General features: G+C 40.3%; 9 protein-coding genes across 12 annotated transcripts in view; 6 read left to right on the top strand and 3 right to left on the bottom strand.

Annotated features, from left to right (window-relative positions):
• Window positions 1-6,582, top strand: part of LOC137296870 (uncharacterized) — a 14,483-nt gene extending 7,901 nt beyond the window's left edge. For all 3 annotated transcript variants that reach the window (XM_067828747.1, XM_067828748.1, XM_067828749.1), the window contains exons 5-11: window positions 400-539; window positions 1,018-1,159; window positions 1,436-1,518; window positions 1,640-1,834; window positions 2,592-2,739; window positions 2,999-3,089; window positions 3,419-6,582. In XM_067828747.1, coding sequence (XP_067684848.1) covers window positions 400-539; window positions 1,018-1,159; window positions 1,436-1,518; window positions 1,640-1,834; window positions 2,592-2,739; window positions 2,999-3,089; window positions 3,419-3,985 — 1,366 coding nt within the window. In that variant the 3' untranslated portion in view covers window positions 3,986-6,582. The remainder of the gene's footprint in view (window positions 1-399; window positions 540-1,017; window positions 1,160-1,435; window positions 1,519-1,639; window positions 1,835-2,591; window positions 2,740-2,998; window positions 3,090-3,418) is intronic.
• Window positions 6,583-10,745: 4,163 nt separating this feature from the next.
• LOC137296127 (uncharacterized) lies at window positions 10,746-18,133 on the bottom strand. Its single transcript, XM_067827826.1, has 11 exons — window positions 17,789-18,133; window positions 15,514-15,561; window positions 15,043-15,117; window positions 14,431-14,553; window positions 14,260-14,307; window positions 13,828-13,887; window positions 13,619-13,690; window positions 13,046-13,105; window positions 12,771-12,824; window positions 12,099-12,240; window positions 10,746-11,271 (listed from the first exon to the last, which is right to left on the bottom strand). The coding sequence occupies exons 1-11, from the start codon at window positions 17,883-17,885 to the stop codon at window positions 11,241-11,243; spliced, it is 810 nt and encodes a 269-aa protein (XP_067683927.1). The 5' UTR covers window positions 17,886-18,133; the 3' UTR covers window positions 10,746-11,240.
• Window positions 18,134-27,341: 9,208 nt separating this feature from the next.
• LOC137295781 (uncharacterized) lies at window positions 27,342-32,759 on the bottom strand. Its single transcript, XM_067827322.1, has 5 exons — window positions 32,601-32,759; window positions 31,840-31,926; window positions 30,366-30,477; window positions 29,532-29,616; window positions 27,342-28,050 (listed from the first exon to the last, which is right to left on the bottom strand). The coding sequence occupies exons 1-4, from the start codon at window positions 32,644-32,646 to the stop codon at window positions 29,553-29,555; spliced, it is 309 nt and encodes a 102-aa protein (XP_067683423.1). The 5' UTR covers window positions 32,647-32,759; the 3' UTR covers window positions 27,342-28,050; window positions 29,532-29,552.
• Window positions 32,760-33,621: 862 nt separating this feature from the next.
• LOC137295914 (uncharacterized) lies at window positions 33,622-45,458 on the top strand. The gene is made up of 10 exons (XM_067827491.1): window positions 33,622-33,937; window positions 37,181-37,250; window positions 37,397-37,561; window positions 39,851-39,955; window positions 40,383-40,537; window positions 40,940-41,018; window positions 41,369-41,418; window positions 41,608-41,797; window positions 42,560-42,665; window positions 42,988-45,458. Exons 1-10 carry the CDS (start codon window positions 33,913-33,915, stop codon window positions 43,774-43,776), a joined length of 1,734 nt encoding a protein of 577 aa, XP_067683592.1. The 5' UTR covers window positions 33,622-33,912; the 3' UTR covers window positions 43,777-45,458.
• A 3,938-nt stretch (window positions 45,459-49,396) lies between these two features.
• LOC137297052 (uncharacterized) lies at window positions 49,397-64,831 on the top strand. Of its 2 annotated transcripts, none has more exons than XM_067829006.1 (10): window positions 49,397-49,441; window positions 58,587-58,651; window positions 59,472-59,561; window positions 60,592-60,690; window positions 60,856-61,004; window positions 61,248-61,329; window positions 61,807-61,856; window positions 62,121-62,292; window positions 62,622-62,724; window positions 63,036-64,258. In XM_067829006.1, the coding sequence occupies exons 2-10, from the start codon at window positions 58,602-58,604 to the stop codon at window positions 63,729-63,731; spliced, it is 1,491 nt and encodes a 496-aa protein (XP_067685107.1). In that variant the 5' UTR covers window positions 49,397-49,441; window positions 58,587-58,601; the 3' UTR covers window positions 63,732-64,258. The 2 variants fall into 2 exon arrangements, with proteins under 2 accessions (XP_067685107.1, XP_067685106.1); XM_067829005.1 differs by having other exon boundaries at window positions 49,399-49,802; window positions 63,036-64,831.
• A 10,648-nt stretch (window positions 64,832-75,479) lies between these two features.
• On the bottom strand, window positions 75,480-79,370 carry LOC137296934 (thrombospondin-2-like). The gene is made up of 6 exons (XM_067828845.1): window positions 79,306-79,370; window positions 78,344-78,436; window positions 78,137-78,174; window positions 77,567-77,758; window positions 76,647-76,835; window positions 75,480-75,771 (listed from the first exon to the last, which is right to left on the bottom strand). The coding sequence occupies exons 1-6, from the start codon at window positions 79,368-79,370 to the stop codon at window positions 75,488-75,490; spliced, it is 861 nt and encodes a 286-aa protein (XP_067684946.1). The 3' UTR covers window positions 75,480-75,487.
• A 2,649-nt stretch (window positions 79,371-82,019) lies between these two features.
• On the top strand, window positions 82,020-91,587 carry LOC137296606 (uncharacterized). Its single transcript, XM_067828416.1, has 10 exons — window positions 82,020-82,101; window positions 82,831-82,933; window positions 85,459-85,584; window positions 86,154-86,314; window positions 86,808-86,898; window positions 88,032-88,123; window positions 88,298-88,501; window positions 89,261-89,360; window positions 89,610-89,694; window positions 90,281-91,587. Exons 1-10 carry the CDS (start codon window positions 82,077-82,079, stop codon window positions 90,767-90,769), a joined length of 1,476 nt encoding a protein of 491 aa, XP_067684517.1. The 5' UTR covers window positions 82,020-82,076; the 3' UTR covers window positions 90,770-91,587.
• A 5,677-nt stretch (window positions 91,588-97,264) lies between these two features.
• Window positions 97,265-98,815, top strand: LOC137297176 (uncharacterized). Its single transcript, XM_067829190.1, has 3 exons — window positions 97,265-97,342; window positions 98,057-98,146; window positions 98,177-98,815. Exons 1-3 carry the CDS (start codon window positions 97,265-97,267, stop codon window positions 98,813-98,815), a joined length of 807 nt encoding a protein of 268 aa, XP_067685291.1.
• Window positions 98,816-113,225: 14,410 nt separating this feature from the next.
• Window positions 113,226-121,306, top strand: LOC137296554 (serine-rich adhesin for platelets-like). Its single transcript, XM_067828360.1, has 9 exons — window positions 113,226-113,361; window positions 114,003-114,061; window positions 114,912-114,943; window positions 115,751-115,778; window positions 116,504-116,532; window positions 117,092-117,271; window positions 117,527-117,644; window positions 118,400-118,457; window positions 119,175-121,306. The coding sequence occupies exons 2-9, from the start codon at window positions 114,054-114,056 to the stop codon at window positions 120,123-120,125; spliced, it is 1,404 nt and encodes a 467-aa protein (XP_067684461.1). The 5' UTR covers window positions 113,226-113,361; window positions 114,003-114,053; the 3' UTR covers window positions 120,126-121,306.
• The last annotated feature ends 22,873 nt before the right edge of the window (window positions 121,307-144,179 follow it).

The raw sequence follows: 144,179 nt of genomic DNA, 5'->3' as shown, positions 1-144,179 counted from the left end.
AATGTTAAGGCAACGTCTTTCATTAAGCCACAGCAAGACGTTTCGTGGCAGTATTTTTGAACTGTCCAGCGTTGCAATGAAGAAGACATCACGAAGTAGATGAGAGCTACAAAATGATGTTTCGCTGAACGTTCGTAGCTATCAGTAATGTATAAATCTTGGAAGGTTTCATCTCTCGGTCACGTGTCACCAAGTCATCCAAGCCAACACAGTTATGGAGTCAGAATCTTGTGATTGTTCCCACGATTTTGGAACAATAAGGTTTGTTGGGTTAGACCAACATTGTCCACATCCGTATCACCTTCGGCTTTCGACCCGCGCAATCGTCGTATAACTGAGATGCAAGCACGAGACGTTATGTCATACATAATGTGTTCATACCTTCGCTCTCGTTATCAGTTTCAGCAGCTGTGTATGTGCAGCGTCCAGGCTGAACGACGCGTGTAACCTCAACATTTCCCTCTACCCCGACAACGTTGACCACTTCGCTGTACACAGCAGCTTTTCTGTTGTATTTCACTGGCTTGACGTTGTTAAAGGTAATGTTTGTTTTGGTCTGGTTTAGGTAATATAGAATTTCTTTGACAAATAGATTAGTCAGCAGGAGTTGGTTACAGTTACAGTATTTACAGTGAAAACACATCGGCAGTCTTTGCTTTTGCTACAACAGATCGCGTTAACACAAGGGTTACTGTTTCAGTGGGATTAAAACATGCACCACTCCGAAAAAGATGAAAACGTTATAGAAAATCCTATTTGATCTACTGCAGCGTGTGAGAAGACCATTGTCTGACCGAAGCATAAATATAATGACAACATGTATACAGAAAATGACAATTTGTATACTTGTACAACGATAATGACAATTTGTATACAGATAATAACAACTTGTATACAGATAATGACAACCTGTACACGTATAACGATAATTTGTATGAAGATGACATGTATGAAGATGACAACTTGTATATAAGCAATGACAGCTTGTATGAAGATAATGATTATGTCTTGATACAGATTTCTACTGCCACATCAACCCTAGCTCCACCATCACCTGTGACTACAGCCAACACATTGACATCCCTCTGCCGTCTCGGGTGGAGATACAAAACTTTGCGAAACAGCTACAAGGGGGAATAATCCAGAAATCGGAGTGTGGGTGAGAAAATTTATACATGCAATTAGGGTCTTCTTCAGTAAATAGTTCTCACACTTAAACACATATAAATTGGAACAGAAACAAAAAGCGGTATTACTGTGTAAGTATAAGTGTTTGGTGCCCCAATAATACCTATGATTGTTCCGTTATTGACCCTCCCGTAAATTGTAGGTGATTATATGGTTTGTAGTGTTATTAGCTGAAACATGTTTCACTGATTTACATATGAAATAGATATCCTAGTTGTTTAGAATTTAGTAAGGTGCTTAATTTTAGCGAATTCTGTGGTCGGTTCCGGTGTATATATGAGGCATGGAGCGACGATGGAAGGGGAACTTTTGACAACATATACGAAAAATGTAAGTATAAAACAAATGGGTAAAGAGTGGACCTAATAAATACTACAGGATGTTTAAAAACTGAAACAAGGAGCATAACGATATAAGTAAATTTAATCAAAAGAATGTGTATATCGGACAGGTATTCAACATTTGTGTTCGGTGACAACAACCACCGCCCCGCCATTGACACCTAAATTTAACCACGACCGGCCTGTCCACTCACGGATACCTCACACACCTGAAGTGTCTACAACGCTACCCACCTACACGAATCATACTGTCTTCATTGCAAATGAAGCGGTCAAACCTTCGGCGCGAGATACAGTCATACCAGGTAGTGTTTGTGGCAAGATACTGTCGTACCAAGTGCCTTATGTCAGTGTACCGAGATATAGTCATATCAACTAGTGTGGTGAGATATAGCCTTATGTCAGTGTCCCGAGATGCAGTCATACCAAGCAGTGTTTGTGGCGAGATATAGCCTTATGTCAGTGTCCCGAGATGCAGTCATACCAAGCAGTGTTTGTGGCGAGATATAGCCTTATGTCAGTGCCCCGAGATGCAGTCATACCAAGCAGTGTTTGTGGTGAGATATAGCCTTATGTCAGTGTCCCGAGATGCAGTCATACCAAGCAGTGTTTGTGGAGAGATATAGCCTTATGTCAGTGTCCCGGGATACGGTCATATAGCAAATAGTTCAAACAAGTGGTGATCAATAGTTTATGAGGAGTCGGATCTCACACGCGCATACACACACAGAAACCCAGATGCAGACGCACACATTTACACACACACAATTTCACCTCATCTTTCAGGTGATCACAATCTCTAATTCCGACTTCGTATTATTCAAGTGCATTGTGCGTGTGCATATGCTGTGTGTGAATGAGCATACATGGTGCGTTAATCTGCTTTCTGGTGATATTCCAAGAGGACTTTGTCCCTACTGTTGTGAACCCAGAGTTATCACCCATCCCCCAACGTTTATGAAACTGACTGTATGTTCATGAAACAGCTAAAATATGAAATTCAGACTAAACCCTATATCCACCTTGAAGCCTGAATTAATGAATCATGTCAACTGTTCTCAGATGCAGCCCCACAAGATGGCGCTGATCTGGAACCAAGGAGTTCTCCGTCATCTCTTGTCGGTGGCTTAGTGGGTGGTCTCCTGGCAATGGTTCTGCTGGCTATCATCGGACTCACTGTGTTGATGTGGAGGAGGAAACAGAGCCGAAAGTAGACTACACAGTGACCTTTTAACAATAGTGTTTAATATTATATATACTGGTAACACAAACACATACTGCCATGATGTCCTTACATATTGCATCATATATATCTTTGAAAAGCGCTCGAATACCTTTAACATTAAAATTGCAGTGGTATGCATTCAGCTGAAAATCGTCACAAAGGAGTGTCTTTCTAAATCAAAATTTTATTTCAATCAGAGTTTTGTTCATGGGAGAAAGTTTTTATGTTGCTGTGCTTTCTACAGACACGACGTTCCCTCGGTCAGCTGTGTGTTTGCCGGTCAGACAGACACTGGACAGTCCAACACACGTGACTATACCAGTCTAGATGAACACGTGAGTAACGATATCCGTATCAGCCATGAGGTAACAAATGACAGGTACTATAAAAATATGAAACCTAAACCCCTCGCCTCAGCTGGCTCTTGTGCCCTAAGACCGCTCAGTCCGTATGTGACGTTTTTCGTATCAAACATCAAGCATCCGAAGATCACGAGTTCGAATCTCCCATAACGAGTCTGTTTTGAGGTTTTCACATATTGCTTAAAGCAGCGATAAACCCATCTCAATCATCACTCACTTACTCACTCGCTGGGTCTATGGATTATTTTCATGGGAACCATGATACAATATTTCTCTTTATGAACGAGTTCTCTTCCTTGCAGACCAACATCACAGCAACTAATCCCCTAGCTTGCAGTGATGTCACTGCACGGAACGCAGACATACCGGACGTGGTTCCCGGCACAGCGGACCTGAAATTAGCCACCGACGACACGTATGCAACATTAAACGAGTGCGAGATGAGTGGGTCACATGATAACACCGCTTATGACATGAAACCCTCGACGGTCAAAGGAGAAGAACTCGTGCTAGGGGAGGCAACTCCGTATGGGGACAGTTATTATCTCGAAGGCATATACGCCAAACCTGCCGACAACTCCGAAGTCCCCGGTTGCCATGGTTCCACCAGCAGCAGTCAGTATCTGGAACCAGTGTCCGAAGATGGACGCTATGTCCGTTACCCTCCACACTATCTGCAACCCCTCCCTGTACTCCCGACCTCCAGCCAATACGTAGAGGCCTGCAGTGCCAGGAATGGCGGTCACACGGATGATTCATACATCAGAATGGACAATACCACATCAGTGAGCAGTACTGACCCTCTCGACCACGAACTCGATCAGTATGTTCGTATTGACGTATCGGCCCCAACCTATTACAACATGTAGATGACTTAGGACACGCTCGCGTATTGTTCAGGCCACCCTAAGTAATGGACTGTCCAGTTCCAAGAGACAATAATAACAACAGGCCCCCCTAAGTAACTGAAGGAATTACGGCCAATTTGAAGGAATTTCATCTCAAATGTAAACAAACGCCGCCCACTCGCGAAACAGTTGCAACGACATTGGTAGTTAAGCGGTAATAACATAAACACAACGCCCCTGTCGGAAACAATGTGAATGTCGGTAATACTTGAAACAAGATCGGCCATCTTCGGAGATTTCTTGGCTCAGTTCAATGATTTGTCGGTCGCGTCCTGAAACTCACACATCAAAACATGGCGTCACTGGAAGGAACACCCGTCTCGGCGAGTTTGTTTTAGTTTCTACAGTTTTCAATTTCATAGTTATCCATCTTTGACCACCCGTGTATTAGTTGCTGTCGGGGCTATAAATTGTTTTTTTAAATGCCTTCAGTTACTTAGGGGGGCCTGTTGTTATTATTGTCTCTTGGAACTGGACAGTGCATCTTATTGTTTCATGAAAATGTCAGCTGTCTCGGGCCTGAATGACTGAAATATCCAGGCCAAACTTCGAGCTTTCTTAATGCCTCTTTGCACTGAACCAAGACGATGAATGTAATGATTTTTGGAGTTATCGCCCTTTACCCTTACACCGTGTATGTAGGTATATGCCTGTATGTATCTGACAGACGGACAGACGGGATTATTCGGTAATTTAGGCCTGAGACCCATAATACATGCAACTGGCAAAGTAAATACATACTAGGTATAGTTTAATAATGATTTATGTTGCACTTAATTTATTCCTAACTGGGCAAACATGTGACAGATATTTACTCAATGATTTTAAAATATGTATATTAACCGATGACAAAAATCGGATGAAGGTTACTGTTGTCCGATCTTTGTTGAGGATATTTTGGACATATTTAAGTAACATGGAATTCATCTTCGATATAGTCAAAGCCAGCAGCATGACAAAAGAGGCAGAGACGTTCGTTATACACTATGACGGCCACATTCCACTGCAAGTCTGAAGTTACAGCACCGAAACTGAGTTAAGATTCTACGTTGATTTGGTAGCAAGTCACTGCTTAAATATGGTTCAACCCTCAGAGATGATTTAAATTGTGAATAATAATTACATTTGGATGAGGAAGATAGTGATGCATGCCACTATTGAGTGAATCAGTCATATAATCTCTGTTTAAACGTATCCATGGAAGTGGCGATACAGTCTATGTCTTGAGATACCCACAAGAAGCCAAATCCATACTGAAATAATACCAGTCTAATATGAGAAACCCATGTTATTTTACCATTATCAACCAGAGTTTTCATCATGTGATATGCGTGATAAGGAAGTCTGTTTCGGGGAGGCTGCATCAGTCTGCACCAGTAATCGACTGTTCTTAAGATATATTGCTACTGGAGGGGAGCTCTCCCACACTTTCCCAGAACCATGTTGTTGTTGATAGTTTTACTGACTTTAAGAGATGACTTGCAGAACCTGGTGTGGACAGTTCAATAATTTTACTGCAGCTTATTCCCCATATTTCAGATCCATAACAGAGTATTGGTGCAATCATAGTCAAACATCTTAAACAATTCATAATCATTAATATACTAGTATCAAAAATGATTTTGATAATTGTTGATAGAAAATATGGATTTCCTCAACTGAGATGATAAACATGTTTTCTCTTTTGTCCATGATAATCCTGGAGTAAACACATTACCTAGGTATCTATACATGTTAACAACCTCAATTTGTATTCCATTTAAAAAACATTTCTCATAAATGACCTCTGTTGCGAAAAAAAAACATTATTTCAGTTTTATTCAAATTCATTCCAGTCTCTGCACAGAACTTTTCAACAACATTGATTTTCATTTGGAGCTGCATAGCACTGTCTTATACAGATGAGACATCATCAGCAAATAGGAGAGAGAAATCATCCTTGGCTTGAGAAGATATAAAGATGCCTCTTCCGCCATCATTCTCCAGCATTTGTGATTGTTTGTTTATAAAACTAATGAAAATTTGAGGACTTAAAATACAGTCTTGCCTTGTGCCAATATTACAGTTGAAATAAGGTGATAAGCCAGTATGAGTTCTTACACATGCAGATAATGTCAACTACATCTTGATGTTAAATTTCATAAATTTCCCCTTCACACCAATGCTGTGGAGACTCTTAATACTTGGTTATTAATGCAGTCAAAAGCTTGGGTAAAGACTATGAACAAACAATAGAATCTCCCCTTCTTCTCTGATAAATACTTGGTTGCCATAGCTTGTAAGGTGAATATACGATAAATGGTTGAATAACCATGTCGAAAGCCTGCTTGACACTGAGATGATGTTGTTGTCATCACAATCTGTTAGTGATTATTGAAGCAAGATTTTCACACATTGAGTTGATCGAAGAAATACCTCTGAAATTGTTTGGATCCAGTTTGCTTCCAGATTTATGCAAGAGGCAGATGATGCTCATACCCCAGGAATAAGGGAAAATACCATCATCAAAAAACTTATTGAATAGTTTAGTTAATAATGGTGTAATATAACTTATAGAAGTCTTGAAAAAGTCACCGGCTATGCCATCTGGTCCTGCTGATTTGCCACTCATACTGTTTTGAATACTAGAAAAAACCTCATGCTCTGAAAAGTCATCATTCAACTGAGATACCACCTTGTCATGTATATCCTCACACAATGTCCCATCAATAACACCATTGACACATTCATGGTATAAAAAGTTCCAAAAGTGATCATGCCAACCGTTTACAGGAATATTAGGGATCTCTGAACCGGAAACTGAATTCGAATTTAATACACTCCAGAATTGTTTGGGGTTATTTCTTGAGTCAGTAAGTTTTCTCCTTTTATCTTGAAGATATAGATCTTTCTTATGTTGAAATGTAGATTTGAAAGGTTTCTCTAAATATATATAAAAGTCATATTTTCACCCCTTGATCTATGCGCTCTAAGCACAAAGTATTTCTTTTGCTTGATATGCTCTGATCCCACCAGGGTGTCTGTTTGGAATAAATGGGAGTAGAATTATAATAAACTCTCTTGAACTTATCTGTTGCAGCCTTATAAAGATCAGTTAGATCAGTTAGATCTACATTTTAATCAATCTGTTTATGTATTGTGTCATGCTGCCTCATGAACAATTCATGAAAATCTATTAAAAGTATATTGTGCATATCAGGGGACCAGTTGTATTTTATCCATGCCTCTTGATCCATAACACATGACTCACTGGACTTGATTCTATCTTTTCAACTTTGAGTTGAAGCCGCATCAGTAAGATCAATAGAACAATATAGAGGAAAATGGTTTGACTCATTTCTATCATGAATACCAAAAGAGCTGAAATATGGAACTAGATCAGTACTTTCTAGGAGGTAATACATTACAGTAACACCATTGTGTCACACAAGTGAAATTGCCTTCCATATCATCAACCATCCTTCCATTAAAAGCATGTAGACCATGTGTACAACACAATTCTGCAAGAGATACTCCATAGTTGTTATGTCTAATGTCTTTCGTACTGCGCGGAGTTTGAACGTTATAGCTTAGGTTTTGTGGTTTTGGACATAATAGAGATCATCACAGGGAATATGATCTAAAAATGTTTTCATTCTTGCATTAAAATCACCTACAAGTAAACTATGATGCTGCTAAACCGTATGTTTTATGGTTTCGACGTATTGTTCCAAACGCTGGATGCCATAAAATTCCTTACCAATGTATTTGGGGGAATTTCCAGGCGATAAGTAGACAAACATTTATACAAACTCTTTGTCGAGCCCAAGTCTCGAGGATTGAAACAAAAGAACAACACAATCTTCAGAATCTTCCAGCACTCTGTACATATACTCGTCAACACCAGGTTTCTCAAAAACAGACACTCATCCGCTGTACCTACCCAAAGGTTTCTGTTTAGGTCTGCAGTAATGGTACGATCGAAATCCGGACAAAAACATTTCTTAATCGGTGGGGTATTTAGCAAATGTCTGACAGAAACCATTTACATCATACTGACAACAAAAACTCTCAAAATCACTAAAGGTGGAACTCGGGTGTTTTCTTAAACCCTCTATATTCCAGCCGATAATACTGCTTGAACCATGGCCGAATCCTCACTAGCTGTAATGTTCGATCGCGCATTCACATTTAGAGTGCTCTCCCTTTCACATAAGTTACTGTAGGTAAACAAAGGGGCGTGGACGCGTGATGCCGTTGTGATTTGTGACTGACGTTTTCCATCCGAAATACACCTATTTACGTCGTTTTCCCTGTCATGAAACTATACTTTTCCATCGATAATTAATTTATTTTGCCGTACCTTCGGTTTTAGACCTGCTTTGAGGGCATCCGAGAACAACGGAGCGAATGATCTTCGCACATCCCGCACACGTTTTGTGAGATCCCCGGTGACACGGTGTGTTGTATCTTCCCTGTCTTTTAGTGTCCTATTCACAGTGAATGGGAAATCGTTTCTGTCAGTGGTGAGAACAAAATTCGCAATTATGAGGGGATTATGTTTTCCGTCCCGAAGTCGATGGACCCTCGTAATTAGAATATCGTCTGCTCCAGGGATGTCAAGCTAGGGTGTCTCGAATAAACTCGCGAACTTTCCTCTCCGTTTCCCAGGTTTCGTTGTTTTCACTTTCTATACCATGAAAAAGCAGATTATTGCGTCTAGATCTGGATTCATAATCATCAAGTCTGTCTTCCATAACGCGTAGCTGTTCAGTCATCCGTGTATTTTCTTCACTCAGCTTATTTATCTCGTCGCGTTGATGTTCTCTCACCTGGGCCGCCATTTTGTCCACTTTCGTGTCCATTTGAGTGAGACGGTCGTTTGCAGTTTTCACATCAAACTTTAACCCGACAATAGCGTCCATTATATCATCTGCTGAGTATATGCCGGAGAGTCCCACAGCCCCTGTATCCTCTGCGAGAGAGCTGACTGCCTCGGGGACTTGGGGCCCGGGCTACACTCCACGTCTCCACGACTATAAGCAACAGCGATATCGCTAGAGTGAGCCTCAAAGTCAACGATACATACTTTTTTGACACACACAATCCACGAGTTGATTCTTCAGTCCTTCTGGGTTGTGAAAACGAGCCTATTGTAGCTCTATATACATGAGCACGTCTACACATCACATTACTCAGCATGCATATCTGTATATAAAGACATATGCAACCAAACTTACGAACACCACTACGCAAATATCCATCATTTGGGGAAATTCAATTATAAGCCATATTTTATTAACCCTTAGTTTGGTTATCACGTTAATGAATACTTGTTTCAGTCGCGAAAAGTAAAGCATTTGAAGTTCTTCTGTTGTTTTACCGTAACGGAATTAAGAAGATATGGTTAATTCGAAACTTTGTACCAATATTGATAATGTTCCGGACTAAGTCAGCCTGGTCCCTGATAAGGGTCTGGGCCTAGATATTCGAAGCTCTCTTAGCGCTAAGATAGCCGTAAATTAATGTTAAAGTATGGCACTTGCGATTAACGTAGCGCTAAGAGAGCTTCGAAACTTGGGCATTTTAAGTAGGCTCCAAACAACAGCAGAGTCAGCTACAGCTAGAGTGTTCTGTTCCTCACATTTTCTTACCACATAAAAACTGTTTACGTTTTCGTTTTAAACACCGGACCTTGTTGCCCGAGACTTCACTGATCCCGTATGTCCGCTATCCTGTCCAGCATCAATGTTCCGTTTAACCGGATGGTAAACAATCGACCTGACACGTCTTTTCTTTGTACACAAGGATTTGGCTCTGAGATTATGAACTGAAGTGGCCGGGGTCTAGACTGAGTAAATATGGTGCATTTTTTCAGTCCACATGTGGCAATGCAGTTATTTGTTGAATAATTTTCCACGTTGTTTTCACTTTCTTTCTTAATATATTTTGTCTTTAGTCAGTTGTATACACCCCCCCCCCCCCACCCCACCCCAGGGAGTTGAGATTGAAATATGATGTGCTGTTGAGATTGACATCCAATGATCGAGGGAAAAACACCAGCGCCTTCAGCATGCACTAGTGCGTGGATATGTGCGCTATATAAATGTCCTGTCTATCTATCTATCTCTCTAGTATGGAAACCTCGCCACTACTGTTCAAGACTCGTCAAGACGACCACATGTCACAGACAGCAGTTAATAATCGAAAATCCTTTCGATTTGGGAGTGGTTTGTATGTAATGTCTGGATGTAAGTCTTCGGTGTAATGAAGAAGATCCGTGTTAGAAATGGTCTTCAGCAACGAACTGGATCGGGTGTCCAGGCTCGCTAGCTTGGTTCACACATGCCATCGTGTCACAATTGCGTAGATGGATGCTCACTGTGTTGATCATTGGATTGTCTGGTACAGATTTGATTATCTACAGATCGCCTTCAAAGAGCTGGAATGCTGCTGACAGCGGCGTTATATAACAAAAAAAACCAAAAGGACCTGCCATTGTTACATGTCAACTGCATAAACAATCCGACCGGCTATGACGTAAATATCAAGCTAAATGTTTATTTAATCGTACTTTTGAGAATACTGTTTAAAAAAACACTGTACTGTTTTAAAACCAATGTAACCAGGCCAAAACGGATTACCACAATGCGACGTCTTTTCCCCTTAAAATAAACCGGAGTACATGTATAATGCTGAGCGACAATAACGGGCAAGTTGTCGAAAATATAACAAGCCAAAGTTTCTATTTACAATTTGTTTATTTCAAACACATGTACAGAAATATAAACTACGACATCAAATACTCTAGCTGCCTGAAAATGTACATCTCTATTGGTGTGAACGCAGGAGTGTTTTTCTTTCAATAACCTGTCTGAACAGTGTGTTTGTAAAATTCTAACAACAATTAGGAACATGTTGTCTGAAGCACTATCCATATCGTCTCAAAAAATTGTGGCGCTTTGTTCCATGATGTTCAAAAAATCTTATAATGCACCTGTCTACAATTACATCATTAAATAAAACGACCGTTTCGATTAATATTGCATGAGGCACCATAATCAGAATTTGTAACGTTTAAATCCTGTGTAAAAACAAACGTGGGCATTTTCTGATGGTCAACAAAGTGTGAGATCTGGAATCTTCAATATTGTAACAGTTGTCTTAAGGTTGGAAAGGGACTTCCGTTTTGTAGATATGCCTTGCTTGGTGTGTTGGTCCGACGTTCTATATCGTGTTAATGGTAATCGTCGAGTAGTGGTTCCTTTCTGTGAAGGGAAGAACGTAGTTTAAGAAAGGGACGAACTAAATGCAAGCCAGGTATATAATAGAACAATGAGTGGGTTTACCAGTACTCTATACAAAAGTGTTGTTGTTTGTTGCGGTCTTCCGGTAGTCCCTTAGCTTCTTTCTACCATTGACCCGTGAAGGTCCCGTGGTAGAATAAGCCTTCAGCAACCCATGCTTGCCCTAAAAGGGGGCTATGCTTGTCGTAAGTGGCGACTAATGGGATCGGGTGGTCAGCCACGCTGACTTGGTTGCCACGTCATCGGTTCCCAATTGGGCAGATCGATGCTCATGTTGTTGATCACTGGGTTGTCTGGCCCAGACCCGAGTATTTACAGACCGCCGCCATATGACTGGAATATTCACTACCGCTACCACCAATTACTACTACGATTACCAGTCTGCTACTACATCCATCATGTTATTAACAACAATAATGAGAATACGAGATATCCTGTAAAATGCACAATCTGATCATTATTACCCCGGGTAACATAAGCTTGGGCGTGGATACCGGTATAGAAAAATCCCGGACTTACACATGATTGTTGATAAAAAGGCTGGCTAAGCCATCTAAATGTAAAAAATTGCAACCTATCGGGCTTTCACGAAAAAATAGCTTCCTACACTCGCTAGAATGTTAATATTAACACAGCTTGTACAATTACTACTATTACTACTACCTCCAGTACCAACCTATGGATCACCTCCCGTACAGCTTCTACCGCAGTTAGAACGAAGCACGAGATGCCCGAACGAAAACAAGGTGAAAAAAATTATAAACTTCTCTGTAGGCAATGCTCCTCACCTGCGTGACTCTCTGCGTTTGACGACGACACCAAGAACGGCGGCAACCAGTAGGATCACCAAGCCAGAACCTATGAGGCCACCTATGAGATAATATCTCATTCCACTGGTTTCCGTAACTGACAGCTCCACGGTCTCGGTGCCTGAAATGAGCAAATATACCTATTCACCGAGTCTGTCTCAAGACCCTAAAATGTCCCTTCCACCTAGCCCTTGCACCAATAGAAGTGTGTCTGAAGTGGCCAAAGTGAGGCAAGTCTGCCATTTCCTAAGATTCTGGTCACCCATTTTACAGGGTTTAGTTTCGAAGAGCCATGGGTGCAATCTGTGAGGCCAATTTGTGGTCTCTCCGCCGTGATATTACTGAAATATTGCGAAAAGCTGCGTAAAACCAAACTCACTCACTCAGTCCTTTCAAAGAGAAACATTGTGTCCATCATTCATATTTATTTCAGATACCACTTGTTAGTCTACTGCTGACCTTAAAGTTCTCATTGAAGACCAAAGTGAACGAACGTTCATGGTCCTTAATGCTGTGCAAGTGTTCTCACTTATGTTTCAGCGCAGTTCAGCAACTTAATAGATATTCTCGTTTTTTCCCAGGTTCAATCACTGAATGGACCACTATTAATTTCAGTTGTCGCGTTTTAAGAAAACAACCGAAGCAGCTTACCTGTCGACGTTGATGTGACTACTCTACGTTGGTCAGTCTCTATCGTGATTAAACCTGTGGTAACAAATTAATGTTGTATACATCGATAGTGACATTATCTGTGATAGAAGCAGGTTAAGAATCAGAACTAGCATTAGATTTCTGATCTTTTCATCTCCTAAACTTCTACAATGCCAATCAAAGAAAGTAGATTTCTGGTATTTATTCTGTTGAATTATTCAGGATCACTGTCAACGAAACGCGGCACACATCCAGTGATGAAGCTTGAGACCTACCTGTTGATTTATGTTTTTCTTGCTCAGTGCTCGTCTGTTGAACTTCAGTTGTGCTTGAACCTGTGGTAAAATATATTCAGTTACTGGACCTACGGTTCTCACTTGTATTTAAATTCGTCTATCCGTTACATAAGTGTACATCCCAACCGGCTGATAATAGGATACCCACACCCAGGCTGTCTGCATGTATTTGTGACCTGCCTGATGTTGTCGACATTTCCTTCATAGGTGAAGTGGCTGTATGTTGGGTCTTACTTGTGGTTGAGCCAGTGGTCACAAAGTTACCTTTGGTTAGGTTATATTTCGTTCATGTTATACTTCAATCAATCTATTTGTCAAAAACATTTCCAACTGAAGTAATTCTAGAGACAAGGTGATGAAATCCAGCGATTTACATGTGGCTCACCTGTTGACTTTATCTTTGCTTGTGCTGTGCTCGTCTGTGGCAGGAATAGATTCAGTTACTGCACCGTCGCACCTATTCTATACATATACTTTGTTCGGTCTGTGCGATGACAAAACAACCCGACCGGCTGAAAATAGGCAAATTCAAGTAATCTATTTGTGACCTACCTGGTGCATTCCTTGTCGACACTTCTTTTAAACGTAGGATGGTTGTCTGTTGGGACTTGGTTGTGGTTGAACCTGTCGTAGAGAAACATTTTCGTTAGTGTAGATTCCAGACATGTTATACTTCATGAATCTATCATTTCTATCATGAATCTATCATTTCAGTCAAAAGAAGATATCTAGTTTTAATCTAGGGATATCATGTGACCTACCTGTCGACATTGTTTTTGGTTGTGTCGTTGTTGTCTGTTGAAGTTCAGTTGTGCTTGAACCTGTGATTAAAAAACTACATGTAGTCACAGAACCAATAATTATTTGGTCAGTTTTTAACTTCATTATTCGTTTTGTTTAGGTAGGATGAAATCTTATGGTTACTCATCAGGCTTACTACAAGTGAAGGTCTGGGTTAGAGGTGGCCTTCAGTAACCCATGCTTGTCCTAAGAGGCGACTGACGGGACTGGGTGGTCAGACTCGCTGACTTGGTTGACTTATGTTGTCATATCCCAGATGCGTACATCTATGCTCATGATGTTGATCACAGGATTGTCTAGTTCACACTCGATTATTTACAGACCACCGCAGTACATCTGTAGTGGTAATTGAGTGTGGCGCTAGACAACAAACAAGCAATCACTGGACTTACCTATTGTCTGTGTAGTGTATGTCTGTGGTGGTTCCGAGGTACTGGAATCTGCAGTGACAAAATTACAATCATCATAACAAGAAACAAAAAGCTATCAGTTTTCTCTTCTACTGTTCTTGGTTCATAGACATAGCGTGTTACTGAAATACATCATTTTACAAAACCACTCACCCTGTGGCTTTGGTGATGTGGGGGTTGTTGTTGTTGTAGTTGTAGTTGTAGTTGTTGTTGTTGCTGCTGCTGTTGATGTTGATGTTGATGTTGTTGTTGCTTCATAGTCCCCAGAACCCGATCCTGTGAATAATAACAGTGAACATACACTCATACAACAATATTATGTTGGGAACAGTGAAATTAATGCAATTCTGTTTAATTTGGTTTTCGGTAACTTGAAGTCAGGTTTAATTCGATTCTTATATTCGATTATATTCTTTATCGACAGAATATACAGGATCTAACACAAGTTCTGAAACCGGATAATACGCTAAGGGCTCGGTCACGTGATGTATACTGTAGTTATAATGTATATTGCGGTAAAATAACTGACATTAATCGTCTCTTTGTGAAATGAAGTTATGTGAACACATGTTAGACAAGTAGACTAAGGTTGTTACAACATCCCCATTGTTGTTAACACGGGAGTGATCGTGTGTGGGAGTAGCCCATTGCAGCGGACAGATGTCTCTAGCTTTTTTTCATAAATGTACGGATTTCTTATCGGTGTCAAGTGAAACACAGCTCCGACACTCACTCACTCACTCATTCCATAAATGGATCACTCACCTGAATAATCAGTAGAGCCCGACCCAGACATAAGATCAGCATCATCCAGCTGCCAGTCTCCGTCATCCGTGTACACTACAAGTCCATACAGAAATTTATTGTGACGAGTTATTGTATTTACATTTTTTTAAATAATTAGCTTAAAGTTGGTTTTCAATTGATGCCACCAAAAGTGATGGTTATGCAATATGCGACTGAAGTACATGTATAATTTATAGACAAAATACGCAAGACTGCGATCCCCAAGAGGGGAATGAGACCGAAAAGGGGTAGCTTTTAAATCACGGTGTCCTGGACCGTTGTTGTCGAAACGTTAGTATCCCTCTAAATTAATCTTTGATCGTAACCGGTGTATTAAGGATGGGTTTACGAACGTTTCGGGAATAGGTTGCCTGCTTCTAGAAGATGTACTGGTGTTGGCATGGTACCTCATAGGCAGGGGGACATCGGTCTAAATGTAGCATAACTCACCTGGATTTATGGGGAGGTCTATATCCAACCGCCAGCTGGTCGTAAGATCTGAAAATATTGTCGTTTGATAACTTCACATAAGACCTTGATGCCCTACTTCCCACAGCCTTCAATATCCAGACGAAAGCATTCAAACTATTGGCTTGAAATTGTAATGAGATAAAACCGAACAAGCATTACACATTAAGCATCGCATGTTCCATTTGATTAACATCAACTTTAGTTAGTTAACATTAGTTCAGACAAAATGCCATCAAGGATATATACACGATAGCCAAGACACATATTCGGGTTACTCGATCGTTATACAGCCATACCCGTGTTTAGAGACTTCAGAGGCTCGGGGAAATATTACACTTTGCATCACGTCATACCCGCGTTTACAGGCTTCAGAGGCTCGGGGAAATATTACACTTTGCATCACGTTATACACGTGTTTACAGGCTTCAGAGGCTCGGGGAAATATTACACTTTGCATCACAAGAGGTTTATGTGCTATTGACCACATTGTCAAATCGATTATGCTTATACGCAATAACTATCCAAGAAACGGGCATTTCATGAAGACTTGTGGCTCTTCGAGGCTTTTGGAAGTAGCATCATAGGTGTTTCAGCGCTCATAAAGTGATTTTACATTCATTCTGTGTGGAGTATGTTTCTTTGCTGTTTCAAATCCGTGAAAACATTGACATGTTTTCTCGAAACCACCTCGAACAACAACAGAGGCGACGCCTAAGTACTTATAATACCACGCCCTTTTAACCAATGTACTTGTATATCTTAACGATTGGCTTCATAAGATGGGAAGAAATGTCACTAACTGTTAAACATCCTTGTCGTTAATATCAGCACAGTTCACTTCGTGTTGTTTCAATATAACGCAGCAAGCAACCACAATTGTGTCCTTTGTTTGAGGCAGTTAATGAGAACTACGACATGGTCATTCGATGATGATGTATTTCACATGGGTTTTATTGTAGTGTTCCGAAATAGTTTGGGAGACCGTCTCCAGCCTGGAATCGTCTTGACAACGTCAAATCTAGTTTCGAACGGGATATAACATTTAACAATGGCTTCAGGCAGACAAGGGCTTACGGGCCTCAATTATTCGTGCGTCCTGGCGTCTACGCCAGTGCATATTTACGATATGTTTTGAAGTTGATGTTAAGACAGTGATTAAAAAACAAAAGTATTTTCCCTTTTTTCCTTGTCAAGCAGAGTATGTCAATAAAACACTGTTGATTCAAAGGGTATTCATTCTGTAGGGAACAGGTCCCGGAACTCGAAATAAAGCCAGTGGGCCGTTTCTGACCTCAGGAAGAGGAAAAGAAATCTTCATACACTTGTCCTAGATGGCACAGCCTATCACATGTCTTACACAGAAACACGTTATATTCTGGAGGTTTGATTGGCTGGTCAGTATGTTTCTCGGAATTACTTACGCCCATTGTCTAAGATACGGTTGTGAATACAAAGGTTTCAAACCTACTGAAAAGAATTGTTGCATGTGATTTCTTTACGATATTCAAGCATTGGTGTTTTGCAATTCATGTTTTTGCTCAAGGGAATCAATAATTCAACTTGTGACCTTTGCCTTAATAATGATAAGTATTATTATTATTATTAACAATGCTAAGGGGGTGGGTGATATCTAATGCTACCTATTTTCTGGAATGGCAGTTCAGTCAGTCGGGGACTTGGCCACACAGCATCGCATTACAGACTAAATTTACATTTTACAGTACATACTTGTAATAATCCAGGGGTAACGGGATAACTGTGTTGATCATTCTCAGTTTATATTAGGTCCAAGCATATGAATCTGAAACATGTTTCAGTGAGCAAAATCCTACAGTCTATGCAAAGGATTGTTTACCGCAAGTAACTGCACCTTATAAAGTTTGTTTTCTTTTAAATATGGAAGTGTTTTGTACATCTACAACACTCTACATAGGTAGAACAGAATCACCGCAGTATCTCAAGTCTCGCAGGAAGTTTGTTTGTTTGTTTGCTCGTTTGTCTCACCTAGCAACTTTCCTGCTATGTGACGGGACATTCCGGACAAACCCGTGATTGACATCATGGGCATAGATCTGCGTATTTTTGATATGTTGCCACGTATCAACCAAGCCAGGGAGTCTGATGACCCGATCCTGTTTGTTGCCTCCTACAACAAGGCATCTAAAATATAAGTCTACGGATCGTTACGTGATCGTATTACGTTTCGGGAAAGACGACTGTAAGAACAGCATGTAATATTCAGTCAAGAACTTACCAATTGAAACGGTGCAAACCAGCAGTAGCACGGAGGTCTTCATGTTGTCGACAGAAACAAGAACGAATGATACCGTTATCTTAAATCTTATATACATGTGTAAATTGATGACGTAGTAGGTTTCCGTGTCATTAGATGTCAGGCATCATCCGGAACGGATGCTGAAGTGACGCAAGCCAGCCGGATCATCTACTGCAGTCAAGACTTCATATATTTCACTGTACTTCAAAGTACTGGCGCCCACGAAATATTCAGTCATTTCAAATGTGGGTGAAAGGAATCAGTGAATCATTACCCGTAGGACGCATGGCTCCACGGCGAGATGAGTCGCCTTAGAGTTGCGTCCCTTAGATCAACCGGAAATCTGTTCTTGTTTCAAGTATGGCTTCCCTCTTCATATTGCAACATGTATTGCCACATACAGTGCAACACATTTATAGTACTTCAGGACTAGATAATGATGTACCAGACTCAAATGTTAACTTCACTGCATTATCAGTCAGTGATTGGGTGTCTTGGAACTTTTCGCCACAATATTAGTGCCATATCACGTTGTGTAAATCTAAACAAATGGAGTCAATAACATGAGCAACAACCCAGATATAATGACAAACTGACAATCCAGTCCGTTTTCATCACCATGAGACAACCATATAGTGCTGGGGTGGTGTGTCAATATCGAATATCTACCGGCTCGCCCGGAAATAACACGAGACGTTTAAAGTAACTGAGAGAATAGCGTTTACCTCGTTTTCCACACACACCAGACACGCTACGACAGACTGAGAATTATTTCATACGAATGTTGAGAGTGATACCCACTTGCATTCTGTTTATTTAAATTGTGACGAGGTCTACTGGGGAATCGTCGGTCATTATTTCTGGTGTCTCTCGGGGTGATATTGTTTGATAATTGCTACATGCAGTGGTTCTCCAATGCAGGGATCAACACCACGAACATCGATCTACGTAACTGGGAACAAATGACGTGCGTCAACCAAGTCAGCGAGCCTGACCATCCGATCCCGTTAATAGTCTTTTACGACAATCATGAGTTACTGAAGATCATTTCAAACTCGGATCTTCATGGGTATTGTTCAAACGATCGTCTGCAAGCAACTCATCTTCATGCTCTATGTCCACATGATGTGCCTCCCCATACAAGTCGACATATTGCCAGCAAAACCTGTTAGTGTAAAGTGAAGCAGGGTTCGTTGTTGCAAATCATGTTTCGTGGTTTCAAATAGGAGTCGATGCAGTTCGCACATATTTGGCGTGGTCGTCCCTGGAGAAGTCAAAATGACCTTCAAACCAATATCCACCTGAACCCTCATGACAGATGGTTCGAGACGGAGCGGGTCAGTGGTCACTATATCATTGGGACAACATACTTGCCATTTTGATGGTGTGCGAATCGATGTCTTGTCTTTCAGGTCTATAATATCTCTCAAGTGCAAAAATCGTCACTCACGTCAGGGACGTGATAGGTGGAACCGTCATCGGCCACCGACTACCGTATTTCCTACGACTTCTAATAAGCGCCGGGGGTACAGCAGTTCACTAAGGCTGTATAAATAAACAAATAAATGTTTCTCGGGCACATTTTTTTCAAGCAGCAGGACTAAGATTCAGTTTTCATCGAAAAAGAATTGACGAGGGAGGAACACATTTCTATTATTACTTTCAGAAATACAATTTGGAAAGTTTAGCATGTGTTAATGAGCTATAGATTCAATAATACTCTTTTTACAGACGGTCATTCTTCAAGTGGACAAATGGCTGATCGAGACGCGACCAAGTCAGAATTTTTTTTTTTCAAAATGGCACTAAAATTGTCACGCGCACAAATAAAAATGAAGCGCCGATGCCCGAGAAACATTTCAGTTTTTTTATTTCGCCTAATAATTATGGTGATTAGATCCCGTAAGAGCAAAAACCTCCTCTCACGAAGCAACCTTAAGCTTATCTCTAAGGTTAACCTTAGCTCTAAGATTTCAACCTTAGGCCTCACAAAGGTTGGTATGACCCAGCCTTAGTACAGTTAAGGTTAATATTTAGTAATAATAACGATGGCGACTGCTTTCATTGTATGTATCGAATTAGACCGTAGTTTGAGGAGGCAGAGTGTTTTTCGCGACCGCGCGTTGCAGCTCGATTGCCTCGCCAATGCCGAGCTCTTTGCTCGTTACCTGATGCCAAGACATACCGTCCTTTCTCTAACCGACCTTGTAAACCCCATGCTAGAGAGACCCACCCAGCGTTCCAACTCCCTTTTCCCCCGAAACGTAGGTACTCCTTACTCTCAGGTATTTGGGGGAAAGCGGTTTCCTGTCTGAGATCGGCGATCTGAGGCAAGGTGTATCTGAGGCAAGGTTTCCATGACACGGTGCGGGCTATCAATAGTCGTTTGAACAATATTTCTTTTCCATGGACAAAAGAGGATCAAGCGCGAACTTAACTTGGGTTCTGCAGTATTGGTGGCTTCTCAAGAGTGGTGGGTGCAGTAGATGGTACTTTGATACCAATTAAAAGGCCGCCGGCAAATGAGGAAATGGCTTTCGTTTGCTGTAAGAGCTACCACGCCATAAATCTGCAAGGAGTTTGCGATTCTGACCTCAGGTGAGCCAATATATCTGTCACTTAACAATATCTACATAGAAACAAATATAATGTAAATATGATTGTCACGTAAGACAATGTTTATAGTGGTTCTATGCAAAATTCATCGCAACATTGCTGAATTGTTTACATTGGCAATGTCCTTGACCTTTCAGTTTATGCTGTATTGCTTTCCATTCTATATGTCATTTGATGAAATTAAAATTATGTAATTTACATGTTTTTTTCACGTCTACATGTAGAGCTCCTGCTGGTGTATATACTAGATTCATTATATAATAATATAAAAATGATTGTTTTCATTGTAACCTAGGTGAATGAGTGAGTGAGTTTAGATTTACGCCGCACTCAGCAATATTCCAGCTATATGGCGACGGTCTGTAAATAATCGAGTCTGGGCCAGACAATCCAGTGATCTACAACATCTGCCCAATTGGGAACCGATGACATGTGTCAACCAAGTCAGCGAGCCTGACCACCTGATCCCATTAGTCGCCTCTTACGACAAGCATAGTCGCCTTTTATGGCAAGCATGTGTTGCTGAAGGCCTATTCTACCCCGAGACCTTCATGGGGTCGAAAATCATTTGAGAAACGTACATAGTTATGATTACAATTGAACAGGATATATTAATTCAAATGTTTGCACAATTATTAATCTTTCAATGGGAGAATACAAAGGATTCAGCAATGCTGGATATCGTCAACAGTTATCGACAATTATGAACATAAGACGAAAAGATTCTTCACTAAACATTCCTTTAAACCTGCATTCTGTGAATTCTTTCTCTTGCTTTAAGATTCCTTTTCAGTATACATATACAGTAGGTATAAATTGAATGAAATGTATGCATACAATCATCTAATCATTTAGTTAACTATGTTTCACCACAATCTATCAATGTGCAGTGTTTCAACTTACAAGTTTAGACTGAACTGAGGATGCATGAACTGTAACACTTAAACTCATGGATGTTTACATTGTAAAATATATAATCAAAATCCATACCACATATATCAAGCAGAAAACAGTATTTTTTAAATTTCTAAGACTTCACAGAGCAAAATTGGCTTATATATGATATAGTGATACCACGTGATTTCACTTGGAGCAGCTGTCTCTGGATATCCAAGATCTAGTTCAATGTGTCACGTTTTACCTCTTCAATAGCCAGGATCGGGGAAGTAACTGATGGAGGTTTAGCACTTTTAAAAGACACTGAAAAGGTGACAATTTACACAGATAATAGATATTATACTGCTAATGTTATCAAATACTCACAACTTGTACATTTAATGTTTCAGTGAGTTCTTATGCATATGTCATAGACTAAATCATTTCTACAAGTTTCCTTAAAACTTCATTTATTCAAACGATCTATTTATTTCAACATAAGTCCAGGGTGCACCGAAATTCTATCCCCTTTGTCTATGTAATGTATTCAGCAAACATTCGGTGTATCCCCTCTTATCATACCCCCCTCTCCGGGCAGGACCCTTAATTCTCAAACGCTATCAATACATGTCAATTAACACCTCTCTAAGTCGCCTAATCTTACGCATGTACTTGTGCATGGGCCAGTGACCTTGCACAATGTGGCGTAATGGCCTTGTGTATAAAAACCTGACTGATATGATCAGTCGGCAGACCATCCAGCGAGACCATCCAGCGAGACCATCCAGCGAGACCAACCAGCAAGACCAACCATGGAGACTAGATCATCGACAGAAGTGGACGGATTGTGCGGCTAGTCGGGGTGTCGGCCAAGGCCGTCGCCCCACCTACGACTACGTCGGCGATGTAGAATCGCCGTCGGACTTCTAATATGTGTGTAAGTGACAGAGCGGGTCTCCACATCGGGATCATTGGCCATTCAGTCCTGATGTGCGTTCTGTCACATGTTTACCACTGTATTTTACCATTTTGACCATCCTTCGACCAAACAGTAATAAAACATGGCTGCTGCTGTCTTCATCTCTAACACCGACTCATGTCCTCCCTGTCTCTTGTCCACCATCCTAAACTACCACCCGAGAGCGACCACCACGGACGCTCTTGGACACATACAATATTAAATGAATGAAATTATTTCATTTCATCATATTGTATATATTCATTGCACAAATTTTGTTTTCATATACTGTCACATTAGGCAAATAATGCTGTAAGTATTGCTTAAAATACTTACAACACTGTCCACGTGAATTAAAATATGTATGAATTTCTATTTGAACATATTATGTATTTATACATCCAATGTCTGTTTTTGAAAATGTTTCATTTGTTCTAGATGTGTAACAATACATGTTTGAGACACATGTCTAAATCTAAATACCCTGTGGTTTCTTTGATCTCGGTAAGGGCCAGTCAGTACTTGCCACAGCGGTAATGCTGTCATCAGTGGCTTTGAGGAAGTGTTGTCTACTAGTAGTGCATGGGCGAATGAAGTTGTGGAAACTGGCAGACCTGCTGTTATTCTTGTATTTCCACAGGGGACTCTTCGCAACTGAGTTTGTTCGAAATGAAATTACATCATATATGTACTCAATAAAAACCTGTTTGGCCAAAACTTTTATAACATGTAATGCACTATGGGATAAAGGAGGATATATTAATATCTCATATAAATGTTATCATTAGGGATAAGGTTAGCCTTAGTAAAGCATGCTTCTTGAAAGGTGGTCTGGAACTCGACGCTTATTAGAGGAAATACGGTATGTTGTCGAACAAACCCTCTCAAATCACTATTTCGCACATTTTAAGAACAGCAGGGAGACTTCTATGGATTTGCAATTTCTTTAATATAACACGTGTGACGTTTCGGTGTATCCTCTAACACCGTTATCAAGCAAGTGACGACAGTTTTAGAAGCTACACCGAAACGTCACACGTGTTATATTAAAGAAGTTGTAAATCCATAGAACTCTCCTTGCTGTTCATCACACCAACTTCTAAATGCCACCCAAAGAAAACATTTTAAGAAATTATACATTCTGGATAAAGATGGCACAGCTTGTCACAAGTCATCAATTTTTTGTAAAATATTTAGCACCTGCGAATGAAATATGAACTCTATCATGTACTGTGATATCCATGGCATACGTGCATGAAATGGCGTAATCCCGAATTTCCTTTCTTTTGAAGCCTTTATGAGCAATATGTCCTGCATATTATGATGACTGTATGTTCTATCATAATCGTGGGCGGGCGTACACCAATCAACTGCTGGTTCAATGTTTGATCCGGTTCCTGCTGCCTAAAACCTCTCTATTTGGGGCTTGATTTTAGAAATCATTGTTGTGACAGTTATTTCTTTGACAAATGAGTCCCTTCCTAACCCAGTAATACGACTAAATCATACCTGGAGACATTATACATGGTCAGTTGTGCAAAGTTTGCAGACAGTACTTTATTGATTTTTGCTCAGTCGGGTCCTCCTGTAACAGTGACCTGCAAAAGCATCGCCAGCAACTGCATACAACATCAGAAACATACCGACTCTTGAAAGAAGCATCCGTCAGCCCAAGCGTCCTCGAGCTTTCCTATAAAATACTAATTTATGGCAAACCTCTCCTTTATTACATGATGTATGGGGGTGAGCGAACTGGGTTTTTTTATCAAATAACAATGTCATGTTTAGTTTACTCGACATTTCTAGCACTTTATGAACATGTGTTATTATTTCAACACTACCCATACAAAATCGTTACAAAATCCATATAAAATCGTTAAGGAGTAAAATGTCGTTGATGAATTTGGGGTAACAAAACAGGACAAAGCATGCGTCCTTGCACTGAGGTCATCAATGATAATAAATATTATGTACTGATACCGTGCTGGAGATTCGACTGAGCAGTTATGGGAATAACAAGACACTTAGATGCCTGCTGATGTATGGATATCTGAGTGCATAGTCGATTCCAGTTTTACCCTTTAAGTATGGACAATAGTACCCATAAGAGTTGAATGACATTATGTAATAACGTCACGATATTTTTACATGTTCATTGGACAATAATTCATAAGCCCTAAAGCGGCCTTCACGCGCAAGATTGACAACACACGTTGTTAATATTACAAAAGTTGCCAAACTTTGACATTCGAGCGATTCCGTTTTGGTAGAACGAGTTGACCAGATGAGTTTGGTAAGAGCGAAAGTTTGATGGAAAGGTTGGTGAAAATAGAGACTGATCCTATTTCTCGACAACAAATTGACAACTCTGAAATCGGTGCTTTTGGCGAGTTGTTGGAACATTTCACACTCTCAAACACGAGTTAGACAACAGGAGATGTCAAACTTTAGTTTGCCGTGTGAAGGCTGCTTAAGACCTCACATTACTTCATTGTTGAAAAATGTTTGTACGATATGTCTGTACGTTCTAAACGTCATAAATATATCGTATGACGTCAACTTAACAATATGTGCTTCAGTTTTCCTACGGCAATTTATATTTTATACGATTTATCCTTTGCTTCTTCCCTGAAATTGCCTCAGATAATCTAGTCTAATTCCGAATTATGAATTGTCTTTCTGTAGTGAATAGTAATTACACATAACATCTTCTTGTGGGTGTTGTTCCCTCGTAATGATGTGCATTACACACATAACCGGTATTATATTTTTCGATTACGTAGACAGATGCCCATACTGTCGTTCATCGCAATGTCCTTCAGACTCGATTACTTACATATCGTCGACATATAGCTGGCATACTGCGGCTTTAATCAACATGTAATATATGTTTCTGATATTACAGCCACCTTTCATCATAATTCCTCTGTCTCGTCCTTGTTCCATTTGACCCACGTGACTTGCGGTAACAAGTTTAGGCGAGTTCAGAAACTCATGAAATACATAAGCAATGCTCCGCCTCGTTTAATTCTGATGTGATGAATATCCGTAGGTGTTATTAATAGATAATATATCAGGTTAAGCACTGTTTCCTTTGTCGTAGTGACGCAAGACATTAATGACCGTGTTGAGATCAGCACGTATGAGTATGCTGATCAAAGTTCAAGGATCAAAAGAGACCGATTATTTTAGGGACAGGAGTTTATGACATCCTAAAAACACAGTTTTCAAGTTATATTGCTATGCTCAATACGAAGTCAAAGTTCATTGCTTGAATGTGCTGTGTTGTCATATTATATATTGTTCTTAACATCCCATTGCTGATTAAGAAACACCGTGTTCCCGTCACCATATCATTTATCAGTTAGTAACATTGCAGGATCCAAGTACAGTATTCAGGGGGTTCGACTCACTGACCCCACCTCCCCCTGGTCCGCCTATGTCCCATCTATGTTAACTTACACTGTGCTCATTTGCTCAACACAGGTTTCTTGTTTTTAGAAATCCCCATTAATAACATAGTGTTATTGATGACTTTGTTATGAAGTTTTATTCACCCCTTCATAAAAGTACAGGGCTGACAATAATGGCTGTTTGGACAGGAGCCCTGAGGACGAACATGACTAATTCATATTGAATGAGCATAGCATAACGCCGCTTTAACAATATTTCAGCAGGAATGGACTCCACACCTTGTAGCCTTGTGAGGAAATGAACCTGGGGTTGCGACTTGATGAACGAATGTATTAACCATTAGGTTACGCCATTGTCCAGACTAAAATTATACACTGATACTATTAGGTGTAGGTAATACTTGTACATTCTACACATGATACTGCAAAACAACAGTTTTTGTTGCTTTCAATAGGGAATTGCGTTTTTATGGTGGTGGACTGTGAGAGAAATCGTAGATTATGATGGTGAACTGTGAGACAAATCGTAGATTATGATGGTGAAGTATGAGAGAAACTGTAGATTATGATGGTGTACTGGGAGATAAATTGTAGAATATGGTGGTGGACTGTGATAGAAATCGTAGATTATGATGGTGTACTGTGAGATAAATTGTAGAATATGGTGGTAGACTGTGAGAGAAATCGTAGATTATGATGGTGTACTGTGAGATAAATTGTAGAATATGGTGGTGGACTGTGAGAGAAATCGTAGATTATGATGGTGTACTGTGAGACAAATTGTAGAATATGGTGGTGGACTGTGAGAGAAATCGTAGATTATGATGGTGTACTGTGAGACAAATTGTAGAATATGGTGGTGGACTGTGATAGAAATCGTAGATTATGATGGTGTACTGTGAGATAAATCGTAGAATATGGTGGTAGACTGTGAGAGAAATCGTAGATTATGATGGTGTACTGTGAGACAAATTGTAGAATATGGTGGTGGACTGTGAGAGAAATCGTAGATTATGATGGTGAACTGCGAGAGAAACCGTAGAATATATTGCTGAACGGTCAGACAGATTGTAGCATATGGTGGTGGACTGTGAAACAAATTGTAGATTAAGTTGAACTGTCGGGCAGATTGTAGATTATGCTGAAAACTATGAAGTAAGCGGTAAATTGTGATTTGAACTGGAAGGGAAAATCATAGATTATGTTGATAAACAGTGAACGGTGAACTATTAGACTGACTTTACACCTTGGTCGAGAACGTTGATGGTTATAATCTGTTGGAGAACTTTGACATCGAGTGCTGGGTATATTCCGTTGGTGAACTTGGACAGAGTGCTGTGTATACTCCTTTGGTGTACGTTGACATGAACTGCCCTTTTTGTCACGTTGGTGAACTTGAGATAGTGACTTTGGATTCAAATGAAGGTAGCAAAATATTGTGGGATCAGACGCGAACAATATATATCGTTGAGCAACAATATGTTACATACACCCAGCTGCAACATCACACGTAACGGATCACCGCGTTGGAAACGTGACATCATCATACCAGCTCAAATAAAGCTTGTAAACTAAAAACAATGGACGAACATTGCACTTGGAACCGCCTATTCCCACTGTACACCGCTAATGGTTACATGATTTCTTATTGACAATTCAACAACATGCATATCGTGGTTCTTTTATTGTCAGAATTTCTCATGACAGTATTGAACAAAAGGTTCTTCTTGTATGATTTATACACCATGAACGGTGACTTGTCTTATAGTGTACAGTCGTGTGCGCCAAAGATAGTATTGCTTTTGTAAGAATACAGTTGTCTAAGGACAGCGTTGCTTTGTAAGAATAAAGTTGTCTACGGAAAGTGTTGCTTTGTAAGAATACAGTTATCCAATGACATTTATGCTTTTGTTAGAATAAAGGTGTTCAAGGACATTCATGCTCTTGTAAGAAAAAAGGTGTCCAAGGACAGTGATGCTTTTGTAAGGCGCGGGGAGGACAGCGTTATGTTTGAGGGGTAGAGAGCAGTTCTAAAGAATAGTATGGAGCCTTGGAAAATCTCAAGACAACAACGAAAACAAGCATGGTTTCATTCAAGAGGAGATTGTTGTGCGTCAGAAATAGTGAAGATCAAGACCAGTAATTTGCAACAGCTGCTGTGAGGAGCCTACTGCCCAATACATATTTAGATGTTCAGTTCACTCTACTGTCCTGTCAGAATACTCAAAAGATTCTGTCTGACGTAACGATTTATGTTGTATCATAAGGTTAGTGTAACATTGAAAAAAGTTATATTTTGTCAAAATGCCCTCATCCCATTTCCGGTACGTAATTAAGAATTTTTCGCTGCCTCCATGCGTCGAATTCAGGACCATTATCTGAAACAAATACAGCGCCAAACTGAGCATTTCCGAAATACACAGTCTGAAAATACAAAGTATAAATTTTAATGTGCCTGTGACGGCATTATACAAACGAGTAACCGCGTAAGTGAAGTGGTTTAGTTAAATGTAGCTTTTGACACTGTAACAAGAACATTTAATTGTTTTCTGCCTTAAATGATGATGTTGTGAGCTGTATCATATTGGTTATACCGATGAGAGCACATTGGCTTCTTCACAGATCAAAAACATATTTCGCATCATAATAGTACAGAGGATATAACTTAGAACTAAAATATGACAAAGTAAAAATCATTACAACATGTCATTTTATGTAAAAACCTTTACGTTGTAACTAATTTACAGTGATTCTCCTCTTCGGTCCCAATGACAAGTTTACCTCATGCCTTATCCTATTTTTAATCAGTACAAGTTTGTACCGTTGTGGGTTGATTCCAAATTCACTTTACAATTATATCATACGAAATATATGTCTCATTTTTGTGTGGGCTCCGTGATTTTTTTATTTCGTTTCAGGAAGTTTCGTTTGCCTTTTATTTGTTTTTATTTGAATGGCTCTGTGTACACAAAAACATCGTTTGGTGTCGCTTACAAACATATGAAGGTTTTTCTAGTAAACTTGAGGTGGTCGGTGTCAACAAATACACCAAATAACAGACACAGTTTTATGCTCTTCTTTGTGAAGTGTGTAGAAGACACAGTTATATGCTCTTCTTTATGAATTGTGTAGAAGACACATCTGTATGGTGAACCGATTTGCATCAACTTTTTTATGGTATTTCTTACTGTTAATGATTCTTTCACCACAGAACAAGTAGGGGTGTATTGGTGAAACATCAAAGCCTAGGATTATGATAAGGGGTGGCGCATCATTATCATTTGAACATCTGTCTAAAAAATGATACTTTTCGGGTTACTTGGTCAATATGCGTGTAGACACCTGCAGTGTACATCAGTGAAGAAATGTGTTGAGGAGTGGTACTGCTCTTACACTTGACAGAAACGTGTATTTATGGATACCAAATACCAAATTTCATCCGATTTTTCGTATCACCACACCCTGAATGGTGGGTCTCACCATAGGAGAAGTGCATTTAGGATTCCACATGTGGTCTGCGACAAGATGACATCATTGTCAGGTGAGGTGAGGTGAGGTACACCACTGAGGCTATTTCCACTGATATGTACTGTGACACGAACGTTTGCATTTGAGACGCCTATCCCTATGTTGCACGCGTGTGCTTCATTATCCTCAAGAATGAGATACAGTTGATAACAGGGATTAGCGACTATAGATAGTCAGCAACTCGAAGTCAATACTACCTGTATTTCGTTATGAATGCACACATGGTTAGACACATGTCATTTCACAGACAGAAACAAAACCACTGTTCTTCTAATCGAGTTTACGTGCATATCATGCATAATGTGGGCAGATGAAATGAAATTTGACTCACACATTGACCGGCTGTTTATAATTACACGTGTTCTTTGCTACTTTTCTGATTTTCAGCCTCAGGTTTCTGTGTTCGTGATTCATGTCTGCAAAATAGAAATGAAAAGACGATGTATAATCTGTGCGACACACTTGGTAAAACATGTGTCGTTGAGATATAATGTGTGCAACACACGTGGCAAACATGTGTCGATGAGATATAATGTGTGTGATACATGTGACAAAACGTGTCTGTGACATGTGTGTGGCAAAGCATGTGTCAGTGATATATGATTTGTGTGACACACGTGACAAAACATGTGTCTGTGAGATATGATGTGTGTGACACGCTTGACAAATTTTGTGCCGGTGAGATATAATGTGTGCAATATACGTGACAAACATGCATCGATGAGATATAATGTGTCTGACACATTTGACAAAACATATGTCTGGGATATATGACTTCCATGTCACGTGTGACAAAATTTATGCTGCTGACATTTAATGTGTGTGCCATACGTGACAAAGTTGTGTCAGTGAGGTGTAACTGGTGCAACAGATTATGTCCTATCAGATTTAGCAAACAATCTGAAGGGCATGAAAGGTTGGTGCTATGGTAGAATTACTATTGAAATTGGCAAACCAAACTGGTAACCGAACTGGCTTAGCAGGAATAAAATTATAAACTTTAACTTTAAATTGAATACGGGTGTTTCATGCTCCGAGGTACAACAAGACATTTTGAATAGATCGGTTTTGTGATTCACAAACAGTTCGGTATCAGTGTTCAACTGATGTTGTTTTACTTGGCATCAAGGTAATAAAACAAATAAAAATATTTATTAAGACTCACGTTCTTTTTAACCTGTGGATAAGGACAACGATAGCAATCACGATGACTATGCCAGCTGCAATCCCAGAGCATATCATGAAGTAGAACAGCCAGCTAATATCGCCGCTTTCTTCTGCGTGGATAATGTTGAAACAGTTTTTAGGTTTATCAAAATAAAGTGATTTTCCAAAAAACACTCATAGTTACAGATCTGCAATGTCAGTTGGGTACTGAAACTGCGAATGAGTTAATTGTATGAAAATACCCAGCAGGGCCAGAACTGATCAGCCCTTTGAAGCTGCGGTACCTGATTGGGTTAGATGATTGACTTTGTGTTTTGGTAGTTAGGAGCCTGACTCTGGGAGTGTGGGTTCGAATCCCAGCTCAGGCACATAAAAAGTACTAGAATCAGTACTTTATTGAGAAAGAGCTTAAACGTAAAAGTAACATGCTCAACATTTGACCACATACTAAACGGCATTGCGTCTTCACCACAATTGCTAACTGCTGCATTTGAGCTTTACTCGTAATTCTAAGGACAAATGTATTCAAATGGGATGACGTAGTATGTAAATTAGTCTACTTGACGCCCAGTATAGATAGAACTATGGGAGACCGGTCTGAGCAAGACGATGGCAGCCACTTGTGTGTTGTAGAGATTTAGTGACGTGAGTAGTGACCTGCTCCTTCATATGAACATCCTGGGCTTGTTTCTCCGGAAACCATATTGTCATTCTTGCTCTATACATTTAGGCCAGGCTACTCTAGGGTACTTTACATCTCATTGTTTCACAATTGGGTCATCACGTTGTGACTGCAGTTTTAACGATATGAAGTCTGAGGCTACAGTCACTAAAACTGAACAGGGAGCTTCAGACTGATTTAGCTTGTATCACATAGTGTCCATTTGACGTTGGAGAAAGTCCAAAAGGTTGCTTACACCGGAACGAATAAGAGTGAATGGCATGACATGCGATTGGAATGAGTATCTCCAACAGAAAACTCGAAAAATGCTGAATAGTGTCACAAGCCTTGGGCCATTTCATTTCCCTACTGCCCAACCCTACCCGAAATGTAAAAGGTCATGAATACAGCAAATCTGGGTTTTCTTTACGTTCTGAATCTGTCATATCCAAGGGGTTAGTTTCCAATTCATTGTGTTGGTTTTTCTTCAACTCCGATATATACCCAACACAAATTTAGAATAAAGTGATTTTACAACCCATCCCTCCAACGAAGTGGTGTTGAGTTTGTGTACATTACCTGACAGTGAATGAATGGTAGTGATCTAAAGGCTTAAGAGTTTTCAATCTTACATTACCTGACAGTGAATGAATGGTAGTGATCTAAAGGCTTAAGAGTTTTCAATCTTACATTACCTGACAGTGAATGAATGGTAGTGATCTAAAGGCTTAAGAGTTTTCAGTCTTACATTACCTGACAGTGAATGAATGGTAGTGATCTAAAGGCTTAAGAGTTTTCAATCTTACATTACCTGGAACTTCACCTTGACCTGACCCGGAACTCTGAAGGTCATCCTGCCAGTCTTCATCGTCTAGTGGTAGAGACTCGCCCCTCACCCCTGCAACATACCTCTGAACACAACAAACCTTGCTTCATCCATGGATATATGTTGAAACATCCTCAAAAATGATTTATGCGAAATTTGATTTAGAGAAGGGATTGCAAACAGATAAATAAGAGAAGACAAAACTATAATTTCTCCGTTTAAACGAGACAATTTTATAACAAGGCACCTATTTTATATTCCAGCGTTTCCGGTTTTGTCGTTCCCTTTCCTCCTCTGATTAATTTGACAAGTAAAGTCCATCGCTTCAGACTGGACTTCAGACTCCTATCCATGTGAGAAATAAACCCAGGCAAGTGACGTAGAGGGATTTACATGTTTTAGCAATATTCCAGCAATGTCGTGGAATGTTGGGAATCGAACCCCTGAAATCAGAGACCTCATTAACCACCAACGATCCGGGTACATCAAAGTCCTTGTTACGTAGGTGAGAAGGGAAGTTCGTTTTCATTCAAACTGAAACAAGATCAGCTGTAGCCTGGAAGTTTCGTTATAATCAACCCGAGCCTACAGATGTGTTAGTGACAGTTTTTACCTGACGTCAAAACACAGTCAACATGTCACATGTGAAACCGTGTGTTTAGGGCAAACAATTGTCAATACAACGAAGGATCGTAATAACTAGTTGTAAATGTATCTTTCAAAACACAGATACTGCATGTACTTACCCGCGACAAAGGCTGTGACGATGAGAATGATGTAGGACCACTTCATTGTATGAAGACCAACACCACATATGACAGCATCTGTACTTCCAGACACGAGAAATTAAACCCCGGAAATACACCACTATAGCATTTGACTCTTCCGGGCCTATTACACGCTTCAAGCGCATGTATAAGAGAAGTGAATATATACTTTCATATCAACAAGGGCTCATAACCAAATTATTAGTATTAACATTAGTAGTAGTAGTAGTAGTAGTAGTAGTAGTAGTAGTAGTAGTAGTAGTAGTAGTAGTAGTAGTAGTAGTAGTAGTAGTAGTAGTATTTTATTTGATTTCTAATCTAGCGGATCCTGGCATTGTCAATGAAAACAATAGACCAATTTTATCAAAAATGTTAAACACGCTTGTACTGAACAACAGTTTTCATACGATAAGATGGAATTCAAAATGTGACTGGCGGTTAGATAGTCTTGTGGTAAAAGCGTCACGCCAAAGACCCGGGTTCGATTCCCTACATACACAGACTGTATTAATCCCATGCCTGGTGTCCCTCGTCACGATATTGCAGGAGTATTGCTAAAAGCGGCGTAAAACCCAACTCACTCACTCAGAATGTGGCCATGTACATTTGGAGCGTGTGAATGAGTTTGCGGAGTAAAACCAAGCTCAATCAATTGACTGTATTTCTGTTTGTCAAGGATCCCGGCATCTAAGAAACTCACGAGTACATACGGTGCTGAAACAAACATTATCAAGACGAATTTCAGGTCATGATACTGTTGTTGAGTCAAAGGGACATAACTCTATCTGGGAACAGAAACCATTGGACCTCGATATTAAAGGGCATGTCTGAAAGATGAATCATCTCCAACAGACCCTAATCCTTATTAGAAACTACCAACAGTTAAAATGACAGCAAACCACACACGGAAGCAAAAAATGTTTTAACTGTGTTGGGCAACGAAACCGATACGTTTATTAGCAGGGGAAATGATGAGAGTATATGTTTATGATACTTGGCTGACTTACACACGGATCTTAGATACAAATGCAACTATGTAGTAGGGAGGGACGGTGTGAATCCTACATCTATCTGTGGCAAGCACGGGTACTGACGTCTTCCTGTTCAGGACCAAGTGGTAGTTGTCCCCACAAGCCCGCTTATTGACAGCTCCATGTATGTGACCAGCTGATAGATGTGCCCACAAGCCCACGTGTTCCGATTTGTCATCAGTCGAGGTTGTACTTCCTTCCCTTCACGCCATCAACATCAACAGCAATTACCACCATAACGTCTCACAACTTCATCTAACATGGAATCACTTGGGATTATGCAGGGTAAGCTCTTTAACTAGTTGTTAAATATTCCACTATTCGGCAACGTGTGTGCTACATCAATACATATTGACGGCAATAACTAACCTATATTGTTTTGACCATGTGTTTTTACAGCAAACAATTGTTTGTTACATTCATTAGTGCAAACGGTTGGTTGGAACGATAACCATGTAGCGTAACATATATCCCAAATCCGCATCACCTCGGACCTCCCATAAACTACATTCATACGTAATATACACTGAGATACTGAACAAACCCATTTTACTGACTCTTATGGCAAAGAGGTGAATTGATCAATTGTATTCGTTATCCTTTTATCTGATGAAGAACATTGACAGTTTGTATTTGCGAGTGACTACTTCATGGTGATTGAACATGAAAACATTACTTAACATGTACAAGACAGACCTAGAATATCTAAAACCCAAAGAATAACAAACTTAAACCAGCACAAAAGACATTTATCAAACCAATACGACAGACAACAATGTCAAACCAACACAGCAGAAAACAATGTCAACCCATCACAACAGACAAAAATGTCAAACCATCACAACACACAACAATGTCAAACCATCACAACACACAACAATGTCAAACCATCACAACACACGAAAATGAAATGTGAAACCAGCACAACACACAGCAATGTTAAACCATCACAACACACAACAATGAAATGTCAAACCATCACAACAGACTGCAATGTTAAACCATCACAACACACAATAATGTCAAACCAATACAACAGAAAACAACACAACGGGCAACAATGTCAAATCATCACAACACACAACCTTATCCAACCAACAATGTTAAACCGTCACAATAGACAAGAATGTCAAAGCATCACAACACTCAACAATGCCTAACCAACACAACAGAAAACAATGTCAAGCCACTACGGCAGACAACAATGTTAAACCAATACAACCGACAACAATGTTTAACCAGTACAACAGACAACAATGTTAAACCAATACAACAGACAACAATATCAAAGCAACAAATCACACAATGTCAAATCAACACAAGAGGCAACATTGTAAAACCATTCAAATGTCAAACGAACACAACAGAAAACAATGTCAAACCAATACGACAGACAACAATGTCAAACCAACACAATTGACAACAATGTCAAACCAATATCAGGCAACGATATCTAGACTTACTCATTAGATCAAAAGACAATCCAGCGTGTTTAATCTTAGCCGTCAAACATCGAAATAATATTTTTACTCAACGCACATTGCTTATTTCCGTGACTGTTTCCTACATCAAATATTCATTAGTTAAACTCTTTGTGAAAGAGATCTGTCAGAGTTGGGTTAGAGGACCCGTGAAGCTCCGGGGAAAAAATGATCTTTCAGCAACCCATGCTTGCCATGAAAGGCGAATAAGCTTGTCGTAAGAGGCGGTTAACGATATCGGGTGGCTGTGTTCGCTGACTTGGTTGGCATGTGTCATCGGCTCCCAGTAGACAGACAGACAGACAGACAGACAGACAGACTGGCAGACAGACAGACAGACAGACAGACAGACAGATGCTCATGCTCAAGGCATGGTAAGTAATTTTTTTCATTAATGCCGATGGGCTTTCATACTCCCGAACAATCAGTCGCCTACCCCGAATGATCAGCTGTCAGTATGATTATAAGATATGATTCCCTCAGAAACAAACAATTATTCCCGAAATGTGCCACTGGTTCGGTTTTCCCCAGGACCATAGAAAAAGATATAAAAGGAGTCTAACTCATGTTTACAATGACTGAACTATTAGCTGGACTCATCAGGATACATTTGTAGTAGATCTATAGGTTTAGGAAGATAACTTTATTTCTGTGGCAACAAACTGTTTGGTACACACTGGGCAGTCAAGTCCGGATACACGATATTAGAACGTGAAAGTGTTGGGGCATCCTGTCAAAATATGGTGGTATGTGAGAAGCATCAGTTTTCCTCAATGTCTGTTGATTGTATTGTCACAACATGGCCGAAACATTGGGAGCACAGTCATGTTTCATGGAAGACGTTCATTTTACACGAAATACATACATGAAAACGACAACCTCCATAGCCTTAGCAAATGTTTGCTTACGTCGAAGTCAGTGGTACCATTCAAATTATAAGCAGTTTCGGAAACATTATACAAAATAGCCATACCCGGCACATGATTAACTTGGTATCCGGAATCAGAAACAGTCTTACTGTGCCTTAGTGATTCAGAGAAAATGATACACGGAAGATAGCCTGCATTTACATGTTCCTCGATATAAATCAAGACATCTTCATATCATAAACGAGGTGTTGATATGTACACAGTTAGGCAACATGTCCAAAACAAGGCAACATGTCCAAGGGGGCAATCATTGAGATACGTGATACACAAATTACATCATGAGATGAATGATTCACTGTGTGTGATGTATGATCCACTGACTACAGTGTGTGATGTATGGTCCACTGAATACACTGAGACAGAGGCCTATCTGACTACACTGTAAGATATGATCCACTGACTACAGTGTGTGATGTATGGTATACTGAATACACTGAGATAGAGGCCTATCTGACTACACTGTAACATATGATCCACTGATTACAGTGTGTGATGTATGGTCCACTGAATACACTGAGACAGAGGCCTATCTGACTACACTGTAACATATGATCCACTTATCACAGTGTGTGATGTATGGTCTACTGAATACACTGAGATAGAGGCCTATCTGACTACACTGTAACATATGATCCACTGATTACAGTGTGTGATGTATGGTCCACTGAATACACTGAGACAGAGGCCTATCTGACTACACTGTAACATATGATCCACTGATTACAGTGTGTGATGTATGGTCCACTGAATACACTGATACAGAGGCCTATCTGACTACACTGTAACATATGATCCACTGATTACAGTGTGTGATGTATGGTCCACTGAATACACTGAGACAGAGGCCTATCTGACTACACTGTAACATATGATCCACTTATCACAGTGTGTGATGTATGGTCTACTGAATACACTGAGACAGAGGCCTATCTGACTACACTGTAAGATATGGTCCACTGATTATATTGTACGATATATGGTCCACTGAATACACTGATATATAGGTTCATATGACAACACTGTACGATATATAGTCCAATGACGTGACGTATTAAGATATCAGTCAATTGGCTTCAGTTGCAATGATAAAATATATTGTTTACCACGTTTTTCTTTAGGTATCTACCTCGCCATGATTCTGTCTGAAGCATCCGGTGCAATGTCAGTTGGTGCAGACATAACGAAAACGTAAGACTTTTTCACAACTTGCTACCTGACAAACTAGCCAGTCCGACAAATGAGAATACGTTTAATGCTATCCCACGATGATGATGATGATGATGATGATGATGATGATGATGATGATGATGATGATGTAAGCATTTCCTCCCAAGGGCGGAGAAGATGTATGACGAGAGGCCGTACAGAGGTCCAACTGGTGATCTGACCATGAGGCCAGTCAAAGACCTGACAATATGTCTGCGGGGCGTGTTCACCTCAGCGGGGCTCCAGCGGAAGGTGACAGCAGCCAGGCCACTGACCACTGACCTCCCAACCATGTAAATACACATAAATTCTCTTTCGACATTTCTCAAATGCACATGCATGAACACTGCTAGTTAACATCACAAGAGATATAGCTAACACACATGAAGAAGAACTCCGTGCTGCCGAGAGAGATTACTTTCAATCGAAACACTCACACTTTCTCTCTGCAGATATATCATTGATAGACACCAATACATCGCAACACCTCTCCCTTTCTCGCCAGATTTGATCTCTCTCTCCCTGTTTCTTTCTCAACTCTACCTCACTCCTCTTCCCCTCACTCACTCTTTGTCTTTGTCTTCCTCTCAGTCTGTCTCTCTTTCTCTATTTCTCTGTCTCACTCTGTCTCACTCTCTGTCACTCTGCTTATGCAGATGGGATCATCAGGTTCGATTTCATTATTAGTTTGTGTTGTACATTGCAATAGCCCTGCTCTATGACCGACATTTGTTTGCAATTACTCTCTCTCTCTCTCTCTCTCTCTCTCTCTCTCTCTCTCTCTCTCTCTCTCTCTCTCTCTCTCTCTCTCTCAAATTTATTTTCTCACGACTGTCAGAATGCAATTTGTGCTGCATCACTGTAATCAAGAAGGGTTTCATTGTTGTTCTGTCGTTCCATTAGGCTGTGCTTCCTTCCGTACTTCCGACCTTGTGTAGTTACTCTGATCATACACACCAACTGTCACAGAACTGTATCACGTTCACATCATTCCATAGCGTACAGCATGTATTGTTTATAAACATATCTATCTGTGAAGGTCCGGGTTACAAATGATTTTCAGCACGGCTAAGAGGCGATTAACGGGATCGGTTGGTCAGGCTCGCATGTACAGCATGTGTAAACAGTGAGGTAAAAACATACATATGGGCCACACTGTAAATATGGATCCTAGTATAATTACTATCATTATATATTCACAGCTATTTTTTGTACAAACACTTTTTTTAAAAATATACATAGTCTTAAAAGTCTATTGTTATCGCTTGTTTTCATCAATTCAAGAAACATTTGGACACGAGGGTGTGTACGACAATATTCAGATAAATATCTGGCACGCTATTCATTGTAGAGAGGACACACCAGTGTGATATGGAATTCATCTTCTAGTTCAGTCACACAAGAAGGATAAAACGTAGTTTCATATGTTTTGGAGTGTCTATAGGAATTAACATTGAAATTATGTACATTACAACGAATCTTTGTCAAACATCTCCGTAAAGCTTTCGAGCCAATAGCTTTTAGATAATTTTCAAGAGAATAATCAGTCTTCATTCTTGCATAGAGTGTCACAGATTCGGAAAGGACCACGTGTTGATGCCACTCTTGGTAACAGATATCTTTTGAGTGCTGTTTACAATTATCAAGAAAACATTTCACATTACAAACATTTTGTGCTATCCACACATAGCCGAAACCATGTCTAAATAACAACATTCTCACCTTTGATACCCAGTTCTCGTCTCCATTATCATCTAGTCTTTTTTAACATTTCATAACATTTCCTTGTGTATCTGTATGGGGGTTGGCGTAAGATCCTGATCCAACACAATACAAGGCTAATATAGGCATAAATTTCAACTGGATAACACATTTATTACTAAAACTGTAAAAATAAAGAATACCAGATCCCATCTTTAGTCGACTCTCAGTAACGTAACGGCTGCTAAAGGCCAGTTGTGACGGGTACTCAGAAACACTACAGAGGTGGGGATAAATGATATCTTTTGAGGATCATCGTTTGGAAAAACATAATTTATAAAATCTCGAAATTATGAGAAATTGAAACATATGTCAGACAACATGCGTGGCATTATTTTGCTGGGGCGGTGAGGTAACTTTTTGGTTAAAGCGTTAGTTTGTCACGAGTTCGATTCCCCACGTGAATGAAATGAGCGAATCCAATTTCTGGTGTCCCCCCTTTCATGAGCTTGCTGGAATTTTGCTTAAGCGGCGTAAAACTAAACTCACTCACTCATCATTTGCTTTTCTCATGTCGGTACCATAATCCACAGCAGGGAAGTGAGGGCACGACTCATCTGAATGTATCTTTAACTGAGGTGTACGTTCACAATACCGTCATGCTGCATGTGAAGACAACAGTATTACAATCATTTCACGTCAAGATGACCAGCAGGTGATGCCCACGCACACGCTGACCAAAGTGTATGCGCCTCCAGGAGAACTCACAAACGCTCCTGGGGAATTGGTAGCCATGTGGTTGAAGCGTTCGCTCGTCACACAGAAAAGACGGGTTGATCCCTCACAATGTGTAATTCATCCAGCATGTATTCAATTCGCAGAACACCTTCACGGTGTGTTTACGGCGACGGGAGCGGAAACGTTATCGTTCCAACAAAGGCACAACGACAACGACGGTCGCAACAGCTCAAAAACGAAATTACAAAGTAGGTTTCAACCTCACATAATCCCTTAAAATACCATATCATTAGCGTAGAGTCTTTGTGAACTGCATGGGATAAGAAACATATTTAGTATGTGTATATCTGGAACGGTAACTCATAGACAACCCTATGCATCCAGTCAGGCATTTTCAGTAAAATATGATGCTTTGAAATCCAATATATTTTCTAAAGATATAATTTCTGTTGTCATAATCAACTTGAAGAATACTCACAACACTCTGAAATATATCTTTTTATTTCACATCATGGGTGAAATAATGAAGAAGCATGTATTCTAAGAAAAGCATTTATTCGTTGTAAAATGTACATAAGCGAGAGCTTGGTGTCGTCTATGCAACGGAAAACCTCAACTCAACTCTTTATTTCACGTACAATTTGTGATATTGTTGAAAGAAACATGCTATTTCAGGTTTCATAACTGCATCTGTGACACGCCTCCTCGTGATCGCCACGAGCACTGCGACTTCAACATGCTGGAAACAGACTACAATGCGACTGTCCTAGAAGGCTGTCTGGTAAACAACAACATGTCGGAGAAGGCCACGCTCACATACAGATCGGAAGGTGCGCCACGCTAGTGTCACGCTAAATATATTCAAACAATCAGGGACGGGTGGACGAATTCGAATTGCACCACGAATACAACGCGTGAAGTCCCCTGTCTGAATATGCCTGAGCAATTTCATACAAGAGCATAAAGCAATGCTAACATAGGGGAATCTGGGAGTCGGATCCATGCTGTCTAGATAAACCCAAAGTCAGTATTTTCCGTTACATTGTTACATGTAAGTTTACTAAAATTGCGGATCCACGTACAGTTGAAACGCACGTACATTGCTAGTTCTTAGACGATGGTACCCGCACATTGATTGCTTTATCATGTTTATGGCATTTACTACAATAACCATCGCTAAACCTATCCAGCCGCGGAATGGTCAATGTTTCAATGTCTTTGTTTAATTGCAGAGTTTCACTGTCACTTAAGAAATGATTTCGCCATCCGATGTCATCCCAAACAGGGCTCGTTGGAGGCTAAAGACACCACGTATGTATGGCGAATTACTTTATTTAAACCCACACCATAAAATTACCCACTTAATTATCAAAACGGGTTCGAACTGACCTTTAATGCAATAGGATAACCGGATTAATAATAATCATATTATATCTCGTCCTTCCTCTCTAGCTCGTTTCTCTCGTCCCATCTATCTCTTTCCCCCTCCCTCCTCTCCCCCCTCTCTCTCACTCTCACTCTCTCTCTCTCTCTCACACAGTAATAATATGACGTGCATGGAATATGATGTCGGTATAGACAATGAAGGTGGCGTCATGCAGCCACCTACACAAAAACTTCAAACAAACAACACCATTCACTGACTACACTTATAATTTCAGATTCCTCTCAATATTGGTGTGTTTATCAAGCGCTTTAGAGAGTCTTGAATGTGAGTACTTTAGAAGAAAGGTTATAAAAGAGCGTCCTTTTCATGCATCAAGTTAGTACATGATATCTCGGAGGTGTTGTCCTTTTCTATGCAAATAATCCTATCCATGGGTCACCATATGTTAGGTATGGTCGTGAAAACGAACATTTCGAGGATTTAACATGTCAGCATTGTCTCTCTTTACTTCAGGCGACAGGTCTGGACGGACAGTCTATCGACACGGCATGACCACCACCGTCAGCCCAAACGTATCTACCCCGAACGTGTCGTTAAAAGTCAAACTGGTGATTCTGTCCATGACTGTGGTGTTGGGTCTGTTGCTGGGCATTCTCGGCACTGTCTGTTGCGTGTTCTGTTGGAGACAGAGGAAAAAAAGAAGGTACAGATGAATGCATCCCTATAATAAATAGGGCATCTACCTAATCCAACTACAGATTTATCCTTCACCTGGATAGCTTCAGGACTACAGTGTTCACTGTAGGTCGAAGGTCCAGGTTCGAATCCCCGCATGGATACACTGTGTGAAACCCACTTTGGGTGTCTTCCGTGATAGTGCTGAAATAATGCTTTATGTGGTGAAAAACTAAATTCATTCAGTCCAGATGGTGTTATGCAGTTCCATAATACGGGCACGGTGGTATAGCTCAGTAGTTAAAGCGTTCACTCGTCACGCCGACGTAAGAGGCGACTAACGGGATCGGGTGGTTGGGCTAGCTGACTTGGTTGACACATGGCATCGGTGTCCAATTGCATAGATGCTCATGATGTTGATCACTGGGTTGTGTGGTCCAGACTCGATCATTTACAGACCGTCGCCATACAGCTGTAATATTGCTGAGTGTGGCGTAAAACTAAACTCAGTCACTCACTTGTCACGCCGAAAGATAGGAGTTCGATTACCAGCATCACCTGGGTTCATTGTGTAAAGTATTCTCTGTGACGCTGGTCTGGAGGGGGGGGGAGGTTCGGGATTCGCTGGCGAACCACGTGAATCCTTTGTTATAACTGATCGTATGACCATGAAAACCATTGTTATTGATCTATTGAGTAATTACTGTTGCATACATATGTAAGTATCTATCACTGCATGACTGTTTCACGATGTACACTCGGATATGATGCTGGGTTTTTTTCCTTCTAGTGTTCCTACTACGTCGATAGTGAAAAGGACAGGTCCACGTGTTCCTGAGAACACCTATGAACACAGACCCCAGGACAATGCCATATATGAAGAACTGCCCGATACAGTGAGCATTCAATTAATGCATACCTCCTTTCAGAATGAACATCAGCCTAAAATGTTAAATTTGTTTCCTTGTTTAACACCACACTCAGACATATTCCAGCTATATAACAGCTGTCTGTAAATTAGAATCTAGGCTTGACAGTCTAGTGGTGGGATAGCCTCGTTGTTATAAAACGTTCGCCTGTAACTCGGAGGACATGCATCGAATCCAAACATGGCTACGGTGTTTGAGGCCCATTTCTGTGGTATTGCTGGAATATTCCTATAAGCGGCGTAACACACAAAAAGTCACACACTCACATTGGCCACCGGTACTGTTTCAGGAGGTGCCTGATCTGCTGCAGCAGGGACCCAGGTCTGTCCTCCGCTCCACAGAGGACGTGTCCGAGTCGGTGCTTGTCCACTCTAATCTACAGAGCGTCACCTACAAGCCCGGTCAAGGTTATTACGAGGCCCTCGCTCGACACACCGGTGAGAAAGAACCTGGTTCACCTGGAGCATCCAAGCCAGTGCCCGCTCCAAGATCAACTATCCATCCTCCGAGACGGCTTTCGTCAGGGCACAACGACTACCTTGAGTTGGAGGAGGGTTCCAAACAGAATGATGGAACACAACCCAGTCTTACCAATCCCTATTTTGTTCTGGAATCCAGTGCATCGACAAGCCCTCCGTTACCAGTACCATCGGGTGGACGTACAGATAGGGGACAGATAACATTGGAAGATGAGAGCGCCCAGAATAGTTCAACGACCGGACTAAGAGATGGAGAAGATCATGAATGTTGCGGCAAAACGTCTTCACTGGGAGGCAGTGACTTTCGTGATTACCAGCAGCTCCAGAGGCCGAGTCTGACCTCAGAGAGCCAGCAAGAAGGTGGCTATGAGTGTCCCGTACCACCAGACTTTGGTTTCGACCTGGCTACCACCTACGATCAAAGCGAGGAGGACAGAGAGACCACCTGTTCACCAGACTATCAGAGATTAACAAGACATGCCGTTCAGCAGCTACACCATAACTCAATGAAACCACAAACTAAACATGATTACTTCGTCTTAGAGACCCTGGGCAAGACAGAACAGCCAATCAGCGCGCTTACACTGGACACATCGTGAATGTCATATTCAGGGACTTCTAGGAACATCTGTTACGGTTGTACTGCATCTGATCTATCACATGCAGTTAAGCCCCCTTAGTCTGGACCCTCCTTAATCTGAAAGCCCCACTTGCCAGAGGATTACGGCTGCAAAGACGTTAACATGTATTAGGATATATTTATCCGCACCCAAACTCCCCAAAATTAATCCGCATCCAAACTCCCCAATGTATTAACCTGGCCATGACTGCACTTTACCTAGAGCCATACAGTTGAAACTCTTTATTACGGACCACATAAAAAATGTACAGACGGTGTCAAGACTTTAATGTAAATAGGATATATGTATATAATCCGCAATTATATTAATCCCGTCGACAGTGAGTGAATAAGAGAGTATGGTTTTACACAGCTTTTAGCAATAGGCTTCACACGTTGTACCCATGTGGGGAATCGAACCCGGTGGGCGCTTGAACCACTACGCTACAGAACCGCCTCTTCCAACTACTGTGTAAATGCGAAGTACAGATGACTAGCGTTTCACCGTACATTTGTGGGCTTCTGATCAGTTTTTGTCTCTGATTGTCTGATGAGTCGTGACAGATTACTATTGTTTCGTATGTAGAAACCACCGAGTTGCTTCATATCAATAACATATGTATTCCTTTTTTACATGTTACTACGGCAGTATTTTGTGAAGATCTACTTGATCGCAGAATCTAGTTCAGTATTTTGTGTATGTATATAAGGTGTACCATGGGCCATGAGCCATACATGTAGAAATTTAACATCACATCATCACCCTTACTCCACGTGTATCATATAATAGATACAGTTTGTAACATTATCTGTCATAATTATAGTTTATATATTCGTGATTAGCGTGAACCGTGTGTAATGTGTGTGTGTCAGCGCGTGTGTGCGCGCGCGTTCCTGCTTACGTGCGTGTACGTATATGTTGATGATCTTGTTTTTGACAAATGGATGGGCGCATAGGTATGAGACGGATGGTGGGATGGACAGACAGATCGTCATACACTCCAGAAAGATTTTACATAATAATTTTATTTGTTATTATCTTAGTAAATATTGTCAACAATTGCCCGTCATTATTGAGTACATGTTTCTCATAATACCGTTAGGTCCATCGGACATATTCCGCCATCAGTCAACTACGCTACATCGTGTTGATGTCGCGGTGTTACTGTGATCCGGATATTGTTTTGAAGGACAAAAATAACCACTCTGAATTTGGAAATGTCCATGTGATGTCGTGGAAATGCAGCGGATCTATAACGTAGCCGTTATTACTGTTTGCAATTAGCGCCATGCCTGTTAGTATGTTCTGAATCAGTACTACTGAAGTGTCAGTTGTGATTACAATGCATGTTTCATGACACGCGTGGGTGGGTGTTTCCGTGGTGTTACATCTGTTATAACAGGGAGTGACGGGGTGATCATGAAGATTGAGGGATTAGACATTCTTCAGATTTACAAGAATACATACATACATACATACACACACACACACACACACACACACACACACACACACACACACACACACACACATACATACATACATACACACATACATACATGAAGTAAACGTCATTTTGTAACATGTAAACATTTGTAAATATGCATTCCAACGTTTTATGTGAAATAAAGTTTTATGTGAGATAAAGTCAATGGTCCAAATAATTACTGTTGTATTTTCCTTCATTATTAACACACGGGACGTAATGTTCACCCGTAGCTAATCCTGTTGATAGAGTGAGCAGTTACGTCACACTTTCAGCAGTTACGACACACACCCTCACGTCATGTTTAACATCTGACAGATACAATTAGGAGATAAACATTATGTGTTGGCCAACACATGATGTTTATCGACATTGTAAACACAAAAGTAAACCAAAGGGTTTTAGTGTCTGCACTCGTTTACATCGAATACGGATACAGCAGTGAAGTGTCATCAGCTGGCCGTTTCAGCTGGTTCCCATGGTAGCATCTGGAGCTGCTCATTTGTGACGTCATTCTAATTTTACGTCACAATATGATTTGAATGATGTCACCACTGTTGATGACACAACAAAACAATTGTTTACGTGTCAATACGCGGTAAATAGTCTTTCAGTTTCCGGGAATCTAATACCATTTGATCATGTTTTTCAACCAATCAGATTACAGAACACAGTAACTTTTGGTTTACAATGCGCAGTGAATAGTCTTGCAGTTTCCGGGAATCTAATATCATTTGATCATGTTTTTCAACCAATCAGATTACAGAACACAGTGACTTTTGGTTTACAATTCATAATGTTATCTGTCAAAATCGTAATATATATGTGTGTATGTCATAATGCCATAGCTTTAGATAGCACTAACACCGTAGCGTCAGGTGGCACTAACGTCCCAGAATAAGCAATTACGTCACACTTTCAGCAGTTATGCGACAGGTTTGAGCAGTTACATTGCTTGAGCATTAACCGCGTGAACAGTCCCGTGACAGCCTCAGCAGTCACGTCACATTTTGAGCAGTTTCGTCACACTTTACACAGTCACATCACACTTTGATTTGAGCAGTTATGTGACAGGTTTGAGCAGTCTCCATATTGACTAAAACGCGACACCCGACAATGCGACAAAATATATGTCCCATTGTCGTCCTTTTCTGGTTACACAACACCAAATGTTTTCCCATAGACTTCTATAGTAACCTTATTATTATTTTTCTTAAATATCCAGGCTATCACCAGCCAATCCATGTAGATAGGGATACAGTCTGGCCTTAAAACTACAATAAAACACACATTCTGTCCAACTTGTCCGCCTACTTTTCCCAGCACAGGAAGCGGAACACATCAACCCTCCATTCCGCACCAAATGTCACCTACTTGAAAATGTCGGTGCACACATAAGCATAAGTCATGGCGATAAAAAATGACAGCACTGAATACTTAAAATGGTAGTCAGTTTTAATTACTGGAAGGGTGTGCTTTTAAAACACATAAACATCTTACACTATTTCATCCAACCACAGGTGTCACAGGCCTCTGTCCGTTTGAGTTGTTGAGTTGAAGCTCTTCTTGAACTAAATGCAAATCTTTACTGTGTTGCTTTATTGTTATATATGTTGCAAATGTATTTAGCCAGTCAAGTGTGTTCTAGCAGCAAAACAAATTATTAGCCCATCTGTTCATTGTAATCACGGCACACTGTGCCCCTGTCATTGAAGGCGGGATAATGTGTTGTGCAGAGTTATGTCTCTAAGTCACCCCAGATGACTATAATCATAAGTTAGAATCCCAGCACCTTACACGTTAATTACTTTGGACATTTCGTCGATATCAAGCTGACAGGTTGTAAAAAGCTGATATAGTGTTAAAATTCAGGCCACATCTGCAGACGCATCAGGTAATATCCTCGAATGGGTCACCATGTTCGATTGTGTGGCTTCTGACGCAGTTTCATGGTACAGTCCTGTCCGACGCTGATGAATTTGTTCTGCCTCTGTTCAGACAGCAGTGGATGGATACCAGATAGAATGAGATATCACTTAACCATCGGACACCTCAAAGACAGTAAAGGTGGGCTTTGAAAGTGATATTGGAAAAACGCCATACAAATGGACTGTTATTATGATATACTATCCAAAACACGACGTAAACGAAGATAAAATATGCTAATGCTACTGATTGAATTATCGCCATTGATCGTTGTAAGCAGGGAGCCCCGGCCTGCCCTTACAAGACGCTTCAGTGTCCGCCACAGCACCATATCCTGGTGATGCTATGCATACAGCGATAGATGTGGTTTGGGTGTTCCGGTGGTATAGTGGTGGGTGTAGTTGTGTCGTAATTAGTGGTGTCTGTGTTGCGTCCCATGTTGTGTCGGTGGCCGTGGTGTCTATATGTAGTGGTGCATGTGGTGGTGGTACCCCATTCATTGGTGGATGTGGTGGTGTCTCATGCAATGCCTATGGTGGTGCGCAACGGATTGGTGAATGTGATGTCCGATGTTGAGATTTCTCACTTTAAACAAAAAGTAAACCAGACATAGTGGAATTAATATTGCGAATCCACGTAATTTTATCTTGCCAGTTGAAAATTTAAGTCTTAGAATTTTAATTCAACTTAGGATAAAAGTTGTTTAACCGATCAAATCGTTCTTACTCGTTTGTATTCCCAAGGGGTAAGCGCAGCAGTTAGAATAGTGAAACAAGAGGACGTGCGGTACGTGATGAGCGTTAGCTTACATCAACCCAACTTCTTCACGGCGTTTTGTTTACAGTGCATACCCTCTTGTAACACAAACAGAGAAAGTGATTTGGAATTATGATCGATTTTTAAACAATTTTCATCATAAGTTGGAAAAAATTCTGAGAATTAGATGCTCAATTGGCAAGGTAAAATTATGAGAATTTGCAATCTTAATTTCACTTTATTCGATTTACTTTTTTGTTTAAAGAGACATTCATCGGTACGTTTCACGGCAAGTGAGTGAGTTTAGTTTTACGCCGCACTCTGCAATATTCCAGCCATATGGCGGCGGTCTGTAAATAATCGACCAGATAATCCAGTGACCAACAACGTGAGCATCGCTCTGCGCAGTTGGGAACCGATGACATGTGTCAACCAAATCAGCGAGTCTGACCACCCGATCCCGTTAGTCAAATCTTATGACAAGCATAGTGCGATGTGCATATCCAGTGGGATTAAGGGGCGGTGGGGTAGCCTAGTGGTTAAAGTGTTCGCTCGTTCCGCCGAAGACCCGCGTTCGATTCCCCACATGGGTACAGTGTGTGAAGCCCATTTTGTGGTGTCCCCCGCCGTGATATTGCTGGAATATTGCTAAAAGCGGCGTAAAACTAAACTCACTCACTCACTCCAGTGGGATTAACTATGTTAACAGAAGTCAACCTCCAAATTAACCCCCGAGTCTATGCCTGTGTAGACGTTTTCTAGCCTTGTGTTAGTCAGGCTCATCCTTTATGAACAACGATGGGATAATTGTTTGATCGGGCCTCTAGAAGTTGGTTTCTCAACTTGGTTTACTAGCTTCATCACCAGTCTCATTTATTGTTCCTAGTCTCGCACTGTCCTCCCCCTATTATATACCAGTTGTTATCCAGTTATATGTTGTAGTTAATGTTAATCTGTTGTCTCTCAAAACACACTATGTATATATACTTCTAATTACATTAATGTAATAGTTAAGTCTACAAAGATACCTTTAATTTTGGTTCTTTTTCGCTTTTTATCTGCCATCTTGTCAAGTATATATTTATATATATTCATATTTATGTGTATTCTCATGTACCACCGTTGTTGGCGTTTTGAGTAATAAATTGAATTGAACTGAACTGAATTTAATAATCATCTGGCTTTATTCACTCATAGCTTGATAGTGATGTATTTAATGTATGTATGAAACGTGCTTTTGATGCTATATCAAAGGCGCTTAAACTGTATGTACGTAAATATGTTTTCCTAAACTATTTTTGACACGTTCCCCAGGTTTACTCCCCGATTTCCAAAAGTTTGTTTATCCTTTTTAAATTGGCAAGGGTAAAATGTTGCACTAAAGTGAGCAAACTCTAATGATAAATTTCAGCGCAAGCTGTTCTCTCCCTTGTCTACAGGTAAATTGCATTCGACAGAGTTACCTGCCCGTGTCAGGTAAGATCCCTTGTTAACACATGGCGGCTGTTTGATTCATGCGTGGTGACACAGTGGCAATGGCGGCGGATATTGTGGTGTTCATGTGAACTGGTCGTCTTAAGTGACCAGTGAGTTCTACTGCCCCGTCCCATTTCCTTACGTAGTGGCGGTAGCTTTATTCTGGACGGTGGAAGAGGGCGATTTCGCTCCTATGTCGGCCACACGTACAGTCAGAGACAACGGAAATAGGTTGGGAAGTGGAGAGGTCGCATAGTCTGTCCAGTGATCTTACTTCTCTGACCCGTCATATTGTGTTGCACTAGTGTACTGCCCAGTACTGGAGATACATATAATTCGTGGGGCAGTGGATTAGTTTGAGGTAAGTCTCTATGTTGTGTCTATTGAAGGTTTATTTATGTTGATCCTTTTTCTCATTTTGAGGCCCTCATTTTTAATTAAAGAATATTTTCATCGCAAGCCTTGTTTTACAAAGAGAGGAGAGAGTTATACCGTTAGTCTACTCATGGTATCTTCTTGACGTTATTTGATGTTGGTCCATATCACCACCACGAATAACCTGTCCCTCGTACTGTCAGTGAAGCCGTGTCATGTTCACAGCACCGTGTCGCAACAGATGTCTATCAGAATCCTTATACATATATAATGTATGTCTGGTCTACATATGTTTGTCGAATAAATGTTTATATATTCAGTAAAATCTTTTATGGGGGAAAGCCTGTGTAACGCTGCTATAATCGTGTGCATGTATACAAAGTCGAAACTAGGAAATACCAATCCCACCCCCGCTGTTTGTGAGTCACCCACAATGGATGAGATTATCTAATCGAAATCACCTTTCCGATAATACCCATTCAAGTGTTGAGCAATGTTAAGACCTGTCACGGCGTGTGTTTACTGTTTGCGTTCAGTCGTCCAGACCAAGGTCAGACTTACGTAACTGGTCAATGTAGCCACCGGACCATTACAGAGTCACAAGGACGGGCATTTTCCCAGAACTCAGACACCTATTCTTAAGGTCACGTCGATCATTGATGAGCAATATTCTGGTCAGAATTGACAAATATTTTATTTATCTATTGACTCTTAGCTCCTGGCTGTCAAGGAGAATTTGTTTTTTGCTGATATTTAGTTATTTACGTTGTCGTGACATATCCTCAAAGCTGGAAGCATTTATCCCGTTTATAACCGGATATAGTCGTTGGAAATCTATACAAGCGCACTTGATAATAGGAGAAAAGATAACGGTTAAAACATAATGACAGGTTATTTTTATATTAAAGATAAAATGAAGAAATCACGTATAATGACAGATTAAATTTTGAAATTATGTTTAACTTTTCAAAAAATCGTGATCGTGGTGATGTATACGAACATCTGCAAACGCTGTGTACTGACATTGCCACTGGAAGGAAGGTCATCTCCGAGATTTTACAGCGTATGGCGGTGAACATCCGACTTGATAAATAATATCAGTAGGTCCAGACGTTGACAAACAGAAATCCTGCATTAGATCTGCCCAGTTAAAGTGCTTGTTCTTGGTTAACTCAGTATTTAATCCACGTCTTTTATACACAATCACTTTATCTTTTTTCTACAATAACTTTGATGTCGACTTCCGTTTAATTTGTTTTCAAAGTAATGGGCCTTGTTTCGGAACATTCTTTTTCCGGTACTTTTTTACCGAGGTCTTAATAATATAATTCCTAGACTAGCTCATGTCATCGTGGGATGCTTTATGTAACGTATAATATAACTGTAGTCATTTCAGGCGACTTTTATATGACCATTTCAATGCACCATTATGTCATAAAATCTTTACATAGGTTGTAAGTATGACAGTGAAAAACTGAAAACTAAAAAAAAGCATTTTTGAACCTTTTCACGGCGGACATTTTTACCGTACACCTTTGTATTACGCACTGCCCACAAGAGATCCCCAAATAATCATTATCATCATCACCATCATCATGACGTAATACAGAGGCCATGTAGCAGTAATGCCAGTAATACCCAGATAGACCACCTGCCGACCTAACACCCCAGGGGTGTACAGTGTCAGACATAGCAATGTGGACAATGTTATTGTTTTAACAGATGACTCATTAGAATGGTATGCTGTTGTACACAGTATGCTGGTAATGGTAATGAATGTGTGTTTCATATATACTGCACCTCTGCCGGAGTAGCATTTATATCATTAACATGATTAATGTTTGAACATAAAACTGACACAAATCCTTTGTTGTGGAGGTTTAAAAAATCCCCATCTAAACTGAAATGGTATATATTTCACAGATATAGCAAATAGAGCAACTGAGCTCAAGGTTCAGCTTTTTAAAGACTGAACAGCAAAAGGAAGGCAGCTCTGGCTTTTTGTCAAGTTTTGAAATAGAAGACATAAAGACGAACGCTTACTTTTATGAGATTTCATTTTTTAGACACATTTTTCTTTTGCTCTTCAGTATATAGAGAAGGATTTCTGTATTCCTATACAGCTGTCTACAACAGTTATGTAACGGTTAGGAAAGATCCAGTGTGATGTAATCTTGGATCGTATTTGTAATTATCAAAAGACTTACGTCAACTAACTAAAATATCGCTTTTTTACGGATATGAAACTCGCCTGATGGAAGAAGCTATGAACTAAACGTTGGTCAGGTTAGGCCCAAATAGCATCTGTGGTAACAAATCTGAGGTTGCCAACGACTCCACAGTCCCTCGGGGCCTTGTTGAAATTGAAGATTATAACACTGAGATGAACCCACTACTCGAAGTGCCTTGCAAACTGGTTCATAAACAATTAGTCCAGTGCCTCGTATATTTTAGTCATGAGGTTTTCAAAGTACTTTTCTGATCTTTAGGATAGGATGCTTAAGAAAGTGAATATATGAAACTAGTCTCGTTTGGGATGACTTTCATATGGAGTATATAATTATACAATGTTAAATTGTGAAGCGAGAAACGTGATAGTGTTGTGTGTATACAACTACTTATCATTCACATTGTATGGATTGAATCCTAAGTGTATAGAATTATGAGGAAGCGTGTAATAGGCGTAAATGAGAGAAACACTGAAACATTTATCATCTGTATCATAACAAACTTATTTTCACCATGATGTTTAAGTCCAATTTATGAAGTCGTTTGGCATGTGTATGAGGGGTCGTATGTGTTTTATAAAGTCTTAGTATTTATCTGAGCACGCATGCGTAATTAGCTAACACGCATCAACAATCTCCTTACACTTACATGTATATCTAGTTTGGTGTATACAATCTGTCTATATATTCATCTGGAATAACTTGAATAACGGAGTTTGACGCCCAAACTGACAAAGTCATGCCTTTATGACGTTTGTTAAAGTTAGCTGGTGAATAATGAAGTAACAACATATATGGATCGCCAGACAATCCACTGATCAACAGCATGACCATCGCCCTACCCAACTAGGACATGTGTCAACCCAGTCAGCGAGTCTGACCACCCTATGCTGTTAGCATGATTAGTCACCCCTCACGGCAAGCATGGGTTAATGAACACCAATTCTATAGCTATTTTTTACTTTTGAGGTGTGTACTTGAAATGGATGTTCAACGGATGCGACCCGTGAAGGTCCCTTTGTAGAATAGGCCTTCAACAACCCATGCTTGCCATAAACTTCTACTATGCTTGTCGTAAGAGGCGATTAACGGGACCGGGTGGTCAGGCTCGCTGACTTGATTAACACATATCATCGCTGATCGATGTTCATGTTGTCGGTCACTGGATTGTCTGGTCCAGACTCGATTATTTACATACCGCCGGCATATGGCTGGAATATTGCTGAGTGCGGCGTAAAACTAAACTCACTCACTATCAATGGGTGGCGACTTGCTAGGTTTGTTTCTCAGTACCCTGAAATCCAAGACGTCATTTTATCAACCACTGAGTTCAACGGTCCATGTTCTAACAGTATAGCCCTCTTGGCATGTCGAGAATCTTGCTATGGTTCTTGAAACTACAAGCATACGTCCTGTGTTGGTCGTTCCCCACAGTATGTCATGACAAACAGTGATAGAACCGTCGCAATCTCTGCTTTTGTTGTGATCTTGTAAAGTTGACCCTGAAATATAACACTTTATCTGCACAGAGCAGTCAGGTCCGACTCACAGATCTCCCAAGTCAGACTGTCCTGGTGAGCGTCAAGGATAGTTGTGTACTTGATATACAGAGAGGACGGAAATAAAAATCATGTTCTCAAAGTTTCTAGCCCTTGTCGCGTAAATTGTTCTATTCCGCGCAAGCGTCCCACTCAAATCCGTTAAAAGATGTTACTTGTTACCGTTTCCTGTGTTCGACATTATTGGAATGAAACCTAGTCTTTCTTAGTAAGTACAACATGTAGACAGGGACATCTATGGTATGTCGCTTAGTGACGTCACAATGAACAAGATACATTAAATAACGGCGTCAGCAACTACACATACATGCATTCACGACACAGTGGATGTGAGAGAATCATGACCGCTGCGTTGAATAATGCTTAATGTCATCTCCTTTCCGTGTGCAGTAATCCCATGGGAGTTGTTAAATGGTACATGTCTAATGGTGCACGTGACGATTCATGCTTTGCTATCTGATATCCCATGCATGATTATTTTGTTCAAATGGTGATCAGTGTTTCAGTACCTCATCGGGTTACCCGCGCAGATCCGGGTTCAACAAACACACGCTTGTCTTAACGGGACAGACTTGGTTGACACATGTCATCTTGTCTCAGCTGCGTAGACCGTTGCTCATGCTGTTGATCTCAGTATTTTCTGGGCCAGACCCGATTATTCATAGACCACCGCCTTTTACAAGTACTTATATGTGGTAAATCTGCGTTGTATAAGCTTTCAGAAAATAATAATACGAGAGCAAACTTAAAACGTACTTGGGCGCATTATTTTTACATCGGTAGAAGTGACCCGGCCCTCTATTAGTCTTGTTTTCCTATGATCATGCTTCAAACAAATGATATAGTCCTCAGAAGATCTTGTTCATAACTTTGTACTAATTTATAACATCCTCTTTGTTGTAATGCAAAATATCTGCATATAAATTACGCACGCTTCAGACAGTCCAAATCACAAGAAGGATGTTTTTGTTTTGATTGAACGATTTAGTTAGGAACCAGTTACCTCCCATTAATGACTCGCTTCCCCAGTCACTTCTGTGCGAGACGGTTAGCGCAGTTTCGAAGAACGTAAACATGTTTCAACACAATAACAAGCAGGTGTGCGTTGGTGTACATCAAAAGCTGCATATATATTTTGAATCTACGATGAATGAGCTTTCAGAAAATACTAAATGTAAGTTTCTGAAAAATATGGACATTCGAAATTCGCTGTTGAATATCGTCAAATTTTGCACATTTTTGTCATTTTCTGACCATTTAATGTCCTCTTTTTATGTTTTCATTAATGTCATCCAATAACTTGAACATCTATCAATGACTGTGGCAAATTTTGTTTAATTATGTTCATAAATAACACGTCTTTCTGTGACATGTAGAATTTCTGTCTGTGATCATGCAGTCACGCGTATGAGTGACCCCCTCTCAGGTAGTCACTTGCACACGTAACGGGAGACCGTCTCGCATACACGTTACGTCCTCTACTGTAGATATAGGTGGAACATTGTTCAGTCCCGCGTTACGAAACAAATAAACACAAAAAGTCATTTGGTTAAATTTAAAACATACCGTCGAGAGTAATAAGGGCGAGTAACGTTAACATCCCGACAAAGAAGAGGTACTGATCCCGTATTAGGTCATTATAAAAATATTAATTGAAAATACTTATTTTATATGATGAAGCCACAATTGAGGCACTAACTTCCTCCATGCTTCAGATGGAAACCGCTTTTTAACATATTCTGTGGTCCCTTATATCATACATATGAAGTTGTCTACCATGTTGCCTGTCATGACTCAAGCACATACCTCCTGAACAAATTGTCTCCATTGAATGAAAAACAATGCCGTATTTCATAGCCACACACTAAATCTGTCCATGTTATGGTGAGTGGGTATCTGCAAACAGACTTAGTGGCTAAAGCTGTTAGGTCAACAGTTTTATGACGGGAATACTTCACAACTGTGCAATGAGCTCAGCTGATAATACTGTACTGTGTTCAGCTAATATAACTGTACTATGTGTTCGACTGATATAACTGTACCATGTGTTCAGCTGATATGGTTGTACTGTGTTCAGTTGATATGTACATGTAGAGGTTAAAGGTCACATGCAACCAAGAAAACATAATTAAAACACAATTATCACTTATTCACGACATATAATATACATTGCTGCTTGTAAAAAACAAATAAACAAAACTATAAGCGTACAATCGCGATTCAAAAGTGCAATATTTTGTACTTGGGCTCACTTCCTTCGAAACGAAGCCCTCGGGAGAACGAACCCAGTCATAGCGGGTGGGGTGGCTGGTTTATTTGCTGATACGCTGAGGGCTCATTGTGTGTACAAAAAATGATCTGTTTGATGGGCATTTTAGGAGTCACAAGAAAGTAAGATTCTTTATGGATAACAACTTCTTTTATTGTAGTTTATGCGTCGTTTCAGGATGGATTCATATATCGCTGTCAGACAAAATCATATACACTAGAAGAAGTTGTTATCCATAAAGAATGTGTATAGATATGTTGGGTTTTGTTAATATATGTTCTCTGTTTGATCCAATCAAAAGTCATCTCAGTAGAGATGGTGAACTACCGCGTGGCGGGAAACTGTCATTCGTCCAAGTACAAAACTGGATTTGAAACTAGCAAAAGTTTGCACCAGTTTCCATCAGATCCAGTCATCTGAGAAAAATGGATATAGTTTGTTTTCAACCCACAGACATAAAAGCATGTCATGTGTACAAGTATCACACCTGCCTAATTACATAATGTGGCACAGACAGGACTCGCACGCAATGAGTCATAAATCAATTTATTTTGTTTATGGCGTATATCCTGATAGGTGTAAAGTTTAAATTACACGTGGTCAATGATTGAATCCGTGTATTGCATATTGTCTTTAGAAGGCAGGCAGGCAGACATATCGGTGTCAATAAACCAGACATTGAACTTACTCTGTGACAGAGGCTGCTTACCACAATCAACACGTTTTTTTTATGTAACGAGTAGATTATTTACTTGTTTGTGTACACAACCAAGATTATAGTACTGCTCACGACCTTATACTCCGGGCATGCATACTGTTTCAAGCTCCGCGAACCTATTTACTGTGCATGCGTTATTGGCGCAGCACAGCTGTTGAAACCACTTGGGGGAAATTTATTGAATCGTTTGAACTCCGATTTCGCGGGCTTTTTTCATCGCGTTTTTTTCAATTTTATAGGCTGAACTGGCATTTGTGATTATTTGTTTTGGTAAGTGCATACCAAAAGGTATCCACAGAATATTCTGTTATCCAAAGTTAACAGAATCTGCAAAGTTGTGTTTTACGTTGCATGTGACCTTTAAACAATTCAGTTTTATTAGATATCCTCACTAATGGTTATATATAACTGGCCCGTGATCAGGGTGCCTATCCACAAAGCGTTGGTAACGTTACGACCTGTCTTACTTCTATACGTCATCATAGCCGGACGAATGTCGTAGCGCTACGAAGACTTTGTGAATCGGGGTTCAGCACCTTAGATCACAAGGCGACATCCACAGTTAGGACGGCCTTGTTGCTATAGGTTACATGTTAATACACCGGGAAGTATTCCACAAAGCAGCGCTACGAACGTTTCTGTAGGAACATATGAGAAATTCGTTGCCAATGTTGAATTCGAGACATTGATAAACCCAAGTTCACTGCTGTCACATTTATGACATCTGACTATATTATATCTGACTGTAGGGTTATGCACGACACATGGCCTGTACGGTCACTGTCATTAACAGTACTACAGGGTGAGGATGTAGGGCTGCTTTCACAGTGACAGAGGAGTATGTCAGCTTCCGTCCCTGCCTTCGCAAACGTCAGCGTCGCGACACCACTTGTCGATGATAACGCTGGTGATGTAGGCGTCAGATTGTACAAGTTACATCACTCACCACCGTGTCTCGTGTGGGACAGATGTCGCCCAGAACCTGTTTACGTCAGATACAAACGATTGTACATTTGCGTACACTACTATTCGTAGAATAATTAGTATGTCCAGTTTGACTAATAGGTTAAGTCGCAATGCCAAGTTTGAATATAGGAATAAAATGTTGTATGTGCCTCTTAATAAATACGACCCGTGAACATCGGGTTGAATTTGATATCTTCCATGCTAACACCAAAGGATGGTCAGGCTTTTTGACTTGGCTGACACATGTCATTGCATCCAAAATTCATACATGGAAGCTCACATTGCTAGTCACTGGTATATTTGTTCCGGAGTGGAAGATTTACAACCTCGCCATGTTATATATGTGTCTAGCATACTGCAGAATACGACGTTAAACAAACAAATGTCAATAAATACTCCCGACAAAAGGGGACAAGTGGTAATTTGGCTGTTACTTCAATATGAATTACAATCATATATTAACGTAGATATGTTCGTGAGTACTTGTTTCGTTTTCTGCATCTGCATCACTGTCAGTATTGAAATATATTGATGTATACATTTATGTATATTTTTGTATTGTATTACCGTTACTATTTAAGCTATCCAGGAGTGTTTATTTCCTATATTCATACATCCGGATTAGTGATGGCAGTCCATCTTGCTTGTAACATGCAGGTTGTGGAAACTCAAATTCCGCACAGTGGTTAAGTCGATTGTCAGAAGACAATTCCAACCTTTAACCACTAGACTACCCAGGAACCCCCCAGCAGTAAGATGCTGACAACAGGTTGGGGTGGTCGGACGCGCGGACGTGGACAACACATGTCATGGTATCCGTGTTGCGACGGTCAATGCCCATGATGTCAGTTACGTAAGCGTGTGGCTCAATTACTTACATATCATTGTCATAGAGCTGTAATATTTCCGTGTTCGACGTTAAACATCAGACACACACTCAAGAAGGTTTTAGCAGGTCTTCCAGGTTTCGGCACATGCACGTGTTCGTTATAGCGTAATTAACTGGACACTAGTTTTCTCTTCGTTCCAGCTATACACCTTAACGATGTCGCCCCGCATCCGACGTGACCACGACGATGACGATAGCAATGACAGGTACGTGCACATGTATAATCTGCAACAGGTTCATATCACACATCGTTCGGTAACTTTCCGTTCTGTAGTCGTACTGTGGCTTCCGTGATCTTATGAGGAAATGTTCAATATGATTTGCTTGATTATAGCTGGAAGGTTCAGTATGTGAATACCTCTGATGAACTGCAAAGGGCTTCATTTGGTTTGGTTTTGTCTGTCGACCACTGGATTGTCTGGTCCAGTCTGGATTATTTGCACACCGCTTCGATATATGCTGGAATATTAATCTTAGTTCAATGAAGTCTAACACGGAGAGCAGCTTTAAATACAACTGGTCTGTATTTCCCGCTGTATCTTCAGGGTTCGCAATGCAGTGAACCTACATCATCGCATCACTTCAACGGATCTTGCAGAACCAAATTAACCCCCATTTTTAGTTTACGTTTATTGAATCGACAAACGAGGTGAGGAAGGGAGGTAACTGAAGGATAAGGTTAAGGGAGATAACACTTATTAAGGACTCCTAGAATCTGAAAGAAAGCTTTAGACTGCTGTCTCCTGGAAGATTCTGAGGCTTCCTTTTGCGTATCAGTCTGTCTGCCTATACTGAATGTCTTGAGAACCGAATCATTATCAAACGAATTGAGCGCCATATCGTTCGCAAATCACATCCCCATTGCTACGTTAGACCCAGTAGCAAAATCAGTCAAATGGAAATTAAGGGCCGGGAATTTGAGATTGTAGGAACCAAGGGGATGGACTCAAGGTGAAGGTTTATGGAAATAAGCCCGGAGTTATATATGAGACACGTCGTACCCAACCATAACTGACACTGTTCCAGAAGCGAGGCTGAATACAGGTTCCGACCTCGTAAACTCCGGAGATGTATCAACGACGCGTTGAAAACCCCACTGCCTGTGGAAGGCTCAAAGTAAGTACAGTTCGTAAGTCAGTAATTTTGGTACCCAGTATTCCGGGTTCCACTGAGGCCTGCAAATATTCGTGCTAAATCAAGCAACAGCCAGTGTTTGAAAGTTTGAGCAATGTCTTCGGGTGCGATGGCACTCATTTTGAGTACCGGATAGTCGTCAGGGCCTTAATTAGAACTCTTAGCACTAAGATAGTCGTAAGTTAATGTTAATGTATGGCACTTACGACTATCTTGACGATAAGAGAGCTTCGAAAATATAGGCCAAAGGCCTAAATTTTACGGAACTCTCTTAGCACCAAGATAGTCGTATGTTAATGTATGGCACTTACGAAAATCTAGGCCCTGGACCTATATTTTCGAAGCTGTCTTAGCGCTAAGATAGTCGTATTTTAATGTTAATGTTAATGTATGGCACTTACGACTGTCTTAGCGCTAAGACAGCTTCGAAAACATAGGCACAGGGCGTAGATTTTCGAAGCTCTCTTAGCGCTAAGATAGTCGTAAGTGCCATACATTAACATTAACTTACAACTATCATGGCGCTAAGAGAGCATCGAAATTCTACGCCCAGGCTCGTAATCGCTGCAACCTGGCAATAGATATGAAAAGCCTCGGTAAGACAGTCATAAGTGCCATACATTAACGTGAATTTATGACGATCTTAGCGCTAAGAGAGCTTCGAAAATCCAGGCCCAGGCGATATACGAGATACGACTATCGTAAGTCTATGTTAAGCATGTGAGTTACGATCATCTTAGCGTTACGATCGTTTCGTGAAATGAAGTCAAGCACATATTCTCTCGATACACATTTATGGCAAAAGTAACGGTGACAATTCATCTTTGCAAATTGTTTACGCGCTTACTGGAATTTGTAATCCCATTGTACTGACAGTTATGACGTCATTCCAGTGTATGTGACGTCATGGAGTTATGTGTCCTGAAACAAATATTGTATTTATTCAAAAGATAGATAGCTGTATGTAAACATACTTTCAACTGCCTGGTATATTCAAGGCACTGTTTTGTAGTGAAACTGAAACCTGCATGAATGACGACATGGCCCGTGTCCCTGTCACAACACGGGAGAGACTTCTCCGGAGGGAAAATATCTTCATTGAAATGGAAACGTAAGTACATGTATCATGCTTGCGATCAGGTAATATTATGTAGGTCATGAAACGTCAAAAGGAGTTAATCAGAATACAAATGAAATGCATTCGAGTTTGTTTATCTGGATGGTGTAGACGCTATAATCTTATTATGGTATGATCTTATTATGGTATGGTATGTAGGTTCAACAACTGCCTGTGCGATGTCCACGCAGCCAGCGATTACTGCTTGTTCAACCTCCTCATCGTACAAAAAAACGAGACGGTATTGGAGACATGTCTTGGGAAGCGGGAGTTTAACGCACACCTGTATCACCCAACACGAGACGCAAGTGAGTTCCTAAAAGGATCATTTGGCCAAAATTGTATGGAAAGATATCTAACCTTTTGAAATATGTGTTTTTCCCGTTGTGGTATAATGTTAAGTGTATTTATTAGTAGGCTAGTTCATGTTCTCCATGAATTATCAGTCCAGACTCAATGTGATATTTGACTAACACAAGAGTTTGTTTCTGTGTAAATGTCATACATACAGACAGTCAGTGATCAGTCTTACCCTGATTCCCATCTTGTAGATTTCACCTGTGACATGAGGCGGTCCGGGCGCAGAATCGCGTGTAGACGGAATGATGTGCCCGTCCCCCCGCGGGAAACAAGGTTGGTGTAGCGGACAACTCCCTGACGTCACTAAACTCATGTTTGAACAGGCTTTTCGCATGCTGCTGTGTGAGTGGTTTGACCAAAGAACAGCCGTTCTTGACAATAACGCATATGTTTCAGACCTAAAATTTTAATCACTTTGTTCTCTTCATGGAAGACTATGAACTGCCCATGAAGATCCTGGGTAGAACAGGTCTTTAGCAACCCACGCTTGCCAGAAAAGGCGGCTGACGGGATCGGGAGTTCAGACTCGCTGACTTGGTTGACACATGTCATCTGTTCCCAGTTGCACAGGTCGATGATCATGTTGTTGATCTCTGAACTGTCTGGTCTGTTTACAGACCGTCGCCATATAGCTTGAATATTGCTGAGTGGGGCGTGAGTTGCGTAAAACTAAACTAACTCACTGTAAAATTGGTTACATATTTATAAAAGCATGCTGTAAAATGTGTGCTGACCTGACTCTCCATTCAGATTTCAGTATGTGCTAAACTGCATGGGCGAACACTTTCCCGACTTCAGCTGTAAGTAGTTTATGTAACAGTGACACTTCTGTAAATACCGTAAACCGTCATCCATCCATCCATCCCATCCCAACCCATCCACAGCTCCCATCCACCCATCCCAAGTATTTTCTCTTTCTGTTTACGTTAAACGTTTGAAACGTGATATATTTTGCTGTGAATCTTCAATACATCGCAAGTCGTTTTGAGCGCCATCCTCTGATAAATGAAGGCATGTCTTAAGTCGATTTTGTTGTACTTGACTTACTTTCATCTTCATGTCAGGCCCAGTCACGACGGCAGCCCCTCCAGGTTTGACGACGGCGGCGCCCATGACACAGACCCGGGTTGCCATGCTAGTGATGGCCCTCTTAATCAGCCTCCTCCTGGGTGTGCTGGGGACATGGCTCGGCATCTTCTGTTGGAGAAGGAGGGGCAAGAGGAGACGTATCAGCAGGTGAGAAACATCCCGCGGTAGGAGTGAATAGTTGATGTAGAGGCTGCCAAGACTCAGCGGATAATGCGCCGTTCTTACCTATTTATGTTGAAATCCAATGGTTTGATCAAATCCTACCATAGTATCTGAATGATATGAGACCCGAATACTTAGCAAGTTGACCCAACTGACACAATTCTGAGTTTCACCCTTTGTCAGCTGAATCATGGCTGTACACAGTTCTCATGGCTCAGAACTGAACCTTTGGCCAGTTCACTGTTGTATGGGTTATGTGTTTGTAAGATCATGACAGATGCCTCTATATGAGTATTTTTATGTGGATATTCCAGACCACTCCCCCCTCTGATGCCCCGCCCTGAACACTCCAGCCTACCCAACCTATACGACGAGGACTATACGGAGGAAAATATCTATGATGTTGTCAAAGCTGTGGTAAGACACTTACATGGCCATGGTCATCACCTATTATACCACACTCTAGACGTTATGAGGCTGCTTTTGAAAGCTGTGATCTGTAATGCATATGTCGCTCTGTAGCGTAAAGGGTGGTAACTTTGATAGGCTTAAAGAGCTCACTTACAAGGACTACGGATACTGAAGATGCATACGCCTAAAGCGTCTAACTCGTATTTTATATGTTATGGAATGAACATTGTCAGTGTTGTGTATGTGGTGTAGTATAAACAGAGACTTGTATGAACAAACCTTTCATATATTGTAATGCTTACATCTGATTTTTTCAGGATGAGTCTCCAACGTCCCACCCAGTGCCTGATCTACTGAGTCGTGTTCCATCTCTCCCACCCATTACGCCTAGACCTCCTTTAGACCACAACAAAGACGCTAGGAGTTCCAATCATACTGAATTCTATGAACCTTTGTTACGAGATCCCAGCGCATCTCAGATCAGCGATCACACTTCACCGAAGATCCCTGTCTCAAATGAAGACACGGGGGGTGAAGATTATCTGCCCTTGTTACCTGACAGAAACAGTCGGGAAATACCGGAAACGGAGACAGTCAAGCGCTTTCATCCTTATGACACACCAGATGAGTCATTCATACAAACAGAAGCAGAGGATGCATCCATTACTGTTCCGAAGATCGTGGAAGACCAGGATAACAAACCCTCCGAAACAAAACCTGAGTACTATATCCTGGAGCCACCTGGCGGAGAAACTCGGGACGCTAGTCTGAATCAGGAAGACGCAACTCCAGTAACCAAAGAGGATGTAACTCCTGGTACAGATAAGGAAACATCTCAAACGGTCGTGGAAAAAGAAGAAACAGCAGCAAAACCAAGTGAATCTGACTCGGACGGATATGAAATACCTGTGTCTCAGGAGGTACCGGCTTTTGACATTGCCTCTTCTTTTAGGAAGGGACCAAACACTGACATAATGCACCATACGAATAAAGATGATGTTCTTGATGTGTGATACAGCAACACAACACATCAGGTGGACATCATGTTGTAAATGGTGGTGATGACACCTCCAACAGACCAAAGACTGAAGACCTTTTAAATCGTTACCTGACATGATAGCACTGGAATATTGCCACATCAACGATTCACCTCTTTCCTGCCTTGTTGCATAGTTCCCATTTTGCTCAGTACTTCAAAGACATCATTTTTATATATGTCAGTCTTTGACGGTTACTTGTGTATGTGTATTGTTGACTGTGTATGTGCTCTCCCATGTTGTGATGTGTATAGAATTGTACAGATGTTTTGTATGTTTCTGTGTAAATATGTTACGGTATAGTTAACGAAACAGAGATACGCAGGAAATTGAAATGTTTCCCCCATACGCTGGGGCCATTTCTGTAAGTTTTGGTTTCGTCTTGGAACATAAGATGTTTTTATTATTTTTGATTGATTTGCGTTCTGTATTTCATGAAAGGTCGTGCTATGATTGTGGCATCACCATTTTTATGGATCCAATAAAGTGAGAATGATTTATAAGTCCTATCTTGTGATGCTGCCAGTACAGTGTTGCACCGTTTAGGTTTAAGCGAACAGATGCGGCACATGGATTAGGTCATATGTTTGAAAACACTCTATGGTGTTTATCTCAACTATGGCAGCATTACAGAATAGGTTTGGTCCTGGCGTAGCCATCCATCCATCGAATCCCACACGTTTCATGGAGGAGAGCTCGTGAAACAGAGGGCCATGTCTGGTGGTTAATGTTGTGCTGTTCAAAGAGTCTGCAGCAACACCTGTCACATACCTGTCTTTGCAGATAGGGTAGGACAGTGGCACTACCACACTGAGCTACCACGGGACCACAAACACCTGGCACTGTCGAACCGTTGGCCCCTGTTTTACCCCGGCTCAGTCGAGCTATCATCCTGTATTACCCCTTGTAAAGTGAAAGGTCGGTTTTCAACGTCTCCTCCGACATTTTGTTCGTGTTTCAGTTAGAAATGAATCATGTTACTTTGGTGCAATCTGTCCAGATCTGTGCTATGTACCCACTGTCACTATGTGTAAGCACATATCTTGGCGCGGATTAAAGTTTTTTTTAAAAAAAAATGTGAAAATAATTGAGGTGACCCCACGACTCGAAATGCTTCACAGTACTACACAACATGACAAGGCTGTACACTTCGGTGTCCCCTGTGGGATATACCACAATAAAGAACTGGTAGGTATTATGAGTGGTGCTCGATAGTCCAGTCACCCATGGTTTTGTTTACATTAGGTTTAACCGATTGCATACGATGGTATCAAAGCAGGCGGTTGGGTGCACCCGTCCGGCCTCGTCATAATGTATTTTACTTGTACTTTCGAGCTTCTCAAAAACTATATTTTTTAAATCATTAATCCTCGCAAAGACACGAAGGCCTGCGTGTGTACACACAGAATATACACTAACTAACCGTCGCAGTATTGAAAGACAGTTTACAACAGAATGGGGAATGTTTGCACATGAATGATTAGAATACTGAACAGTGGGAAGAGGTTTAAATTCACGTCTCTCAGATGCCCTGACGTACAGATCCATCAACAATCGCCTAGTGTTTTACCTGCAAATGACGTAAATAGTACAAGTATGGCATGTTTTGATTTAGGGACGAAGACAGAACATATAGAACATTAGCCACCGTTAAGAATATTAAGTTCTGAGGTGTGTTGTACTGATGTGGACAGCGCCAACAATCAAACCCCAAGAGCTCCTCTAACGCACAACACCACTCCACTGCTTAGCTTATATAGCGTTATAGGACCACCAACCCAGAATCCTGTGGAAAGTCGGAATCTGCTGTTAAACAAGCACCAACTAACCACTGTCTGACGTAACAGCTGTAAAGATCGTGTGACTACGATCCGGTTTTTAGTTGATAGTACTCTATGGTTGTCATAGCATCAACCACTGGTCTATCTCTCATTTCAAGATTTTTATGATCTAGAAGTAATATTTTTTTTCTCTGTATAATCTTCCGTCGTACAATCACAGATTTGTATCTCTCCAACAGTATCAGGGAAACAAAATATAGGATTAACAGTCAGACTAAGTATTTCCGTGTCAGCACAATGTGCAAATGTCACGATACAGTATACCTTTAAGCAACAAGTTCATTAGCAACGTGTCGTATATAGTATCACCCTGTGCATGTATAATTTATGCAGTGACGTACCCCTGCTTAGATAGTGAAACCGTATACAATATAATTATTTTCCCATGAACATGTACCTAACTATTTCAGAGTATTTCAGAGATATAGACGCCAGAGGCTTGAGCTGATGCACATTCTCGAAATGACTGGGATATTCGCGATTGGAAACATTTCACATTATCACACCTGCCCTTGTTACTTAAATTTCCGATGTGAACTAGACTGGTGTTCTGGCTTGCTGACTTGTAAACACATGGAGTAAACAACCCTAATGCTACACAGATTCAGATCAGTTAAATTAGTGGCATATTTCCTACCCATGCGGATACCAACCTGTCTTGTTCTGTTCCCAGATTTGACCTAGATATCGTCACTGAGATTAATTTTTAAGTGCCTTCATCGGAATACCTATGAATTCATTTTAAGTAAAACATATTTCCTACATTCATCTTAAACTGGGACACACATTTCAAAAGTGTTTTCTCAAAATCAATCGCTTAGTGTTTTGTATTACTAACATATCCGTATGTACATGGTTTTATTAATGTTTACAGTTTCGCCCTGGTCCAAGATCGATTAATTCATAGTAAATGTTTCAAATTTTAGATGTCCACAGGGAACCAACTCCGTCGTCTAACACATTCCCTAAATATGTGTAAATATGCTTGCTTGCTTGATTTGGTTTTCCAAATTTCTGGATTCCTTTCTTGGTGGTACAACTGAGTAGAGAGAGTGTATTTGTAACAGCGAAAAGATGACGTATCATTTTCATACTTCTTTTCAAATGAAAAATGACATAACACATTAGCATTACATTTTATTGTTTGTAAGCACATGTATGAGAACCTCAATCTGTGTAGATAAACGATAGTCATTTACATATATCTGAGCATGGTGTTGAAGTGATGCTTGGTAAAAACCTGGCGGCGGCGTCTAATGTGCCATGCATGTTCATAGATGTCTCTAGAGTCTTCAGCACATGCCACAGGATCTATCTAACATGGTCAGTCAGTTCCATGGGGGCCTCATATTTGAAAACATCGATTATGCTGCAAAGAAGAAAAGTTCTTAAGTTGCTATTAACAGTATAAAACCGTCCAAAATCAAATCTTCATTACACCTGACGGCGTCTTACTAACACGCTTTGGAAACAGGTCAAAACACTTCAGTGCAATAATACAGGACAAATTTTATGGACAGCAACTTCTTGAGTATATTTTCACGACGTTTCGGGGCTTTCCCTAGCCCCCTCATCAGGTTGAGCTGAACTGAACAGTAAGGCTTAACTGTTAACTCTGCCCATGACCTAATAATGCTTATGACGTCACAGTGGTATGACAACATGATACCAGAAGCAAACAAGAATACTATGACAACATAATAGAATTAGTAGTGAATGGTTACAACTAACATGACTCATAGAGTGAATACATCTTATTTTGAATATATGGTAGTGTTGTTGGATTAAATTAGAAATCCTAATTAGAGATCCTTATTATACCAAATTGTAAGTTTGGGCATGTACAGAGATTTATGATAAATGTATTGCATGTACACAATGTAAAGCAACACTATTGAAGTACATAGAAATTATTGTTCATCCCTAGGTGCCCTTGTCGGACTAATCTTCTACTGACGATTGACTCAAGAAGTTTTCTTTTCCGCCAATTGTTGACGTTGGACGCCAAGATTTGAGAGTGTTGCCAGTTGATAGAGTCATTTTGATTTTTAACAATGTGTTCTGTATGGTGGCTGATTCAGGCCATCGCTTTATCTCCCTGTAAAATCTGTTCAACATAGCGACAAAGCGATAGTACGACACGACATTGCGATACGGCGACACGATATAGCAATATTGCGATACAGCCAGAAAAACAAAAGCGAAAACCCAACACGATATAACGATAACACGACACGAAGTGGTGATGTCACGATATGGCGACAAAGCGATACTGCGATACTGGACTATCGAGCACCACTCATAATACCTACAAGTTCTTTATTGTGGTATATCCCACAGGGGACACCGAAGTGTACAGCCTTGTCATGGTGCGTAGTACTGTGAAGCATTTCGAGTCGTGGGGTCACCTCAGTTATTTTCACATTTTTTATGAAAAAATCTTTAATCCGCGCCAAGACATGTGCGTACACATAGTGACATAGTTTATTCTTGAGAAAACTTCCCAATTTTTAGATATTATGCTGGTTTTGCTGTTAATGTATGAATGTTAACATTAATATTTTAATTGGTTTTGAGGTTTTTTAAACACAGTAAGCTGAACTGTACAGTGTGTCCAATTACTACTCACCTTGGACAAATTCAAAGCGTGATGCAAAACAGGGAAATCCTTGAGGAAAATCACTTTCAGACTGGGGCATGTCTATCACTTTCTTCTAGTGCTTTAGTTTCCCCTTCAACTTCCTGAGGGTGATTTCTACAATAAAGATTACATAACGCTGCAGTATGCTGAAGGTACACGTACTTAACAACCGTAGAGATGGTTTGTTTTGGTTTGTTTTTTGTTGTTGTTTTTGTTTTTGTTTTGTTTTTTGTTTTTGTTTGCAAAGAGTCCCAGATACAACACTTATGTTATATGAATACACCGGGGAAGTCCTGCCAGGCCGACATATTATCCAAATGAACACTCAAACAGGTGCGCCAGACTTGCCGCTGTTCTTCGGTATAATTAACGCCAATAATCATTGTTTTGATAGTACGGGGGTGGTGTCAGCTGATGACGAGTTCGCCACTTACTGCACATACTTTTCAAGAGTAAATTCTAGCTCATAGTTTAAACCATATGGTTATTCAACACTCGGTTATTCAACACTGGTCGCCTTAAGAAGTCTACTTCAAAGGTTCACCCATGTCGGTTTAAATTCATCGTATTTTAGAAACTGGAGCAAAGGAACAATGAAACCCTCTTTCACCAGTACCTTGATGGAGACAAGAGGCCTCCATCGAAGAAGAAATACTATAATTTGGATACCCGGTTCTTGACTTTCAAGGACAGACATTAAGCGCCAACCGTATCTCTCCAATGAAGTTCGTGGGGAAAGTTGAGGCATGCTTGCATTTTGCATGATAAAAAGCATGACATGCAAATGCAATAAATGTATAAATGTGATGGATTAATTGGAATGTCTGAATGTATTTAATAAATGTATAAGACGTGTTTCTGATCTCATATGAAAAACACTTAAAATATATGTATTTCATATGTAAATACCTCAAAATGTATGAGAAAGTGCTTGTGAATGATACATTATGAATAAATGAACGAACAGATGCATGAAATGTACATAAACTATGAATAAATGAACGAAAAAAAGTATAAAATCTACATGTTTGTGCTGTGACGTAATGCAAATACAGGTTGGAAATAAACCAATCATCTTGACAGGCGTAAATAAGTTTTCCAAAACTATTTCTTGACTCGCACCCCAGATTCAATCCCCCACTTCCATTGTTTCGCTTATCCTTTCTAAATTGGCAAGGGTAAAATGTTGCGCCAAGACGACTCGCTAGAAGGAGGCAAAGTGAGGAAATTACCCCAACTGTCGGCCTGGTAATCCGTTTAATATGTTTGTACATTCAATGTGGTAGGCGGGATGCCCACAGTTTGTACCGTTTTCTATGCGCTTATGACAATAACCTAGCCCCTAATTTCACTACAAATAGTCAATGAGCATGAAAATAAATGAATATCATGTAGGACATTGACTGTGGAAATAGCTAACCGTTTCCCTTTGCTTTGCAAATGGCGACAGTGTCTCGCTTTCCGTTTCAACATGCGCAGATCTAACAAGTGAGCATATTGCAATATCTTAATATCGCCAAATCGCTATGTCGCTTTTCGCCATATTGCCATATCGCCATATCGCTTTGTCGCTTTATCGCCATATCGCAATATCGCTATGTCGCTTTATCACTTTATCGCCATATCACCATTTTGTGTCGTGATATCGCCATTTCGTGTCGTTTTATCGCTATATCGTGTCGGGTTTTCGCTATTTCGTTTTCTGGCTGTATCGCAATATCGCTATATTGTGTCGTCGTATCGCTTTGTCGCGATGTCGCCCAGATTTTGCAGGGCGACAAAGCGATGGCCCGAATCAGCCACCATAATATCGCAATGTCACCCAGTTATATCGCCATTTCGTGTCGTGTTATCGCCATATCATGTCGTGATATCGCCATTTCATGTCTGGTTATCGCAATTTCGTGTCTTGTTATCGATACAGCCTGTCTTGTTATCGTCATTTCGTGTTATGATATCGTTATTTCGCTTTTGGCTGTATCGCTATAGCGTTATATCTTGTCGCCATATCGCAATGTCGTGTCGTACTATCGCTTTGTCGCTATGTTGCCCAGATTTTACAGGGCGATAAAGCGATGGCCCAAATCAACCACCATAGTTCTGAGAGTGCAAATTTGAGGTCAGATTTTTGTGTTCTTTTAGTCTAATGTTGAAAGACCGGCAAGTTTCTCCAACGTAGCTGCTTCCACAATCACAAGAAATTTTGTATAATTTTATACATCCTGTGGAATTGGACTCATTCTGGTTGCTGCCACCTCTCCCATTTGCTCTCAGGGTGTTTTTAAAAGTTTTATCAGAATAAAATGTCACATCCAAATTTGTAATTCCTCTGCTGATGTGATGGCTAATCTGGCCTTTGTATAGAATGTTAATACTGATGGGAGCTGGTTCAGTTTGCCGTGAACGATTATTTCGTTGATGGAGGGTGGTGGCAACTGTCTGCTCTACCTGGACCGTGAAGTTCCCGGGGTAGAATAGGCCTTCAGCAACCCATGTTTGCCATAAAGGGCGACTATACTTGTCGTAAGAGGCGACTAACGGGATCGGGTGGTCAGGCTCGCTGACTTGGTTGACACATGTCATCGGTTCCCAATTGCGCAGATCGATGTTCATGTTGTTGATTACTGGATTGTCTGGTCCAGACTTGATTTTTTACAGGCCGCCGCCATATAGCTGGAATATTGCTGAGGGCGGTGTAAAACTAAACTCACTCACTCACTGCTCTACTGGTTGTTTAGGATATCCCTTGAGGGTCATGAGGTGGTCGATTTCATCTTGGAAGTGTGCTGGGTCGCAGATAGCCTTGGCGCGTCTGGTTAGGGTTGATACAATGGCTCGTTTAATTTGTGGATGGTGGTTTGATAAATAATGAATATACTGTTCACTGTGTGTTGGTTTTCTATAGACAGAAGAAGTGATCTTGTTGGATGAATTATCGGGGGACACATCAAGAAAGGGCAGCTTGTGTTGATCTTCAGTTTCCATGGTAAACTGGATGCGGGAGTGCTGTTTTATTATAAAATTATTTATTATAAATTATTATAATTTAATCCAACACTACTATATATTCCAAAATATGATGTATTCATTCTATAAGTCATGTTAGTTGTAACCATTCACTACTTATTCTATTATGTTTATTAGTATTCCTGTTAGCTACTGGTATCATGTTGTCATAGCATCGTGATGTCATAAGCATTGTGAGGTCATGGGCATGAGTTAGCAGTTAAGCCTCATTGCTCAGTTCAGCTGAACCTGATGAGGGGGCTAGGATAAGCCGGCGTGAAAATAAACTCAAGAAGTTGCTATCCATAAAATTCAAGAAGTTGCTAGCCAGCTTCTAAATGCCTTTGAAGAATCACTTCAGTGTAATATCAGAGAATGTTCCAGATTGTACAGGCATACAATGTGGCCATCAAATCCCAACGTCCAGATTAGCTGTGTGAGTGAGTGAAGCGTTTTGATAATTAGTGTAGGTTCGATCACCCAAAACGTTAGTTCTAAAGCCATTCTCAAGGATTCTCACGCTTAGTGAAGTCCTATATTATTATGTTCTCCTTTTGTGCAGTTGACCCGGTCTACCGAATACGCCCTCCCTGAAATAAGACACAAGAAAGGTCATTAAAACATCGGAATTTCACAAGAATATCTTTAAATTTTAAGGGAATAAATCGGAATTCGATACAATTATATAAAACATGTATTAATTCATATGTTCCATTGTCTGCAACCAGATCTTAATACACGCATAGGCAATGTACGATTATTCAAAACCAGATTTAGTCCGTAAATGTACAATCTACGATCATTTAGATGCAAATCTGAATAAACAGATGTACAATCTACGATTATGTAAAACCAGATCTAAATCCACACATGTTTAACCTACAATGTACGATGCATCCACACCATGACTTGTATCTACGTGACAGCTGATTCAGCAAAAGTACACGTAGCTGAAAATGTAGCCAAGAGGTATTCTAAACACTGGCTAGTAAATATAACATCTTATCAACTGGGAAAAAAATAGCTGACTAGGAGCGAGAATTAGCTCTGAAACGTCGTATAAAGAATAAAAAAGAAGTACTCTTATCAATTAAACGTATCATGTGTTTAAAGTTATATTGTTGTTGTTTTTAGAATATCGCAAAACTGGGAGTATATCATATGTACTTTGTAAATCGCCTAGGTGCCAATATTGTGGTTTCAAATGCATGTTCCTTTAACGTCAAATTCATTCAAATCGAGAGATTTAATTCATTCAATAGGTATGATCCTACTTTGTCTTTCTAGGATGCATGTCGCATCACAACACATCTTTAGAACTAGTTTGCAGAAGGAAAGCATGTGTTAGTGCCCCATGCATTGGTGGATGTTGTGGTGTGCCCATATAAAGCATGTGTTAGTGCCCCATGCATTGGTGGATGTTGTGGTGTACCCATGTAATGCATGTGGTGGTGCGCCATGAATTGGTGAAAGTGTGGTGTTGTCCGATGTTGGGATGATTTCTCACTTTACACAAAAACTAAACCTGACATAGTGAAATTCATATTTCGAATCCACGTAATTTTATCTTGCCAATTGAAAATTTAGAATTAGAATTTTATTCAAGTTAGGATAAAAGTTGTTTAACAAACGATCATTGATTCAAATCGTTATTACTGCTTTGTATTGCAAGGGGGTAAGCGCAGCAGTTAGATCAGTGAAACAAGAGCACGTGCGGTACGTGATGAGCGTTAACTTAGACCAACCCAACGGCGTATTATTTAATGTGCATACCGCCTTGTAATACAAACAAAGAAAGTGATTTGAAATTACGATCGTTTGCTAAACAACTTTCATCCTAAGTTGAATAAAATTCTGAGAATTAAATGTTCAATTGGCAAGATAAAAGTATAAGAATTTTTAATCTTAATTTCACTTTATTCGATTTACTTTTTGTTTAAAGAGACATTCATCGGTACGTTTTCACGGCAAACAGACTGTAATCGCAGAATAACACTAGCGAGTCACGAATGCGATGAGCAGTGATAAGCACATCACAGTTTACAACATTCCCACCCACGGACGACAGTTTGTTTTAATTCATTTGTAATGAAAGATCCATACACCTATGTCACTTTTGGTTAAACTTGTAATCTTAAATTTACAATGCATCATACCTGTATTGTATTAGCCGTTGATTATGTTTTAGCTATATTGTCTTACATAAATAAATTTGTACTTAATGAAAGAAGTTTTTGTTTCATTTTGTTTCAATAAAGAATATTACCAGGTCTTTCTTCGCTCACGCTAAATCAGAAAACATTTCTATGTGCAAACACTTGTGCTTGGGGTGTTTCCAATAGCTTTAACCCTTTGTTTCCGGTTTGGCGACTGGGATTAGGTGGCTGGTTTGCCCTTTGTCATTTCCAGCTGCACACTTTAAGTGAGCGACTGAAGTCCGCTTGAAGTCGGCTCACAATGATGTGAAATATTCGTCGTGGGAACAGAAAGTCTTGAGATCCTGAAGAGGTTGGACGACTTCAAGTATTCTTCGGAAGGGCTACAGAGGACCAGACAGGCAGGTGTTTCCAAATCTACTTGGAAGAAAATATGCGTCTTCATGAATGTTTCTTTAATATACCATGCACACTCATTCTCTCATAGTATACAGCCATTTAAGTATAGATGGGAAAGGTTGATACAGATGTCTGCATGTAAACGGAGTGCTAGTGTAGTCTAGTTGTTCAAGTGTTGGCACGCCACGTTTAGTGCCAGTGTTCGAGTCCTCACTTGAACACTATGGCTCACGCCCACTTCTGAGGCCAGTAGTTGGAATATTGCCAAAGCGGGATAAAACCACACTTACTCGCTGTTGTTAAACCAATCTACGCTAGAAATGTGATTCCTAATGCTTATACATGACTTATTTCTTTCAGACGCAGGAACCCTGGCACATTCTGGATTTGGTGTTGTGTCCCTCTAAACCATTCCACCTGGACTTTAGTACACTGGCTTTCCGAGGGACCGATGGGATGAGCTTTTGTCTCACTGTGTCTCCATCGTACGTCCGCTCTCCGCGTAGCCGCTTGCCGACTGTACATGGAGTAGGTTCGGTGCTAGGGACTGATTGTACAGTCAGGATGGTTGTTACAGCAACCCAGCTAGTTTAGGGTTGGCACACTCTGTGGCCCAAGTCTTTCCAGCATCCCCAGCAGGCCCAATGCTGACTTCACTTGGCTGGTAGATTTAGGTGGTAGTGTTGATAGGGACCCCTTCGTGCATGCCCTGCACGATGCTATCTATGGGTGGCATAACTTAGTGTTAACCCACCATTCCGACCTTCAGGTAGGTAGCTCGAGACAAAGCAAGTCCCGGATGGTCACTTTGAGAGTCAGTGTACTGGCCACCTGTGCGGCCACCTGCTGGTAAAGGATTTCAATATCAGTTTAATATTTAGATTAGATTTTGTTTTTCAGCTCACGACATATTTGTTTTCCATTCAAATCTGTGGGGATCGTCGAATAACCCGAATGGTTAAAACGTTCGCTCATGACGCTCCAAAGAACCCTAATTCGGTTCCCCGTGTGGGAATGATGTGTGGAGCCAATATTTGTTGTTCTCAACGTGATGTAGCTGGAATATTGCTCAAAGCGGTGTAAAAATAACATTCATGCAGCCGTTATGTGTGTGGGAAGTATATATGATGTAGAATACTATTTACCATTATTAATAGAACCGTCGCCCACGGAAGCATCTGGGGTCAGTGTCAATGCTGTAAAATATTTTTACTGTGGATTCCATCGTCCTGGGAGCGGAAATGGACCCTGAAGTCCCCCAGAGGCAGGACGACTGCCAAGAACACATTCAATGGCCAGAAGTGGATCAAGGATTCTTCTGGAGCATGATGTGGATTTGGATGTTTTACTGTGTTACATTTGGTCAACTAACCACCAATACATGATTTTCCACGGCTCTGTCGAACTATCAGCCTGTATTACCCCTTCTCTGCCTAACCACCAATACATGATTTTCAACGGCTCTGTCGAACTATCAGCCTGTATTACCCCTTCTCTGTCTAACCGCCAGTACATGCTATACCACGGCTCTGTTGAACTATCAGCCCTTGTTACCATACCATAACATGTAGTCCATAGTATCAGGTCACCGAAGAATGTTAAATCTATTTCTGAGCTACAAAGCTTAGAAAGAAAACAACGAGGAGATTACTTGATTGTTTATTAGGCGCTTGGGTTTAATCGGGAGCTTTATTGACAAGCTCTGGCTTCCTCACTGAAGAAGGTGCCGGGTGCACAGACCATGTCGATGATCCGTTCACCTGCCAGACACATCAGATACCTCCTGCTGTCGCTGGGATGACGACTGAGAAGGCCCTCGGAGTTGCACGTATCCTCGACACACTCCTCGCCAATGCCATAGAAGGTGGAGTGGTCTGGACATTTCTTCAGGTAGGCTACACTGTCCCTGCACTCGTAGTACTTGTGGGGATCACTGTGAGAAATAGACGTGGGACTGTCCCCGCGGCATCTGTCTGCAAGACAAATACATAGCAATTTTTTAGATGTTACCGTTCTTCAGAGCTAACGGCCATTACCTGGAACGGGTTTACAGTCAACTTTTTCAAACTAAAATCCATACAATACCTTTCCCATATGAAGTGGGACATATAAGGACTGTCACTTTGATAAGTATTCTCGATAATGGAGCATGTGTAGCGTTCGTAGAACAGATGCCCCCTCCACACGGAGATCATGACGTTACGGTGATTGCATGTTAAAGTATGGGTCAGTACAGTGTGGAATAGGGCACTAGTACACCATCCTAGGATTGTTTTGAGAAGTTACTGAGAAGATATGGTAATCATGTTTGATGACTGCTTGAACTTGGCCACTGTGCCCTGTCAGCATGCTATATAATAACTATATTGTACCAAACTCCACACCAGGTATGCTTACAGCGCCAACAATGAATAGTAAAGCACATTATTGCCCAAGTAACCCAAGCTACTTGCAGGATGATAAGTACATGACTCATCCAACCGGGAACCTATTTTCTGCTGGTTGAACATATTCAGTTTTGAACAAAGTCACTTTCATAAGCTCAGGCAACATATATAACATGCGCCTGTGGAACAGGACTGGAATTCTAGTCAAACTGCTAAACACGGTCAGCCATCCAAAGACTCTCCGCGCCCAACGTGCCTTAAGTTCACGTGATTGTGACCTCATCTCTATTCACATGATCACTCACCACCACGATATGTGGACCACTGGAATACTATGTCCTGGAAAAATTGAAGTACTGTCATAAAACGGCGTTACACTCATCTCACTCACACCACAATGCTATATAGTGGGCGTACATTTACTACATGTATCTAGATCAGACTAGAACACTCAGCCTTACCCCCACACAGCTGTGTGTTACACTCGTGCATCTCCCTGGTCTGTGTCTCTTCCCCCTCACAGTCCCTTCCCCCGTGCATGGGGGTGGAGCATGAGCGTGACCTCGTGAAGTCTGTCTGACCTCCACCGCACAGGACGGGGCACTCGGTCACTGGCGTCCAGTCTTCCCAGTCAGTCCACTGTCCATCGACTATAATATCGCCACCATACAGCATAACGGTAAATCTATACCATGCGTTCTTATGGCACAATAAAGACATTATAGTAAGTGCTAACATAGACCTTTGTAAGTTATACTAAATCTCTCAAGTATAAATTTGAAATACTGAAAACAATTGAGATTGAAATCTTCACATTGGATGAATATCTATAAGGTTGACAAATTTGGCATCAGTGGCTGCATGTTTACTTTTGTCACTGATCTAGAACTAGGGATTAAACTAACTTCAATTTTTAAAACACTAAAAATCCCTATTGTTGACAACAAAGCAATGTAGAACTCATATAGTGTCGATGCTGAGGCAAGGACCGAACACAGAAACGCAACAAATCAGCATGAATAGCTCAAGCAATTTGGTTTTGCTTTGTCCAGGGCTAACGATCGCCATTGTGTTTGCCTTTTTATCTTGGTACCCACGAAAAACGCAAAATCTACAATAAATGTATCACAAACTGCAGTAAACAAATTATGCAAGAAATAGTTTGTGTGTCTAAGATTGACTGAAGCCGCCTAAAATCACACTTACATATCAAACTTATTCAAAAAAAAAACAATTTGAAACTTCAATCGCTTGTTAAGTGACTGGATATGACTTTGCTAAAGATTCCTTCAAATAACATGTAAGCTTATCAAGCATTTAGCATCGAGAATACCCTAAGTCTACGAAATTGTTTTATCTGCCCACGTATATAAAATGTTACCTGGGCATGGAGTTCTTCTGCAGGTGAAGGAAAAGGTATATTCGCTTGAGCCATAGCAGCGTGCACCGCCATTAGCTGGAGCTGGGTTGGTGCAGGATCTTGTCTTCTTGTAGTGCTGTCGGCCAGTGCCACATGTCACCGAGCAAGAACCCACCGCTTGGTAGCTTGACCACGATGACCAGCCGCCATTCACTGCAGTGTGCAACTCAGAGTCAAAAACGAGTGTGTGGGTTTTACACCGTTTTCAGCGCTATTCCAGCGATATCACAGCAGTGGACACAAAAACGTGGGCTTCACAAATTGTATCCACGTGGGGAATGAAACCCGTGTCTTAGACGTGACGAGTGCACGCTTTCACCACAAGGCTACTCCACCGCCCACGAGCAGAATCAACGACAGGCGGCATGGTGCAGTCATAGATTGATTCTATCGACTACCACTTCTCTAATATGTTCTTGGCCACTTTTGCGAACTGAAACAGGATTTCCAAAGATCTCCCAACCAAGATAAGTTAATATGTTGCAACATATTAGGTAGTGAAGGTACAAGTAGGTAGGTACTACAGCTCACCTTTAGGACAGGGGCCGAGGCAGGTGTAGTAACTGGTCCTGCATAACACAAGAAAAAACCCAGTTTATACGTAGAAATAACGGAATTATGTCTAAAATGATAAACCACATGTATCGGTGTACCTGTTCACACCTGGAACTGTTCATACCTGCATCTGTGCACTTGCGCCCTCCACACCTGTAGCTGTTCATAAACGACTGTACCCACCTATATCTGGTGCACCTGTGTCTACTCCAACTCCAACGGCTGCTGCTGCAGCTGGTCGTGTATCTCGTCCTACTGGAACAGGTCTTGCGGCATCTGAAGCACACGCAACATATGTATATCAAATAGGAAATGCAGACGCAGACGCTGAATACTTGCACATAGCAATACACATTTTACACAACATATACAATCATACGGTGTCCACGTTGTCAACTGGCTTTCCCTCCCTAACACGGATATCTTGCGTGTCTCAGTTGCTCGTCACTCCAAACGATGATCACAGCCGTATGCGTACACACCTCTACACAGCACACCCCCTCCTCGAACCTGATCAAAGTATTTTTCAGTCTCACAAAATATGATTTTCTCTGATATCTATGTACGTAAACATGTGGCAAAGCTTTCACGGGAGGTCACATGAGATGAATCTTATGGCAGCCACATTTAAAGGAAATTTTTAAACAAATCAGATGGCAACTATCTAGAATACGTGTGTTCCATATCTATCCCAGTTTGAGTTTTCACGTAGGAACCCCCGAACAGAATCATGCACATGCAGATACCATGCCGCTCAGAAACGACAAGGAGTTCCAAGTATGCACCACAAATACAGTGGGGCATTTAGTATTTTACATTCGGAACTGCATGGCCGTTTATGATTATGTTCGAGAAACCAGTTTTGAAAGCTGTGCTCACTTGTACCTCAACCTAAAAGCCACGCTGCTTGATAACTTGATGAAAAAGTTCCCCCATCAGTGCAGATACTGTTGCTTTGGTTTCTGGGGCATTCAACCCCCTTAACAATAAGGGATGATATCAACAGCGCCAGCAGCAGTCAAGTAGCGTCAATACGTTTTGCCTTGATCGATACAGTTTGCAATTTACAAACTGTAAATCAACATACAAATCTTATCTCACAACATAGATGGGTTCACCAGTATAATAGAGAGGGAAGAACTTACTTCTTCGTATACGCAGCGACACAAGCCACCACCAGCAGGAACACCAGGAACACTTTCAAGTTCATGTTGACTGTAGGGACGGAGACGTCGGCTGCGTCTGCAGAGGGTGCAACAACGATAACACGTTATATACCAACATCACAGATTAGTTCTAATTGCCAAACTGTGTAATACCTGCATTGCCTGTATACGATTAGATGGTCTGAACTGGCACCATTTCCATACGTCATATAGCGATTAGGTGAAATGGACCCGATGATAAAGCCCGTGGTATTATATGGGACCGACAATTTTAAAAATCTTAGGGTGAGTGGGAGGATTGTTAACGGTAAAATATGTTCGTTTGGTAATGGTTTAGTTTATTTTTCTTATTCACAACACTGTTTTACGGCTTTAAGTGAGTGGTTATTATTTATGAATTCTGTCTGTTTTCCAGGACCTCTACCCCATCTCCACTCGTACCCTCACCAAACTCACACTCCATATACAACACCCCCGAATATAACATGCTACGTCCCTAACGGCTAATCTCATTTTGTGGCACACAGGGTCAGCTAGGTATTCATGTGCATTTAAATTAGGTGTATTCCAGAAACGTCAATATTGGCAGAAAAATGTTCAGATAGTTTACATCTAATTCTATTGTGATGAGGATAAAACGCACTCTCCTTCTGTTTACCTTCTTAGCTCGCAAGGGGTTCCATGCCTATCTATTAGGGCTTAATAAACCATTATGCATTTTTGCATTTCAGGACTCTTGAACTCTTGTTTCATTTGGGGCTGTCAAGGCGACTGAGTGCTGAAATGTAAGTATATATGTGGAGTAGTGCGGCGTGGTGTCGTGTAATTTGGCGTTGTGTGGCGTAGTGTTGTGTGATCAGGTGTAAAGTGGCGCAGTGTAGCGTGGCGCAGTGTGATGTGGCGGGGTGTCGTGTGGTCAGGTATGATGTGGCGTCGTGCGGGGTGGTGTCGTGTGCTCATGAATGATGTGGCGTAGTGTGGCATGGTGTCGCGTGATCATGTGTGATGTAGCGTTGTGTGGTTGTATGATATGGTGTGGCTTGACGTGTGATCTGGTGTGCGGTTGTGTGATGTGGTTTCACTGAGTGATCCAGTTTGATGTGAGGTGGCGTGTTGAGGCTGGCGTTGTGTGGTGTGTGATCCACTCCTGAACGAGTGTGTTTGATGTGGGTGTTGTGTATTGCGGTGTGATGTGAGGTTGTGTGATCCACTACTGAACGAGTGTGTTTGATGTGGGTGTTGTGTATTGCGGTGCTATGTGAGGTTGTGTGACCCACTACTGAGCGAGTGTGTTTGATGTGGGGTCTTGTGTATTGCGGTGCTATGTGAGGTTGTGTGACCCACTACTGAGCGAGTGTGTTTGATGTGGGGTCTTGTGTATTGCGGTGCTATGTGAGGTTGTGTGACCCACTACTGAGCGAGTGTGAGTGATGTGGGGTCTTGTGTATTGCGGTGCTATGTGAGGTTGTGTGACCCACTACTGAGCGAGTGTGAGTGATGTGGGGTCTTGTGTATTGCGGTGCTATGTGAGGTTGTGTGACCCACTACTGAGCGAGTGTGAGTGATGTGGGGTCTTGTGTATTGCGGTGCTATGTGAGGTTGTGTGACCCACTACTGAGCGAGTGTGAGTGATGTGGGGTCTTGTGTATTGCGGTGCTATGTGAGGTTGTGTGACCCACTACTGAGCGAGTGTGAGTGATGTGGGGTCTTGTGTATTGCGGTGCTATGTGAGGTTGTGTGATCCACTACTGAGCGAGTGTGAGTGATGTGGGGTCTTGTGTATTGCGGTGCTATGTGGGGTTGTGTAACCCACTGTTGGGTGGGTGTGAGTGTTGTTGTCTGTTGTGACTGTAGAGTGCTAGGAGATGTTATGATTTATGATCCCGCGGGGTGTATTGAGAATTGTATGCTTAAAGGTGGTTATTGTAGACATTTACAAACTTGATGTTTTCTTTAACACTCAACGTTGTATAAAATGGAACAGTAACGTTATATACAAGCTCCCTTCCTTCTGTCGAGTGTTTAGACCCGTGAAGGTCCCGGGGTAGAACAGGCCTTAAGCAACCCATGCTTGCCATGAAAGGCGACTATGCTTGTCGTAAGAGGTCACTAACGGGATCGGGTGGTCAGGCTCGCTGACATGAATGAAACATGTCATTGGTTCCCAATTTCACAGATCGATGCTCATGCTGTTGGTCACTGAATTGTCTGGTCGAGGCTCGATTATTTACAGACCGCCGCCATATGGCTAGAATATTGCTGAATGCGGCTTAAAAATAAACTCACTCACACACTATGAAGTGTTTCGTTAATTTCAACTCCAAAGTATTTCTCGAGCAGTATATTTAAGGTGACATCTATATCGATACGGAATCTAATTAAAACTGTCTGTTTGATGAATCAAAACATCCTTAATTGCCTATTACCTGGGGCTACACCGACACTGTCACCATACAGGAGCAGTATGTTTGGGGAAATAGTTTTAAAATCACACCGACAATGGTTATCTCCCTTTGATTAACGGTAGGGTTTTGAAATGCCCGGTATATATTTGTATTATTCAAGCTGAATGAGCATGCGTCAAATGAACATGACGTCATGAGAAGTCACCCGAGCGTGTCCGACATAGACAAATAGTCCCTGATAAATGTGTTGTTTAAGGAAATGTGCGTTAGAATATCCAGTGGACAGCAGTCAAACCTGGTCACAGACGTGTCTTGGAGGAATGGTTTACTTGACCTTGGGTCAAGATGAGATACTGGACACTGCTTCTGTGTAAGTAGAGTCGTATTATCGCTCGGCTATATGTGTTTATACATATTTGAAAGAACTGGCTTTAAATTCAGTTTCATACTTTTGTTCAAAAGCTATATATGAACCGATTTTTCTCTTCTTTCTCGTACTTGTGTAGAAATACAAAAAATACGCGATTCACTGATCATAGAAAAGTTCTATGATCATCTCTAGAATATCATCCTACTATGAACATATTACGACCCTATCCTCAGTTCAGGGAGGATAGGTATATATAGCCTAGTGTTTAAATCGTTCGCCTGTCACGCCGAAGATCCGGGTTTGATTTCCCATATGGATACAATGTGTGAACCCCATTTGTGTCCCCTGCCGTGATATTGCTGGAACATTGCGAGAAGCGGCGTAAAAGCTTACTCACCCACTCACTATTCCGTATTCGTGAGTATAAGGTCAGGGTTTTATGAAACTAAATATGTCAGTGTCTTACAAAAAGGGTATTATTTACAGAGCCTGTGGCAGTATTGTAATTTCACTGCAACGTAAAAACACAATATCACTGTAAACAGCGCGCTTGTGTCCCACATAGTATATTTTAATACAACACTAAAAGCTGTGAACAGTGTCTGAATTTCAAACATGTGGAATGTACCTAACGAATATAAAGACGTTTCCACAAAACCTGTGACTATGATACCCTGCGTCTATCTGGCTGTGATTTATATTGTGCTACATTTTCCTCTGTCATTTCAGTCATTGTGACCACCTGTGGCTATGTCTCCACACAAAATGTTACCACACAAGGAACAAACATGGCCCCAACTGTTTCGATATCAAGAGAACTTCGCCCAGCGTCGTAAGTAATTTAAAAATTGGAGGTTGTTTACTGATAATAACGTAGGCTCCAGTGTATTGTCCTTCTATCATATAGTAACACAGGGTAAGTCCTTTTTTCTTTACTTTGTGACGCGTGTTAGTGGAATTTCAGAAACTGAGACTTACTACATAGGACAACCTTTATTTATAACAACTTCTTTATTTGGTGAGTGCGACGTTTCGATACAGATGCGTCACCAGTCATGGTTAACAACTTCATGGAACGTCAAACTCAGAAAATAAAGATCTTTTTATTCATAAACTTTGTTCTATACTGTAGATCTCAGTTTCTTATATTTTATCTGTGATGCATTATATTCACATATATAGTTAGAGGCATTTTTATATCCACTTGTGGAAAATGCATATTGTATATATTTGTGGAAACTGTAATAGTATTTAAGCATAATAACAGAAAACACTTGACACATCACGGCATCGAATCTAAATATATACTATGAGGTACATGTTCATTGTATTTACCTGTAATTACAATCCCTAATAACACGAAAAGGATAAATGAGAAAATACAATATGAAAGTGAAAACATGTACTATATGATGCATTAGTTTGAAAGGTTTTAATTAATGTTCAAGAAGATAATGCGGTGCAATAGGTTATTAAACAAGTAATAATTTATTGCTTAGGTTCGTCACTCATGACATGGGTTATCATTCAACCATGTATAGAATCAATGATATCTATATCGCGATCGATAAATGGAATGCGGATGTGTTGACGGTATATGAAAATATACGATAAATAGAAAGACGTTTTATGCACACTTCATACAAATGTAACTCCACGCATAGCCGGAGGCATGTATTGCGCACTAATCTATACCCTTGAGACAGGGTCAGACAAGGATATAGTACACCGTCGTCTTTCTTCCTGTTATAGAGGTACAGCACACTTCCTCTATGTCGTATGTAACACGAGACGTGCAGGGAGACTATATATAGATTGTATAAATTGTATATATAGATGCAGATATTGTAGATTATCCCTGATTAGGGATACTTAATTATCGATACCTAAAGGATGATTCCTGAATCGTGAAGTGTTTTCTTTTCCTACTGTGCCCTGCTTTAAAGTGTGGGCTTCATTTTACAAACACACCAGTGTTCATCTGTCCTCAACCTATCTGATAGTGTTTATTATTGTGAGTTATGTTTTAAATGTTGTGACAGGCATGGCACTATAACACTGGAAACTTATCTCAGGTTGACCTCAGTCCTTAAGGTTAAAATCAAGGGTGGCTTATCCTGACGTTCACAGAACAACCGCAACTACATTAATATCGGCATGGCAACATCAGCGTTAACGGCGAAATCGTAAGACTGTTTGGCTTCTGAAGCCACAGAAAACAACGATCTACTGTTAACATAGTACAGTTTCACAGTTTTTATTTGAAAGCGCCGATGTTTTAAATCGATTATAGTCAAATGTAATTTCTAAGCTCGAACAGTTACGAAACTATCGCTAACTTCCACCATATTATAAGCGTTGGTATTTTCCCATAAGACCTCCCGAAAGACAGACTGCTTAAAACAACACATTTTATGGTTGGTTGCATAAGGCTTAAATAAGCTGTACCCTTAATAATACCGTGTGTGCCCAGATGGAAAAGACGGCATTAGACATTAACTATACTTTTATTAATTCCTGTAATGAATTATGATGTTTAAATTCATACATATTGCCACTCTTGGATTTGGTGATATGTGGTATAAGCAAGAATTGAATGTGTCTTATCTGCCTGTCATTAAGCAAAGACCCAGTCCCACTGATCATGCTTTTCAGTTTACAGGAAGACAGTTGTCCAGTATTAGTAAGTGTAGATTATTATATTATTGATACCTTTCACTTTGCAATATTATCTTAAAAAATCAATTCCAGCAATTTATGCACAAAGATATGTAAAATTCCCACTCTCTTCACAAAACGTATATAGTGAAACAGGAAGGTATTGTGATATTTGGGAAGTCTGTCTTATTGGCGTGAACCTAAAAGTTCAACGCGGATTGGTATAAAATCAACACATCAAGGCTGTAATGAATTAATTTCGACTAAACTCGCATGGCTAAACATTCTGGACAGATCAGGGCAGCTCCCCCTCAACTACCATTCCTCAATGATCAGTTGTTGATCGTCTCAGTTTTCTTCCAACACACGTGTACAAATACCGACTTGTACATGTATAACAGACACCACCTGACGCCCAACCATAACCAACCAAGTGTATGGATTCAATCTTACATCAGTCACATGTTCTTGCTCGCTTATTGCATACGTCAGTCGTCAACCCAAATCAGATAATGGCGGTACATTCACTGACATCAACACATGTTTAAACTACAGTAATAAATGCACTAGTAATGCACGAAGCCATAACTCTTTATTAATGTTATCAGAACCACACACCCACACTTGTGTGAAATACAAGTGACTCAGAAATATTCTTAGAACCAGTTACACTACTATATCATTGTTCACTTAAAATAGCTTTGGTCTCCCCGTTCCTGGAACCGTTGGAATTCTGACAGCAACTACAACTTCTTCTCCAACAACGACAACGACAGCTAGGCAATGTCCCCCTGGTGAGAGATGGAACCGACCAAGGACAATAAGGTAAGGCTTCAGATTTCCCGTCTGGACACCAAACAAGCCATCTACATGTGTATTATATGAACGTAGGTTATGTTTTAACCAGAAACTAAAATCCTACCTGTTAAAATTCCAGGGTTATAGTTGATCTTCAGCAATCCACGCTTGTCCGAAAGGCGAGTGACGGAATCGGATGGTCAGGCGCACTGACTTTGTTGACAAATGCCAGTTGCGGAGATCGATGCTCATCCTGTTGATCACCAGATTGTCTTATCCAGACTCGATTAATTACAGACCGCCACCATGTAGCTGGAATATTGCTGAGTGTAGGGTAAAACAACTAATAATTCGATACTGTAACTTCATGAAGTCCCCTGAGTCACATCAGCGTCTATTATAGTTCTCCCTTTGTCTTGTAACATCGCTGGGGAGATGGTGTATAGCCTAGAGGGTAAGCTATCGCTCGTCGAGACCCCGGGTACATTGTGTGAAACCTATCTCTGCTGTCCCCTCTCCTTGATATTGCTTGAATATTACTAAAAGAGACGTAAAACCAAACTCACGCACTCTAACATTGTCTGTCCCACCGTCAGCTTCCTGGAGTGTCTGTGCGAGCTGGGCGGACCTGACCACCAACCATGTATCCTGAGACTCAGCAACGTCCTGGGGGCCTTTTCCGGAAGGGTGATACCGGCCATTCTTCCTCGACTGACCGGCACTGATGTCGGCTTCCTCTATCTCTGGACATTTGAGGGTAAGCCAGCATGACATCAAAGTTTCTTGACCAGCAGAAAAAGATCACTTGGGTCTGGAGCCATTTTTATCACAATTCTAACTCTAACTCACAATTCTAATTCTAATTCTTCATCCAACGCAAGTCATTGTTATGTACGTTTTGTCAGTAAATGTAATAAAAGTAAAGGTGATAAAGATAGCTGAACATTTCTTGAAATGTCTCCTATGTGTCGGTATGTAACGTCACGCTTCATGTCTACTTTCAGTGTTGATGTCTCATTGTGTATTCATACTATAATCGTTGTATCCCAATCAGATGCATGAGATATAACTTTCTGCTGATATCCAGGTTAACGCCCCCTTATTGTCAAATAAACAACTGCTGGGTGCCCTCAGAAGCATCAAACAAACATGGCCGACGGGAATGTCCCGATTTTATATAAGCATGCAGTCAGCCTGCAAATTGCCATTAAATGCACTTTCGGTTTGTTTGTGTTTTTTTTTAATTCCAGGCTTTCAGTGTAACCCCTTCATGGGGATGGGTGGTTTGAGTATTGCGTGTTACCATGACATCGGAAATTCCCCTTTCTCCAGAGACTGTCGGTGAGCATTCGCTAACAGACCTTCATAACAACCTTGTTTGACACACTCGCATCCCACCCCACTCCAGCCAAGGTTACCATAATCACGGAAAGGGCGCATTTTGAAAAAAATGAGATTTTACATCACGTGATCTTTTAAGTGTAATATCAATGTTTATTTGCACCAGAGGAAACAGAATACATAAAAGAAAGATCATAAAAAGAGATGAAATCATTAAAAAGAAACTCGCACGTGAAAACTGAGATTCTCCGGTAAAGGGCAATTATTCTTTACAAACTGTTCGTGAATATGCAGATAATAGCTGTACTGAGAACATTTGCACATCGAACAGCACCATGATTTAGATTTAACAATATATGTATTCAAAACAGTGAAGTATATTCTCACACTTGTATTTCTACCTAATCAGTTGAATAGGCAAACTTTCCCGTTCATATCGATATTCGCTGCTCTTTTATATTTTATGCATATACTCTTTAAAAAACTGGGGAACTGTACTTTCAATGTACTATTGTCGAAATTGGGAGATATATTGGATTGAGTCAATGTTGATACAATAATAATGGATGTTTTGAGAATGCATCACCACATGGATTTCATTCAAAGCAAAGCTGTTCATTCAGTTATCTCCCTTGTTAGGTGACTGGAGTATGACATGAAAATGTTCAGTATGTATTGAGTGATTTGTCTCTGAAAACCCTGATCATGCACAAATGCAAGAAAAGTATCGGAAAAAAATGGTCTACAGTGATTCATCGACCTGCCTGAAAAACGTCCAGATTCATATTGAAACCCCATGCACGTGTAGGAGGCTCCCACGTTGTGCACGTGCTTCCCATGCATTGTGTTTGCATGTGGTGATAACGTGAAATGATGCTGCATACACGATGTATGTCATTATAACGTCCTCAGATGGGTTATCTTTCTACTTCAAAGGTCAGGTTCCCCTACTTTTTGAAGAGTACATACATACATACATACATACATACATACATACATACATACATACATACATACATACATACATACATACAGTCATACATACAGTCATACATACAATCATACAGTCATTCATTTATTTTGAGTCGATAATGTCGAAGACATACAACTAACTATTTCTACTGTATGTGTAGTTTTAGCAGGTCTCGCTATTTCTGTGAGTTGCTGATGTGCGTCGACACCATTCTCGCCGACACAAGAAGTGCCCCGCAAGACTTCCTCAGCTGTGAGAATCAGTCCTTTAATATTAACTGTTTATTGTTACATATTCCCTTTCAATTCATGCTGAACATAACTGTCAGACAATGACTTTCAAATGAGGAACGATAGTTTTCAATTCCGTGGTAGCAAATGTGGTGTGTGGTTATCGGAGAAGCATAATAATGATTCATTTATTCAGGCGTACGTAGGATAGCTGTCCCCGTCCAGAACAACCCAGTCTACAACTGGCCCCGAACAACCCACCCTCCGATCATCATCACCCACCGCACAACCACCACAGAAGAACTGGCTGTGACGTCATCATTACGTCACGATGACGCCGACCACCTTGAATTCGACCAGGACGAGCACGGAACTCTAAGCGATGAGCAGTACAAATATGGTAGGACATTGTTTTTTAAATTTGTGGACCTCCTTTTTATAACCGTGGACTGTCTCCCCGACGTCAGTATATTTGGACACACTCATGTAATCTGTAATTGATAGTAACTGATTCTTATCTTTCTGTCGAAATTTTAAGTCCCATACTCGAGAAACGTTGGCTGCCTGGTCGGTTAACACCAATCTCAGCAATATTCCACTTATATGCGGTCGTCTGTAAATAATCGAGTCTCGGCCAGACAAACCAGTGATTAACAGCATGGGCATCGATCAAGCAATGGTGATGGTTACGATGACGTGTGAACCAAGTCAGCATGACCCTCTCCTATAACAGGCATGGGAAGACCAGTCATACTAAATAAACATAACTGTCAGTCAGAGATGGATCCCCTTCGAACGGGTAAGTTTAGGGCCCTTATAATTCCCTAGTAATGAGTGAATGAGTTCTCGCCATATGTAAAGCCGACGTTTACGCAGTTATATCAGGACAGGCGGTTTTATGTGGGAGCCGAAAAGATGTAGACGAACACTGTACTGACGTGCTCAAGGGAGGCAACTCGGAGCAGCTTCTGACCAGTGAACCACCCGTGTCTCTTGGTAACCTCTTGAGTATGGTGGTTGATTAGAGTTTGGTGTTACCGCTTTCTCTGTCGTGATATCCCTTTCTCGATTTCTCGCCTCTGAATGTGAATGGCGAGAAAGCGATGGCCCTAATCAGCCACCATACTTTGGTGATCATGATTTCTTATGTCTTCCTCAGATATTATTCGAATTGTTGGCGGCGTCTTAGGCGGCGTTGTGACTGGCATCTTCATCACCGCCGTCATCTTCATCCTCTGCTGGTTTTCAAAACGGAGAAGGTAGTAGGTGTTTTCCAATATCCATATTCACCATTACTATTAATAATAACTAACACTTCTACATGAAATTAAAAAAGCAGTTACCTAATGTGCATGTGGTACACAAACGGTTTAGCACAGTTTCCATCCAGCTTTCAGCTGTTGAGTATCTCAACATGTGCAATTTGCGTAGAAGGGAGCAATGTCGAGCTGTTGCTGAGCTGGTAGCAAATACTACACTGATAATGCAAGAAACATCCTGCATTTCAGAGAAAATTCTTCATCCTCCTCATCTCGGCCCAGGATGTCCGTCCGTAAACAAGAGTCTGCAGTCTATGCTGAAGTTGACGATACGGTAGGTATCGTAGTGGGTCGGAAACCTGACAATGAATCGGACTTGGAACTCATTCTAGAAACGTTAAGTCTACTGCATAGGATTTGGTTTGAAATCAATGCTTGCCCACAGAATCGACAGCACTATTCCGGGACGGGTGGGTAATGAGTTGGAGACGGGTATCTGTCTCAATACCCGGACTCGTTGTGATCATGTGGCTAATGTATTCAACAATGTAACATGTTCATCTTTCATGATTGAAAGATTGTTTTTGAAGATTTAGACATGGTTTACAATCACCGGTTTGGAATACAATACATTTTAAGATGTGGAGAAACTCCATATTTTAGCCTCCGAGCTGAAGAATGCATTTGTCATTTCTTACAAATTTGATGTTAAGAATTAACATAACGGGTATCAGTGTAGGGTAACAGGGGATGGAGTACCCGGGTAGGGAATCTGGACTTGTCTCAGCCATAAAATAAAATAAACACAGCACCCTAGAAAGTGTAAATATTTAAGCTCCTAAAGAAAGTATGCGTGTTAATAATTGACATATACCACAGATGTATTCGAGGGGTTTTCACAATGATATCTTAATTCCCAGGGATCTGACACGGGTCTCTGTAACGCTGGGTACCTTGCACGCCATGCTCCTGATATCATCAGCGTCGTTGGCAACAAGTCGGCGGTCGACGATGCCGCATACAATACTCTCAACAACATCAACCTACCCCCCGGGGAACGAGGCTACCTGGGCCGCCCCCTGTCGGTAGATAGTCAACAATACTCAACTATAACTGACCAAGACTCGCTGTCCAAACGGTCTTCTCGGAGCAGCGTCTACAACAAACTTAGAGAGGATGGGAGGGCAACCGTCGGCGAGCACGTATACCACCATGCGCAGTTTCCACCCTATGAAGAGTACCAACAGACGGCTGACGGGTACGAGTGTGGCGCCAAGAAACAGAACAACTGCGACGGTCCCCAGAAGACAATCATGAAGAAACAACCTTCCACCAGCTCTATAAAGAAGCGAGTGTACTTTACCCTTGAACCGATGGAGTACTTGGGAAAGCCATCAGACAAGATGTAACCGTTCCCTGCAACTGACACACCGTCAATGAATGCTAAAACCCCACAGACATGCTTTGTTGGCTGGGTCTCTAATACCTTGTAGCAAATAATTTATTCATTTCACGTGTTAAGAAGTGAATACTCTCTAGAGTCACCTTTCGTTTTGACACGCCTTCGATGTATACACAACAAACAAAGTTTACGACCACCCAGAGTTTCAGTATCAAAGTACATATTGTGATCCATATAATATTGAGCTACATGTATTAGATATTGGGGTGATGTTACACAGCCTTACACAAGAAACATAGTCTACATCTGTATGTACATTCCAATTACCCAGTTGTTTATTCAGTGTGACAATGCATGGCCACAAATACTATTCACGGAAGGACATTTTCATGAGTAACTGTACCAATGTATTTTGATATCAATGCACTCAGAGAGGGTTCTTCATTTGAGGTTTTTCACCACCAAATGTGATATGTTTTGCTTCAACCAGGTAGCGTAGATTCAGTTCAGTTCACGCCAAATCGACCGCTCAGGATTTGGATCAAACTTTAAATAATGTGTTTGTTTTGTTTTTTGTTTCTTTTCCGGTTTTTAACACCATACCAATGTTCACTCAACAATTAACGTCGTTATTGCTTTACTTCCTCAATAAAGTCAACATCGTCATGTGGCTTGTCATCTTAAGCTCTGGAATTCCTTGTCTCTGATACAGATTGTGTCGGGAAGTAATGCACCGTATCAGTGAGTTTATACAGGAACAGATAATCATGATGTAAAAATCGATAACCTGTTGGTAAAAGATATACGCAATATACTTTATGAAAGACTGACATCCCTTCCAAGAGAGCCAACCTTTGATTTACAGTGTCAATTGTTAAAGTTCATTCAATTCATTTCCATATATAGAAACTGGATTAGTGTTCGCCATTGTATATCTGTGCATTCCTTTACGTGCAATATCCATTAGTCCTGTGGGCATGTGTGCAATGAATATACAATTGTGAATAAAGCATATTTCAGTCGCTTTTCCCCTTTGATGTTCACATGCAAGTGTTGTGTCCGAGTTGGCCGATGTTTCAGTGAATGGACATATAATTACCGAACTACTTGAAATGAAGTTTTCTTAACAACTTTTCACACACGGAATATGTTTGTTTCGAAACTGAAACAGTTTTTTCCACTACTGGTAATTCAGCAACTGCAAAGTCCTGTCAAACTACGTATTGTACATCATTCACTACGGGTATTAAAACTGGAAGTACATTCTCAGACACAACCAGTGGTACCACAGCCTCAGACACAACCGCTGGTACCTCAGACACAACAAATAGTACCTCACACATAACAAATGGTATCACATCCTCAGACACAACCAGTGTTACTAAAACTTTTCAACATATGTTTTGTGTGTCGTCTCGAGTATCACCCAGCCAGTGTGAGTGTACCTCAGCCCCATCCAGTTCAATCAGAGCGTGTCGCACAGTGTGAACAAGACACGCACTTGAGATTAGACTGTGCTTTCCTGTCTCAGTTGTGTGGGTATTGCCCACAAAACATGTAGTCATATCCATCCCAGTCAACTAGTTTGAGCTGAAGTTCATGATGTACATTTCTTTGGGTATCGTTCAAGGAACGTACAGTTAATTTACTCTTGTCCAGTAAGTTGAGGTGAGTTCAACATACGTACATTCTGTAACAAACATTCAATTCTTACTACAAGAATGTATATTAGAATAACTGTAATCCATTGACTGTAAAGGTAGGCAGGTGTACTATTTTCAGTCTGCATATTAGGCGTGTTAAGAACCCCACGCAGTTGGCTCATGATCAAAATCTGCCAGTACCTACTGATAATGAAAGACTACGTCGAAAGACTACATTCCTAAGGTGGCCTGTCTTATATCCGTGAATCCTGCCCTTGACTTCAGCCACATAAAGCTTCCATGTCGTCAAACATGGCTCCATACATGTACCATACCGACGGCTTGTTCTGTATGTTGTAGAGGTATTCCCTGCATGTTATTTGTCTCTATCTAAAAGTTTAAGTTTCAATAATCAGGATAATTTTTATGTGTAGTACATTTTCGCTTCCAAGTCAGGTTCCACAGTTGGAATTGCAGTTCTCAGCGGATTCCCTACGACGCGGCAATTTATACCAAACTCACCTAAAATTTGCATTTCCTATGTTCATCAATTTATGGGGTTATACATGAAAAGCTACAAATCCGACCCTCCCTAAGATATTTGTATTCAGGCAATAGGAATAGACAGGCTGTCCTTTGTCTTTCGAATTACCTGACAGGAAAACTAGAATCATTCCGTGTCTCCTCCCCAACCGACAAAATACGCTAGTCTCAACGTGAAACGTCAGTAAACACGGATGCATATAGAGTTAAAGCTACATTACTCTTCGCATACAAGGTATGTTCCATTCATAGTTTGTTTGTTTCATTGTTTGTCGTAGCGGCCGTTTGTTGTGGCGCCTCACTATGCAATGTTCTGTCTGTACTTAAACGAGACATTCCAGTGATAGCACAAGCATCGATCTACGTTTAAGGGGTACGATGACATGTGTCAATCAAGTCAGCGAGTCTGACCATCCGATCTAGTTGTTCGCCTCTTACGACAAGCATGGGTTACTAAAGACCAATTCTAACACGGATCTTCACGGGTTTGTTTCATTCATACGTCACGCGTTATCATTACAGATTTCCAACCAATGGAACAAATGAAGGGGGCGTACATAATTTTAGGTATGGAAATATTCATCGCTTTATACAACTATGGAGATGATTTAATTAGTTTTAAGTGTCATTTCAAATAATTTTAACCTCTACTGAAATGTGTCGGTTCGTGTACGCTTGAAATGAAATTTCGTGGAGATCGGAACATTGGCTGTGATTTGAAAATGCTTGGATGTTGTAGATTGATGGATAAAAGTGCATTCTTGGTATCATAGACTAAACCTTATTCTCTGAATATATATAATTTTGGTAGTAACAAACAAATACATTTACAATGAAAAGGAACCCCAGGGAGATCAGATATAACTCCAGGAGACCTAGACTTGCTTCATTTAGTACTGTACCATTACAGAGAGGGCTAGGAAGGGAAATCAATGAGATTCAGGGACTGCAAGACAGACTAGTGTTACCACTGCACTACGTTTGCTTATGACACTGCCTGTTTTAGTATGTTTACTGCCTAAACGTAATTATCAAACTTGCAATCTCAATTCTAATTCTTCGTGTTTCGACAATGAAACGTTGTTGATGACTGTACACTTCATTCAGCATATGTTATATGTTGTATTTAGTATCTGCCGTGTGGTTCTGTATCAAGCAGTCCAGATTATCGGGAGTTTTCGGAAGCACGGTAAGTACCACCCAATAATTCGATCCAAAGCTGTATCAGATGTATATGCCCTGCAGAAGAATTTACAATGACTTTCGCTTCTCAGTCCGAAAGGCTCGGTGAGTTACACACTTAACTGTCATGTACTAGTATAATAAGAAATAAATGCTTTGGCAACACTATTTAACACTGAATGATTGTAGCTTTCGCCAAACATTACGCCCGTCCGCGACATTTCGTTTACGAATTTATGTGTGTTGTTTTTCTTCAATTTTCTGTGAAATATTACATTAATAGCAGGTGGTTAAACTGGGCATGATTCTTTTGTAAGAGCTAATATACAACCTCTAATATTTGTTATTCCGACATGAAGATGTGGTTATGTATTTTTTCAGACAATGCAGGCAATGCGCGTGTTCAGAAAGTGCCTGCAAAGGACAAATTGTCTTGTTTAAAGGTGGTTTTATCACTTATCAAAGATTAATAGTTGTAACCTGATCAATTAACCAAGGAAAAGGAACTTAGCACAGGGTAACGCATAACACAGCGCTTCTTAACTAACTAGCATTGCATCATGAAATTCACTCGGAGTTTAAGTGTCTTATATAGGCTTCGTTCTTTCATATTCATCTCAGACAATGACCCAAAGCAGGAGCATGACTGCACACAGATCAGCGAAATATCCAAGTGTCGACATAGGTACGTCTTGTTACAGGTGTTTCACAAAGCACAGATCGTAGTATTTACGAACCCCAAACAAATATGGTTATCTATTTGCAGTAATAAAAGGATTTGACTGCATTTTAAGTGTTTTCATATTTGCCTGGCATTAATGAAATGCATTTCTCCGATAAAAGTGTATTATTGTAAAATCTGTACTCTTGCATGGTTGAAACTAAAACCCATCGAAATAATGAAATGTGCGTCTATTGCGGAATAACTACTCGATAAACATTTTAGCTGCAGTGTGGAATATGTAATTTAGCAGCCAAATATTAATTTTAGGTCATGTAAACTACTTCTTATTACACATTTGGCTAGCATGCATTGCTCTATATATTTCAGAGGCTTGGCAGGCAGGACTGGACCATGCGATTCTGTTGATGAAGGTACATATGAGGGAGAGAATGAGAGAGAGAGAGAGAGAGAAAGAGAGGGAGAGAGGAAAAGTGAGAGAGAGAAAGGGTGTGGTGAGGGCGAAGATAAAGAGAGACAGACAGGCAGACAGAGGAAGAGAGAGAGATAGAGAGAGAGAGATTGAATATAACGATAACGATATGTGTCTTCACTTTCAGGTCTGTATTGCTGCACATTAGGCACTCGAACAAGCACAAGCATACGGTAATTTAATACCAGTGACAAAAGCACTTCCAGAACACTGGACTCTTCCCTCACATATCCACATATACGCTAAACCTGCGATGTATACTTATTGATAACTATTTTTTTATAATTTTGTTTTGGCTACTTTAAAGCCAAAGGAATGTATACAATACACTGAACAGTTCGCCTATCTATTGTTCGTCAGGTAATAACGATATACCAGGCAGCTGACACTGAATAGTTTGCTAGTCTATTGTTCGTCAGGTAATAACGATATACCAGGCAGCTGACACTGAATAGTTTGCCTGTCTATTGCTCGTCAGGTAATAACGATATACCAGGCAGCTGACACTGAATAGTTTGCCTGTCTATTGTCCTAAAAGTTTCATGAAATATGCATCGTACACTTATATGAGGTAAAGACATTCCTGTTACATCAAGTGAGTGAGTTAGTTTAGGTTTACGCCACACTCAGCATTATTCCAGTTACATGGCGGCGGTCTGTAAATAATCGAGTCTGGAACAGACAATCCAGTGATCAACATCATGAGCATCGATCTGGGAACAGATGACATGTGTCAACCAACTCAGCGAGCCTGACCATAGTATCCCGTTAGTCGCCTCTTAAGACAAGCGTAGTAGCCTTTGATGGCAAGCATGGGTTGCTGAAGGCCTATTATACCCCGGACCTTCACGGGTATCCTGTTGCATCAAGGGGCGGCGGAGTAGGCTAGTGGTTAAAGCGTTCGCTCGTCACGCCGAAGACCTGGGCTACTTTCTACGCTTTGGTACAATGTATGAAACCCATTTCCGGTGTCCCCACACATTGATATTACTGGAATATTGCTAAAACGGCGTAAAACTCAATTTACATCCATTTGAAATCTGTCAAAGACACCTTGATCACCTCTCTTGTTTGTCCCTTGCAGCGGACTTATAACACCCTTCACCTGTGAGTATATATATTGTAATTATATCAGACAGGAAATGTAAGTAGGATGGAGACGTTACAAAGTGTGATGAACATACTCTCTCTCTCTCTGTCTCTCTCTCTCTCTCTCTCTCTCTCTCTCTCTCTGTGTGTGTGTGTGTGTCTCTCTCTCTCTCTCTCTGGTTTACTAGACCTAACCTAAAATGCACCGAAATACCGAAATAAAGTTTTAAAACATGTCGAAAATGTGAGCCTGTTTATTGCCTGTATTTATGCTTCAAAGTATTAAGAAGCAGTATATTCAAAGAACCTAAAGTAGCTAGTAGCTAGTATTGGTTGTAACTTATTGACATTGACGAATGTTATAAACATATTTGTGACACATTGTCAGTGTTTCCATGTCAAATGATTTGCTGACTAAGTATTTTTCTTTGTGGTCGTATGTACATTTATGTTTACTTGTGAATATTCATAACTACATGCATGTTGAAATTGTTCGATTTAGACTCTAGATATTGTTTTATGTTTCCTGGTGATAAGACGTGTCACAGAAACTAGTAACTATACATACAACACTTTAAGAGAAATGAATATGCGGCGGTATTTAGATTATGGAGTCACGTATATATTATGACGTAAGGTGGCATTAAAATACGTGCTTTCACAGTCACAAAAGTATTTTGGAAAATTAGTTCGATTTAAATTCATTCTCTTCCCATCCCATAGTACATAACAATAAATCTGTATCGACGGTGTTCTTTCAAGGTGACGAGTCTGAAGCCTCCTCTCAGACAGGGCCGTTAGTCGGAGGAGTGGTTGGAGGGCTAATCGGCGGTGCCGTCATCACTGGTGTCGTTGTATTGCTGTGTCGCCTTTGTCGCAGACGTAGAAGGTATGGGAGCATTTGCCACAACAGGCCAGATGCTGCGCCAAACACTGACCGTGAACAGGTGTAATGTCCGGGATGAATTGGTATTACAATTTTCCATTTGGAGATGAACTTGTATGATTTTGTTATTCTATGATATTTCCTCCCCAAATAGTGAGTGAAGTGAGTATGGTTTTACAGTACTATATTCCAGCATAATCTCCACTAACTCCTGAAATGGCCTTCACACGCTGCATCCATGTAGGCAATCGTACAAGGGTCTTCTGTGTGACGAGTGAAAGCTTTGACGACACCGGCCCACGATTAGAGGGTTTTGAGTAAATGTTCCCGATATCATCTAAAGAAACTAATAATAGGATCACTTCAGTACGACCGAAAAAGCTGAACCATCATCTCACCTAAAGTTGTGGATGCGACATTTCATTGTGACTTGATTGCATCTAATTCATTGCAAAACCATTCTTTACACAGACATCAAGAGAGTCCTGACAAACACGTGACAGACACTCAAGCACACAAGGCACCAGTACGTCGAGATTTTATGTTATTATAATACAGCTTCATTCAAACTGTATTTGATTGTGTAATGTTTAAAACCTTTAATCTTAACGTTCTCTCCGTATCGTTTGACACATTTACCATCTGATTTCATTTTTAGCATGAACAGTTTTACTTGTAAACTACTGGATTGTACTCTTTGTGATAATAAATATTAAACCTTATGCAGTGGGTTTCGCTCTGCACTTTCAAACATCTCCACACAACCATAGTTAATTAGCTTAAAACTCTATCCTAAGGGTCACACCAGCGACTCACCAGACAAGGAGAAAGGAACAAATGGAAAGACTCTCTCAGTTCCCGATCTGGTGAAATCGTCTGTAGAACCTGTTCCTGAAGACTACGCGATCATCGTAGAGTTTACAGACGCGGGCGACTACACGGAAATTACAGAAGAGGTCTCAGTATCAGGGGTCTCCCTGACTACAGCAAATAATGGGATGCCTACAGTGGGTGGAAGTAAACCAGAAGACCCTGTCGACAGTCTTGCTGGTCAATACAACATCTTGAGGGAGTCTAGTCGGACCATAACTGATGATCCGGCCAGTGCCCGTCACCGACAAACTGGTAACAACGGATCATCAGCAGAATATTTCGTCCTGGAAGAATCTGATGGCAACTACAACAGACTAGGAAAAGCTGTTACCATCACTGCGACTGATGGCTTTCACAGACCTGGGGACACTTTTGAGACTGGAAGTCCTCAAGCCAAAGACACTGAAGCGCCACCACCAGAGTACTTCGTCCTCGAGGAACCAGTAGACACATACAACAAACTTGGGGTTGCTGGTGCCGTATCTGTGATGGATACAAAGAATACCTATCATCGATTGGGAACGACTGATGCTGATACAAGGAACAGGGATCCAGGACCTTTCGAAACTGTGCTTGAAATGTCAAGTGCCACCTACAACAAACTTAGAGAGAAAACGCCGACTGAAGATGCACAAAGCGCGTACAACAAGCTTGGAGAGGTCACTTCCGAAAGAAGAACGTGACTTTTCTCACGATGATCCCGAGGAACCCCGCAGGGTCTTACAGCATATTCAACTAACAATAATCGTGATTATTTTCACAGACAAATATTTCCTTTGTCCATTTTCCTATATAAATGTTATTTGGATGTACAAAAATGTTTGCCTTAAAACAAGAGAATGTTATCCATATATCAACATATGTTCTGAATTTACATTTAGGGCAACTAACGTCTTGATATGTATTTTTCTGTGAAATGTATGTGATGTTCATTATTTCTTCTCACCGTACGCTTTTTGTCAACTTGCACCCATATATGTACTCAGTGTGACGATTGCCCAGGACATCCATATTCACCGAATTGAATAGGTAGACCGGACTGTCAGCCAGTCAGAAATGACAAAAATACAAAATATATTCTACAAATTAGATGGTTTCAGCTGAAGTGTTACAAAGGGACACACGCACACACGCAAGTACGTATGCACTCATACCTTTCTCAAATAGCTGATGTATCGGGCCCTGATCTTTGAAGTTTAAGAGACAGGAAGTTTGACGTTTACAGTAATTTTACATATATTTTTACAGTAAAAAAATTAAGTCTACATGGTTACATTTTTACACGTGACATGATGTATATTCACAACGCCTTTCAAACGAATTATTGCTATAACAATAAAATGTTAAATGTCATACCCAAGTGTGTATCTCTTAACAGCTTCATATAAGTGTTACAGAGATTTTTGTTTGTTCGTATCTGCATCTATATACTAAAATTTGTTCAAATAAGGCATAAATTCTCTTATCGACTCTGAGCTGCCAAGGGAGATAACTCTCTTAACCCTAGGTAATTCGTAGAAACTCGCGGTAGTGCGGTAGGTCTTGTCGGAGTAATGGGCAAGGACAGGTAACTCTGAAATTCTTTCACGAAACGCTTGGCGCCAGCAGGATTTTCAAGGACAGGATCAGCGTAACATTAACAAGGCAAATATCCCATCCACACTCCCACTTAATTTTAAGGTACAATTTTAATCTGCTGTTGTGTTATACATTTTTATGTATATATGTTGGCATGCTGATATGATATATACATTGGTAAGATACTTTGTATTTCAGCTTTGGTTGATCTGTTGAGACGTTATAAATGTCGTATATATTGTACCTGGAAGATATCTCAAATTGATTTTTGCTGTTCGGTACTCTTTGCGTTTGTGGTATTCTCTCGGCAGATGCTCTCAATACCTGCTAGTTCTAGGCAAAGGTAGGGTATGTGACTCGGCTTTCCGCTCATATCATACTACCAAGGAGTTGGATTTGTGTAAGCACTCTGGTCTTACGACGTGGTGGCCCTGGGAGCCTGAGTGATGCGTGCTGGGTGTTGGCCGAGAGACATGGGTGTCTATGTGGTGGCCCTGGGAGCCTGAGTGATGCGTGCTGGGTGTTGGCCGAGAGACATGGGTGTCTATGTGGTGGCCCTGGGAGCCTGAGTGATGCGTGCTGGGTGTTGGCCGAGAGACATGGGTGTCTATGTGGTGACCCTGGGAGCCTGAGTGATGCGTGCTGGGTGTTGGCCGAGAGACATGGGTGTCTATGTGGTGGCCCTGGGAGCCTGAGTGATGCGTGCTGGGTGTTGGCCGAGAGACATGGGTGTCTATGTGGTGGCCCTGGGAGCCTGAGTGATGCGTGCTGGGTGTTGGCCGAGAGACATGGGTGTCTATGTGGTGGCCCTGGGAGCCTGAGTGATGCGTGCTGGGTGTTGGCCGAGAGACATGGGTGTCTATGTGGTGGCCCTGGGAGCCTGAGTGATGCGTGCTGGGTGTTGGCCGAGAGACATGGGTGTCTATGTGGTGGCCCTGGGAGCCTGAGTGATGCGTGCTGGGTGTTGGCCGAGAGACATGGGTGTCTATGTGGTGGCCCCCGGAGCCTGAGTGATGCGTGCTGGGTGTTGGCCGAGAGAAATGGGTGTCTATGTGGTGGCCCTCGGAGCCTGAGTGATGCGTGCTGGGTGTTGGCCGAGAGAAATGGGTGTCTATGTGGTGGCCCTGGGAGCCTGAGTGATGCGTGCTGGGTGTTGGCCGAGAGACATGGGTGTCTATGTGGTGGCCCTGGGAGCCTGAGTGATGCGTGCTGGGTGTTGGCCGAGAGACATGGGTGTCTATGTGGTGGCCCCCGGAGCCTGAGTGATGCGTGCTGGGTGTTGGCCGAGAGAAATGGGTGTCTATGTGGTGGCCCTCGGAGCCTGAGTGATGCGTGCTGGGTGTTGGCCGAGAGAAATGGGTGTCTATGTGGTGGCCCTGGGAGCCTGAGTGATGCGTGCTGGGTGTTGGCCGAGAGACATGGGTGTCTATGTGGTGGCCCTGGGAGCCTGAGTGATGCGTGCTGGGTGTTGGCCGAGAGACATGGGTGTCTATGTGATTACGATCACCTAAGTGTTTTGTGAAAGGAGACCCTGGGCCTTACCCCTGACTGGTTTAATGATGAGAAGACAACACTTAACGAAAACATACTGTTTTACACACAGAATGTCCACCATGGGAATATTGATTTTTTGAAAAACACCAATCTTGTTCATATCTATTTTGTTATCAGGACTTAGAAGCTGTAGAAAGTTTCGATGAGTCACCATATCAACAACGTCCGGGTACAACTTATCGCTAATGTCGTATCTGCTGTGTTACCGACAAGAATCTACATCCTTCTTGCATAGAAACGTGTAACTGAAGTGAATAATTTGTGAACACTCTTGTGGAAAAAAATTCACAATTCATAATTTTGTATGAGTATTATCATTATTATCAAATTATACAACTACGTCGTATACCTATATATGGATTGTAACAAGCTGACTTACAAGCAATATGTTCCTTGTCCATGTAGGAATATCCGTCTGTACTGTGTTTACATCTCACCAAAAGAACCTAAACAGAATAGGAATACATTTATTTTAGGAATTTACATTTATTTACCATTACATACAAAATGGTAATTTGTATTTTTATGCAGAACATTGACACATAACACCAGAACCCGTGAAGATTCGGGATAGAATTGGTCTTCAGTACCCCATGCTTGTCGTAAGAGGCGACCAAGGGCACCGGGTGATCAAGCTTGATTGAGGCATGCCATAGTATCCAAATGTAAATCGAATGATGCACTCAGCAATATTCAAGCTATATGGAGGCGGTCTGTAAATAATCGAATCTGGACCAGACAATTCAGTTATCAAAAACATGAGCATCAATCTGCGCAGTTGGGAACTGATTACATGTGTCAACCCAGTCATCGAGTCTGACCACCCGATCCCGTTAGTCGCCTCTTACAAGTATAGTCGCGTTTTATGGCAAGCATGGGTTGCTGAAGGCCTATTCTAACCCAGGACCTTCACGGGTCCTCTGTTCAAGAGTATTTACACACCGCCGCCATATGGTTGGAATGTTGGTGAATGTGGAGTTAACCAAAATATGACGTATCGACAGCAGATCGCACGCGATCCACCATTCACAGTTAAGATTATTTATAGATCGCCCTTCACACAGCCGAAATATTGCTGAACAGAAACATCTTTTGTGTTTTTGTTGTTGTTTGATTTTGTTGTTGTTTTTTTTTATTTATCTTCCGATGAAACCCACCCAATAACCCGCGTCCCCATGCAGGGATCTGGTAGAGATCTTCATGTAATCCATCTGAGATCTGATTTAGTTACATGAATTAGAGCTGGAATCAGTACCAGGTGTATCACTTGTCATGTTTAATGGTTTTGCAGGACATAAGGGTTTAGCTGAAGGGTAGAAGACCTTTGGTAATGTAATCAGAACACAGGAAGTTTGAGGCAAAGTACTCATCCTTCTACCAATGCTAGGACATCCATGTAGAGGTAAGTTCTAAGGAACATATATTTTGCAATAGATACTACAGATCGGAAGAAGACCAAAGAAACTTGTCATATGAGTATGATGAACCATACTATGAAAGGCACGTTGAGTGTGTACCAGAGACCCTGAATGTTATCAGCATAGACAATAACTGACGTGGTATGACAAAAGTATACAGATAACCGAGAGTGATACATTGGCTAGAGACTCTTGTACTAAGAGCAACCTGATCTGAAGCTTAATAACGCAGATGTCTCAAGCAATCTTGATGCAAAGTTATCACATGTGACTAGAGAGAACACTCGAATTATAACTGGAGAAGATAATTCACGAGTACTCGCATATACTTCCAGACGTACCACTCGGAGAGATTGTTTATATCAGGACATTGATTTAGGGGATGCAAATCCAGTCAAGTAGCATGCTTTCCGTGTGAGCCCAATAAAATTAACTCTCTTTAGAACAGCGATTCAAAATATGTTGGAAAATAACATGTTCGAGAAGTTGTGTTAAACGTTCTCTTATATACTTGTACCTGAAGGTGGGGGCGGTGTTTGCTAATGCATTACTCAGAAACTGGTCAAATTTTCGTCCAAATCTGATTTCTACCCGATGCCTTGGATTGATGACCGTATTGATAGGACAGGAAATTCTAGGGGAAGAGAGAGAGAGAAGAGAGAGAGAGCACAAGCAAATAGCACATTAGTATTTACATGCAGGACAGTCATTCAGAGTTGATAACTGATATGTACAGAAATCAGACATCAAACAGTAGGATATAATCAAACATTCACAGAGGAATGGCGTCACTTGTACACAACCTATCTCCATTAAAATACATACTCAAGAAATGGTTTCAGATGGAAGACATGGCAGATCAAATGTGCAAAGTACCCGAGTGGGTTTATATCAATAGTGTGATGGCTTTTGGTTTGAAAGAACAACTGACCAATTTGATGTATGCACTGATGACGTCATCGCGGCTACTGACTAATCATGACGATGATCATGTGAAGACCATTTGGATGTTGTTTGACTCTCAAACACAAGCTGAACTCACCATCAACTCGTGTATAACAGCAACCTATTAAGGTCATGTTGTAGGTTGAGGTCAAACATTTACAGGTCAAAGTACGAGCTTTGAACTTGTTTCCAGAATCCACAGACAGCTAAGAGTTGACATGATCCTTAAGGATGGCTGGATATTACAGCCGTTTTTGCCAGATGTTTGTCCTGTTTAAAACTGTCATGTTTAAAAAATCTTGAATATTTTGCCACGATTATCAAGACGCCTCACGATCATGGAGATCCGCTGCGATCCCCACGATTTGGATCCAAGGTCTCTCACACTTTATGAGATGAGTTACGGTCAAAAAAGAAAAATCGTCATCGTGGCCTAGTGTATAACCTGTGTAAGCCGGAAAGACGATTCGATCTAGTTTATGGGTTCGTAATGCCGGGGTTACACTGTGTTCCTGACAACCACCGCAGAGGACAAAATGGGATGGCCGTGAGACAACGTGCGTACCTGAATCAGCAAAGGTAACAGTCATTGATTGTCGTTGATGTCGTGCCATATCTTAGAACTGTTCAAACATTTGCCACGGCAGTGACGGTACTAATGAGAAGCCTGACAGTCCGTAGTAAAAGGGGACTACGCACCAAAATGCGACAGCTCGTAACAAACCGTAACACAACTTGCAGAATGTCCGTAGTAGATCCGCAGAAGGACGTGGGACATTTATATCCTCGGCATCTCAGGGTCCATTTAAGTTTTGTCACCTTCGGCCACGTTTGTTTAGCGTTTTGTCACTTGGTTGCATGGAAGCCGATTCGTCCCGTTCTATCACGACTCGTCACACAATCTGCTTCATCTATGGGTTCATGCTGCTTTTGTGCCTCAGGGTAAAACGTACGGCTGCTACTGCCTGGGTGGCTTTATAAGTATACCGAAGGCACACACGCCACAGGCCCGGAGGAAACAATGACATCCGTAGTGGACTGTGGGCTGTGTGCCTTAATTTTAGCTTCCTGGACACAACACGCCTTAATTTGACCTTCCTGGACTCAACAGCACAATTTCCCTACGTGATAGACCGTGACAAAACTTAGCAGGATCTAACAAAACTTGAATTTGGAGAGAAAAGAATCGCCAAATCCAGGAACATAGTGTAACCCTAGCATTAGCAGGAACCATGGCATTTTGACATGATCATACCCACACTCAACAGGATGATCCTCCAGTCTATCTATGTTATAATATATATGTGTGTGTATGTGTGTGTGCGTGCGTGCGTGCGTGCGCGCGCGCGCGCGCGCGTGTGTGTGTGTGTGTGTGTGTGTGTGTGTGTGTATAAAACGTCCATGGAATGTGAGCAGTTTGCACAACGACCCATTTCGCTATTTAGGAAAACATTTCATGTGACTCTACACCTTGCAGTTATACAGACATGCATGTCATTCCAAGTGAAAGTGTTAATCGTGTAAACTAGCGGTCGATAGTTTTCCTCATAGATAATCTATGTCCGTGTCAATTAACGTGACATTACTTCCCTGTGTGATCTGTGTCGTGATGTGATTCCAGGCAAGGAAACATCACAGCAATATTCATATCAGGTAAGTTTCAATGGTTTTCATGTTTTCTTACGCTCTCAGTTATTCCCTTTCCTTGCATGCGTATGTTGAAATTTGTAGGACACGTATTATGATAATGGGAAACCATCCCTCAATTGTCACTCTAGCATACGGGAGTTACAAAACGTTTTGTAGCAGTAAAATATTGTGTGCTTCCTCGGGTGGTCGTGCTGGAGGGAGGGAAGGAGGGGGATAACTGGACATCGGGAGTTAAGAATTAGGTCAGGTCATATTGCATTCATTCCCCACCTCCGGACCCGCTTGCACAGAGCAATCTTAGTTACAATCAATATTAGGTCCCTACAATCAAGTTTACAATCACCATACAATTGCCCTAATCCACTTGCACAAAGACGATCTTAAGACAGCAAGGAGGTAGAAATTTCGTAAACTCGTCTCCTGTCTACAGTTGTCTTCAAGTGTGCATAGCATGCAGCGCAAATAAAACGTGGAACTGGTTACTGCACGCAACTGACATTCCTTCCTTAATCGCACCTTGCAGATTTTTCATGAAAACAAAACAAAGCCAACAAAAAAAAACAAGCAAGAAATCCCCACAAATCTTTGTAATGATAACGTGGAACATAACATATATGGTAACTCGTACCTCGTGGGCTATGGCACAGAGAGACTTTGCAGCTTCCAGACGTCTAAAAGCAATGTTCCGATTTACAGCTTCGAGGCAGAAAGATCTTATTTCATTTAGCCAGATCTTCTCTCATTTAGAGAGAGAGTGTGAGAGAGAGATTATCCCTGATTTAGCTAAAGCTGATACTGAGCGTCTTGAAGCAAAACGTTTCCGAAGATGCATTTTTGCGCTGTGCGTTCGTTCCATTAACACAAACCAGAATACAAATTGAAGAACCATAACACTATTTTTTTTCAAAAAATTGAAATGTATGTCTATATCCATATTTCTTTTTTGGAAGAGTATACATCTAGCAATTTACAGTCACATGCTAATTTCAGTGTGACTTGATCCCTTAAACTCATGGCAAACGTTAATGGCGTACTTTGATAGTGTTACATAGGTGTAGTGCTATTTGTCTAATGGCATAATATTCACTCTGTGCAGTATATGCAGTCATTGAGGCCTGGATGCCCTGCAGACCTGCAGTACAGTATTTCAAAGTAAGTAGAACATTTAATGTTGTAATTACTGTAGATCATTTTTTTTAATGCGTCATGAAGGTTAAGCCAGTGCAAGAGTCTAGTCTAAAATGCGTCACAATACTAATGCGAGCTCAGGAAAATGTGACAACCTGAATCATTGAATTTTCACTACTTACCAAATAGTATAATTCAACTGTTAAGCCATGAATCGTAACAAAACGTTAAAATGTCATTCACATATTTTGTTCACAATTTAGTACTTTCTGTTAATTATTTATGAATTACATTTTCTTGTAAACATAGAACACAAATCATGTCATTCGTCTTTACAGGTATTTCTGCAAGAGAAAAAAATGTAGGTATAAAACTATTAAGTTTAAATGCATCAAGGTCATTACAAAATGACTTATACACTGTTGAGAGGCGTTTAACAAAAGCTGTACGTGGAAATGGAGTTTATATATTTGGAAGGTGAACATTGTTGTTTATTATATAGTTGTGAACTACATACATTTTCAATTTAAAGGTAAAAAAGTTCAAACTGCACCCACAAAATCCACTGCAACCCTAACTGGGAAAATAACAAAATATCATGGTACGACACGAGGGGTAACCGATCAAGCTACTGCCACAAGTGCTACTTCTACAACGTCTGCAACATCATCAACAACAACCATTACTACAAGAGCTGTCAAGACCACCGCATCTACAGCTTCACGTACCACAACGACCAGAAGCACCACAACGTATGCAACATCAGGTACAGATGCCTAAAGATCACCGCTGCCACATGCTGGTGTTTCTGTAACAAGAACTGCAGGCGAAGCACTTCATCATACTGGTAAGACGGAATCGTCACATAAACGTTTAGGGATGTCTAAAATGAAACATTAGATTTATACAAGTCCATTTATACAAGTCCCTTTCCGAACCGTAACATAGCAACAAACCTGACTAAGGTGGCTTCAACATACACCCACTCAAAGTTCCTCTGTTATCGGCAGATCGGAGCCTTACAGGACACTCGTCGTCAGTCGTTGTCAGCTCAGTAGCAGGAGTTGGAGGCGTCATCAGTGTGGTCCTCATCACTGTCGACATTGTTGTGCTGTGGCGCTGCTATCGCTCTCGACACATGTATTGTATATTTCAATATCATATTCCACAACTGCAACATAATCATGAGAATAACTGTTAGTGTCACGCGTATTGCCACGGTATATCAGCTTCATGTTGGCGGAAATACCCAAATAACATTTGTGAATGGTACTACCGCCGGTGTGCTTCTCACAAAACCTGAAACATGAACTATCGACTCTTCAGTTACAACTTACAGCCATGTGTTTGGCACAGGAGTCTACACTACTATTTGCGGTGTGTTTTGTAACTACATATTTGTAGCATGGAATAATCTGCTGTATCATGTTAAGACGGAAATAATGCTGCATGCTATATGCACTACTATATACACTTATTATGGAAATTACTTCTCAGTTACAGACAGCCATACAGGGGAGAGGGAGAAAAGAAAGAGTCGAATACAAACTTTGGATTGGTAAGTCTGTATCTGTTCACGTGTATGTATTTTGTGTATGGGTGAATCAATTAGTTAATGCATGCGTGCATGTATGCGTGCGTGAGTGCGTTCGTTCGTTCGGTCACACAATACAGATTTACTCTACACTAACGATTCCTCCCGATGTCTTCGGAATTAAAAGGTTCCAGTGTGTATTTAAGACTTTGTTGTGCTTTACTGATTTGTCGGAGTAGGGTATATAAGAATTATCTAAGTATCCATGCCTGGCCTAGTTCCGGTCGGTGTTTATTTACAGTTAAATGTGTGGAGGTTGGATTGCTGATATGCAGAAGTCTCAGTCTACTTGATCCAGCTTTGGACAAAAGACATAAGCCACCTAGCATAACGAATACATGGGAGGCTGAAACAACTTTCCTTGTTCTCAGGGTCCCCCAAAGTCGTCAAGGAGAAAACGCGATGCTGGTCCAGGTCCAGTACCGGACATTATCCAGATATCTACTGGACCAGGCATTGCTATGGTGAAAAACGTGTATAATGTCGCCAAAGATGAGGAAGACACTATGTCCTCTGTGTCCACAACCCCTGAGAAGGAACGTGTTGCTGGAGACCATGACTATGTAGACATAAAAGATGAAATACCAGGAATAGCTGTGTTCTCTGTGTCCACAACCCCGGGGAAGGAGCCTGACGCTGGGAACCAAGGACACTATGTGGACATGACAGATGAAATACCAGGAGCAGCTGTGAAGTCACCACCAGTTCTAGAGAAAGCTGATCCAACAGACGGAGGATACAATCACCTGCTCCGAGAGCACGCCACTGACATCCGGATGTTTGCACACGACAAAGGTAACAGACCGGATAGTAAAGAACCATGCGGCCAATCCAGTGTCAGCGGTCCATCACCAGAATATTTCGTTCTGGAGAAATCTAACACGGTCTACAACAAACTAGGAGACAGTGCTACACCCGCCACGACTGATGTGAAGAATACCTATCACCGTCTTGGGGACACCTCGCCTGGAATCTACAACAATCTTGAAGACAAACACTCTGTTGAGGACGCAAAAGGACCCTACCGTAAACTCAGGGAAGAGGTGTCAAACATCTACAACAATCTTGAAGACAAACACTCTGTTGAGGACGCAAACTTAACCTACTGTAAACTTAAAGGCGTGACAGCCTAGAGATCAGGGTCTGTACACCCATCGTTGTCTGTTAGACAATTTATTCACATATTTATTTTAATTTTTCCAAATACTTAGTAATATATCATGCAAGCAAACCTTTATGACCACCAGCTGGTGAGTCTCGGGACATGGTACTATACAGATTACAGAATGTGTTTTTGAATTTGCTATATGACAACCTCTTCGAATGTAGTCAAAGATGTCATATTTCAGTCGTGTGGGATATATTTAGCTTGATGGTTGGCTTTGCTGTTGAATCTGTGAACACATCCAGCCTCCATTCCGCGCCAAATCTCACCTACTTGAAAATATCGGTGCTCACATATGCATAAGTCATGGTGATAAAAATGACAGGACTAAATCCTTAATATTGTGGCCAGTTTTAATTACTAGATGGATGTGCTTTCAAAACACATAAACATCTTACATTATTTCATCCAGTCACAGCTGTCAAAGGCCTCTGATCGTTTGAGTTGTTTCCATACGGTCCTCGCTCAGGGAGCATGTTATTCTGATATAGTGTAGTGGAGCCTTAATCAGAATGATGAAATTATGAAGTCGGTTGCCAACGGCCACTCAGAGAGTGGACAGGTTGCACTGGGAACATTGGGATAATCGACGTCTGTCTGGCTAACGTCTCGAGTTCCATGACCAAAGCAAAGATGTCAACTTACAAGATGTCAAACTAACCGTTCTCTGGACATTCATGAACATCCAAGCATTTCGCCACTCGTGGTACCAACTGAACAACGTGTTGAACAACATGTCCTCATTGAAGAGGACAGCGCAAGTGAATGTCTGGCCAACAACCAGGATGTCACCTATGTCAGATTTCGATTTTGACCCCTGACCTTTTTAACGACCTAGAGCGCCACCATTTAAATATGATCGCCTATGCAGATATGCTCATAACATATTCATTTGCCAATATGACGTTGATCAAAAGATATATGGTTCTAACTGCCTCTATCTCCAATACTTGTAGAATGGTACTATGGCAGATATGGGCGATTGGGTCGATGGGTCATGGTTGTTTGAGTCGTTAACTCCATAGACGTGATAGTGAGATTTACCAACGTTGGAACATATGTCATATTTGGGATTTCACTTTCTTAGTAAAATACAACTTCTATTACTTTTTGGGCTGAGTCCCATCCGGGATTCGAACCCGCACCCTCGGAGTCAGGCACCTAATCGTCAGCTCACAAAGTCAACAGCCTAGCCCGCTCAGCCACCGCGACTTCCACAAAAATAGAATTCGGCCATTTAGAAAGTGGTCAAATACAACATATGTCATATTTGACAACCCCAAAAAGTACTAGAATTTGTACTTTACTAAGAAAGTGAAATCTCAAATACGACATATGTTGCATTTGACCACTTTCTAAATGGCATTGTGTAATCGACGTTGCACGATATTGAATGGTTAGGCCACGCGACAGTTGCATGTGTTCCTGTTCAATCATGTGTTTCGTGTTTTGGGGATTTGTTTTGTTTTGGTTTTTGTTTGTTTGTTTGTTTTGTCTTGTTTTACTTTGGGGATCCTCTGTGTTTGCTTATATTTAGGTTTGGGGGTTATGTTTAATGGGGATTTTGGGGTGTTTGGGTTTGGTTATGTACCTAAGACAACATGTCTGGCTTTGTTAACAACATTGATTCTTTTGATGTAGAATACAGCTACAATGACATGTATTATTTGCTTGATTATGAAATTTCAACGCCGGTTGTTGTGTATTTTATGCTGTATCACTTTGAAAGCTAAAGTTTTTGCTTGATAATGAAATTTCAACGCCGGTTGTTGTGTATTTTATGCTGTATCACTTTGAAAGCTAAAGTTTTTGCTTGATAATGAAATTTCAAAGCCGGTTGTTGTGTATTTTATGCTGTATCACTTTGAAAGCTAAAGTTTGGAGACACTGCTCATCATAGTCTGATGTGTATTTTGCTGATTATGGACATGTGATGTCCCGGTAGAGTACACCATTCCAATAGCCAACGAGCCTTGGTTTGCTGTCACAAACATACCATCACACACTGGTTCTTCTGGACGCCTTACTTGCACGACCACCAGAGAGTCCAGGTGAAATCCAGAGTCATCTGTGAATATTAGACTATCCGAGACGTGTCTTCTGGGAACATGAGATGCTGTCTAGGCCTATCTCGGCGTCACTTGTGGTTGCACAGACAAAACTAGAGTGTCGGGCGTCACTGGACGTCGGGACTGTCTTGCAGGTGTGTTGATCTGTTTCTACCACTACTTGATACCAATTCTTAATCAAGGAATTATCCAAACTGTTAATGTGGCAAATAGGAATCGATTCCACTGATGCTCCGACCGAGTATGACTGTCTCGCTAACTCCCCCTCAGCTGTTAGCGTTGCACAGTTTATAACATCTCCAAAGAAACGACATTGGGTTTTGGTGTGCATTCAGATTTCTGGCAACCTGATTTTTCGCTATTCCAGTTTGATTGCGAATGTACTATTCAACAAGCCGTGGCGTTGCAACGGCGCTATATTTACTGTTAAATTAAGTGTATAATATCCACGCTGATTCAGTTTAGTGATGTCTTCATGGGTATATACTGAAAGATACCTTGTTTAATTTGATAATATTTCTTGATGAACTTATTTTCAATTCAGTTACTTTTTCCGGTAGAATACAATACGTAACTTTTTGTTGAAATCCAAAGGTGATCTTTACTGGCTGTGTCACTGACTCATCGGTCTTCAGCAACCCATGCCTGTCGTAAGAGGCAACTAACGGGATCGGATGGTCAGGCTTGCTGACTTGATTGACTCATGTTATCGTATCTCTAGTGCGTAGATCAACGCTCATAGTGTTGATCACTGAATTGTCTCAATCATTTATAGACCTCTGCCATATAGCTAGAATATTGTTGGGCTCGGCGATAAACAAGAAACAAACAAACAAATAACGATTGAAACATACTTTGTAGGTAAGAGTGATATTGCATAAATCATATTGCATAATGCTGACGAGACATGCATCATGTGTTTGTTTCCGCATTTTGTCGATTGGGTGTCTCTGACAATTGCTTTTCGGCAGACACACGTGAGCGTAACTCATTTGTGTAGACCGACGCTCATAGTGTTGATCACTGGATTGTCTGTTCCAGACTCAAGTATTGACAGAGCACCGTCATATAGATGGAATATTGCTGGGTTAAACAACAACCAAGCCCAAAGGTCCTGAATGTTGGTTAAAATAACGACAGGATCAGTTTCACTAGATGCCAGCTACTCGAATACAGAAATATCAAGTAGCACTATAAAGCGACATTAAAATGGAGACACTATGACAAGGTGCACAACCCCGTAGAGACGGACCCATGAAGGTCCCGGGTAGAACAGGCCTTCAGCAACCCTATTTTTATGCAGAGCGTTGACACATTACACCTGAACCCGTGAATATCCGCATGCTTGTCGTAAGAGGCGACTAACGGGATCAGGTGGTTGATACGTCATCGGTTCCCAATTGCGCAGATCGATGCTCATGTTGTTGATCACTGGATTATCTGGTCCAGACTCGATTATTTACAGACCGCCGCCATATAGCTGGAACATTGCTGATTGCGGCGTAAAACTGAACTCACTAACCTGTAGAGACGTTGATCACTTTAGTGTTATATCAATATATTTTATATTTAGCTTTGTCTGATATGAATTAAATACAGCAATATTCCTTCGGATCTGACACAACGGCAGTTGAACATACTTAATCGCTGGTTGGAATGAACATCCAATGCAAACAGTAGCAACAACTCATCACGCTATATTCGATAAGGCCGATTATATTACTGATGTCTTTCACATCGCCAGTTTCAACAAGGAAGAGAGCGAGTTTGTGAAAAGTGACAAACAGTAAGATTAAAAATATTTACACTATTTGTTACATTACTCAATTTTGATGTGTCAGTTTCTTCTTTATATTATACATCGTTTCATTATTACACGTGGGAATGAAAACTCAGGGCAGAAGGGAGATGGGAAACGCAGAATTAAGTAAGTCTAATGGGCCATACAGACGCTTGAACAATGTTGGGATGAGATAGTATGTGCATCCTGTTAGTCATGTCCCGACATCTCTGTCGGGGTCCATCCTTGATAACAGAAGCTAGGTCATAGATACTTAACTATCCTTCGTGGAGCACTTCCCGCCACAATGTGATTTACATGACACGATTCGGAGTCGACACATAAGTGGTGAGTACATCATAATCTGTCATATGTGTGACCATTTGACACAATAGATAATACCTTCCCGCCACAATGTGACTTACATGACACGAATCGGAGTCGACACATAAGTGGTGAGTGCATCATAATTTGTCACGTTTCTCATCTTCAACGTTAGACACGTGTGCGAAATGTACAACAGTTGCAACTGAACTGTCTGATTCTACAAGGTGATGCTGTACTGTAGTCTAATATTGACAAATGTATATGGATAACACCTTAAAACAGTACAAAAATCTTTATCTAAACAAAACGTCGCGTTCACGAAATATAAAAAGTTGTTATCCCTAAAGTTTATCCAGTATTGTACATCCCAACTTTCAGTACTATAGTCATTACTGCTTCTGCACAAACGACTTCTTCCTCCACAGAAATGTGGATACTGAACGCTTTGTACATAATATTGTATATCAGTTATACTCTATGTCCAATATTAAGTATTCAGACTTCAAGCCGAATACATGGGAAGTGAAACACAAATTCTGTTATCTTTTTCAGTAGGTACTGTACTAAGAAAGTGTTATCCAAGAAATAGCAAATGTTACATCTGACCACATTCTAAAAGGCATTGCGCGGTCATAATTTTGACGGACACAATCTTTCTCCAGCAGCAGCGGCCAATTCAAGCAGAAATCAGGTCAATTTGCATTCCGTTTCTGATGAACAGGTACGTAGGAATTGTTACCCTCTCCTTATTTCTAAACTAACAGTTCAAACAACTGACATGCATCTCAGAGCCACGTACGGCCAAAGCCCACTCGCCTAGATCACGGTCCGATCTTGTAGTTTCAGTACGCGGTGGTCAGAATATCATTTGTTCAATTTACATGATAAGAGTCATTTCAACGCATAGCAGAAACAATAGGTCAGTGTTATAACAAGACATATTTTACACTTAAACACATGAAGACTTCACAACATAAATGTTAATTTACATTACTACAAGGTTAGCAATATTATGTTTGTTTTGAAACAAACGGGACGTCCTCTTTGAGCTTAACTTCGTTGTCAACGTATGTATAACGGTTTTATTTTATACTTGAGTATACCAATAGTCATGTTAAGATAGCTTGCCGTCAATCACACTATATACATTATGAAAGAATGGCTCCTTAAGAATCCTTCGCCGTTGAATCATGTTTTTATCTTTGTTGTATAAAATATCTCCCCGATAATAATTAAAACAATTTAACTCTTTCCAATTCCAAAAGTGTATAGTCGCAATATGATGTAAGACACAATTATTATATTCTTGCGGATGTATTTCATAGAAAAGCATTTCCTTGTATTTGCAATTTGTACACCAGTTTTACATGTGCAAATGAAGCAGGCATATTGAAGATCGCTTAGTATCATCCACAGGAGAGCATTCATTTCACACAAACCTTTCAATTAATTGTTTTACGAAAAACCATGATTGGTTATTTCTTTCTTGTATTTCTCATTTATCTGATACCGATCCTGTAATCCTATGCTTGTTCATAGAAAATCTGTTCTGGTTGGTTTGTGTTATTCAGAAAGAAGATGGAGAGGGGACGCCGCCCAAAGGGTATGTCTTCTGTTTCGAAAGTCTGTTTTCTGTAATTTGTATTGGTATTGATTAAGTTATAATTATTATTAGGTCACAATGAGTTTTGAGTGCTAGTTATTATGGGTCACATTTTGGTGTCAACAGTAATAGTGTTTTAGCTGTACGCCTTTAAGGTAGCGTTTTAGAGTTGCCCCCCTTTCAGTGTGTGTTTGCCTAAATGGCCACACGAGGCCGATCGCGAAGGTTCCGTACTTTGCTGGGATGCTCAAGAATCAGTGGCTGTTTATATATAAGGTTGGTTGTTGTGTTGTACTGTTTCTCACTCTCAAACCAAGACTTTCATATTATATTTGTGACCCATAACTTTAGATTTGACTCAGTTGCAGTGTATTAGAAAGCTCTATTGTCTTGGTTACTCTCTGCTCAATGCATAATATTTTAGACTTGTCTGTGTTACATTTTGCTGGTTCTTGGCGGATTTCTTATACCTTTTGTCACAGCACATTAAAGTTTCTTCACTGTGGAAAACTGTTCATAAGAGTAATCATCGGTGTAGCCAGTCCTACGCAATGTCAGCGAAAGCATACAGGTATTTGTCTACACCTGTGTAACGGGAAACGGCAAACAGGTCTGGTGAACTATCCTCTTCAGTTACCTGGATCTCAAAAACTGTTTCTGAAATATTATTGGTGTGTGTGTGTGTGTGTGTGTGTGTGTGTGTGTGAAAGAGAGAGAGAGAGAAGAGAGTATGTGTGTGTGTGAGAGCGTGTCTACGTGCGAGCTTGTGTGTATGCGCCTTGAATAAACAATTTATTATATTTTCAGGTCGGAATAGAGGGGCAAATAGAGACAGGTAATATTGTTGTTTTCATTGCAGTCTGTTGGTGTTTATAGCTAAAATGGATAGCATTATCATTAAAACGACCGCGTGTTGTCAGAAATGAGCGGGCCACTGGAACTTGATAATGCCCGCAAAATGCTTGACGACGGGCCATTATCAAGTCCGTTGTTAGGTGACGTCATAAGTAGCTCAGCTGTTGAAGTTCAATCACCTACGGCTCGATTGAACTTGGGTTCATTATTGACCATATATCTGGCTCACATTCGTCACATGTGCCTGTGTCATTATGCACTCTCCTGCCTGTGCCAACCATAACAATTGTACCATAAATTACAACATACAGCAATGAAAATATCGACTTGAAGTCTAACGCTGTTGATCACTGAAAACAATGGCGGCTGGTAGTATGAGCAATGGTGAAGGTCGAATGTCGTCAATAGTGACGTCATCTGTGTTGTTCTATGACGTGACTATACTTGTAAAAAGTGTGTCAGTGACCTTCGTCGTTTTGTTGTTGGCAGTAAATGCTTTTTTCTGTTGGTGTTTATATCCACCCATACGTGTTGTAGCGGTTGAGAGGGTGTTGCTAGTTAAACTGGGTTTCCTGAATATTTTTCATGAATTAGGCTAAAATGGACAATATAGAAAATGAAGCATTGGGGATCCTGGCGGAAATGCATTTGTAATAGAGCGCCTGTAGTGACACATATGGAATCATACTTGTTTTATTGTTGCAGATCTTCCAGCAAAAGTCGTAGTTCTTCACGTGAGTAGAACTAGGGATCATGTCCTATTAATGTTCTCTCGGAACGGGATGGGATGCTGGGAATAAAACTTGGCCTCATCGAGTCTTAAGTTTTGTTGACAAGATAGATGTTCTTTAAAGGTGATATTTATACACACAATACAACTGTTGCGCTATCAACATACTTGTTGGACGTGTTTAGGTATTTCAAAATTTAATGAAGAAAGTCCGTGGTTCGAATCCCAGCGTAAGACTCTCGTAGGGTTATTAAATATGAGCTAAACAGGTGTTAGTACCCAGGTTTCTGTTGACCGGGGAGTATGTAACACATATCACAGATGACATCCTTGCCTTGTCACATTACTGATGGGGTTAACCACTATGGTAATATGGACAATGCGTCCGATTTCGGATCGGAAGATCCGTGGTTTTTTATGTTTTATGCCACTACGAAAGTTTTAAAAACACAATAGAACTGTTGCGGTATCAACATACTCGTTGGACATTTTGAGGTATTCGAAAGGTTACTCGAATTCAATCTTATTTCGATGTTCTGATAATGTGTACTCTGCCGCCACAGGAAGACCACTAACAAGAACCAGTACAACAACAGGTACAACTACAGTAATAGGTACAACTACAACGACAGATGACACCATAACCACGGCTGCTGATACAACCACCTCCACAACTGGTACCTCCCCAAACACGAGAACAACAGTAGCCACAAGCAAACCAACCACTCCGAAAAGCACCCCAGGTACTGTCATAGTAGTACAGTGTACAAACAGGAGTACAACCTCCGCAATAAATTAGCAAAAACATATCTCAAGAGCTTGTCCCAAACTAGTAATATCTAATCATATAGTATAATGAAAATGTTTATACATATATGTATATATAATTCATGTGGATATATGTTGTGTGTTTAGTTGGTTGGAAAGGATAAGGACAAATGGAGCTACATCTATTGTGGAAACGATAATGCCTCTCATGTTAACATTTCCATGTACAGGTGATACCTCGCAACAAAACATCCATGTAGCAGGCGGTACTATCGGTGGTCTTGTCGGAGGTGTCGCTATTACTGTTATCGTCATTCTCGTGTGGCGTTTCTTCCAAGCTAAGAAAAGGTACTGGTAACAAAACACAAAGTAAAAACTGGCATGACTGTAGAACTGTTTTATGCCTCTACGAAACGGCAATGATTCTACAAATACTTATGCTCCTACATCCATGCATATAGTGTCTCAGTGTTTGCTGGCGTATGAGTGCTCTTCCCACATATCAGCAACCAGAGCCAGGAAGGTCAGAATAGCTGATGACCGAAGTGTTGTCAAACAAAAAATACATTGGAAACGAGAGCTGAAAATTGAGCAAGAATATCATGCTAGACATTATAATTGTTTCATCGGCATTCTAGAAGTTGGTGAGTCAAAAATGAAACATACACCTTCATGGATGGCAACTTGTTGTCATTTATGAAGCTATATGTGTCATCGTGTGTATACCAGATGATAGACAGCTATTCACACAAGGACCCTTTAGGTATGATAACTGCTTAATGTGACCCGTGATTATTCGGGTTACAACTGGTCTTGATCCAACCAGTGCTTGATCTGAGAGACGACAAAGGATATCGGGTAGTCACGCTCAATCACTTACTTCTTGCATGTCTTCACATTCCAGACTCGATTGTTTACTAACTGTCGTCACGTACCTCGAATATTGATGAGTGCGTCATTAAACGATTAACCAAAATAAAAAAAGTCGTATGATTATTTTATTCGTATGATTTACATGGGTTTTCATCTTTTCGGTTTTCTTCAACAAATTTCAACTAACGCTTCAACAAAACTGCTTTATGTCACGAACATTGGTGTTACAGAAGAGGAGACCGACTGAAGGAAGGAGCAGCAGAAAACCCTCATACATACATGGGATTAGTAAGTTACTGCTAATTCATATTAATATTATTTCGTTTATTTGTGTATCGTATTCAGAATCTGGATGATGAAAGTTAGAGACACTCCAAACCATATCGATTTTATAACCGTTATCTTTTCTTCCGTCATAACTTGAAGCGAAATAATCAGGAAGCATCTGTTGCCTCCGTTCTCTGGATAGAGCAACTACACGGAGACCACATACATGGTCCCGTAGACACAGCATCTACACAGAGACCACAAACATGATCCTTTAGACACATCATCTACATGGAGACCACAAACATGATCCTTTAGACACATCATCTACACAGAAACCCCCTACATGGTCCTGTGGATGGATCATCTAGATCTACACCGAGACCACCTACATGAGCCTTTAGATACAGCATCTACGTGGAGACCTCGAACATGGTCCTGTAGACACAGCATCTGCACTGAGACCACAAACATGGTCCTGTGGAGACATCTACACGAAACCCACACACATAGTCCTGTGGACACAACATATACTCGGAGACCACCTACAGGGTCGAGTAGACACAGCATCTACACAGAGACCCCTACACCGTCTAGTCTATAGAACATATGCGAGTAAATAAGGAGAACTGAATCCTGCATATATTTTGATTGCTGATCAGTAATCTTTCTCAAATGGTTGTTCTCAATATCTACATCAATATCTGTATTTTCGTGGATGTAAACTTTCTTTCCCAGAATAACACCAACAAAACCAGCAGTTTGGTAATATCCACAGTCCCAGATGTAATCATGGTGTCCTCAGCGCAACACGCCCATAATGAGACAGAAGCCGAGTATGATGTTATTCAAGGGGAAGAAAAGTATCAGTTCACAAAGGAGATGGTTTCTCCCGCTAATCAGGCAGATTACACAGAAATCCCAGACACAGAGAAGTGCAGTATGCCTCAACCTACTGCTGACTACTTTGTCCTGGAGAAAGAAGAGCACAGATGTGACGATTACAATAGACTGAGAAACGCTGCAGCCCCGATTGAAGTGAAGGGTACATACAACAAACTGGAAGACGACACTAGTAGGATCCCGACTGAAGTGAAGGGTACATACAACAGACGGGAAAACAACACTAGTGGGACCCCGACTGGAGGGATGTGTACATACAACAGACTGGGTGACGACACTAGTGGGGTCCCGACTGGAGGGATGGGTACATACAACAGACTGGGTGACGACACTAGTGAGACCCCGACTGGAGGGATGGGTACATACAACAGACTGGGTGACGACAATAGTGGGGTCCCGACTGGAGGGATGGGTACATACAACAGACTGGGTGACGACAATAGTGGGACCCCGACTGGAGGGCTGGGTACATACAACAGACTGGGTGACGACACTAGTGGGATCCCGACTGAAGTGAAGGGTACATACAACAGACTGGAAGACGACACTAGTGGGACCCCGACTGGAGGGATGGGTACATACAACAGACTGGGTGACGACACTAGTGGGACCCCGACTGGAGGGATGGGCACATATAACAGACTGGGTGACGACACTAGTGGGACCCCGACTGGAGTGAAGGGTACATACAACAGACTGGGAGACTGGTATGTCTCAGCCTACCAACCTACACCTGACTACTTTGTCCTGGAGAAAGAAGATGACAAAAGTGACGATTACAATTGACTGGGAAACGCTGCAGCCCCGACTGAAGTGAAGAGTAAATACAACAGACTGGGAGACAACACTTTGTCCTCCAGTAGCCAGACGAGGGAGTATGCGCTAAACTGCTAGAGGGAACACCTGCTGAGGCAACAGACTCAAGATATGATGCTGCATCCTCTAAGTGGAAGAATTGTATAAAATATAACCGACTGATTGTCTGAGGTACCGGTGGTTGGAGAAAAGTGGGGGCTGTTTTTTTTGTTGTGCTGAAATCATTAATTTCTTTCAAAAAAATGTTACTTGTCATAAATTTGAAAGACAAGCTTCCTTAGATAATATCGTTGTGCAAATACCTAAGATAATATAATATAATGATGATTATACGTGTGGAATGATACGTGCAGATTAACTGTTTCTCTGTTAGTTCTGAGTCTGAAGACCTTTTTCATGACTTCATGTATCCTGTTGCCTGAACGCGTCGGAGAATGAACTTCTGGGTTTCCCTACACTGAAACCTCCAGTAATACTTAAAGTATTAAGTAGGTATCTCATGAATTAACCGACGATGCCCGAAGGAAAATATAATTTTGTTTTCTCACAGCAATTTATTTTTACCGTTTGTAGTGACTTTGTTTATTATTGGTCTGAAAAATTTGTTTCAATTTTTGTTACAACACAGCATCAAATTGGTTTATGAGAGCGTGAAAATAACGTAACAATGTCTCAGATGAGAAGCGATAAAACGTCACCTGCCTACATGTAATCGTTGTTTGAATATTATTGAAAACATGATTTAACTGTAACAATCCTTGTTTTGTGTGTCATAGTTTCCAAGCATGTAATCTACATGGCATAATTGTACTGAATACTCATACTCTCATACCGATAGCAGCTGTCTGTACAGTATCATGTATGCAGTGATAATAACGTATAAACAGTAACCGTAGCAGATGTCTGTACAGTATCATGTATGCAGTGATAATAACGTATAAACAGTAACCGTAGCAGATGTCTGTACAGTATCATGTATGCAGTGATAATAACGTATAAACAGTAACCGTAGCAGATGTCTGTACAGTATCATGCATGCAGTGATAATAACGTATAAACAGTAACCGTAGTAGATGTCTGTACACCACAAGAAGACTAATCTCCTTTTCTACAGTCTGCCAGAACGCCCAAATAAAAACATAGAAAACCAAGTGTTCTTTATTGACAGTTCAAGTTCATCCAGGGCAGTGGACAATATGTTGTTCCAAAATGCCCATAGACTCATAAAAAGCGAATACCAGCGGCAACAGAATCCAACGGCCCCGCCCAGTATCATCGCTACCTTCGTGTAAATGACAGAGACCCTGAGCAGACAGGCGACGGAAATACGCGAAAACAGAACGTGTGGACAGGGGTGAGAGTCGTGGGGTTGGAAGTCGCACTGGAGACTAAGGAGCCACATATTCAGTCTTCTCAATGGAAACAATGTGAATGACACTCTACAACAGATAATGAGTCTGTCTGAACATTGTTTTGTTCGCTATGAGTGACCTTTAGTTACCTCATTTCTTCTTTCCACTCTTAAAATGCATAATAACAAATATTGCCATAAAGATCCTACCGAATTTTGTGATTCTCGAGCATGTCGTCTTAGTCCTTGTATCAAAATGTTTTGTTAGAAATCCCGTTCGTTGAAAAGATACAAGTAGTGCTCATCCCATTAGGATAACAGTGAACATGAAAATCACGTGCACTCGTACCACGTGGCCGTATCTCGAACGATACGGAATGCAAGCTTTGTGTTATGGTTTGTGTTCTATCTCTGGATTATTTTGTGACTTATTCTACATGGACATTCAATTGGATTACCTCGACCACGCTCAGTGAGTATGCTTCGGAATTACTACTTTTGAGAAATACTATCTTTCTATATCGAATAGCTGCAACATGTAGATCACTCAAGTGTGTTTGAAACAATATGAATATACCGAAACATCCATATGTATTTTCTAGAAAACTTTGGACATGTCTTAACTTGAACAGATCACAATGCAAGCTTTGTATTGCAAATTGGTCTTCTTTCGCAGATTACGTTATGCAGTCTGTGTCAGTTAGAATGGCACTTTGAAATGTGTTCAGTGAGTATGTTCTGGTTTGGTTATTATTTTGAGAAACTCCACAGTTCTATTTCGAATGGACGCAATATGTAGAGCACTCGTCTATGTCCAAGACAATGTGAATATACCTAAACATCCATATGGGCTTTTCTTAAAGCTTTTGACATGCCTTAACGTGAACAGTTCGCCATGCAAGCGTTGTATTACGAATTGGTCTTCTTTCGCAGTTTACTCTGTACCAGTTAGATTGCCACTTTGAAATCTGTTCAGTAATGCCTAAACATCTATATGTGCTTTTCTTGAAACTTTTGACATGTCTTAACGTGAGTTTAATTTTACGCCGCACTCAACATGCAAACATGGCAATATCATGCAAACATGTTTGAGTAAGTGAGTTTAGTTTTACGCAGCACTCAGCAATATTCCAGCTATATGGCTTCGGTCTGTAATTAATCGAGTCTGGACCAGACAATCCAGTGATCAACAACATGGGCGTCGATCTGCGCAAATGGGTACCGATGACCAAGTCAACGAGCCTGACCACCCGATACCGTTAGTCGCCTCCTACGGCACCTTTTATGACAAGCATGGGTTGCTGAAGGTCTGTTCTACCCCCTGATGTCTTAACGTGAATACAAGCGTTGTATTACGATTGGTGATCCTTCGCAGATTACATTATGCAATAGTTTGTGCGAGTTAGATTGGCACTTTTAACCTTGTTCAGTGAGTATGTTTTGATTTGGTTATTATTTTGAGAAATCCCACAGTTGTATTTCGAACTGACACAATATGCAGAGCACTCATCCAACGACTCTTGCCGATGCATGTTCATAACGCTATGATCCGTCAAGGCTTTTAAGAGCACGGAAAGTCCGTGTATCTCGTACTTCATGTAATGTGTGTACGATATCAATACGTATCAGCAATAGTTGCGATGCATTAAAACATGTAACATTGAGCCAGACTGCCAGTACATTTCCGATGAACACACTATGACTTATGGAAAATTATTTTATGTTGATCTTGTGTTGTTAATTTGTTCTCTGTGTTATGAATGTATATATATATTGTGTTTGAAAAAGAGAAACTTGTTATCTTGATAAAATGGAAGCAGCAACCTATGCGCATTTCACATCCTTTGACAAATAACTCCTCACATTGATCTGTTTATTTTCGTTTTTGACAATGCCGGTTGATATTTTCACATATCAACAGACAGTTCGGGTTTTTTTTAATGATTATGCAGTTAAATTCCTATGCAAAAATCTCCATATGCCATAATGATGTTATGTGTATATACTGCACAAATCCAGTTGACTATATTATTAATTCTGCTATGTTGCGGTGATGTACACCCAACCCTGGCCCACTTGCAAACTCTGACTTCAAAATAGCTCATCTTAATGACTGTAGCTTAAGAGAAAACGCTGTTGTAATCCAGGCAGAATTAAGTGATTATGATGTTATATATTTGACCGAGACATGGTTGAATGCCACAGTTGATAACAATAATATTCTTATCCCCAGTTACCGCGCCCCTGTTAGACAGGATAGACTAACAAGAAGTGGAGGTGTTGCTGTATATGTGAGAGAGAGCCTGACTTGTTACAATTGTTGACAAGTTGTCTCCCCTAGGGTTAGAGGGTCAAACTTACGTGTAAAAAGGAGCTATTTGATTTGTATTTTTACAGAGTTGACCAAAGTGGTAATTATTGGCAACTAGTCCTCCACTCAATTGGTAATGGCATTGACATGGACATATATACTATTATTGCTGATGACTTTAAGTGATATTAAAGATACAGATACGAACTGGTTAGATGGATACGGCAAATTCTATTGTCCTGCTGTTAAACTGTCCAAATTTGGTCGTCTATCCTGTGGAGTATGCCTGTGCATTTATGAATCCGTCAAGTAATTGTGTATGTTGTCAACATTGCATATTGATAACGATCTTTGTGTAAATTTGTCAAAAGAAATGTTTTCCATCGATAAAGATATAAACTGATATGCAGTTATATACCCCATGGGCTCACTGTACTATGACAATTGTAATTCAAGTTGTAGTATAGAACAACTATTAGTTGATAACATAATAGAGTTCAGTAACTCACATCTGATGCTATTGTGGTGATATGAATGCTAGAACTGGTCAACTCAATAATCCATCTGTACATCCTAGTGATGACTTGCGTAACTTTGGCTCATTTTGTAACGCTGTTGACACTCCAGTCCAGTGTTGACACTCGTAAATCTCAAGATCATATGGTAAATAGATTTGGTCGCATATGCCAAGATATATGTGTTACGCCTTCCTTTTATTCGTAGTTAATGGTCGAAGGAATGGGGATGTAAATGGTGAGCATACATACTGAAGTGAGAAAAGTTGTAGTGTGAATGACCGCTTTATTTACTCCCCAGACGTATTCCCATATTTTCAACATTTTAATATAGGTGAACACTATGGTTCAGATAATTTTCCACTCGAGTTATCGTGTAGTTTCCCCAAAATGACCCATACATCAAATGTGTCTAATAACAAGCCAGCTATTACAGAGAAGATATTTTGGAATGACTCCTTCTGTACTACATTTCTAAATACTCTGCGTCAGGAATTGGGCCGACTTGGTGAAAACCTGCTGATTAAACTTGAGGTCGATATCGACGGCGCTATTAATGATCTCGTTGATATGATATTGAAATCTGCTGAATGTATGAAAAAGGCGTACAAAGACAATCCCAAATATAAACCGTTAAGCAGAGGATGTAAATTGGCAAAGAGATATGCACATAGGGCTTTAAGAAAGTTTCGATGACGGTGCACTGATAGTCACAGACGAATATACTGTAAAAAGTGAAGTAGGTGTAAGAAATGTTACAGGAGCTTTAAACATGAACTCAAATGTAATAAACAAAACAGACTAAGTACTTCTATGCATTATCAGTCTAAATTCTGGAAAGAAAGTTTGTATGCACTGATTCAGAAATGTTTATCCCGTCGAAAACACCAAATGTATGTAGCTTTTAAGGATTTTAAGAAAGCTTTCGATTCTGTAGATAGACAGAAACTATGGTATTGCTTACATAATGCCGGGTTAGGTGTGAAAATGTATAGTATCTTAAAAGCAATGTATTCACGTGTAAAATCCTTCATATTGTGTTGCTCTGATGTAACAGATTATTTAGACGCTCCATTGGGACTACAGCAATTATGTATTGTAAGTCCTATTTTGCTCTTGTTTTTCATTAAAGCATTTTATTACGATGTTATGCAAAATGGGAAACATGGGGTGCAGATGTTTCCAGATATGATAGAACTGTTTATGCTTCTATTTGCAGATGATGTTTTCTTGATATCTGAAACCATTACTGGTTTGCAAAATCAGTTAAATATTCTTGAAAGTTATTCTGCAAACTGGAAACTATTCGTTAATTTAATTTGGATGGCGCTGTAGCATCCAAGGAAAAATGTATTTTTTCACGGAAAACCTGCTGCTGTTGTTAAACCAGAATTGTATTTATCTAAACTAACTTTTAACTGTAATAGAAACATTTGCCAAAAGCAGGGCAGGACTTAATGGTAAATAGAGGTAGGAAACTGTCCATCCCAAAATCTGAGAAATTTTGTCCTTTATGCAATTCTTCAGTTAAAGATGAAGTACATTTTAACCTTGACCGCCCGTTAGCTTATACTAGTATATTAACAACTAATAAGGAATCCACCCATCGTAAGCTAGCTCTCTATATTAAGTATGTTTATTCGTCGTAACGAGCACTTACAATTAGGCATGTCCTAATGTATATCCCTACAACATGTATCACAACGCTGTATGCAACTCCGGTGGCCTAAAATACAATAAGCGATTGTCTTGTCTACACATAAGCAGACAAACAGTCTGATTGACAATCTTCATATTTGATTTACAGCAAATTATCACAGAACCAACAAGGATCACTCAAACCTCTACGTTAATTGATTTAATTTAATCTTTGTTTCAAACCCTTGTTGTACTCAAACCTCTTGATCCGTTTTGCAGTGACCACTGTCCAGTGTTTGTCTCTGTTGGGAACTCTGATTCAATTTCTTTAAAATTTAAGAGGAAAGTGTCTTACTGTGGATTAGCTAATATTAGGGGAATGAATCATGGTCTCAACAACGTGGACTGAGATACCATCTCTAGATGTAATGATATTGATAGTCTAACACAAGAACTGGTGGAGATCTTGAAAATACATGTGATGTACTATGGTAACCTTTAGATCTCAGGATAATCCATGGATGAATAGTGCTATAAGAAAACTCGAAATCATTATGCAGACCGTCAAAAGTTTAGGATTCTACGAAACACAGTAACAGCAGCTGCGGAGCAGCCAAAAGGAAATATATGTCCGATTTATATGATAAGGTCAATCAGTTCTAAATATTAGTGGACAAGTATATGAAATAAAAAACTGGAGATTATAAGAAATTTCCTCCGCTTGTTCATAATGGTAATTTGATCAATGATAGTAAAGATAAAGCAAGCATATTTAATGAATATTTTGGTAACCAATCAAGTTGATTATTCTAATAAGGATACTCCCACTCTTGTATGTAAAATAGAAAGTTCTCTCGAGTCTGTTGTATTGACTAAACAAAAAGTAAGAGACATGGACAATTACAATTCAGGTCTTAAGAAAGTCACTGCTGGTGTGCCACAGGGATCTGTCTTTGGGCCATTACTGTTTTTGGTTATAAAAAAATTGCAAAAATGATATTGAGGGCATCAGTAATAACATCCGTCTTTTTACCGATGATACTTCGGTGTATGTTATTGTTGACAATCATGTTCTTACTGTCGCTTCCGTAAATGATGACTTAAACAAGATCTCTTATTGGGCTGAAATATGTTAGTTTTAATCCAGGTGAGACTGAAGCTGTTTTATTCGCTCGCAGAAGTACCGATAATCAATCTCCCATTCCTAGACTTAAAATGCAAGTAGACATTACAGAAGTTAGCTACCATAAACACTTACAATCAGATTGTAAACGGGACTCGCATATTGGCAAATTAGTTGAAAAGGTTCGACCGCGGATCAATTGTTTTCGAAATGCAGATTATCAAGAATATCATAAGAGCGAATACAAGTCATATATATTACCAACGTTCGATTACTGTTCCCACCTATGGGATAACTGTTCTAAAGAACCAGAAAAAAAATTAGATGCTCTGTGGACGATTTGCAGGGCAGTTAGAGGCACAAGTCATGATTTAATATGTAAGGAAACAAACTATCATTAATTTACAAAATGGTTTATTTAAAGTTTATTTAACTGACCCACTATCTTGTGAAAAAGTAGCACAATTTAGTGACTATAAATAAAGAAATATTAATAACGTTCAAACAATAAGATGTCGTAGTGATTTGTACAGCAATTCGTTTTTATCGGATACATTAAGACAATGGAATTATCAGCCTAAAAATAAGTTGAGATTGAAAACATGGGTCAAACATCAAAACCGCTTAATTGTATAACACGTCACAATTTAATTCTGGACTCACAATAGTCCAGAAACTCTCCGCACTGTGGACGCTCTCTCACATGAGATTTGGCAAAAATAAACATGCAGTTATTATGAATATGTGCTAAGGATGAAAAATTGAAAAAAAAAAATTTCTTTTCGAAAACTGAAAATTTAAACTCACTCGCCCATGGGCACGCCAATGGGCGAACAGCGACCCAGGGGCAGGCCCATAGGCGAGAGTGTTTAATTTCGTCCAGAATAAATGTTTTGGAGGTTGTAAATGAATGAAAAAATGTTAATAAGTATCATGACTCAAATTTCAGCTCGATTTGACTTGACTCCGCTAACTGACAGCGATTTTAAAAAATCTCGCTCATGGGTGAAAAACATATTGGCCCATGGACGAGAATATTTACTTTCACTGAAAATACATGTTTTTTTTCATGTTTTGCAGTTTGTAAATAAATGTAAGTATATTTATTAGTGTCCTGACACGAAAATCAGCTTATTGTGACTTAATTCTGATAATTTAGAGCGATTTAAAAATATCATTTGGCCCATGGGTGAGAATATTCTCTTTTACTCAAATTACATCTTTTTGCATGTTCTGGGGTTGTAAATGAGTGAAACTATGTTCATAAGTATCATAATACAAATTTCAACTTATTTTGACTTAATTCCGTTAACTTAGAGCGATGTTTAAAAATCTCGCCCATGGGTGAAAAATATTTTGGCCCATGGGCGAGAACATTGCCTTTTACCCCAAATATATCTTTTCACGTGTTTTGGAGGATGTAAATGAATGAAAGTACATTTATGAGCATCATGACAGAAATTTCAACTCATTTGACTTAATGCCGCTAATTGAGAGCGATTTTAAAAACTCTCGCCCATGGCGAGAATATTTCCTTTTACTCCAAATACATCTTTTCCAATGTTTTGAAGGATGTAAATGAATGAAAGTGACTTTATGAGTATCATGACACAAAATTCAACCGATCTGATTTAATTTTGCGAATTCAGGGGGATTTTAAAAAATATACGAGAACAATTACTTTTACTCAAAATACATCCTTTCTTCTGGTTTGGAGGTTGTAAATGAATGAGGATATGGCACAAAATTCAACTCATTTTGACTTAATTCCGCTAACTACAAGAATCTGCACTTCCACTCCAAAATACATATTTTTTATTGTTTTAGAGGTTGTAGATGAATGAAAGTGTGTTTATAAGTATCACTCCTGTCTTAATTCGACTAACCTCGCTCGCGGACGAAAATATTTTCATTTGCTTGTTTTCTTTATTTTGCAAGCATATGGTTAAAATTCAGATGAAATTATAATGACAAATATTTTCAGTTTAATTTAGTGAGTTTAGTTCGCACTCAGCAATATTCCAGCAACATGGCGGCGGTTTGTAGATAATCAATTTTCGACCAGACAGTCCAGTGATCAACAGCATGACCATCGACATACACAATCGGGAACCGATGACATGTGGCAATCAAGTTAGCGAGTCTGACCACCCGATCCCGTTAGTCGCCTCTTACGACAAGCATAGTCACCTTTTATGGCAAGCATTGCTTGCCCTGTTCTACTCCAGATCCTCATAGGTCCTGAATGCAGAGCTATGAAGTTGAAGGTATTTGTGAAAGTCCTTACTCCAGTGACACAAAGACTGTGCTGGGACACATTAATAAACAGCGTTGTGAGATCTTTAAGCTGTTTTGAAATATGTCTTGTCAATCCCACTGACATTCGCCAATAACCACGTAAATATAGAATATATAGTCCGTGCTCCTTCAGAACAAATAAGTAATTAAGGATCCCCAACTAGGTAATTAAGTAAACAACTCAAAATACTGTCACTTTCTGCCCAGAACATCACGCGTCACCAGTCGTGAGCTAATGACCGTGTAAAACCCCTCACAAGGGAAACACAAAGCACCAAAACTGTATTTCTTTCTAGGTGACACTCGGTATGTTGTCAAACTTTTCGTTCTGGAATACATTCTATAGTGGGCAAAACCTTACGCTTGGAAAGTGTACCTACCCAGTAGTTTTAAGTGTACCTACCCAGTTTAGCATGTTTCGTTTTAATATTGTGGGATCCACTTTTAGTAATTCTCGTTTGCCCGTCCCAGGTTTTCTTCGACCGAGGTTTTATGGGGTATTCTCCTATTTGTCAGACCAGGAATAATCTACAACAGTGATAGGTCACTCGCTTGCTTTCTTTACCATTTGTACCAATTAACATGTTCCTCGTAATGCTCCAGCGCACACAGTGACTTGGTTCGTTTCCAGCACATCTTCGGCTGCGTTTAACAGTACTTCAGCCAGTTTACAGTATCAGTCGAAATCTTACAATGAATGAATGAATGAATGAATGAATGAATGAGTTATAATAAGAATTAAGAGCAAGATGTATATGCGAATGAATGAAAGAAATAATGAAAGAAGTACATATGTGAATGAATGAAAGAATAAATGATACACCACGGCCATCCCTTCCTAAACGTGATAAATAATGCAAAACTATCGTTAGATCACATGTGTTAACATCAGCTATTTATAGTCTCCTTTGTCAGACATAACAATTTTCAGACGGGTTTAAACAACAAACTATCTGCTTGACTGCACAGCTGCCTGTTGACGTAGTATACCCACCTCACCTAATTTGCCTGCGTAATCTTCATCTACATCACTATAAGCAGAGAGCACAGAAGGCCGAATATCTGTAACCACTGAACCGTGGCGTCTCACTGGAACAAGCTAAGTTCCCAAGTGCGGGCGTCCTTCTCTACCTTTTCCATTAATCTTTAAAACACCTAACAAGCTCAAAGCATGCAACTTTTAACTAAAATGTGATGTTATACATATCATAAAAGTAATTTTTAGGTATTTTTCAGTTGATAAATTATCATTTTATGATGCATATATGTATGACATGCTGGACGGGTATTGAGCATTTTGTGATAATTTACCATTACCATTTTCATAATGCATAAAAAAGACACTCATTAATCTATCACTGAGTTTTGTCATTCTTTCACTCCAATACGGTCGCTAAATCCCCTCTGATCATAGTATATGGACTCTCCCATACCCAATTCACCTAATCCTTAGAAATCAACCAGGCATGACATACCCACATCACCTAATTAATTTTCTGTACCTATCGATCAAAAAATACATAAAATGGGAGGACACCCTGTTCACTAATGGGAGTGAGCCTTGTAGGGAGTACCCTCACTCTCACAAACCAACCGACTGGGGTGAAGCTGCCGTGTTTGTCGGGGATTCTTCTGGCTTTGCTAAATAAATCTTACATAAACATGTAAAATATTTTGCTTTGATTGTGTAACTACCTACATTAGGACATTGAGACCATTCTGAATTATCGAGTAAAATACGATTGTATGGTTTAGAGTTTGAATCTTGGCATATCTTACCGGTTTTGCTACTTTTGCACTCTACCTTTTTACTTGGGGCGAGCATATTTTGGTGGTTTTAGTATTTCATCTATTTATTTAGATTTATTGATTTATTTGTTTTCGTTGTGTTTTTTACTGCTAGTGGCCCAGCGAGTGAGTCTGCTTTGAGAAGTTTATTCTGACGCTTGACGAGAGGGACATGAACAAGAACATATATGGAGCCCTTGCATCAATACATATTTAAGACGAAACGTTTTGAAAAATAAAATTATTCTAGACCAATATTTGTACATAACTGGTGAAATGAAACTGCGCCTTCAAGGTTCATAAGCACGTAGAGGGCACATTTATCCTACTCCATTTAAGAATGTCCATTTCTGATTGCTTCACGTGACCTTTCGAGGGAGAATATATCAGTTTTACCCCGCCACGTGGGAAAAGCAAGCATCCATTGCAATCAGTGAACCGTGAAGCAGTGATTCGAATCGACTATAGTCAGTACCATGTTAATAAAATACATTATTTCAGTTTCTTTTGATGCTATATTTACATAAAGTGAGATTTAAACATTCGTTATGTAGCATTGTGATCCACCGATCAATACCATTCTTATCATTCTTTTTCACCCCCTGGTGACAAAGCCACTGGTGGATCTTCCATATTGGCGAGACATGGTATAATTCATAGCCCTGTTCCTCTCAAAACCAATCTTCAGGCTGTTGCTGTTCGTCTTACTTTACATATAACTCTTACTGTTTGTTCCTTGTATATCTCCCCTTCTTCCATTCTCCATCAGAATGATCTTCAAGATTTGTATGACCAATTACCAAAACCCTGTATCATAATGGGTGATCTCAATGGTCATAACCCATTATGGGGAAGTCCTGATACCAACAGTAAAGGGAAAGTTCTTGAAGAGTTTATATCTGATAATAATTTATGTATACTCAATGATGGCTTCGACACATATTTACATCCTGGAACGGGAACATATTCTTCCTTAGACCTGTCACTTACTGATTCAAACGTTTACAATGAGTTTGAATGGTCAGTCCATAATGATCTTTGTGGTAGTGACCATTTTCCTACAGTACTTACAGCAATTAACCCTTCCGATGATCCGCCTGTAACAAGATGGAATTTTTCAAAGGCCAGTTGGCCATTATTTCAGGTCACCTGCTTTAAGGAACTTAAACCAGACCTTTTCATGGATGTACCTGATCCAATTAAAATGTTCTCGGACAAAGTGAAACATATAGCTGATGAAACTATTCCTAAGTCCTCTGTAAATCCGCACATCCGTAAACCATGGTTTAATGATGAATGCAAACAGGCTAGGAAAAACAGGAAGAAAGCAGAGAAATATTTTCGTCTTCATCCCACTGTTCATAACTTAAATAATGTAAAAATCAGTTACGCTAAAGCTCGACGAACGTTTAAACACATTAAACGTCATACTTGGAAAAATTACATTTCCAAAATAAATTCCCGTACTCCTATGTCAAGGGTATGGAATATGATCCAAAAAATTAAAGGCAAGGGTTCCAAATCCAGTAGTATTCAGCATCTCTAAAATGATAATAACATACTAACTGAAAAATCTGATATTGCAAACAAGTTGGGTGAAACTTTGGCTAAACATTCGTCCTCCTCAAATTATCATCCAAAATTCCAGACTTATCAAACACACCAAGAGAAGAAACCAGTGAATTTTAAATCTGATAATGGTGAAGATTGTAACGAGGTATTTTCATTACATGAACTTCGTACTGCGCTATCACAGGCTCCCGACACTGCAACAGGACCTGATGATATCCATTACCAACTCTGAAAACACTTGCCTGAATCATGTCTCGAAACGTTACTTGGCATTTTTTACCATATTTGGACAACACAACATTTTCCCTCTTCATGGCGAAAAGCAACAGTTGTTCCTATTCCAAAGCCTGGGAGGGATCATACAGATCCATCAAATTACCGACCTATTTCCTTAACTAGCTGCGTTTGCAAAACCATGGAGCGAATGGTAAATAATCGCTTAGTCTGGTTTTGGAAACCAACAATCTGATTACTGATATACAATGTGGTTTTCGTAAAAGCCGAAGCACAACTGACCACTTGGTTCGTTTGGAATCATTTGTTAAAAATTCTTTCATTAAAAAACAACATGCAGTATCAATCTTTTTTGATCTTGAAAAAGCATATGATACTACTTGGAAGCATGGTATTTTGAAAGATTTACATTCTTTTGGGTTGAGAGGTCGCTTGCCTCAGTTTATATCTAATTTTTTAAATGACAGACAGTTTCGATTTCAAGTACGTGTGGGAACAACCCTCTCAGACTACTTTCATCAAGATCAGGGTGTTCCACGGGGCAGTATTTTGTCTGTGACTTTATTTAGTATTAAAATCAATAGTCTTTCTAAGGTTTTAAGTGATTCAGTAGATGGATCACTATTTGTGGATGATTTTAATGTTTCTTGTAGAGGTAGAAATATGCATACAATAGAGAGGCAATTACAAATTTGTCTCAATAAAATTGAAAAATGGTCACTTGAAAACGGGTTTAAATTTTCGATAACAAAACCAAATTGCTTGCATTTCTGCAGAAAGTATAAACCGCATAAAGATCCAGAACTATTTTTAAATGGCACCCCCATCAAAGTAGTAAAGGAGGCCAGGTTCTTGGGTCTTATTTTCGACTCACATCTAACTTTTCTACCACACATTAAATCCCTTAAAACTAAATGCCTGAAGACACTTGATCTATTAAATTCAAAGTGGGGAGTAGACCAAACTACCCTACTCCATTTATACAGATCTCTCATCCGTTCGAAACTTGATTACGGCTCCATCGTGTATGGTGGAGCCTGTAAAAGCAACCTCAAAATACTTGATTCTATCCACCATCAAGGTCTAAGACTATGTCTTGGGTCATTTAGAACTTCTCCTATTGACGGTCTTTACGTCGAGACCGATGAGCCATCTCTTACTCAACGACGTATAAAACTCTCCTTAAAGTATATAACAAAACTGTATTCTAATGAGGCCAACCCTGCATTTAACTGTGTTTTTAATCCTCTTTATGTGGATTTATACAATAAAAAGTCTTCTCTTTTTCCGCCTCTTGGACTTAGAGTGAAGCCTTTTTGTGTCTGCTTGCGACATTGAGCTAGCCAATATATCTCCTTCCCGTCTACTTTCGTCTCCACCTTGGCAGTTAGTTAGACCCGAAGTTGGCTTGTGCCACTGTCATTGGATCCAGAACAATATCTTTCAGATTACCAGATAATAGTTCTATTATCACAGCAGAAGCAAACGCTATATTAACGGCTCTTAAATATATTGAAAGACAACCTAGACATAAACAGTATATTATCTATTCCGATTCTCTTTCTTGCCTCCTGGCAATTAAAAACCTGTCATGTAAACATCCACTTTTAATAGAAATAATTGAATTATTTAATAATCTTGCAACTGGCCAATACGACATCGTCTTTTGTTGGTTACCCAGCCATGTGGGCATTTCTGGCAATACAATGGCCGATCTTGCTGCCAGCACTCAACAAATCCGTGACTCCACTTCTTATCCCATACTCTGATTATAAAGCTACAATTAGATCGTATATCCGAGATCTGATGCAAAAGAGGTGGGACACCCAAGTGGGTGTAAATAAATTACATTCAATAAAACCTTATATTGGTTATACCCACTTGGGTTGTCAGTCCAGATTTGAGGAGGTCATTATGAGACGATGTCGTATTGGCCATACGAGATATACTCATGAATACCTTTTGAAAGGTGAGGATCCTCCGTTCTGCATCCCTTGTGATGAAAGAATCACAGTCAAGCATATCTTGCCCACGAAGCCTAAAATTATTCAGTTAGGTACAGTTCACTTGGCTTATTGGACTCCATGCCTCAGTGATTTTATGGGATTATGGTGGATTGTTGCTTGGCTGACCACAGAAAGGAAGAATCAACAGAAACAACAGAAATCAAATATGATTGTAAAGTATTTCAAAAGGTGACCTATCCCATCTGTATCACTGGTACTATTGGTAAAGGTTGGATCGACCACATGATTCATAGCAACATATACTGTCATGTGTTATGTTATCACAACACAATCTCTATCATTTAGCATATTATCACAGGTGACAAGGTGATATTGTTTATGGTTTTGTTATTCACTGTTCCCAAACACAAAATAAGTGGGATACTGAGTCAGAATTCTTTTCTAAACAGCTGGCGCATAGTGAAAGAAACACCCATGCATCTTCACTCCACCGAACACTGTGGTAAGAGCATCAGTATCCTACCCGTAATAGAGTGACCACTCTCCACTGAATAGTGGTCTGTCCCACTCTCATTTTGCGCCCCAATTACCTCATTAATTATGTCCAGGGGTCAAACTGTAATTAGCCTTTGGGATTTATTAGGTGTGAATTTGAGGCCTTGCGGACCACTTTACCATCACCCACCAGTTATCTCCCCTTGTAAACATCATCTTTCCAAGCTTGTAAATGTCTTGTAAACATCATCTTTACAAGAGATTTACAAGCTTGTAAAGGTGAACTTTTTTTTCAGTGAACCCTCTGTTGGGAAGTACAAGTAAAAGCAATAAAGGCAAGGTTATTGAGGATTTTATATCTGAAAATAGCTTATGTGTTTTTAATGACGAATCAAACACCTATTTACATCCTGGTACAGGATCGTATTCTGCACTTGATCTGTCCCTTGCTGATTCAAACGTGTACAACCAATTTGACTGGTCTGTTCATAATGACCTTTGCGGAAGTGACCACTTCCCAACTGTCCTAAAAGCTATCAAACCTGACGATGACCCACCTTTATCACGGTGGAATTTTAATACGGCCAATTGGTCTTTATATGAAACATTGTGTATGGAAAAATTAATACCAGAAAACTTTATCAATATATCAGACCCAATAGAGTTGTTTTCTGCTCAGTTAAATGAAATTGCTGACCAGTCTGTTCCTAAGTCCTCTGCAGTTCCTCACATTCGTAAACCGTGGTTCAATAATGAATGTAAACAGGCAAGAAAGTGTAGAAGGAAAGTTGAAAAGTATTTTCGCCGATACCCCACTGTAGATAAAGTAAAAATTTTAAATGCCAAAGCTAGACAGGCATTCAAACAAAATAAGCGTCAGTCGTGGAGAAATTACGTTAGTAAAATAAATTCACGCACGCCAATGACAAAGGTGTAGAACATGATCCAAAGAATAAAGGGCAAAGGTTCGAAATCTACTGTTCATCACCTAAAGGATGGTGATAATTTATTAACTAACAAAACTGAAAAAAGCAGCACTCATAAAACTGAAAAAAGCAGCACTCAACAAATCTGTGACACCACTTCTTATTCCTTACAGTGATTACAAAGCCACCATTAGATCTTATATCCGTGATCTGATGCAGAGGAAGTGGGACACTCAAGTGGGTATAAATAAATTACATGAGATAAAACCTTACATTGGTTATACCTACTTGGGTTGTCAGTCCAGATTTCAAGAGGTAATACTCCGACGATGTCGTATTGGCCATACAAGATTTACCCATAACTACCTGTTAAAAGGTGAGGATCCTCCATTTTGTATCCCTTGTGATGAGAGTGTCACGGTCAAGCATATCCTGCTTGACTGTGTTGAATTCTCCATCACAAGGGATAGATATTTCAATGTCAGAACCATCAAGGATCTTTTTACCACTGTTGCTTCTCATTTAGTTATTGGTTTTTTTTAAAGGAAATTGATTTTTTGGTTGAATTTTGAGTACTATGTTCTGTAAATAGATGTATTTTAAATATTGGTAGCTTAGATATGTAACTTGTATTGTTAGTGGCTGTACCCTCAAAGGGGGCTGAAGTAGTGTAAAATTATTGTCCTCCTGAGAGGGTACGTAAGTACCAAAACATTGATAGTAAATTTAATTCTACCAGGTTTTTAATCGTAGCATTCTTGTCATTTTAAATTCGGCTAGCATTTCGTACACTCGCCAGTAGCTGAAGGGATGGTGTAAATCCAACTAGGGTCCATGCAGGTAGCAAAGGTAAGCCATCCTATGGTGCATAATTTAAATAAATTTAAAATTTTAAATGCTAAAGCACGGCGTACTTTTAAACAGAACAAGCGCCAATCTTGGCAAAATTATGTATCCAAAATAAATCCTCGGACACCCATGTCCAAGTTTTGGAACATGGTCCAGAAAATTAAAGGTATAGGTACTAAATCTACTGTCCATCATCTTAAACATGGAGATCAGTTACTTACTGATAAATCAGATATTGCGAATAAACTGGGCGAAACTCCTGCTAAACACTCTTCCTCTTCTAATTATATACCTAAATTTCAGCAATATCAAAAACAACAAGAAAAGAAAACTATTAATTTTAATTCTGATAATGGGGAAGATTATAATGAAACGTTTTCTATTCATGAACTCCATACTGCTCTTGATCAAGCTCATGATACTGCTACAGGAGCTGATAACATACATTATCAACTCCTGAAGCACTTACCTGAATCCTGTTTAGTGACGCTCTTATCAATTTTTGATGATATTTGGACTTCCGGAAAATTTCCTTCTTCATGGCGTGATGCTATAGTAGTACCAATACCTAAACCTGGACGTGATCATACGGATCCATCAAATTATCGTCCGATTTCATTAACTAGCTATGGGAACGCATGATAAATAATCGACTTGTTTGGTACTTGGAAACAAATAACCTTATCACAGATATACAATGTGGTTTCCGCAAAAACAGAAGTACTGTCGATCACTTAGTGCGTTTAGAATCATTTGTGAAAAACGCGCTGATTAATAAATAACATGCTGTGTCTATCTTTTTTTATCTTGAGAAGGCATATGACACAGCCTGGAAGTATGGCATTCTGAGAGATTTACATGATTTCGGTTTGCGAGGTCGTTTGCCTCAATTCATAGGCAATTTTTTAAATAACAGACAATTTCAAGTCCGCGTGGGTTCTACCCTGTCTGATCATTACAGTCAGGATCAGGGTGTTCCACAAGGCAGTATTTTGTCAGTCACACTTTTTAGTATAAAGATCAATAGTTTATCAAAAGTTTTAAACGATTCAATTGATGGATCGTTATTTGTGGATGATTTTAATGTTTCTTGTCGTGGGAAAATATGCGTACTATTGAACGGCAACTGCAGCTGTGTTTGAACAAAATACATAAATGGTGTCTTGAAAATGGCTTCAAATTTTCTAAATCAAAAACCAATTGCAAACATTTCTGCCGCAAATATAAACCTCATAAAGACCCAGACCTTTTCTAAGCGGCACCCCTATCAAAGTTGTCAAGGAGGCTAAGTTCTTGGCAATTATTTTCGATTCACATTTGACCTTTTTGCCCCATATTAAATCCCTTAAAGCCAAATGCTTGAAGGCACTCGATTTATTAAAGGTTGTTTCTAATTCAAAGTGGGGAGGGGATCAGACTATCCTCCTTCACTTGTATAGATCACTCATCCGCTCAAAACTTGATTATGGCTCAATCGTATATGGTGGAGCCTGCAAAAGCAACCTGAAACTATTAGATTCTGTCCATCACCAGGTCTAAGACTTTGTCTTGGTTCCTTCAGAACTTCACCTATTCACAGTCTCTACGTTGAGGCCGATGAACCATCTCTTACACAACGTCGTATTAAATTATCGTTACAATACATTACTAAATTACACTCTAATGAATCTAACCCGGCATATAACTGTGTTTTCAATCCCCTTTATGAGGATTTGTACGACAAGAAGTCTTCTCTTGTTCCACCTCTAGGGCACCGAATTAAACCCTATCTTTCTTCGGCCGGCATTGAGCTGGAAAACATAGATCCCTCCCGTCTTCTTTCTTCTCCTCCTTGGCAATTGGTTAGGCCACAAGTTGACCTAACATTAACTACATTTAAAAAATCAGAAACTAATGAATTACAATATAAACAAGAATATAATCAGCTAAAACATAAATATAACAATTAGAAATCCTTATTTACAGATGGATCCAAGGACGGTGGCGCAGTGGCTTCTGCCACTGTCATTGGATCCAGAACATTTTCTTTTAGATTACCAGATACTAGCTCTATTTTTACAGCAGAAGCTAACGCCATATTAACAGCTCTTAAATATATTCAAAGACACCCTAAATGTAAACAATATTTAATCTATCCAGACTCTCTTTCTTGCCTTCAGGCTATTAAAAATTCATCATGTAAACATCCACTTTTAATTGACATTATTGAATTGTATAATAATCTTGCTACTGGTCAATACGACATCGTCTTCTGTTGGTTACCCAGCCATGTAGGCATTTCAGGTAACAAACTGGCCGATCTTGCTGCCAAGGCAGCACTCAACAAATCTGTGACACCACTTCTCATCCCATACTCTGATTATAAAGCTAACATTAGATCTTTTATCCGTGATCTGATGCAGAAGAAGTGGGACACCCAGGTAGGCATCAATAAATTACATGAAATAAAACCTTACATTGGTTATTCCTACTTGGGTTGTCAGTCCAGATTTGAAGAGGTAATCATGCGGCGATGACGTATTGGTCATACTAGATATACTCATTCATACCTATTGAAAGGTGAGGATCCTTGCATCCCTTGTGATGAGAGAACCACGGCCAAGCATATCCTGCTTGACTGTGTTGAATTCTCCATCACAAGGGATAAATATTTCAATGTCAAAACACGTAAGGACCTTTTCATCACCGTAAGTTCTCATTTAATTCTTGGATTTTTAAAAGAAATTGATTTCATCTTTGAATTTTGATTATTATGTTCTGTAGATAGCTACATTTTAAATCATGGTAGTTTAGATTAGTAACTTGAACTGTTAGTGGCTGTACCCTCAAAGGGGGTTGAAGTACCGTAAAATTATTGTGCTCCTGAGAGGGTACGTAAGTCCCAAAACATTTCATGTACGTTTAGACTTCCACTGTTTTTAATCGTAGTATATGTGTATTTTTAATTTTTGGCTAGATGGGACTAAAATGGTAACAGCTGAGGGGATGATGCAGGTAGCAAAAGTAATGTAAGTCCCCATGGCCCCTAGTATGGTGATCTACCTTCAGATGTTGGCAATCTATAGCCTGATTTTATGTTGTATTGTCCGAACAGTGATATTAGTTTTAACTTCCCACACTAGTTTTAATCCCTATTGTGATATTCTAGTTGTTTTACTGTCCCTCGTTGACAGGTTTTTATAGCATCCATATATTTCATTTCAGTATTTAACGTTCTCGTCACGATATGGCTGAGATATTGCCGATGTGACGTTAAATATTAACTCGCTCACTCACTCACTTTAAGCCAAGACCGACAGTAAAACAAGTTCAAATCAAATTTGTGCAATGACATATATAGAAAATCCATGCACAGGGCTTGGCATGACCATTGGTCGGACCGGGCCCATTCGACCACCCGTCTAGGCGAAGTTAGGGCCAAAGTGGTGTACTGAGCAACAGGAACACGGTTGCAAGCTCCTATTGCCCTCAACCACCAGGATCCCTTCCTCCGCCGACACAGGGCCCCAACCCACGGCAAACGGGTTGGTGGACCAAATATACCCCCGGGTCCACTACGGGGGTGTCGGCGAGCTCTTAACGTTACCCAGCACCCACCACGAGGAGGTGGCTCGCCACGGGTGCCACTCCAGTATTGGTACTGGTTTAGTTAAAGCTTGAAAATAGACTGAAAGCTTAAAGTAAATATGATCCATAAAAAGAATCAGCATATTATTCAGAATTATCTTAAATCCACACAGCTAAATTGCGACTCCCGTGGAACTTGCAATTTATTTCAAGATCCACTTTAAGTATGGTATCACTCAATATTGCTTTCATAACTGATATCTGTTTTAGTTAGGTTGCGAATTAAAAATATTCGCATAATTAGTCTGATTGAATATAGAAAAATAGGATACCGTTTATGAACTTGAAGCAGTAATCTCTTGCTATTTGTTGATGATAGCATACATATACTGCATAGAGTGATGTTTCCTTCTAATACTCGGAACCTAAGTATTAAGACTGATGAAGTACTGAACAAACAATCACAGGTACTGGTATGAAGACGAGAGATAATTGTCACATAAATATCTAAGAAAACAATGAGCAAACAAGAATTCAACAAAGGATTAATGACAAAAATAAACAACAATAGTCTGGCCTTTGATGTACTATTTGGATTACCAGTTAAGATGGCTAATGTGTGGAAATACTTAAAACAAAGACGTTCTGTCCAGAGATTCTGACCAATGTAAATCGGTTTGCTGCGTTTGCTCTCTTTCTTTTTCAAAATTAAACACCTATCTAATGAAACGTTTAGCATCATCTAAATAAGCTTTCATGTTGACAGCTAGAAGTTGTCAACGTGAATGATCCAAACGGTCAATCACTGTGCGGTGAACAGCTATCATGAACTACACGTGCATTTCCCTTCAGGACCCAACACTGTTTGCTGTTACAGGTCATTGGCTCCCTCCCTCCGCAAGCCGTTCTGTTGTTTATTTTGTTGACAGTTACATAGACCGATTCTTTCATACAAATGCATAAAATCGGTGATTTAGAATGTGATTAGGTTGTCTGACAAAACGTCCACCTGCAACGTTTGAGATCGATTGGATCATTGGATGAAGAGATATTCACAAAAACCAGGGTCCACATGCATTTCATGCCAATCTATAGTTAATGTGACTCGTGATCAGGTGAGGTATTTCATATCTGCCTGTGAAAACTGTCAGTGGAAAAAGCCGGAAATATCAAAAAGTGTCATAGTAAAACCAATTCTGTCTGAATTCAGTGCCGTTGTCACATTGATCTGATTAATCTGCAATTTGAACAAGACAATGGTTGTCGTTACATTCTACACTGTCAAGATCTCATGACCAAGTCTTGCATATCAATACCGCTAAAGTTCAAGTGTAAGCCGATGTAGCTTATCAGATTTTTCCCCTATCTTTTCACAACAATCGGCGCACGTAGGATATTACAAAGTGACAACGGTCGCGAGTCTGTAGCTGAGGTTGTCCGGTTATCACGAAAGTTACCAAGATGTGGCCTTGTTTCCCTATAGTTCATGATAATCCTCGTTGCCCACAGAGTCAAGGAAGTGTAGAGCAAGAACACTGCGACGATGAAAATACGCTGGAAATCGGGCTTCCTTTCCTGTCAATAAGACAAAATACCCAAACCATTCAACGTGTTATTTATTCAAGGTTTATTGGGCAATGAGACTTCCTGCTCTTTCAGGATTATATGGCAATGATTTCACATGTAACTACCTTTTTGGGTCAACACTGTGGTCTAAATAATCGAATCTGGACCAGATAATCCAGTGACCAACAGCATGAGTTCGATCTCATATGATCACTCCTATGACCATATCGCCAGTTCAGGTACATAGCGTCGGTCTGTAAATAATCGTGTCTGGGCCAGACAATCCAGTGATCAACAGCGTGAGGATAGCTTAGTGAAAATAGCAAATGCAACATTGCTTCAAGTACCAGCTACTTAGCCTACATATAGTTAAGGTAATACTGCCGTAAAGTGGTCACTAATGTTGGGTATAAATAGTTAATTATTAATATTCATGTTGGATTTCATGGTGAATAGATAGAAAAGATGCACTCTGAATGTTTGTAACATCGTCCTCCTTTGACACTAGATGGCCATGGTTGTAGAATACTAACACCCCATCATTTATCACTAACACTAATTAAAATGCACACCGTCGTCATCTTCATATGACCTGGTGAAGAAAAAAGGCCGGAAATGACCAATAGCAGATATTTTCTTTTCAACCAGTCATTTCCATATTGGCTGATGAGAAATATACAATCGTCATTGTCTTCGATCTCTCCTAGTGGAATGTGCACGGAGATGGCAATCCATCTGTTTGGTTAAAGCAGTTCATAAATGTACTGGTTGATGTCTCAGTGCACTAAACCTATGTTGTGGATTGTGATTCTAACACCCGGATCTTAAAACTTCCGAGTGGAGATATGTCCGAACCTGTCCTGCATGTTGCAAGTGTCAAACGTCTGGTTAGTTCAGAACGTGTACTTGCAACATGTGCTTTTAATGCATTCGAGGCTGGCACGACGTGCAGAAAATAATCAGTACGGTTAGCTCAGAGATTGCAGGCCCATGTTGATATTACGAAGGTGGGTGACGCCTTTGTAAAGCGGACAGGGTCAGATGCTTATAAACCTTTGTGGAATTCGACTTGACAATGGATGACGATGCGACGCCTGGTGAAAAGTTAACAAAACAACGATTTTAATGAATGAACTTTATTTAACCATAACTTGACAAACATATACATGAATGAGGTGAGCAGAGTCCCAGCTCAACGTTTCAAACGAGCGGCATTATCGCTATCGACAGAAACAATTATAGAACTTCCTTGTACTGTTGATGTGATGGCAGACAAGTGGGGTGGGGGAAGAGGGTGGAGGATGACAAATAAAGGCCATAAATGCCATACAGTAGTTAATGAAGGGACAAGAATGTACACTACGGTAGTGGTAAACATTAAGAACGCAGAATAAATAATGACAAATATGTCACCTATGACTTGGTTGTATTGCTTTTGTTTTAGGAATATTTGGACGATGACTGTCCTGAACTATAACAGAAATACTGAAAGTTTTAACGTGTTTGTGAATTTGTTGTCGCTTTAAGCGTCATTTCAAAATATTAGTACTGATCTCCCCTTATGTAACTACTGAATAGCCTATGCCGTGTCACGTCGTTAGTAAAGTAAATATGGCGAGTATATTTGGAAGTACAATGGGAAACTGTTTAAATGAGATTTGTTGAACGTTTCTATAAAACTGACTTTAGAAGTCTTAAAACTTTCTTTTATTAATTAATATGAAATCCCAAAACTGCTTGATAGTACCAAATGAATAGATCCAGAGTAGCATGGCTCAACCACATCTGTATATATTCATTCTTCTGACAGGCCGGAATAAAAAC

The sequence above is a fragment of the Haliotis asinina genome, chromosome 9, assembly GCF_037392515.1.
Source record: "Haliotis asinina isolate JCU_RB_2024 chromosome 9, JCU_Hal_asi_v2, whole genome shotgun sequence".
NCBI classification, from domain to species: Eukaryota; Metazoa; Mollusca; class Gastropoda; order Lepetellida; family Haliotidae; genus Haliotis; species Haliotis asinina.
This window is presented reverse-complemented; position numbering and strand designations above follow the sequence as displayed.

Excerpts from the sequence above, each read along its gene's own strand:
- LOC137295781 (XM_067827322.1), bottom strand. The coding sequence starts at position 32,646 with ATGAAGTGGTCCTACATCATTCTCATCGTCACAGCCTTTGTCGCGG. Across the intron at positions 30,478-31,839 it reads AGGTCAAGGTGAAGTTCCAG|AAGAAAGCGGCGATATTAGC; the intron begins GTAATGTAAGAT and ends TTATCCACGCAG. Across the intron at positions 29,617-30,365 it reads ATCCACAGGTTAAAAAGAAC|ACATGAATCACGAACACAGA; the intron begins GTGAGTCTTAAT and ends TCTATTTTGCAG.
- LOC137296127 (XM_067827826.1), bottom strand. The coding sequence starts at position 17,885 with ATGTATATAAGATTTAAGATAACGGTATCATTCGTTCTTGTTTCTGTC. Across the intron at positions 15,118-15,513 it reads AGACCTCCCCATAAATCCAG|TGTACACGGATGACGGAGAC; the intron begins GTGAGTTATGCT and ends ATGGACTTGTAG. Across the intron at positions 14,554-15,042 it reads GGGCTCTACTGATTATTCAG|GATCGGGTTCTGGGGACTAT; the intron begins GTGAGTGATCCA and ends TATTATTCACAG.
- LOC137296606 (XM_067828416.1), top strand. The coding sequence starts at position 82,077 with ATGAGATACTGGACACTGCTTCTGT. Across the intron at positions 86,315-86,807 it reads CTATCTCTGGACATTTGAGG|GCTTTCAGTGTAACCCCTTC; the intron begins GTAAGCCAGCAT and ends TTTTAATTCCAG. Across the intron at positions 88,502-89,260 it reads CGATGAGCAGTACAAATATG|ATATTATTCGAATTGTTGGC; the intron begins GTAGGACATTGT and ends TGTCTTCCTCAG.
- LOC137297176 (XM_067829190.1), top strand. The coding sequence starts at position 97,265 with ATGGGAGCATTTGCCACAACAGGCCAGATGCTGCGCCAAACACTGACC. Across the intron at positions 97,343-98,056 it reads GTAATGTCCGGGATGAATTG|GGTCACACCAGCGACTCACC; the intron begins GTATTACAATTT and ends CTCTATCCTAAG. Across the intron at positions 98,147-98,176 it reads TGAAATCGTCTGTAGAACCT|TTTACAGACGCGGGCGACTA; the intron begins GTTCCTGAAGAC and ends ATCATCGTAGAG.
- LOC137296554 (XM_067828360.1), top strand. Across the intron at positions 117,272-117,526 it reads CACTCCGAAAAGCACCCCAG|GTGATACCTCGCAACAAAAC; the intron begins GTACTGTCATAG and ends TTCCATGTACAG. Across the intron at positions 117,645-118,399 it reads TTCTTCCAAGCTAAGAAAAG|AAGAGGAGACCGACTGAAGG; the intron begins GTACTGGTAACA and ends TTGGTGTTACAG.
- LOC137295914 (XM_067827491.1), top strand. The coding sequence starts at position 33,913 with ATGGAATCACTTGGGATTATGCAGG. Across the intron at positions 39,956-40,382 it reads CTCAAAAACGAAATTACAAA|GTTTCATAACTGCATCTGTG; the intron begins GTAGGTTTCAAC and ends ATGCTATTTCAG. Across the intron at positions 41,798-42,559 it reads AGACAGAGGAAAAAAAGAAG|TGTTCCTACTACGTCGATAG; the intron begins GTACAGATGAAT and ends TTTTCCTTCTAG.
- LOC137297052 (XM_067829005.1), top strand. The coding sequence starts at position 58,602 with ATGTCGCCCCGCATCCGACGTGACCACGACGATGACGATAGCAATGAC. Across the intron at positions 58,652-59,471 it reads GATGACGATAGCAATGACAG|AAGCGAGGCTGAATACAGGT; the intron begins GTACGTGCACAT and ends ACACTGTTCCAG. Across the intron at positions 61,005-61,247 it reads TCACCCAACACGAGACGCAA|ATTTCACCTGTGACATGAGG; the intron begins GTGAGTTCCTAA and ends CCCATCTTGTAG.
- LOC137296934 (XM_067828845.1), bottom strand. The coding sequence starts at position 79,370 with ATGAACTTGAAAGTGTTCCTGGTGTTCCTGCTGGTGGTGGCTTGTGTC. Across the intron at positions 78,437-79,305 it reads GTCGCTGCGTATACGAAGAA|ATGCCGCAAGACCTGTTCCA; the intron begins GTAAGTTCTTCC and ends CGTGTGCTTCAG. Across the intron at positions 78,175-78,343 it reads CACAGGTGCACCAGATATAG|GACCAGTTACTACACCTGCC; the intron begins GTGGGTACAGTC and ends TGTGTTATGCAG.